Below are 121896 nucleotides of genomic sequence, written 5' to 3'. Positions count from 1 at the left end.
AGTTTACTCAGTTACTTCTTAGGGAAAGCTTCCTCTAGTGGGAGTTTGTAAGAAACTAGCTTATAATTTGGCTCATGATGATTAAATTAATAGAGAGAAGGCAGAGCTTTGATCTAATTTTTTGGTTCCTCCTGAGAGGAACATGCTTATTTGTCAAGAGAGGCCTTAAAATATTCTCATATCCTCAGCTCCCACTAGGCTGGTAAGTGAAACCTTCAGCTTTTCCACAGGCAAAGAGCATTTGGGCTGCGCAAAGTCTTCAGGATAATTCATGTAAGCACTTGAAGCAATTGAATCCTACGTAAAGTTTTTCTCCTGTCTGTGTATGAACGAGAGGTTTACTGTTAACATTTGTGATTCAGACTCCAACACTGACCGCTTTCTCTGTCAGCGACGGAACTGCTTCACCATATAAATATTTAATAGTAATGTTTAATATTTCCAGACACGAAGTACAATATACTGAAGTGACCTGCTTTTTTTTAATGTGTGTGGTGGTTGAGAGAGGAAATTCTCATGCTTGCTACTTGGAGAAGGGTAGAACAAACCGACAACAACTTGGGGGGCGGGGGGAAGAGTTGTCATAAAGTACCAGTAATGCCTGGAAAGCACTGCTGACAGTAGGATGTTCCTGTGAAGCCATTTGGTGCCAGCTCATTTGACTTTGGCAAGGGTATTTGGCATGAAATAGATTTGTATTTAGAATTGGGGACTCTGCTGTCTTGCTCTTGGCAGGGAATGAACTTACAAATGAAGCCGTCTTGTAATACCATGACATTACCTTGTATTATGAATCACTTTAGAATTAGAAACGTTGATCTGAATAAGAAACTAAGACTTGCATAGAAGTGGAGAAACATGTACAGCTGACGTTCAGGGCCTGTACACGTATGCATGTGAAGAATACGTTGCACGCCGTCCCAGCGCTGCAGCAGTGTTCAACACCTGGATCCTTGCTTGCTAAGCTCTTCCGTTACTCCAGCGGTTGCTTCAGTGGTTATCTTTTTCTCAGGTTCAATTTCTTTAAAAACTTTTCTTCTTCACTGGATGTCTCAGGTGGCTTAATATTAAAATTTTATACTTGCCAGGGGCTTACTTTTCAATTAGGACAAGTTTGAAAAGTCTAGGTTAGGTGGAAGAAAGTTTTAAATCCAGGGAGATGGTGGCTGGGCATGTGATGCCTCTCTAAATGTTTGATGAAGCACAGGGCTCTGTTCTGGCTGCCCATACTCTGCATGGGGCAAAAAACCCACGGGGATGCTTGTGCATTTTTGGAGCAGCAGTATAAGTTTGGCTTGTTTCCTAAAGTGAATTCAATACTTTAAAAACAAAACAAAAAAATAAAACGGGAAAAAAACCCCTAAAATAGTCTTCAGGGTTGGCGTCCTCCTTATAAGAAATGGATACATTCTCGGTATGATCAGCTCATTTCCCTCAATGTGCCTGAAACTAACAAAACTACAAGTGGAGAGAGCTTCTTTGGTATTTCCTTGCAAATATTTCTCTCTCAGATCAAAGGCACCATCCAATCCTCTGAAGAAAGCTAAGTTATGGAGCACTACAGCTATTTTCCTCTAGCCTGAGCATACAGGAATGCAATATGCTTTTCTGCATGTGTTGTGCTTTAGCATTCATGAGTATCCTTATGAAGGCAAGTTTTGCGTCGCATGCTGTGTCACGCTACAGGGAAGAAGAATATCAATTATATAGCATGCTTAATCATGAGAGGAAATGGATTTGACTAACTGAATATGCAAATGCCAATTCAAAATAAAATTATGAGGTCTTCCTGATGTGCAAAATGCCACTGCTGAAAAACTTTTTAATATGTTAGTGCTTGACTTAAGGAGAGTGTGGTTTATGAAGGGAAGAAAGAAAAAACATAAGTAATTTAATTTCTTCTTGCATTGTATTATTCTCGAAGCTGTTATTTTTCTAGCTTGGAAAAGCGTAGCTGACATGAAGCTTTTAAAGCATATTTTGACATTTAAAATGCAGCTTCCTGTGTTTGCATTCATGCATGGTTTCCTGAGACGAAGGGTGGTAAGTAAATACCCACCGCTGGCTTTCCTGCGAACACCACGAGGCTGTACAGGATGGGATTTGTTGTACACAAGGACAAGCTGCTCCTGGAACCTTACACCCCCTTGCCCTAATAAATCAACAGCTGTTTGGCAATGAGACAGGAATTTTCTTATTTACCCAAAACTTGGTATTTACAGCTATTCCCCCATGGCGTGGGTGGTCACAGTTCACTTCCCGTGGCTGCTTGGTGAGAACAGCACCTCCCACCCCGTGTTACCGTAGTCTCTGGTGGAGCATCTTTTCCAGTCCTCATCGCAGAAGTGTTTCACTTCACGTGGTGGGGAGGGCTGGCTCAGGGAAAGGTGATGCGCTGTACTCGAGAGTATCCCAGTCTCCTGAGTGGGGAAACCAAGTAGCTTTAAATACTGTTTAAAGTAGCTGGTGTGTTGGCAATCAAGGCCAGTTTCCAATGTCCTTAGTGAATACTGGAATCAGTCATCCAGTTAAATGGGAAAGTCTCTTTCCCCTCATACTAGCTCTTGTTTAGTGCACTTTTGTAGGTCTTGTCTAATTGTACGCACAAGGTCAAGATCTACAAGGAGATTGTGGTGAGTTGACCCTGGCTGGATGCCAGGTGCCCACCAAAGCCGCTTGATCACTCCCCTCCTCAGCTGGGCAGGGGAGAGAAAATATGACGACAGACTTGTGGGTTGAGATAAGGACAGGGAGAGATCACTCACCAATTACTGCTGTGGGCAAAACAGACTCGACTTGGGGAAAATTAATTTGATTTATTACCAATAATATCAGAGAAGGATAATGAGAAATAAAACCTGAATCTTAAAACACCTTTCCCCCACCCTCCATTCTTCCTGGGCTTAACTTTATCCCTGATTTTCTCTACCTCCTCCCCCTGCAGCGGCGCAGGGGGACGGGGAATGGGGGTTGGGGTCGGTTCCTCACACCTTGTCCCTGCCGCTCCTTCCTCCTCAGGGGCAGGACTCCTCACTCCTCCCCTGCTCCACCGTGGGGTCCCTCCCACAGGAGACAGTCCTCCATGAACTTCTCCAACGTGGGTCCTTCCCACAGGCTGCAGTTCTTCATGAACTGCTCCAGCGTGGGTCCCCCGTGGGGTCACAAGTCCTGCCAGAAAACCTGCTCCAGTGTGGGCTCTTCTCTCCACGGGTCCTGCCAGGAGCCTGCTCTGGCATGGGGTCCTCTCTCCCCGGGCTGCAGGTGGAGATCTGCTTCCCCGTGGACCTCCCTGGGCTGCAGGGGGACAGCCTGCCTCACCGTGGTCTTCCCCACGGGCTGCAGGGGAATCTCTGCTCCGGCGCCTGAAGCACCTCCTGCCCTCCTTCTGCACTGACCTGGGGGTCTGTGGGGCTGTTTCTCTTACATCTTCCCACTCCTCTCTCTGGCTGCAGTTTCTGTTTTGCAGCAAGTTTTTTCCCCTTCTTAAATACATTCTTCCAGCGGTGCTAGCACCGTCACTGATGGGCTTGGCCTTGGCCAGCAGAGTGTCCAACTTGGAGCCGGCTGGCATTGGCTCTGTCAGACATGGGGGAAGCTTCTAGCAGCTTCTCGCAGAAGCCACCCTTGTAGCCTCCTGGCTACCAAAACCTTGCCATGCAAGCCCAATACAGAGATGAACAGGGTAAAACTTCGAGGTGCTCATAACCCCAAGCTGGGTGGTTTGCTACACAGCCCCCTGAGGACTGCAGGTTTCCAGCCGGACACAGAAGCAGAACTGAGGGGACACCAGCATTTCATTGACAAATGCAGGCACTGGTGCAGAGTTTCGATGGGGCTCTGGGAAGATGAGGGATAGGCACTGAAATCACCTTGGTGATCTGAACCTTGCGTCGTTCACTGCAAACTGCTCTGACCGTGACTTTAGTGCCAACCAACAGCCTTACTGCCGGTAGTGCCAGCTGAGCTTCTTGCCTCCTTCTCCTTCCCTCAGTATGGTTTTGAAATAACATTTTAATGGTGAAACAAGACGCCAGAAATTAAGTTGAACGTTTAACTCCAGAACAGACTTCACAGTTCCCAGTCCCAAGCTATTTACCCATCCGCGGCTGGGCTTTCAGTTGTTGGTATTGACAGTTCATCAATCACATCTGCCTTGCTGGTGGCCTTGGAGGCCTGCTTGCACACTTTGGCTTCTAGATATGAAGGCTTCAAATCCTGGGTGTGGGGCAGCACCCCACCTTCACACCACGCACCGACAGTAGGTGGAGGGGCTGGGGCTGGCCCCCCTCTCTCCCGGAGGGCAGGGTTTCGCAGGAGGGTGGCTCTTCTCTAGTGCTGTGCACACCCAAATGCGTAGACTTGCTGTGCAATGCATGTGAGGCTGCAGACAGCTGAGGTGAGGGAAGGAGCCATTTCTGTATGCTGAGGAAACCCCACCAGAGGGCTAAAAGCTGGGCTGGATTTGCACAGGTGGCAGGATGATGTTGGGTGGAAAAGTGCCAGCTAGGTGCTACTTCGTATCCCGTAAATCAGGAATTCTTGGATTATGTTACGTCTTCCTTTGACTTTTCAGTAGATAAACCAATGTTTATTAGACTGTAGGATATATGGACTGGCAGAAACACTGACGTGGGTGTCCAGAGCTGTGCAGATACAGGATGCTCCCACGTGAGCGCTGGGGTGCTTTCACTCCGCTGCCTGTGAGCTCGGTGGTTATTCCCCAGCCTCCTGGTTGTACCGTTCTCGTCACGGCTTCATCCGAGTGGGGTTTGAGGTATGTCTCACGGCTTGAATGGGAGCGGTATGTGAGCTATGGCACTCAAACTGGGGATTTCTGCTGTGGGAAAGACAACCAAATAAATAAGAAGTGAAGGATGGATGAGCTGGAATGAGCTGTGAACTGACAGCTTTGTGACTGGTCTTGACTTATTTCCTTTTTGTGGTCTGAAGCCGAGTGCCTCATAAATTCTGAAGACATCAAAACTGTAACTAACATAACTGAAACCATCCTGGGATTGCTGGAAATATAAAGAGCACTGACTGTAACTAGAAGACAAAAGACAGCAAAAAGGGAATGAGTTCGCTCCTCAAAGTGCTATTTTTGGGTACTTCGGTTTTGACATTACAGGTCGAATCAGCATACTGACCCAGTTGTGGGCATTCGGGGTCGCACTGTGGCTGTCCTACAATCTAATATGGACCTAGAGATGAAAATATTTTCACAGTTTATGGTTCTGGCGTATTTTACTGACTGTAAAGATCCTGGAATTCTCAAATAGATACCTACTAACCCTCTCACACTCTGTCAGCCCTGAGGTGACACACAGTAGACGCCATTTGGCAGCCACTGAGCAGTGTGCTGGTCTTGGGGGTTGTCTTGTGCTTTGCTCGCTGGGTAGATGGGAGGGCTGTGGTCTTTTTGGGGGGAGGAGAACATAAAATGAGAGCAGCTGCATGGGGTCTGGTCAAAGCCCCATCCAGTCCGGGACCGTTTTTCTTAGGACTGGCCAAAAATGGGATGTGCCATGCGAATGTGTCAAATGGTTTGTAGCCGAGAGGAGTCCTGAGGGTTAATGAGAGGGTAGCTGAGAGGGTTACTAGCTTTGTGCTTCAGAGTCTGTGGTGCAGCTGTCTCCCATGAGTCTGTCCTAGATCTCTTTAATCCATATAAGCATCTGCAACACCCTCTGGCAGGACTCGCAGCTTAACTCTCTATTAAGGTTATTTAGTGAAGAGCTGGGGAATTAGAAAATGAACTACGGTAACAGTACTCCAGCTGCAACTTGATATCTAGCATCATGCAACGACCAACAAACCTTCTCCAGGGTACGTGCGAGCGAGAGCTGCTAACTTTCCAGCGGCAACAGTTCACTGTGCGATTGTGCGTAGCAATTTCCTGGCTGCCATCAATTCCTTTTGTTGTTTCCTCAGAAGAGCCACAGGGCAGCTGACACACAGCAATGAATTCCAGAAAAGCACTAGCTTTTCAGATGGCTGGGTTCTGGGTGTTTTCCCCCAGCTTCACAGAAGTTGTCTCTAAATAATACAGTTTTGTACTATGCATTAGAAGCTTTGGAGAAGATTCCCAGGAGACCCACACTTGCTAAGCTTAAGTCTGACATCCCCAGCAGGACAAATTGCTTACCCAGAACTGGAGATGCCTGAAGACTCTGTACATCTGTTACAAGTCTCCCACAGCTAATTCTGACCCGTATGTACATGTTTTTGTGCATCAAGACCAGGCTGGTCCAAAAGCTTACTTCCTCTTCTCTGTGGGTGGAACCAGTCTGTTGTGGCTTGTTCGGATAGGGGCAAACTCCCGGCTGCTGGCCTGTTACGCACTTTCTGTATTTGTAGATGAGGTAGGCTGTAGGTCAGTCCTCTGAATCCTTCCTGGTATTTATCTTAGTTTTACTATTTTTATACATCTATGCCAAACAAGCAGGAATTACAAAATATTTGACTTCCTGCCCCAAATCAAGCAGTCTGGTGGTACGTCTGGGTGCAAGACAAGCAGGATGTGGTTCCTTTACAGGGCTTCCTGCTCCCCTGCCAGCCTCGCTTTCTGTCCTTCTGGATGTAGCTCACGTACCTTGTCTGTGTATGCCCGCACTGTATTCTGTCTGCATTCATCAAATCTCTTATCAGAACGTGCTCGATCTTGAAACAATTTATTTCGCTGAGTAATTTTAGATATTAGAAACCTGCTTCAAATTCAGCCGGGAAGGTACCACGTCTCCTCACCCAGAGAAGCATCTAGAGACTCGCCTGAGAGTAAAACTGAAACAGAGTTGGAGACCTGGCTTAAGTGGTTTGAGCCATCTTCCTGGCCAGCGGTGGCCCAAGACAGGGAACCTTCTTCAGTGCTGCAGATCTTTCATACACAAACACCGCTGTGGGAACATGCCTGAGGGTATGTAACATCCACTATTGCCTTCGTACTATAAAAGCCCCCCCTACTCGGCCAGCTGTAGCTGTACAGCATTATCTGGTTTCAGGCACTGTATTAAAAATTCAATAATCATAATTTTTCAGGAGCCATCTTTATAACGGTAAATTAAATGGTGCCAGGACGTGAGCCCAGAATAGAAACTTGCCCGCCTATCCTGTTGGTTTGTTAGGACGGGCCACAGCATGGTTCTGGCCAGGCTGACAGCTTCCCCTGGCAGGGCTTGGGAGCTGGTGTGGGACATGTTCAGTAGCAGGTTTGGATGCTGCTGCCCTGGTTTGGAAGGTAAGGCAGCCTGACAGTACACCACAGGCCACATCTGGAAGAAACAAAACTTATCAGTTCTGAATCCTCTCCCTAGTTCTAGGTCTGTGAACCCCATTCTCATGACCTCGGCACTGAATCTGACCCATCTGATAGTATTAGTTTTCCTCTTGGCTTCTTTTTTTTTTCCTTCTTCCTTTTCTTCCTCTTCTTCTGTCCTTTCCTTCCTGGGAAAAGAACTAACCTTTCTCTAAGGATAAAAATCTTTATACTCTTCTGAAAGGCAGAAGAAATCTTTAGGGCTTTCAGCTATATAAACCTAATTTGTCAGTTTTTTCCCCCCTCCCCATCTCTCTTAATGGATCTCTTATGCATTTATAATGTACTCAGTACCGTGGTATCTAGGGACCTTATACACAATTTATAAAGCAAACATTTTTTTTGCAAAAAGTTTCTACTTCTCTTCTGGCTATTGCCAATCTCTGAATCAGGCTGTTCTCTTTGATTTGCAAAGGAAGCCAAGTCATCTGTTTTATACTCCCGACAGACCGTCTTGCAGTATCCTGGCTTTGCATTTGTGGGATGGCAAAGTCAGGTTCACGGTGATTTATTTTGCAGCTATTAACTATAGAACTGTCTGTAATCAACAAAGCTGGCTGCGTTTCTCCATCAGCTTCAGCACAGGCATGAGTCTGAACTGGCAGTTCCCTAGCTCCGTGCAGTTGTACCTGAGCCCAGAATGTTTCACTACACCTTGAAGTGGCTATATAGTTACTAAATAGAGAGAAAATAATTCAGTGCTGATGAGGAGGGAAATTTTAAATTTCTGGGTCACTAGTTGTAAGCAGCTGGATGCTGCAGGCACCTGTTGGGACTAGCTTCCTACTCGGTGTTCCGAAGAGTTGGACTGCTGCCTTGCAGGGTGACCAACCCTTCATAAGTGCCTGCAGTGTGTATCTGGTTGTGCGAGGAAGTTGTACTCGTTCTGGGCCTGAATCTCTGAAGGTGAGCTCTATGATACTGAGAGCCTTTATTGGATCCAGCTTTCCAGTCTCCAGTATGATACAGCAGCAATAGCATACATCTATTTTACTCCATAGTGGTAGGGGGCAATGTATTGAAGAGCTGATGGAGTCCAGCCGAGCGCAGTGCTGGCGCAGTAGGTAACACTGATCAAAGCCTTATGCGCTTCTTGCTCCAAATCAATGTGCTTGAATTTTTCTGCTGTGCTTGTTTTCCAACAATAATCTATGTAACAGCACCTAAGAAGAAACATTATTTGAACATTCATATGGCTATTTACACTGACTTTTATTTCCCAGGTCACCAAAAAAGTTGACCCAAAACCCCAGACCTAGTGCCATGGATGCAGACATACCTTGGGTTGCCTGAGTCCATTCAAAGAGACTCAGAATAGCTGCAGGGCAGCACTGAGGGTGAGCTGCATTGCTCTCTAGGGTTACCTCTGAATTTGAGACTGAACAGAAAGGATCTACAGAAATTTAATAAAAAAGGAACACTGATTAATATGTTGCAAAAGTAATGGATTCAACCATTAATTAGAAGGATGAGTCAAAATTAAATTCATTCTGTTTAAAAAAAAAAAGTGCCACTAAGTCTTCATTGTACTCAGCTAGTCAATGTGTTAAAAGCACTGCTAATGGTGCAGTGCCCTTCTCTGCAGCTCTGGCCCCTGGATTACCACTGACATGCCCGTCATCCCTCACCACGCTAAACGCTCTTTTTCCCCTCCATTTCCCACCTAAGTCTTTACTTAACAAGCCCTGGCTTGTTAAGAGTACTGCTGGGACTGTTTCATGGGGAGGGAGTGCAGGAACCTCCTCAGCAGTTTTTGAGAGAAGCAGATGTGCAGCTCTGTCCTCACCATCCTGCACTGTCATAGTTTCCTTCTGCTTCGTCTCCCAGGCTTGATCTCACTCAGACAGGAACCCTCCATTAACTTCATCTTATTGGAGATGACAAGTTTGACTAAATACAAATACTCATGTAAGTGAAGTCTTCAATTAAGTCTCTATAAAATAATGTTGCAAAATATAAACAATGTTTTTACTAGCTTGTTGACTGATAAAAAAATGACAAGGTGAAAGGTATTAATAATTCAAACTAATATTTCTCATTTCTATTCAATTGTTAAACTACAAATAATCCTTAGATTTTCAGTGAACGCTGTTGCAATTTCTAGCTAAAAAACCCAAACCCTCTGAAACAAACTGTACAGAAAAAAAACCCATGTAATTCAAGAGGGAGCATAGAAATTTGGGAAGTGATCAATGCATAAACAAAAACATGAACTGGAAATGAGCATCCAAAGCAGCAAAATATATTTAAGTATATATATCACAAATACACACACACAAAAAATCTATTTACAGATCTAAAATCAGTACATCCAGTAAAAATCCTCCCACAGAAAGGTATTTATAAACAAGAAAATTACCCCAGTTACATTGTCTACTGCTGGCAACAGAGATACTTTACAGCTAGCATAGCATTGATTATGCCTTTGTAAAATAAAGGGAAAACAATATAGGTGAAGAAATTATTTCTGGGAAAAACTTGAACTGAAGGCTGGACAACAGCAATAACAAGGCATACAAAGCATAAGGAACTGCAAATATGTAACTCTGGTAGTGCAAAAATGAAGAAGAATGGCTTTTTTCCCCAATACTTGTTCAGAGAAAAATACTATTGTGAATTTGCAATTCGAATTCCTTTTAAAGACTTAAATTTGTAGAATTTAGTGCATTTGCATGTTTCAGCAAGGCTGATGCTATACAGGAGGTAAATGAAACAAAGTCAACATAAAATTACTACTGTGATATAAATTTATAACAACCTTTATAACAAAATGTCTGAATATACAGTACAGAGACAAGCCTCTAAAAAAAAAAAGTTTAGATTTTCTCCATCCAGACAATTTGTAAGCATGTTCCTGTTAAAGAAAAACAACTTGTATGTAACTGATAGCATATGTAACATTCTTTGGAATTAGATTTAAATTTCTCTTTCAGGCGTTGCCCCAGTATTTCATACAGGGAACAGCAGAGGGGGAACTCCTCACTGGGATTAGGAGCTCCTAGTGCGTTGTCCCTCAGGTACGCACCCGGGGCTGGGCAGAGACTTGTGGAGGTTCATGAGCGCCAGGAGCTGGAGAAAAATTCCACCTGGGAATGTGGGTCACAGTAGGACCCCTTGATATGAGTCAGTGTAGAAGTGGAGAATTAATGCTGTTGAATTTCTGAGGCTCATCACCCCACAGCCCTGGTTTTCTTGTGTTTTGAAACACACAAGACAGTCTCTGTCCAAAAAGGCCTCATAGTTTGAATGGCTGTAAACATTCCTTTAGTTTAAATCAGATTTTCACCATACCTTTGCTGTTTAAAAAAAAACCCAACAAAATCAAAAGTAGGAATACCTTAGCTCATATTGAAACTATTTTAAATTCAGAAAACTAGAGTTCTTTGAGAAAACTGAAACAAAACTGAAACACATGATTAGTTTTGCAAATAATCTTTTTGCTGTATTTTTAGCTGACTCTATCTAACTTTCAGCAAACCGCTCATGATCACCCAGTCTATCCTAAAGAAAACCTAACAGTTGATAAGTAAGATGGAAACCATTTAAAAAACAGAGGCAAAAGATCAGCACCAACTGTTGAGTTTGTTCTGCCCAAAGCTAGGCCCATCACCGCACTGTAGAGCAGATACTGCTCACAGACCCAGGACAGGTCCGGAGTCCTACACTCTTCCTGTTCCCCTTGATGTACAAAAAGAAAGATAACAGATGATGTCTGTAAAAATGTTAACAGTAGCAGGTACAGAGTAAGATTTACCTATTGTAATTAGTGGGAAGTGTTATGGTTGATATTCAAAGTTTTTCCAAAACAGAAAGGACTAACTTTTTGACTTTCAAATGTTCCTAGGGTAGACTATCAGGTATTACAGTGTTGCCTTATGAGGACTTCTTTGTTAAAAATTTCTGGTGCTCAAGTTGGAACAGCTTATGGTGCAATCAGATGAACTTTTACTGAAATAGCAGTCAAAATAATGGTGATTTTACAAACCAAATGATTGCCTTTATGCAATCTTTTTCCTCTATACTCGAGGGTTGTTGACCAGAAATGGCTGAAAATGACTTCTGCAAAGGAGGCAGCGCTGCTTTTCTGCAACCTGACACATGCTCGTTTGGCCTAACTTCAAGTATCCAATTTATGTGCTTGAACGAGGAGCTTATGTACCCAGCCGAGGCTCCAGAGGATGACTTAGAACAGAAGACCTCTAAGGTCATTCAACAGACAGAAGGGATTTGTCTGCTTGACCTTTGGCTTATGAAAGCAAAACCTAAACAAATCTAATAGCCACAATCACAGGAAAACTCATCCTAAAATAGAGATCAAATTAGTATTGTTCTGGAAATACTTATTTCTCTTTGTTAATGAGCAGTGGAGTGCTTCAGGTCACTAGCACGGACTCAGATGTCTAGTTTTCAGATATCTGAATTGAAATGAGATGACTCCTACCTCAGGCTCCCACGTTAGGAACTTAAGTTGGATACCTGAAGTTAGATGGTGCGATTACCCTCTCTCCTTACTGAGAACAGCCACCTCTCGAACCTGTGACACAGCTGCAGTCACAGCATTTACTTAGAGAAGACCCACTGGAACTGAGTTTTGTTAGGATACCTCATCTCATCTCTCATTTCTTTATCCCCTCTTCACTTTATTGAAGGGGACAGAGAGAGGCAAAGTGGGGTGGGCGGTGATGTCTTGCTAAGCAAAGTTGTGTAATACACACTAATGAAGAAACTTAATGGCTGTCAGTTGTAAATCCTACAAAATCACCATTTTGAAGTTGGTGGGTGCAAATTACTGTGGCTATTGCAGATCTCATAATTTAATCACACATTTTATTTTCAGGAGTTAGCAGATTCTCTAACTTAGCTGGCTAAAAAGTTCAACTGGAATTAGAAAAAGCCTTAATGGCAAAGACTTAAAGAGCTCCTAAAGTATTTTCATGTCTTTAAATAATAAAAAAAAATAATAAGTTATATTTTAGACAAATATCAGCTAATGCCTAACATTTTTATTAAAATACTGATGGAAACATAAAAAAGTAAACCCTAGGACTACTGGATTGCACACATGCAAGAAACCTACCACAAACTGTACTGTCTTAGCCGCTTAGTTCTTTCACTCCTTATTTTCTGTACTTGAGAAAATGAGATCAGAAAGCTATGCAGCTTCTCTGATTGAAGAGGAAAGGCCACGACAGGATTTCTAGAGTCCCATCCAGCTCTGTAAGTGGAAGGATTAAGATGAGGACCTTGTGGCTGAGAGAACAGAGGTAAGGAATACTCAGGATTCACTTCTGTCCTACAGGAATAATCCATTCTTTCTGACAAACTTTGCTCGTGGTTTTAATAGATAATGAACTCATCGGTCCAATCCTGTACTCGGCATTTTACAGAATCAAGGTCTTTATGCACGGCAAAGACTTCAGATAAACGTGGAAGCAAGGCAACACTTGTACTTCCATTTTTTATCTATGGATTACTTTCTTTGTTGAATTCCTTGGGTGTTTTTTTTCCTTCAGGGTAGCTTTTCAAAATACAAACTTGTTACAGCCTGGAAAAGACAGAACTACCCTAACAGGTGAGGGAAAAACTGTCAGTGCACTTTTTATTCCGTATATGAATTAACTAATTAAAAAAAATCACTGGCAAGATACTGAATTTTGAAATTAACACTGAAAGTTTTCCAAACTGCACTTGAGAAAACATTGACTGAGCAGCATCAGAACATTAGAGGGTTGTCTGATTTCCTTGTTTTCTGTGGCTAGTTTCCACTGATGGCAGTAGAGAACTGAGGCAGGGGCTGAAGATGTAAAAGCAAATGAAACTAAAGATTCTCAGTAGCTACTTACCTAGAATGGCTATTCATTCTTCTATTTTTTTTGGCTCAGTGCTGTTTGTTTTATAATACCCTTGACCCCAGCATATAATTTCAAGGACATATAAGTTGATTTGAATATTAGCTTGGTTCCCTTCCTGTATTTGAACCTTACAGTGGATATAAATCACAAGCATGCTGTAACATTTGCAGGAGCTGTTGTCCATCAGGCTGGTGACTCTGAACAAAGGCTGCTTTACGTAACACGTATGAACATGCGAACTGTCTCCAAAATGCGTGGTCATATTAAATAAGTCGCTTACATATGTACATACAGAGCAGTAACAAAACTCAAGTATCATAGTCCTACCCTCTTCTGTTTAAGATTGCAGTTTCTAACTGTTGCATATACTGTAGCTGCTCAAAGAGCTGAATAAAGTGAGTGTAGCAGACTTTTTCAGAGAAAAATAGTCATATAAAAAGTTGTAAGTATGGTACAGTGAGAAAGTTCCCAGAGCTCTCACTTCATTTTCTCTTTGGTTGCTAATTAGGATTTCACGAGTTTGAAACCCTGTCCTGTGTCCAGCACTGTGGGAAGAAACCAACTCATTTTCAGTCTTTTCAAGCACCTAAAGCATGCTTTACAGACCCAGAACAGATTGAGACCACAAAACCAGTTTGCCAAATGTACTAATGGGTAGGTGATGCGTGGGAAGTATATCATCCAGTGTTTGGCAACGTCGCTTCCTGTTGGCAAATGCAAAGTGTAGTCGCTCCAGTGTTTTGACACACCATACACCGCTTTCACTGTACGTCCCTTTTCAGACCAGCTGATGTTGCTGTCAGGGTTACAGTTGTACTCAACCCATTGCCTGGTGAAGTCACCAAGCTGTGGAGGGTCTGCTTCCTCGATGTCTACAACTCTGGCCATTTCTGCTCCTTGCACGGCAACATACTGGTCATTTACTTTTCTTACTTCTTTAACCCAAGGCTGAGAGTTCTCACAGTCTAAAACGATGATGAGCCGAGAACAAAAAGTACCGTTCTTTTCTCTCCACCACTCCAACAGTGTGTCAAGTCGTAAAGCATCGCCCCCTGCCACAAGGAAAAAAAGATTTAATATTAGGATGAAGAAACAGAAACCTCTGTAGTATTTTGACTGCAGGTTCCAAGAATCCCTTATTTTAACAACCCGGGCAGATATAACAGAAGTTTTTCAACTGATCCTCCCTGTTTGTAGATGTTGCAGATCTCCAGAGAGGTATTAAATGATTCCACCTGACTTGCTGTGGCAGATGAGGCCATTAACTCACCCTTGATTTTAAAAAAAAAAATATAAAAATTCCCTCACAGTGAAAGAAATTACAGCCCATTGAAGAAATCTGGATATAGCAAAATAGGGAAAGAAAACCTGAAATAGAGTTTATTTTGTATTAAATCTTAGTAATTTTATGGGGGGAAAAAAGGACTCTTCTTAATAAGTTATTAATATCAAAAAGAACCCCTCTTTTAAGGAAAAGAGAGGACTTTTGAACACAACATGTACTAACAGTTTTGGAGCACAACAGGAAAGCCACCTACAGGCATAACCATCGCTTTGGCTTTAAAAATTCATGTGACCAGAAATGCCGAGATTCACTCTATAGACACAGTTGTCTTCAGAGCTTCAAGAAAATTAGTATGGATTTACAACTCAATGAAACAAAAATCTCATCATAATTCTTCCACAATACTTATTTCCTATCAGTTCAGAAAACACTTGCAGCTAGAGTGTCCAACTTCTCATGTTCCATCTCAGCTCTTGCTCCAACAGTGCTTTGCAAGAGCAGATTGTAATTAAACCAAGTTACCTATAGTGGGGAGTCCTTCTGCTTAAGTGTAATGGATACTGCAGGATCTACATAGCTTTGAAAAGCAGACTACTCACTCAAGTGCCTAAGGAAAACATCTTGCAAACAAGTGAATGAATCTCCATTGGCTCCATAATGACTACTAACATGAGGAACTAGTAAGTTTCGGTGTTGGCAGGCTGGAGCTATGATACAGACTTATAACACAACCACTGTAGTTTGAAAATGTCAACTTTTTTTTTTTAAAAAAAGAAGACTTTTAGAAGAAAGGTAGAAAAATGTGATTTAAAATAACTGCATTTTAATTCCATAGTGATCTTCATTGCGGAATATAAGTACATCTCGCAACGTTTAAACTCTTCTTAGTAAGAATTTAACTGCCCAGATGAATCTCAAACAGAATAGCTGCATATTTCGCACTTACATTTCTACCTCTAGCTCAGAGTTAAAGCTTTGAGTATGCTATTGCGGTTAAAGCACAATTAGAGGGCTACAACCTTCTCCAAAAAAATGCAAACCTGGAAAATTTAGTACCAAGAAAATCTTAATATACAAACTGACAGTAATGACTTGTCTTGGTACATGATCCCCAAATTGCTGTAGTTATTTGCAGCAGAGACTTATATAGAAGCAGTTTCCCTTCTCTAGGTAAGCCTTCTGTGTCAATTAGCAGTAAAAATTTCTTTATTTGTTCACAATTTAAAGGCTTATAAATAAACTTTATTTTAGTGTAGCTATGCAGGGGTGCAGGTGATTTCAAAACAGTACTGGATAGAACTGCCTAAAGAAAACCATCTCATCCTTCATACACACACACAAACACATGCTCAGCTTCTAACCCTACTGACCTCAGACACATGGACTTATCGGGCAGTGCAAGATTTAGGCACCAAGCTGTGTAAGAAATCCATGCGTCTGGCCACATCTTGTTCTCTGGCAGTTAAGGCGACAGTTTCAGCAACAAAGACAAAGCTTCATTAGCCCAGCTCTTGCCTTTGCCTTCACTCAGAGAACATGACCTCCCAGGTCGTTTCACTGCTCATACTTTATGCATGACTAGTTAACAGTTTCTTTTATACCACTGTGTTACATCTCGGCTTCCAACAACAGAGAAACATCATTAGTGAACTAATAAATCCAGTAAGCCTCCTTTAAAAGATGTCATTACAAAGCAAAGACTACACCACTACTGCTGTGCTGTATCACAGCACAAACCAGCAGTGAGATACTACTTTTTCTATTAGATCCGAATGTTGTATTTCATTGTTCCCATTTCTCTTCATCCTCTCCAGAGGTCAGAGGACAGTACGCATTACTGGAGCTGATGACCAAATGTTCCATCTGTCATGAAATGCCACTGTACAACACGTGCGGTACAATTACCCCGTCAAACAGCCTTCATCTTGTCAGTTTACACTTCAAGTTACATTCAGCAGTGCTATCTGGAAGGAGTATCAGGTTACACTCCCTGATTTATCTAAAATTAATCACAAAAAAGGATGCAAGGCATATGACAGCTGCCTGTTCCTCTCCTTTATGTGACTATACATACCTCCACGTAAAAGCTGAAGATGCACTTAGATAGAGAACTGAAAAGGAGCTTTGTGAGAAAGCTGAACACTGCATTTACACACTGTACCTTTTAGCACAGAAACTTTCTTTTTGTTTTAACAGTTACCTTGGCCTTTATCCTAAAAGTGAAAACAGAGTTTAATTTAGGCTACAGCTACCTGAACAGGTATACAGAGACCTGAGCTCTCCTGTCACACTCCAGGCTGGCCAGATTTAAGCCAGCACTGGGCTGGAAGCCTGTCCAACTTTTGCAGCAACATTTGGCTCTATATATGCTAGAAAGCCAACCACGTCTATGCTGCCGGCTGGAGCACAGGTGGGAGGCAGAGTTTCACTGCCAGCCTGCTCCACGCAGTGCGTGGACACACTCCGCAAATGCACCAGGCGGCAGCTGCTCTTATGGACAAGACCACCCTGTTCTCGGAGAAGTCATTCAGCCACCCTGGCGTACACTGCGTACGTCACTCACGCTGAGCTCAGGGCTGTAGCTTTTTTAACCCACTGCTACAGATGAAACTTTTCTGAGAAAAAACTATGCATTGCTCTTCAGCAGGTCTAACAGTTCAGGCATGGAGTTGCACCAAAACAGGTATACGGCCTCCAGATGAAAGCTGACCTGCACCTGAACACCTCAGCATGACCACACACAAAGCTAGTTATCTGTCTACACTGTTCAAGAGCACATGCCCCTGCAGAGAGACTGCTGACGAACAGCCAGGAGCTTGCAGGCAGAGTGCTATCCAAGAGAATTAATCCTATCCCAGGAAGAAAAACAGTTGCAAATTTTCAAGGTATTTACTACAAGATTCACCTTTTGCACACAGCAACCTCAGAAGCCCCATTCCATACAGCAGGAGAACAAGGCTAAACCTATCAATGATTTGAAAACTTCAGTAGGTTTATCAAAGAATACAGTTGTGATAGAACTGCCCATTATAAAGAGATCAAAAATGAGCCAGGAAAAGGGGAAATGGTGAAGTCTATGCCAAGCAGATGACAAGGCATTAAACCAGCCCTTTACATAGTCTTGAGGCTACACTGCGCCCACAATGACTCCCGAACTCTCAGATGTCAGTAAACCGTAGCTGTTTTCATGGCACAAGGTTTGCTGTATGTTTGAAGACCTGCTTTTCTAGTGTGGATTGTAGACCTGCCTCCTATTTATTTTATTAATTCTGTCTTTTACAAAAACCAGAGCACATATTAGGGACATGCATGCAGTCCTTCATGACAGCCTAGCTCACACAGTGACACAGAACGCGGTATAATTCACTCAGAGGTAGGTGTGTGGGCTCTTGCCATGTCCAGGGAATGAGAAGAGATTATGCTTGTTCATTACAGGGAACAAATATTCCTCAAAGTACAAGGGAAATCTGTCTTTAGAGCAGAAGGGGGTCATTTCCACTTTTCTGAGGAAAAAAAGTGATCTTTCAAGTTACCTTGTTGAATTGTAAGGGGAATAAGAAATCATGCTTAAAGTTCTAAGTGTACACTTGGGATGAACAATATTTAGATAATTTTGAGAACAACTAAAAGAATAGTTGATTTTTATCATAAGGGTTTTTATCAAAGTGACTAAATACTAAAGATGACACAGAAGTTCATACAGTAACATACCTGACTGTCATACAGAGCAAGGTAAGGAAAGAGCTGCTGCTTTAGATCAAGTCAACTACATACAAAAGGGGCTTCTGCATTTCTCCATTCTCTCCACTAGCAGAGGTAGTTGGCCTGCAACCTTGCCTGTTTTGACGATTCCTTGTAGCCTCTGAATCGCTTAACAGCCGTGCTCTGTACATTACCCTGTCCTTTCTTCCTTTTTTGCCAGCAGCTTGTATCAACCTGATCTCCAAACACTGGTGGCTCTTTGCCATTCTTGACTATCAGATAATAAATGTGACCAAAACTTCAAAGTTTTACAATAGAGTATTGATTTTTTTGAAGAAAGAATTAATTGATTTGGAAAGTTTATCAATACCAAAACTATTAATAAAAAAATCTCCAAACCAGTTACCTGCCAGTGCCCATTCGCCAGTGCCATGTGAGTGACCACTGTAATATAAAATGTAGGTATCATGTCTGGGTCCATCTGCTGTCCGAAGTTCAAGAAAAGACTTGATCTTGGAGTGAAGGGTATCAAAGGTCAGTCCACTTGTAGAGTAGTCACAACCATATGTCTCAATCATGTGATACGCAAAAAATCTTTGGATGGCATTAAGCATACCAGTAGACCTCAGATTTAACTCTTGCACGTGCTCAGGTGGAAGAAGAGTTGGTTGGCCATCAGGACTAAAGAGAAGAACAGCTATGATTATTATTTCGTGCTTAGTGGACTTCTAGCAACTAGTGATTTTTTTCCCCTGGGCATATTTTCTCTGCTATAAAGTAGCACTGTTCTAAATTCAAATTGACTTGAAACGTACAGTTTATAAACAATTCAAAATACTGTATTTGAGTGAGGGACCACTATTTCCCCCTCCCTTCTGCCACACTTCTTCACTTTTAGTCCTTACTCAACCCCATGCTACTCCTGCAGCTGAGAGACAGAGAGAGAGAGAGAGGAGCTGTAATGTGAACACGCTAGGTAGGCTTCAACAATTCCATTAAGTCCCACTGAGAGAGCACTGCCTTCAGACAGGCACTTTTTCACACACACAACTGGAAAGAAGTGCAGGGAGAATGAGTTCTAATCTGCACAAAACATCATGCAAACTAGTTTCCAATAATAGACTAAAGAGAAATCCAAGTACACATTTTGCTCAGATATTTTGAATTAATTTCTCTCTGTTCCAAACTAGCCTGTATTCAGTATGGTACTCACGCAAATACAGTAATTCTTACTTGTGTATGCTGTTCAGATGCTGATCTTTCAGCATAAGAAATGTGTTTCAGATAACAGTATTCACAGCTTAGAAAATTAAAGTTCTAAGAAAACTACAAACTAGACCTGGAACAAACCATGTATATATAGATATATGTGTGTGTGTATATATATATATATATATATGTATGAATATGCATATAACAATAGAGTCCCTGGGTTCCAAAATGCATTTTATTTGTGTTTTTATATATAGTCTATATAAAAATATGTATTAAAATACATATATATCTAAAAATACACACACACTTTTATTTTTAAGTCTACATAGCTATTCATTAATCACGACAATAAGACATTTGGTCTTGCAAGACACCCAGTTACGGGAGCACTCTTCAGGATGTATTTTCAGAAAAAGAAATGCATTCATCACTCTTCAGCCAATGTAATAATGGTAATGATAAGGAGTGTGACTGACAGCTGTACCAAACTGGCCTGATTTATGCTCAGTTACAGACATGGAGAGGTTTTGTGGGTAAAAATATGAAGATAGTCTTACTCTACTAATATAAAATATGACTTCTGTTTTTTTTTTATATATATATATATATATGTATGTATGTATACTTCATGTATTTTGTTTGCAAGTCAGTGTGTAAAGCTACCTGGTTTCTTTATCAGTCTAGCTGATTAAATTTTGCACCTCCTTATCTGTCTAGTGCCTTCACGAAGGCTAACGTTCCACTACTACAGTTATATTGAATACATCATCATTACTGTTTGTCTCAGCAAGCGAAGACTGAGCCCTTCACTGAAACAGTCAAGCTTTGTTAATAAGAAATTTTAGTTCTGTGAAGTCCTAAACAGTTGCTCAAGAGTACCTCATTCACTCAAAAATTAAGAGGGAACTGCCAGAGCCAGAATAATATAATACAATGAAAGAATTAAATTGTTGCCATGGAAACAAAAATAATTTATTTATATTGTAATGTAAATTTTGAAAATGTATTTTTTTAATCCCTAACAATAATTAACTACATGGATTTTTTTTGAGTGCACAGCTGAAGACTGTAGATCAGAAGCTCAGAAAATTTCTTTTTACAACATTTTACACTATTTAAGATACACTTATCTAAGATCAGCACGCTACGTTCTGTTTCTTTGCCCATTAATTTTTTTCCCTATCCACTGAATCCATTACACATACTCAAGCTGGGCAGTTTTCATAAACCATGCAGTTTTCTTTTTAAGCCTCTCACTTCAGCTTACTACTCTTGTTTCTCTTGTAACTCAAATAGATAACTTACATAGTTCTTGTTTATCATTTACAAAAAATGCATACACACAATTTTAATTATATGACTAAAGTATCGTTTGCAAGTTTAAAGCTTATGAGAAACACAAAAACAGGCAAATAATAATAGTACGATCTCTCCACTGCATTTCTCATATGGTAACATTTATATTAGAACAAAAAATCAGCTGTAAATTCACAATACCAATAACTGACATGTAGTGCATTCACAAATCTAATTTCAACGTCCTTTAAATGTAGACACCATCTCATTTAATAGAATTCAAAATTGTTTTGAACTGATCTGTTTGGTTTATCAAATTTCCTCATGTAAAATATCTGTCCTCAGTCAAATCCCCCAATCCTCCTTTGAGTGAGATATAGACTGTGGAATCTGCCTATGCGTAAAAGCATTCATTGGCTTTCCAAAAGCAAACTGAATACATATAAAAAGGTGGAGTTGGAGTTACTCATTCTTTTTGGAAGGTGAGGAAAAGGAAAAATAGAAAATCTGCCTATTATTTAAATTTGTATTTAATTATTGAAAAATACAAGCAACAGCACTGCATTGCCCCTAAGAGCTAACACTACACTTACACAACCGTGAAGTTGAAATACATGGTAACTATACCTGCAAAAATTGGTGGGAATCACAACAGCATACCCAACACACGTTCCTCCCAGGCAGTTTCCCAGCTCATGGAAAAGCCCATGAGCCATGGACTCCAGAGGTAAAACGATGAGAAATGCACTCATGAAGATCCCATTGGTTGGCTAAAAAGTAAATAGAGAGATTTAGGTATCGCATGAAAAATCCCTCTAGTCTGTTGGTTGGAGTTTTATGAATAATTCCCTGTGTTTGATCACACATAATTGGGTCCTGAAACATGCAAGTTATTCTACATAATATATACTTGTTTTTCCACGTATTACACAGTGAAGTACTCTCAAGACAAATGAAAGACTTGGGGAGAAAGCAGCTGGTAAGCAGGGATCACTCTTCTGAAAGGAATGCAACTGAAAATGCTTACAGCACAGGACTTGGGTTTAAAAGCCCTGATCAGAGCTTAGCTTTACACATTTAAGCAGGAAAATAAAATGCCAAAAAATTATTTATGTGCATAAAATAAGTACATCTGTAAATATCTGCAGGATCAGGCCTTAATCAGTAAAGTAGAACACATAATATTATTTACCTAGCATCAAATGATAGCATACTATATTGCATCACTAAAAATATAGATTTAACTATCCTTGCTTTTTAATGCAATATTTTTAAAATATTCTTTGTGAATACTATGTATCACACGAAAGATGACTTCTGAGAACATCTGTGAACATTACTGCAATTAAAAAGACAATTCTTTATCAGTTACATAAACATCAGATGAGAAGGGACATCCACTACAGGGACTTCGAAGCATTCACACAGCTAACATCCTACATTGAGCTTTCCCGTTTTGTAGGTGAAAAGCAGTTTTGGAAAAGATTACAGTCACTAATACATACATGATTTCTGTAAAAAAAAAAAAGGAGTTTCAAAAGTTAAGTCTCAACCACTAGTACCAGTAAAATAAAAATGGACTTCTGAAATGCCAGCTGTCAGTGAGAGGCAGAACAGATACAGATTAATTTTAATTATTTTAATATGATGTGAATGGGTTTAATGAGGCATTAAATGCTTTAGGAAAGGTAGAAACAGTATTATAACATATAATTAACCAAGACCTTTAATATCTATGGTGCAGCTATTAATGTTTGTTATGTAGCAAAGGAAATAAATTCAGATCTCTGTCTTGAGAAGAGTCCTGTGGCCTCTGACCACATCTATGTTTTATTCGCGCTCTTTGCATAGATCTACAATATTAATGTTTTTTAAAAACCTGGATATTGCCTTATTGTTTAAAACTCAGTGATTTGATGTGAACCGGTAGTTCAGCCTAACATATAGACAAAGCTATTAATAATTTGGAAAGTAAATCATACTGAAAAAAAGGACACCCAAACCAACTCAGTTCTTGTTAGCACAGGGCATCAACTCAACTATATTCAGTTTTGAACATAAATGTTACATGACTTAGTTTGAAAGAACAGCTTTACCCATCTAATGTGCTTCCTGACCTAAGGAAGAATACTGTTTGCTACCTGTCCCAGTTTTAAAAAGTGTCCCACTATACTTCTGATGGAAGGATCTCACCTATGTGTCCTTGAAATGGTGACAGCAATACTTCTAACCACAAACACCAGAATCTGATATTAACTGATAACTGATAGCAGTATATAACTGATAGCACTATTCTCAAATTAACTGGTGACTGTTAACTGATAGCATTATTCTCAAATTCCAACATCTGAAACCACTACAAAACTATATCCAGCTCCTACTAAGCTTTATGACAAATGAAAAGTTTATTTATTTAGCTTCTAGCTCTCAAGGACATGAGAACGTGACATTGAGCAGACATCAAATCATGTTACAGAACAACTATGGAGAGCTTCCCTTTACCCATAGCTCTGCACATCTTAGCACAGAAGTGCAATTAATATGCTTATTGACTTGCTAACACTGGAGCTACAAAACTGGTTTGGATATAACCAGTTCATCAACAGGTGATAATGCTAGTGTTAATACTGCAATCTGATTTCATGTGGTATAATGTAATTTGACGTTTTGGTGCCAATAATTTGAATCTACAAGGAGCAATGTGTGCCTATGAAGCACACACACATTATAGGAGATTCACAATCACTTTCATGTACATAATTTTCTTAGCCATCTCAGGAGATACCTTGCACACTTCCAGATCCAATCCTTTCCCCATCCCAGTCTTGCCTGTGCTCAGAGGGTCAGGATCAATGAGTGAGCAGATGGAATGCATTTAGGACAAGTGCAGAGAAGCATTCATATAGTGATTCTCGAGTTCTGTGTCAGCGAATAAGGATTTTCAGAATAATTTCCCCCAAATTACCTGAAATCACCAGAAGGCAGCAAAGCTTAAAACACCTTAACAATTATGGTGCAACCTCAACTTGTTTTGTTGTCAATAAGGAGGAAAAAAATCCTGTAACTAAGACAATATAATTTTTGTATCAAATACGTCAGCAGAAAGTGCTTATTTTTGTTGCTCGGTTTCCCAAATGCACTCTGAAAATGAAAAGGACTCAGAGCAGCAGCAATAAAAACTTACAAAGATTTAGTTAGTTTTTGTTCTACAGAAACCTTGTAAAATATAAGATTTTGTTGAAATAGTAGAGCTCTCCAGCTAAACTAGTTTCAAGATTTGGAGACTGACTTTTGCAATTATAGATACCAGAAGGATGTTTTAAGTTACAAAAAACAGGAATACTTAGATCCTGCAGAAATTGAACAGCTTGTCTGGAAAAGTTTCCTATTCATCATCAGTTAGTTAGAATATTTTCTAAACTTTGGGAAGATAATGCGTGGACCGGGAAGCATGCATTTTATGACAAGTTCAGCTTTTCCATCCTACATAAATACGGCATACATAAATACTACTTTTCCTGGATCTTGTTAGAGCAAACTGCTCTTACATTGCATTAGTGTTTTGATCACAGTGAACACATCATAAAATAAAAAACACATTTGCCCGTAAAAAACCAGCTACCATAATATCCTAAAGAATACTATTATATTATTACTTTATATGAATTTTATTGTAGAAGTTTCTTTACAACATGCCATGTTGTTCTAAACACTCCCTGCATTTCCCAAATCCCCTAAACCACATGAAAGTTATTAAGCCTACAGTGTTCTGCTGTAACACAACTTGAGATCATCACAAAGATTAATAGTTTTCACCAAACTTCTGATCAAGTCTGACTTCTAAAAAAAAAAAATAAAAAATATTTACATTTAATTGTTGAAAGTATTCCTACCAATATGAAGATACTGGCAAGAAAATTCACAAGTACTTGTGAGACAAGACTATATAGAAACTGTAAGGATCGTCTCAGTGATCCTTCTTGCTCTGTATCCTGCTTTCAATTTGTACCAAGTATTAATGAGGAATAGGAAATAAGCTCTATAATGTTATGAGTCAACTCAGCTTCATGTGAAGTTTAAATTTTGTCTTCATTTAGTGGCTATCTTATGCTATGGAGTAGGAAAGTACTGCTAGTATGGATATTTTACATGTACAGACATCTATATAATGTAAAGATGCTGGCACTTGCTGTCAGCACTTCTTCAACATTTTGATTTGGAAGAAATGTATCACTAAAACATAAGAATGATTAATGATGTTTAGAGCAGCTCTATAGTAAGACAATAGAATATTTTAATTCAGCACTGCAAAAAATGACTGGTGGCATTTTAAAATATCTGTAAGAACTTGAACTAGCAAAAAATAGTATCTAATTAAGTTGGTGATTACAGTAAATCTGAAGATAGGTCCCTCTTATAAGGTAACTGCTAAGATGCCAGGTGGAGACTGTCAGTGCTTTACTAAGTCCAAAAGATTTGATGACTGGTCCTTAATGGAGCAGATGGCCATGGATGCACAGGCAGAGCCAGAAAAGGATTTTGTTCTTTCACCTGTTCAACTCATTTTCATTCTGTTTTTGACTGCACTGGCAATCTCAGGCTGCAGTACATCCCTGTAGTTGAAGTGCCCATTGATTTCAGACAGACTGCACAAAAAGCAAACAGAAGACGGGGACCGTCTCGGCAATCCCACTGAACACATGAGAAGCCATCTTATCTCTTCATCTTGGGGGATTTTTGATTTGTCTGTCTTCTTCTAAATGAATATTTAGGAAACACATGGTGTGTTCTCATTTCAAATAATGTATAAAAGGTAAAAAAATGTAATTATTGCCTCTGATGACTGAAATGACAAACAATAAAAGATGGGTGAAATTCACTAGTAGTATTATCTTTCCACTTTCTTTAGCTTTCCAAGTAACGCTTATTGTTAAGTGCGACTGTTAAAACACCAGAAGAATTTAGAGGTATTTTACAGCCGAGATATATAATTTTATAGTGATGGATAGGACAACTCCAGTCCCAAGGAGTAAACCACTGTTGGAAGTGGAACAATTCTAGAACTGTATTTAACAATGGAGCATTACTGACATGTGACTGACAAAAATAATGAGGAAGGAAAAAACAAAAAAAGAAACATTAGTTTAAATTTGAACCCAGTTACAAAGACATACAGAAAAGCCCTTCTGATTAAAATAGAAATAAATTCCTAAACAGATGTCAGCTGAGATGATCACAGAATCACCGAATAGTTGAGGCTGGAAGGGGCGTCTGGAAACCATCTGGTCCAGCCCCACGTCAACCAGGGCAACCTACAGCAGGCTGCCCAGGATTGTATGTAACAGACCAACAACTAAGGAGGTTTACAAAGATGTCTTTGTGTATTTATAAGCAAAGATTCTGCCCTGCTTTCTATTATCCAAGCTGAATAATATTTACTATTTTTATATATCCATATACACACACACACACGTAAGTAAATACAAAATAAAAAGTTCTGCTTAGCTACTCTGCAGTGATTCTGCAAAAGCAAAGAAGTATACACTTCATGACGGAGAAGGCTCAGGAGAAAAAGGATAATGTGATAACTAATCTACAAATATTTGACAGATAGCTTATTCCAAATGAAAACAAGATATGTATATTACAGGTAAAAAGAAGCTTAAAGACAAAATTTGTAAAGTTACAGTGTTGATCAACTACCAGAGGAAACTTCCTCATAACAAATTATTGAATGAAATAATAGTCTCTAGAGAACAATAAATAATCCATTACTTCTGACTATTAAAAGAGCCCTGGGAAAACCTAAAAAACAGTTTGCAGAAAATACTTGTCACGTTCACTGGCAGATGTATTTAATGTGTATTTTTCCCATCCCTGACTTCTGTTCTAACCACGGGAAAGGCTGTTCTTTAATCACTGTGTATTTGTCCCAGCAAAACCAGAAGTGGTTGTCAATTTAAAAACATACTAAATGGATTTCTGATTTTTTTTTTTAATATAAAAATTTGAATTCTGAAATCAAGGAGATTTTGACAGCAAGACATAAATCAGATTCTTTGGACTAACAATGAACACTTTCTTTCTCTGGTCACCAGAGATCCCCTTCAAGACCTAAGGCCTCTGGAAGTGGTGGTGACAGCAGCAAGGTGTGCTGCCACCGTGGATGGGAGCAGGCAACCTGTTGTAGCCCTCAGGACAGGACTGGAGAGGTCCAGAGCCAAGGAGGGCTGAGCACCTACCGCAGAGAGGAAGACGGGCAGCAAAAATAAACAGGATAGCAGGTGAGTTCGAGAAGAAATGATGAGCAGTGAGCAAGGGGGGTTTAGCATCCAGCTTAAGAGATGACGAAACCGTATGGAAAGAGGGAAGAAAGGTATTACAAAAGAAACTGAACAGAGGAGTCTACAAAGAAATAGCGAGGCACAGATATGCAAGTCAAACTGGCAAGGAGGGGAAAAACTGTCAGTGAGGAAAAGAAAGGGGGGAACTAAAGATGAACAGACAGAGAGGAAAAAAAAAAGCAGGAGTGGCATGCCTATTTGAGAAACCATGGAGAGGCCAGAGGATGCAGCAGGGCCTCTGGGGGGAAAAAAGTAAAAAAATTAAACTGAACAAGCAAAGCCTGAGGAGGACTGGATTAAAAATAAAAGTCAGGAAGAAAAGCAGGGGAAAATGAAGGAGAAAGACTGGATATGATTTACATTCAAAAAAGTTACTTAATCTGTGATGTTAACAAAAGTATGTGCAAGTAAATATAATGTTACTTAGAAAACTTACTACTATTCAGGAAATAATCTTGGTTTTAGAGAAGTTAAAAGTCACCATCTTCAATTTTATTATGGCATTGTAGATTGAGCTGTCAAGAAACACAAGGCAATCACATCACAATAAAGAGTACAAAATCACTAACTCTCCTCAAAACAAGAAAATACTCATACATACAATAAACTAACTTTTCTTCCATGAATAATTCAATAGTACTGTCCATTTAAGTACACGTGCTCAAGCATATCATGAATACCATTATTTTACTAACCCATAAAATTCACTAAAACCAAGAATAATGTACTGAAAGTACTTCATTCCATTACTTTACCTGTCTCTGACACAGTTCATTTTTCTCTTGGTAATATTAAATACAGGTCTTCCAGGGATAATAATTCTGTTTGGCCAGTAATTCAGATAATCTGTAGTTACCTTGGCACAGAGCACTTCACAAATCTGATTTTAAGTTTCTGAGAAAGAGAGTACCCTAAACCTTTCCAAGATGATTGCTTGTGAATTCCAAGACCCTCATCTGCAATTTTTTCATCATTTCATCATTTTATTGGCTTCTGAAAGAAGTAATGCCTGAGTCATTTGCATGACTTCTGCTGGATCTTGTCCCATCCAAGGGCCGAATTACGGACAGACACGTGAGTAATTGCTGAAATGAGAAAGCTGGAGTTAAGGAGTCTATTGATCTGACTGAAATTACTCACACAAATATGAAGGCAGGTGCAGACCACTTCCTGCAGATTTTGCAAGGAAAGCACCCAAGTGTTTCTACTGACAAGGCAAGGTGTCTTTCCTCTCCAGCTAAAGCGGGGATTATTCTCAGAAGCAGACCATGTCCCAGCTGAAACATGTCCCACTGAAAAGCTGCTACTCCATTTTTGAATGCAACCAGCTTTAACAAATGACTTTTCTACTTGTAGTACTTCCTGAGCTTATCTTCCAACTTCAGACAGACCTGACAATTCTGCTCTTTACATTTAAAGCTTGATCTGTTGGAGAGGGATTCTGCTTTCAGCAGCCACAGTTCTTCCCAAGCACACTTCTTCCCTGGTGCACACACCGAAGCACCAGGAACAGAGACTTTCAACCCTTGGCTTTTTACAAGGGCTAAGCTCCCCTTAAAGAAAGGTCCTTGGCTAACAGGACTTCCAGCCTCAACAGTTCTACATGAGTCAGAAAACCGCTGTGTGTGCAACAGCGAGTTAACTGACCTCACTTTAAAAGCCTTTCCACAAAAGGAGATTTGATATTTTTCTGGCAATTTTAATCAAATAGGATACTTCTAGCCACCAATTAGCAGACAACTGTCTCTTTAGGTCTTGACCTTTCATACACTTGAGATTTATATGACGCACAGATACTACAGTTATTAAAAACGTTAAAAGGGCATATATACTGTGCCTGTAAGAAAGTTTTCTATGAAACAGAACCCCTCCCCTCCACCACCCCATTTCTGGCTGTAGCCTAACACACACAGCTGAGCTAGATTTTTTTTATATGCTATGGCTAATTATTTATAGCTGACTGTTAGGAAGTACCTTTCCAAGGCTCAGATTTTTAGCCAATTCTATTCATTATACAGGAGGTCAAATGGCAGACCACGAAGTGATTTCAAGCCACCTCTCTTATCAAATGCAGTATCATTAAACAAGCTTTCAGTACATCTTCAGAGGGAGGAAAGGTATAAATCAAAAATGCTTCAGCTTCCAGGTGACACTTAACAAATGTCAAATATAATTAGCACTTACTAAAACAACTACATAAATCCCAAACCAAAGTTGCAAAGACTGAAAACTGTTAATCTTGCACATCTAAAAAATATTTTAAACAATTTTAAAAAGAGCAAACACATTTTCAGGAACTGGCGACTAAGGAATACTTGGCGTTCCTAAGTAAAATATGTTGAAAATTTAAGTAAAAAAATTTCCATAGTATAAGAATGTAAGAGCAGCTGTATTAGGCTGCACCAAAGGTCCATCTAGAAGAATCTCTGGTCTCCAAAAAAGTCAAATAGATGCCTAGGAAAGACTGTAAGGACAGACCAAGCACATAAGTTTCCAGAGTGCTCCAACCACTGGCTCAAGGACTTCCTGAGCCAGATGTGGTTTCCATATACTACGTGAACCTCAGTGAGTTTGTTCCCATGAACTTGTCCAGCTTCCTCCTGAGCCTGTGTAACCGCTCGGCACACACCGCATGCCATAATACGCAGCCCCGGAGCTAACTCACGCTGTATGAGGAACTATTCCCACCTGTCTGGCTCCAACCTGCTTCTTCCCAACTTGATTCCCCTCGAGTTTTGCACTGAAACTGATCATTTATTGTCTCTGTTTACCTTCTCCCACATCACACATATTTTACATGTTCATCATATTCTCACTTAGTTTTCTCTTTTCCTGACTGAAACATCCTTGTTTATTCATTCCCTCCCTGTAAACTGTTTTATGTCTATAATGAATTTCATCACCCTTCTCTGAGCGCTCCCTCATTTTCTCATCTATAGGATGGCAAGTAAGCATTGCAGTGTTATTCAAATTATGGAAGCTACGGATTTATATAGTAGCATAATGATACTTCCAGTCCTTTCCTAGTAATTCCCAATATTTAATTTGGGTTTTTGAGCCTTAATAAACTTTAAGCTGATGTTTTCATGGAAAGGCATCTAACACAGCCCTAAGAATTCTTTCTACCACATACTGATGTCACTAGGTTTTTTCTGCAGCAGTTTTCCTAAAACCAAAACAAAACCAAACAAAACCCCGAAAACCCAACCCACGAGGTATTTAGCAAGAACTATTACTTTTTAAAGAGGAAAGGCAGAGAGGGATCTCTAACAGTCTGATTTGTCTATTTAACTGTTACAATACATACAAATCACCATGAGGAAAGTATATATTCAATGGAGAAGCTTGTTTGCTGCATTACTGTTGAGCTTGTTAGACCTCCTGAAACAGAAGACTCAAAAATCCAGCAAAGGATTCTAAAGGAGAGTCTTAAGGCCTTGAATTCCTCCTACAAAGAAGAAAAAACACTAGTTTCCTTAAACCTCTAGAAAAAAACAAATGCCCTGCAAGAGGGCATAAACATCACTGCTTGCTTTCTTCTAATTATTTTGAAACCTGACACTATCCAGAAAAATACAGAGAAGGCCGCAGGTTCCTGCAATCACTATAATAAATGATGCAATCATTTATTAAATTATGTTCTGGCCAGGTCTGATAAAGTATTTCATTTTCTGACAACAGATGAAATAGACACAGTGATCTGCAAGGCAAACATCATAACATCTTCTGAAGTAGAAATGCTTTTAGTTGGAGACAACTGTGTTCATAATCTTAAGCTAATTTGTTACTATAAATACATAAGGAAAGAAATATAATACTAAATACAAATTATTATAATAAAAAACTGGATGTCCTGACAAGTGAAAGTATTTGGTTTGATGCCTTTCATTTTTGCCACTACAATTACTCCTCTTCCCACTGAATAGGCAAATATACAACCTATCAGACAGAGGTGATAAGCAACAGCTTATCTTATTAACACACAGGATGCTAGAAACTGAAATTAGCCAATAACAAATACTAAGATTTTAGCCGCATTGCCGGTTTGCTTCTTGTGAATGGTCCCACACAAGTCATTCCACAGCACAACCGCACTTCTTCAGAATTAGAGAGGACTGAAAATGACCAGTAACACTTGCAGTTATTTTGGGGCAGAGGACAGAGACAGAAAAAAATCACTGTGAAATATCAATCAACGTGAAGAGAAAAAAGTAACAAGATGGGTATGAATCCAATCCTCCTCGCTTAGGCACACAGCCTGCAGTAATGAAGCAGTTCTAAAGGAAGCGCCTGTGTGCTTTAAAGAGATGGCAGAGGGAGAGGGAACCCTTCCCCTGAAAGGTACAGCAGCAGGTCCTGTCCAAGTCTGGTGGTTACCTCTCTGCAGACAGGCTCTGGGCACCACCAAAAGTAACTGCCTCTCTCCAGTGACTTATCTGGACAACTTAAACGCACTTGATTTGGTCCGACTGCTTTGTTTAGTATAACTTGGTGGAATGACTTCATCCAAGTAATTTTAAAACTATGGAATTATTAACTACTGTGTCTCAGGATGTTAAAGGAGGCGGGCAAGGACAGAGAAATTAATAAGACTATCTGATAGAGATGGTAAAAAATTGCTTTTACTGAAAAACAGTCATGTAGCATATAAAAATCAAAGACTAGCATTTTGATAAAAACACACAGTTCTCAGAAGAAAAAGCATGGGAGTTAGCAATATTAGCATGCTGATATTCCACCTTTATTGGTTCTGTCTCCCAGATAATTTTCCCATTTCTTTCGGTGCATTAGCACCTTCACTTTCTGTAAATACATTTTTGGGATTTTTCTTCTCTACTTCTTTTTGGTTCTATTTCTCCCTTTTGTCCTTTCTGCAAGCCCCCACACTACTGCTATGCACGCTGATACTTTTCCAAAGAAAGACCATAACCACCCAGCCTTCCTCTCAGGCTTGTCTGTTAACCTCTAATGCTCTTCATGCAAAAAAAACCCCAACAGCAAAACAAAAAAAACCCCACCCAAACCCCCCTGAAACCAAAAAACACCACAAACCCAAAACCAAACCAAACAAAAAAACCAATGCACAAAACCTTACAATATAACTATCAATTTCCTTTTCCACCAAGTTCTTTAACACCTTTCACCCACGAAGTTATATATCTAAGAAAATCTGCAGGAATGGGCAGCAAACTGTTTTGGAAACACTATAGAGACATTTCTGTATACTGGATCTGCCATAAATAATATGTAATTTTTATATATTATCATATATATATGTAATTCATTTAAGAGATGTATGGGTACAAAAATGATTGTTGTCTTGTTTTAGATCAACTTTAAAAAGAAAGTAGAGACCAAACACCCTGCTGCAACTGTGACAACGCACAACATACTTTAACTTGGGCACTGAACAAACATTTTGAGAGAAATGTACGTTTTCTGCTAAAGAAAAGATAACATCCTTAATTCAGAAATGGAAAGAAAAGTCAAAGATGCTGTGTGATTTTAAGAACTGGTCTTTCAGAGGACATATCCTGTGGCGCATAACCAGATTTGAAAATAAGACACAGAGCACATGCTACACCAATAATTTACCAGTTTATCAGCTGATCTCTAACTCCACATTAATGGTTAAACACAAAGCAAAATTATTGAAAAATACATTCTTAAAACATGAATTTGACTCGATTAAATTAAAATAGTCCACAAGAAAAGCCCTCAATATAGTGAGCATTACTAGGGTTCAACACCATGATTTACTTTGAAAACAAATTTTATGTTACAATGAATTCAAAAGCAAAACAATTTTGTAAGTAGGTAAATGTAAAATACTTTGCACACTTCTTTTGCCCTAGAAGCATTAACTCTTCCCATTCTGCCAACATAAGGAAGCTGGTAAGTTCCAGTTGCCTTAACAGGTCATAGTCAAGGCAGCACAAAGTATTAAATTCAAAGGGCGTGCTGGTGAAACCAAGGGTTCCAACTTTGAATTGCTGTGCCACAGCACACCATCAAATGTCACAGGAATTTTAAGGAGCTAACAATTCTCAGAAGCATTCTTAACAGGGAGATCAACATAAAGAGATTATTATTTACCTGCCAAGAAACAGCCCCCAAAACAGCAGTCGCGACAAGGCTGAAAAATACTAGCTGTTCTGAAATTAAACAGAAGTGACGCATTCCTTTAGATGCCATAACTCTGTCAAGGCTGTTGTTTTCTGCACGGTGGGTATAGTATACCTTGTGACAGTCATTTAGTTTTGTGTGAAATCCCCAAAGAGTTATAAAAAAAATCACGTGACAGATCATCCAGAAAATTCCAAAAATAGAAAAACCAGGTATCACAAAATACCAGAGATCCAAATCACGTAGTTTAAAGGCTGCAAGAATGAAAAAGATTAGTTCAATGACTCCAACTGAGATGACGGAAAGCCTTCTGCAAATTTTACCACGGTACAAGTAGGGCTTCCATCGTTCAGTAACTGAAAGTCCACTGAAGTAAACGTCGAGAAGGGGATCTGAAATCAGGCAGCTGAAGAAACATGCCAAGGCAAAAGGGTTTGTGGGGATTTGCAGTGACGGAAAAAAGAGTAAGGATGCAATGGCTCCAAAAATTGCCAAATTTGGAATTGCCAAAAAAGACTTCATACGTAAGTCAATAATCAACATGGCCAAAGCCATGACCAACAGAATAATACTCACAGATTTTTCTACCAGCATAGTTGTGCTGGCAATTGCAAATCCAACTAGCTCCAAAAATTCAACTGTTGTCAGCAGAGTTGGTCGATGATGGATACAACCGCAAATCCTCTCAACCAAAGCACATAATACCCTTAAAACAATGGCGGAAAGGAGCAAATATTTAGTAGCTTCTTCTTTGACATCCGTTTTGAAGGCAGAATTATTAAGAAAACAGAGAAGTCCAAGCAAAAAACCAAACCAAAGATTGGAGAGACTCAAACTTGCTGTTTCCATTGAAAAATAGTAGTACAGTATGCTGGCAATTCCAAGAACAAAGAGCCCAAGAATAAATATTACCAAAATCAGTGCATCTGCAGTTTTTTCCCATCTGACATAAAGGCCCATGCAAATAGCAACCAGTAGGTTGATTCTGGCAAGATAGCCAAGGTATCTGACTGATGAGTGCATGTTCACTTCTCTGTTTGCTTCTTCTAGCCTTGTCATTGCTGCATACAGACAATGACTAACACAGTAACGCAGTGACCTACACATGTAAACTGCAGTTAGGGGGTTTCGCCCACTTGACCGAAAGTTAATATTTGGGTTTCATCCAACAAAGACAATGCAATCGCTGCCTTCTGTAATATCATTTCAGTAACAGTGGTCCAGAATCACTGACGTCCTGGAAGAAGAATTAAAAAAGTTTTACTGGCAAATAATTCCTTGTAATCATATACAGCATAAACATGACACATCCTTTCTCACCAGGCAGTTTAACATCTAAATTAAAAAGCACATAATAAAGATGAAGTATGTATGTTGTTAAAGGTCATTCAAATTGGGGTCATTATTAAAACCAATATAAAGTGGGTTCTGCATACACCTTATTTCATAATTTGTACGAGTGGAAAAGGTAAACCAAACCTGGCCTGTGCAGTTTTTCCACAAAATCCATCCATTAGGTATCTATAGTAGGTATCTGTGGGTATCCAAAATATTGCTATGATATCCATTACCTTCTAAAATAGTTTAATATCCTTTTAAAACATTGTTTTACTTCACCATTACATTTGGCAAGTTCTCACTTTATACTAAACCTTTTCAGTATGCTTTGCAAGACTTCCTTTTAGTAATCAAATAGCTACAGGATTTACAAAAAGAACTTCATAATCCATTAACGAGCTTAACCCACAGTAGATAATGAAAAAGGATATTATCATTATCTCCATTTCACAGAAGGGGAGTGGACACACAGATGTATCAACTGATCTGGTAATATTTTCTGAGACTTTTCTTAATGCAAAATCAAAGCCTTCACTTTCACCCCTCCAAGCCACTTTTCTCCCCCACAAAAAAAAAAACAAATAAAATGATCGGGATAAATATTATATTTGGAACATAAGTGCCTCCTACTCAGATCCATTTAAGTGACATGCTTTTCTTTTAAATATAGTACAGGAACAGACAGTAGTATTTTTAGGGGAATTTCGTAAGAAAACATGGCTGGGCAGATTTCACTGAAGATCATTACTCTTTTATGGGATAAGCTTCTTCCTGGTCTGAACTCAGCCTTGAAACATGAGGACCACTGTAACCCTATTGGTGTTTAATCTTAGGGGGTTTACACATAAACAATGCTACTAATTGCTATAATTAGGGGAAAAAAGTTATTCAGTAAATTCTATTTCCATGAACATCTCCATTTCACTGTATTTATATACTTTTCTACTTAACACAAAGTTGTCAGAGGCATAGTTCAGAGCTCTTTAGTTAAGGGCAAAAAATGTACTTTGTACTTTGAAATCACAACCATACTCTGTATACAAAATGTGTTATAATGACAAATTGATAAGAATTACTCAGAGAACAATCTTTCTGTGAAACTACACTTAAAGAGAACTACATATACTTCCAATTTTGATCCTTTTGTGCCTAGAAACTCTAAACCAGGAGTCACTGAATGAATAAAACAGAGCCTATACCTCCAGATAAAATAAGGCAGAAACCAACAGGTGGATCAGAAGAAAGTACAGAAACAAGAAAATTAGCATCAGTATTTTTTCATCTCTAATTTTCTTGAGAAGTGTCACAAATTACAAAGAGCCCCAGAACAACCAGTCATCCAAATTCCCTTAGTTAAAACTTACTGAAATCCTGTGTAGTATTTATATTTATGTAAGCCTTTTGCTTTTGAAGTTATTAACAAAAATTTTTATCTAAGAGTATGATTATACAGGTTATGGGCAGAGTCCCCAACACAAGACTCATAAATAGCCTCTATAATTTTTTAAGTAATTATGTAATTGCCCATCTTACAGAGACTTCAGAGCAACTAGTGTGTCAAGAACACTCAGAGCTAGGTTATAGTTTACTGCTTGTATTTATAATGCTGGGGGAAGTATAACAGGACACCCTGACTGAAACTCAAAACTTAGACTTTATCCTCTCTTTGATTTTTAAATTCTCATTCTTAAACCAGTGAACAACAAAAGAAAAAGAGAATTGACTGATTTGTCCACAAGCTTTGGCTGATTTGAAGACTGACACCCAGTGTAAAACCAGCTTGAGTAATTAGTGTAGAGACAAACTAGGCCTAAGAAATCCTATTCTTTAAATTAATTAAGTTTGGTAACATGTATTTGCAAATTACATTAAACACCTAACAACACTGCAGATATTACTCGGAAGAACTCCGCATTAAAAATCTGTTTAACTGAAATAGAATTCATACCATATACTTAAAGCAAATGGCTATTACATGATGCTGTTGTAAGTTAAAGTTCTTTGGATTTCAATACTGCATTTTCATAGTACTCATTATTAATGTTTCACACATATAAACTTAATTCTGAGTTGCCTGATGCTTAAATCTCATAATATTTCTCCCCTTACTTGGCAATATGCTTACTGGTCCTCTCCACCTTTCGTTTGTTTCTACTTTTATGTAGATAGCACAGCCCAAAGTTAGCTATCATATTCCAGGTCACAATACATCAAGTATCATAGCTCTGTCTGCAGTCTCATTGTTTCTTGTACTGCCATCAACGTTTGCTTTATGGACACCTGGAGCCATTTATTTCAACTCCTACACTTGCCCTTCCGCTGCCCCCAGTTACGTCTTGTTCAAACCACAAATACAGAGGAACAATCTCCCATCTCCTTCCAACCCACAGCACTGACGCGTGATTACTGCTACGCTGCAGCACATCTGCCATGCCATCCTGTCATCTTGATTCCTGAACCTTTCTGGAACCCCTCCAAGTCAAGGGGCTAGCGCTATAAACATTAATTTGGACAACAGCCTCACGGAAGCCAGCAGGCTGGCTCATACGCGAAGGGCGGAAGCTCCCACCTACAGCCTGGCTTAAAATTTTGCTACGGTCGCTCAATTATTTTCTGGTGGGATTGTTACCCTGGCAAACTCCCTTGCAGGCAAGCAGCCACTCTGACAGAAAACTACTCTGACTGGTTCAGCTCGTGCCAAGTGGTGTTCTGCTGCTATCGCATCATGAGAAACAGAAAAGAGAAGCTCCTCTGCTGCTGCCCCACGTGCTGCACCAAGTACCAGGGCAGGGGAATATGCCTGTTCCTAGTGGAAAAACAGAAAGTCTGCTCGAGCACTAAGTATTTGCAAAACGACAGCTCTGACTGAGAATGCAACCTCCTTTTCCTGATCTTCTAGCCAATTAGCAGGCAGGTGTGCTACTAAGCCACGGTATTAGTCATTAGTCTTTTTCTAAGGAAAACACGTGGTCAACTTTTTGGTGAAAAGAGGAGAAGGCAGCATTTTCACGATTAATGCATCCCATCATGCAGAAATTGCCAAATAAATGTAAAAGCATAATTCAGACAATTTCAATGAACAATTTCAATGTCTGACTTATTCTTTAAAACATAGCCATTTGTTACTCATTTCTGCTAAGACTTCAACCGTTTAGACAAAGACTATTTAAAATCAGGGCGGCGGTGTGTTTGTCTTTTAAACTGATGGCCTTAAAGTTTCAGGTTGTACATATCTGAGCAAGTCACATTGAGATCCAAAACAGAATGCGTACACCCACTTTTAAATATTTGTCAACTTTTGCAAGCGCAATTTTAAGCAAAACCTGGCGTCTACGTAGAGATTTAGAGACCAAACTATCCGAGAGCCTTCCTATACGTAAAGGAGCTCCATTCCCAAAGTAGTTTCTACTCTAATTTCTCTAAGAAAGTAGAAAAAAAGCCGCAAAACCCAGCAATGGGTCAGTAGTTTAACCGCAGTTGATTTAAAGTCCAGGTGAGGCCTGTCTAAAATACTGGACCCACCTTCCTTCAGCTTTATTCTTCCCCCACCCCAAGCCACTCTGTGTGACTTCCTTTAAACAGAAAGTCGTACTTAATACAGTCGTCTTAAACCTCAGCAGAACGGCTCCGGCAGTGCCCCGGTGTTAGCACCCAGCCCTATTAGGGACCACCGCCGCCAGACACAGGCAGAGCGCCCGCCCGAACCACCAGCTCCTGCCCCGGCCCGGCCCGTTCCCCCGCGGCTGCCGCACGCCAGGCCGCCCGGCTCCCCTCGCCCCCGCCTCACCGCGGTGAGGGAGGCCCTGCTGCACGCCACGCAGCGCCGGGGCAAGGCCGGCCGAAGCCCCCCCCCCCCCCCCCCCCGTGCCCACCACCACCCCCCGCGGGAGGCGGCCCCGGTCCCGGCCCTCACTCACCTCAACAGGCGTCCCGGAAACTTCCCGCCCCCCGCGCAGCGCCGCCGCCATGTTGAGGCCGAGTGAGGCGTCCCGCCTACGGGCCGCGCCAAGGCTCAAACGCCGCCGCCGCCGCCGGAGTCCCGCTCGCCCAGGCCGGGCCCGGGCGAGGAGGCGGTGGGTGGAAGCGGGGCTGCGCCGACGGGGCACAGCGGGGTCCTCGCCGCGTTCCTGGCGGCAGCCTCCGGCCCCGCGGCTGCCTCCCTCTCAGGGGATGCGGTAGCACCCAGGGGATAGACAAGAGTGAAAGCGCGTTCTCCACAAAACCCGCGAGGTTAAGAGGCTGGAAGAAGGGGGGAAAAACCACCCAAACCTGTAAACACGGCCAGCTGGCGCCGCGTTCGGGTCGGGGCTGCGAGGCAGGCTGAACCCTGTCCACCCTCTCCCCTGCCTGGGCAGCAGGAGCCCTGTCCCGGACCGACCCCGGCTTCCCAAACAAAATCTTCCACCACCCTCACGTTGTACCGAGGACATGCTTCCTCCACCATCGGCGTTCGACAACGCTTCGCGTTGGAAACGCAGGTTTTGAATCGGGCCTCGCAGACAGGTGGGCGAGAGCGGGAAGGTTCTGGATCGTAAGAGCCGCATCACTTAGGCAAAAGGAGGGTAGCTCCAGTTTGAGTGAATTTCGGACAGCTGCTGCACAGGCGCTCCTCGGACTGCAAGAGGGCTGGCCTGCTGCGGAGTTATGTCCCTTGTTCCCGTAATCCCGTCACCACAACCAGCCCCTTCGTCGCCCCAGTCAACAAGCACTAGTGCTGACTGGTGGCAGCTGGGTACGCAAACGCCTAAACCTTGGCAGTCTCTCTTTCCTGCCTCAATTATTCAGACAACCGATTCACAAGAACCTCGGTCATCCCCACAATCCTTACCCCCTCTTCAAATTTTAAATAAAACCAGCCAACAGGCCTAAAAGTTACACGGGCTAAAACCAAACCAAACCCCGAAGAGGTTTTCCTTTAACAAGCAGAACAGAAAGCTCAGTTGCTTAGTAAATCTCACCTGCTTCAGATGCTTTCTTTACCAGCATAATGGACACTTAGTTAGTACTGTATCTGTCCAACTGTGATAGAGGAATACTCGTTAAGCAACTATTCACTGAACTTCTTGGAGTTTTACTTAAAAAGGTAAAAAACAACTAAGCTTCTGTGCACATCTGTGAAACGCAAGCCTTCTAAAAAAATCTTCCTGCTATTCTACAGGTACAAAACAATGAATTGAGGAAAATTGAGGAAACAAGGAAAAAGGAGCAGAAAACCTGAATATATCCCAACTGCAAGGAATCAAAGATATGCTGCTGACTGATGGAGATACAATTAAAAAAGACTTAGAATGATCACACTTTTAAAGCAAGTCAGCAAGTCTCCCTGAAGCAGGAAAGGACAGAGGGGTTCTGCGGGAAGCAATACTGAGAACAGCTGTGAAATCACATTTTCTGATCTTCACTGTCAGGTAAGAGACCAGAATATACCAGCTGGGCTCTGCAGTGCTAGGGACATACTTCAGTTCTGCTGAAATCTAATTTTCTTAGAACCTGGATCTGAGTAGGAGCCTTGCACTTTCAGTTCTTTGGGTTTCTTTTCCCACTGCCATCCTTTTCCCAACACCTCCAGTACTCAAAATCACCACGTAGAAAAACACAGCAATGACCTCAAAGGGCCAACGTACGATGGGTGCAGCAAAGATATTTCAGGGAGGTAGAGGAGAAATTAAGAACATCTAGAGAAAGAAGAGAGGAACTGGCTTAGTCATAAGTATATGCCATATTTGGTCACATCCTGAGCGGGCAGGCAAAGAAACATGATACAGGATCGACTGGAGGAACTCCAAAAACCCTTCCATAAAGCAAAGACCACAACAAGAGATGTAGAAGCTGAAACTGAAGTACCAAGTTTAACATCTTTACTATAATTCAGTTGTTTATAAAATAAACCAAACACAACTATCTTCTTGACAATAAAGAAAATAACTATGCATTGGTTTCACTGGATTTCAGCATAAACTGATTGTACAGGAAGAAAAAAGGACAACATCTCCACCCCAAAGAAACATTTTTTAAAAAGGTTTTCAAGTGTTGGTTTTTTTTTTTAATAAATGTGCTTTGTTCACAAAAAGTAGTGACATAAAGACAACAGAAACGTGAATACACATTTTCTTCCCTCTCCTCTCCAGCACCTTAAGAACGAGAGATCTCTTGCACAGTCATAATTTTCAAATATTTCATAACCTAGAAACGTTCTTCTTGCACCAAAGCCAAATATCCAACAACTCCTGGTATCACCACTTTATTGTTCAGGGAGGTATAAGTATTTATGTAAATCCCACTTTCCGCATCCACCACAATCTACTGCCCATTGTAAAAACAAAACAAAAAACAAAACCCCAAACAAACAAAAAACCAAAACCCAAGCTGTTATGAATATCAGGTCCCTAAACCACAAAAACAATGGTGTCACCAACCTGCCAAAAAGGCTTATATTTTAAATGTTAATATTTTAAACTATTTTTAGGGGATAAGTCTTGGTCTGAATTGCTTTTTTGTATGAATCACAAACCAATTTACATTACCCGATGCCAACATATATGTTAGCTGGTATGTAACTTTTTTTTTTTTTAAAAGGAGTATCAGTTAAAATGTTAGGTACACTTTGAAGTATGCACAGATTAAGTTTCCATAACAGCTGAATTTATAGCACCAATATTTTAGCTTTAACATGAGCACTGCTGGAGTCAGTGGTTAACTGGGAAGAAGAAAGGCTTTGAACGACAAACATTTTAGTGAAAGTGAAGGGGTAAAGCATTAGATGCAAATACTGACTTACAGCCAATTTTGAAGCCATTGTGTATTTCATTAGAGAAATATTCTCTGTAAAAAAAATTAAATAGTCGACCATGATACTTGTATGTCTAAACTTAATTATTTTTTTTCACATCAGAATGTAATTGTTTAGTTTGTATATAACTGTATCATTCAGATTGAATAACAAATTTGAATCAGGTATTAGGGGATGCCTTAAATTTAAGGAAAGAGACACAAAAAGCTTATGTTAAAGAATAAAGCATTGCAGTCCAGATCATGTTTGAGTGTAAGCTGGACCAATGTGGGATGGCTCTTTGTAGGAAACAGTATAAAAGAAAAACAGGTAGGTCAAACCGTGACACTTTCAGTGCAAAACTTCAATGGAAGGACTAAGTTTCATTTTTGTAGCAAGCACTGTAAAATCCACACTACCACTTCAGTTTATCTGCCAACTTCTGTATTATAAGATGGTAGCTTAATATGGTTTAAGGTGTATTTCACCACAACCACTATGCAACTATATATTAGTATTTTCTACCATTTTGCTGAAGTCAGTCTTAAAACCATGATGTGGCACCTAGTTCATTTATTATTAGGCACTTTCATACAGATTTAACAGCCTAACATTCAAATCTGAAAATCCTGGCCATTATTTTTAAACGGAGGGAAATCTAAGCTAAATACTGAATCTTCTATTTTTACCACTGAACAGAATTGTTTTTCCCTGCAAAACCTCACAAATTTATTACACAAATTAAAAAACTTAATAAATGTAAAACACTTCTGTTCCATCTCCTTACAGTGCAGACCAGTTTTCAGACAGCTATGGAGTTTTTATTTAACTAAACAGGAGGTTTTGGGGTCCAAATAAGCAAACAAAGAGTGTATGTTAATTTCATTTGTGTGGTCTGAATACACAGCTTTGTGCAAATATGTGTATCTTTGAAAAACTTCTGTAATTATGTTCCTTTTTACAAAATCAGTCTGTAGTTACCGTATAACCTGGGAGGTCTACAAATAAGAACAATTAAAGAAAAAGTTGTTAAAATGCATAAATAATTTACTTTAAAACATGACAAAACCCACCCTGTTCCCCAAAAACCACAGTTTGACGAGAATACAGAACACCATCACTGGGGAAATACTGATACACGTTAGTGCTTGTACACTCATAAAATTGCAAAACCATGTTCCAGCTTTGAACTGAAACATAATTGTCTAGACGTACCATAGTCCTCTGGGGGGAAATAACCTCTTCGGAAATCTCATGTCTAACTACTATATATGCAATGAAATTATACAGTATGTATAACTATGGATGAATGTATTCCAGTGTTTTGGTGTTATCTGATTTGGTGTTATTTCGAGAGGGCTGCAATAAACAAAATCAAATGTGCAAGCATTATAGTTTCTCCAGCCCAGGCTTAACCAGAGTGAAACAAATTTTGGGAAGAAAGTTTTGTTCCATAATTAAGAAGGGACATGTGTAACCAAGTGTCTTAAGCTATCTGCACATTTAATTAAAGTGCAAATTATTTCTTCCTACATATACTTCTCAGAAGCCCACCAACTCCAGTGCCTTAAGCTCAACCACATTGAGTTAAAATATTGAAACAACATTTAGCAAATTAAATAGAATTCACACTTCACAGCACTAAAGAAAAGAATGGTACCTTTCTGGAAAAAAAAATTAGTGATACAAATCTAAAGAAAGTAACAGCAATTTATGCTATGACATGAGTCATTTGCATAAAACTTGTATTTTTCACTTTCATACAAGAATAAATTTTAAAATTCAAAAGTAGAAAAAAATAGCAAACTCTGTAAACCTTTGCATTTTCTTTATGCAAACCATTTTTGTGTGTTGAGCCCATGTTAGTATAGCAAAATTAGTTAAGCAAGAGGTTTGACTGAAAGGGCATTTCAATGACTACATTAACTTAGAAGCAATATAGGATCTTCTAGCTCATAGAAAGGAATTGAACTAGACTGGCTTTCTCCAGAGTCTGAGTCGTAAGGAGCATCTGGTAGCTCCATAAAACCATAAGCTAGCTGTTCATCTTCTGTATCTGATCGAACATAGCAGGAAGTGTTGGAATACTCCTCATCCTCTATACTGTTGAAATCCTGTGGGATATACAACATTCCTGGGTAGTTCCTGCTAACCAAGTCACTTGTTGTTTGCAGGGAAGTTTTCCTAAATGCCATCAGGTGCATGTGAGAAAACTTGGAATACTTGAAGCGTTTAAAACCCAAGGACTCTATGGCAATTTTCCAGCTTTTCATCATCATAGCCCGGCGATTCTGATGAGATGAATCAGGAGTTATTACAAGCAATAAGCCATTTAATACGAGAAGTTCATGTGCCTTCTTGCAGCATATCCATCGTTGGTAGGGTGATGGAAAGTAAGAAAGGAGCAGCGAGAAAACAACAACATGAAACAGTTCTCCAGGTAGAGAATCAATGGGATTTTTCAGTTGCTTAAGAAAGGCATCTATAGCATCTTGTGCCAGTTGGAGAGGTTGCTGGATTTGAAGATTTAAGAAGTCACATTTGTACACGCTCTGGTAGAATAAGAAAAACAGAAAACCAAACAAACATCAAGGTTAGTTTAAAGAGCAAATACAATCTGAATCCACAGAAAAATCAATGACAACCTCTCCATTCCCTTGAGGAAGTGTCAAGCCTGCTGAACGTTCCTCTTGCTATTAAATCAAACAATCTAAAATAACAGAAACACATCTTGCTAGCTTTTACAGTTGCAAAGCAAAATTTTAGATGTGCAGTAGTTTTCTAGAAATTTGATAGCCGATTACTGTTAATTTAAACAAACAAACAAACCCTGACAAATTTAGCATAAATAGAACAAAGTATCAAATCAACTCTCTCACAAGTGATTTAAGAAGAACTCAGATAAACCTACATTGCTTTTGTTTCTCCAGATGCTGGAAGCCTTTCGTAGGTTTTTATAAACCTGAAATTAGTAATTAGAAACTAAATTTGATACCTCAGTATTTCTACTAGTTCTTCAAAAAGAATCCAAGAAACTTAGTACTTTGGTCACTTGAAAAAAAAAAAAGCGTCATTCTTTACTGGTACAGAACAAAGCAGCTACGGCAAGACAATATACATTAGAAAGCGACAGTACACTAACTCCTTTGCAGCAGCAATGCAGATCCATGTTTTTAACCTTGCTGTAAATGCAAAGTGTAGCAGTACACATTTGGACAATTATCAAAGTAAGGCAAGGGCTATAAATTCAGCTGCTGATCATTTGTGCGCTCAAGCTGTCAAAGACGGGCAATGGGACCACAAAGCAACATACAGAAGAACGAGTTCTTAACATCCTTAATCACAGAGCATTCAAAAAATAAGAATAATAGTATGCTATTCACTACATTTAAGTTTTGACACTTTACATTCATCAAAACCTGGGACTGACGACTTTCATAAAAAAAGGTACTAAGATTCAGGTTTTGACATAATAGCAACAAAAATTGCTATTAATGCGTAGAGAATGTGCAGTGAATGACACTCTAAACAGGTAACATGAAAGCAGACACAAAACATTGTGGAGCCCATCTGAAAGCTGGAGTTAGATCTGCTGCATTTTCATACCACAGCATGTTTTATGAAACAATACTCAAAAAAGATCACTAGAACACTATTGTAAAGGTATTCATAAAGCAACTGATACACAAAATTGTTTCTAAGTAGAAGAGAAGTTTATTTCTGTTTATATAAAATCACATTCTCTTCTGAGACTACGCAGTGAATTAGAAAAAGTTATCAACGTTAAAAAAAAATCTGTAATTTATTTTTCAGTCGCTTTAATCTTGGCCTCCAATATGCAAAAATCAAGAAAGAGACTTGCATTATGTGGCTATAATCAAGAAATTTTAATTGCAACCACTATACCTGCCGGGCTATATTCTGCTTCCTTGTAATACTTAGAACAGGAAATTAACAGTAGTAATTTCATGATATCATCTACTAAGTTTTAAAAGAAAGAAATGCTTTGAAGAATAACTGTTCAGAGTAACATGCTAATTTTACTTAGATGTAAAGCTTAAAAAGTTAGAGGTTATACATATACAGTTGAAAAAACAAATTAGACTGCAAGCCTTTCTAAACCATGGAAAAATACTCATAAAACAGTTATGTAGAAATAATGTTAAAGACAATTTCGGGACTAAACTATGTTTTGAGTAGAATCTGAACTCTGCAGGCAGTTTTAGGACAAAAATGCTGCTAAACTGGAAATCGCTACTAAACTTTAGATCTACAAGTCTTGAACTGATGTTAAACTCCTCCTAGACATTGAAAGAGCAGTCGTATTTCAGTGCATCCACTGACATTTAAGCATACAATCCTACTTGTATATTCTAATTTTTAATTCCAGTACCCTTCCTGCCTCTTTTGTCTCAGGTTATATTTACTCCAATACAACATCTGCTGCATATACAGCATGTTTTGCAGCAGTATGAAATTGTATTTGGATTTTCCCAAAGTGGAGATTCTCCCTGCATTACAGGTTTGCCATCTTTTTGTCTTTTTTTTTTTTAATGTAGACAAATTAAACTTCTCTATGAAAATAACCACTGCTAATTGTACTCTGGAATATCTGTGTTACAAGCAGAATGTCTGAAGGAATAGCCAGCAAAAAAACTGGGTCAAGAAGAAACCTGTTCTGTTTACCCCAGTCTCAGTTTCCCTCCTTGCTCATTTCTAATACTGCACATTTCCCTTAGTGTACCTTACACCAAAGACACTGAAAATGAGTGAATAATGCCTACAGGATACTAGTCTTTTCATGGTGCAGTTCCCCTACCCTTCAAAACACAAAACCTTTTAATGGAAATAAATTTCCATTTTCTTATCTCTACAGTTTACATTCTCTCTATATGAAACAGAGATTCTAAACATTTTGAAGACATTAATTATTTTATTATATAACTAGCATTTCAGTTCCTTTCCTAGTGTTTTCACAATTACATCCCTCTTATTCCTCAAATCAGCCAAAGTATTTTACTCAACTACTTAGCCTATATCCAAAGCATTTCCATATGCAGAAAGTGGATTAATCTATTTTTATTAAAGAAGGAATCATTTAACCCTCTATTCAACTTTATTCACGAAACTGACTTCCTAAGAAGCCGCTATGCTTCAATGTGTTTCAAAAAGCATTTTGGTATCTTACCTAAAAGATCTGCTAAACCAGAAGATTTTACCAGTTCTTCTATTTTCAGCTTCTACCACTGAGTTGTCAGATCAATTTTTCAGGTCAGAAGATGACATTAACTACCATAAGAACACTCTGGCTGTTATTCTGAAACCTTAAGTCAGCCCAGGCAACTGCTGGCCTAAAGATAAATTTATTCAGGAGGTTATGGTGCTGATGCAGCTCAAAGTAGAGTCAACTTGAATACATCGGGGCTTACTAATTCTGTTTTGGAGACAGGCCTAAGCTTATTCTAGCAGATGTGTTTGAGTGCACAAACTCTACTCCATGTCACTCCAATAATGCTTGCTAGCTAGGTTTCAAGGTGCCTTGAACGCATCGAAGTCTCCAAAAGAATGGAAGTAAGAGAAGCTGGTGAGCCTGAGACAGGCCTTACAGTAACTACGTTGGTCTGTACAGTAGCACTCCAGGGACTTCCCTATCATCAAGCTATGGTACTAACTATTGTCAGATGACAAGAAATCAATTATCTTATTGTTCCCCTGTACTGGGAGAGAGCCTGAAGAACTGGTTAGTACACAGAAATTGCAGCTACCTGACTACTCCCTCTCCTGGTGTCTGGCATGGATTACTCACATTCCTCCATTACATCCACAGAAGTAACCTTTCTGGGACTCATCCAGTAATGGTTTTGGTCACTGTACATTTAAATTGATTTTCATGAGAACAAAAGTAATTTTCTTATGAAAGCAGCATGATAGATTAGGTAGCAAAATATTAACTAGGCATACCCCAAAATTAATGGTTAGATTCAGCTCATATAACTTTAGGTGCCTAGGCTGCTATTATAGTCACTGGAGAGCGAGTCAATACAGCCCACGAGGTCAGAACACGGCTCACCTACTGTGAAGCAGCAGACGTTTAGGTTTCACTGGTTATTTTTAATAGATCTCCACTGACTGTAATTGGAACTTAGAACCCCAGATGTAGACACCCATGATCTACGTATCTTCACTGGAAATTTACTTGCCATGTATTACCATTTTAGATGCCACAGGCTGCCACTTCAGTGGCGTGTGTCTCCTTTACATCCTGTGTCATGCCCAAGAGCCCTATGCAGAAGTCCTACAGCCTCTTAAGTGGTAGAAGGCAATCACGATGCCTATTCTTCAAATTAGGCAAGGTGGAGTCCACTCAAAGTTTCTTTGTGTTTTAGATGACACTAAAAGGCAATTTATCAGACTCAGATTTTTTTCAAGAATATCTTTCATTATCTCTAAGCATATATGCAAAAATATAAATTAGGCATTAGTGGACTAAACCTGGTAACCACAACAAAATACCATGCATTTAGCATGTAAACCACACTGCAGCAAATAAGAGAACATTACTTTCAAGTTAAGTGTATTATTGTACTCATACACTTCTCACCTCTCCACTTCTAAAGAGAGTTACCTTAGGCCACTGATTTTAATAGAGCCTAATTTTAAACTGTAAGAGGTCAAGATGGGTATGGTCAAAGTTTTTTCTGTTTTCTGTCAGAAATGTATTCCTTTCTGTATCTTTTCATTTTCATTCCACTTTGTCATTTTGCTTGGTTGATAAATGCTATTAGGACTGACGAAAGAGCAAAAGACAGAAAGAACACGATTGCAGCAGAATTAATGCATCTGAAAACTTTATCACCTAGAGAAAATGAAGCAATATACCCCAAAACTGCTGATAAATTTGGCCTCACAATTGCGGAAGTTCAATAATATTTCTAGCAATAAACAGAAAAGCCCCCTTACAATGCACTTCTGGTTACTAAAACTCACCAGAAAAACTCACCAAGTACAGTCACTGATCATTTCCTTCTGTCAGCAAATGCAACTTCTGAGAAGTTTGTGCCTAAGCATAAGCCTACTTAATTTTTATTTATGCCTTCCAGGATGCAAGGACTCACCTGAAATGCCATTAAAGGTGGCTACTAAAATTTTCCAATGTTAAGATTCACAACTGCATTATAGAGGCATAATTCTCGAAATAAAATCAGATTTTTAAAACAAAACACAACTACAGCTTAGAGCCTGTTCATGGGAAAGGATGTAGTAGGAGGGCCACAGTTCCTATTAAAGTACAGATATTTAGGATGCATACTTAAGTATTAAACATATTTTTTTACAGTCATTTTGAAGCATTCTAAAATATCTGAGAATCAAATTTATATTAAATTTAGCAAACATTACATACCTCAACAGCTGGAACAATATCTATGCCAACCGTCAGAAATTCTTCAAACTTCAGAAATGGATTAAAGCAGCTACCAACATCAAGTAATCTGATCTTCCCCAAGGAGTGGAGCAATCTAAGAAGCAACAAGAATTCAGTTTTATCAAACATCATTTTTGAAGTTACATTCCGAGTAACAATTTCAGATAACTAACACAAAAAATTTCTCAAAAACCACCACAGTAGTGACTAATAGAAGTGAATGCCTTACTTGAATTGCTGAGATACCTAATGAACCAAGCTCCATCAGTAAAGCAGATGGTCCTCAAGCGGAAAAGTTATGTTCAGAGCAGCTGTAATACTATCAACTTGTGTACTTGTAAGAAACTATAATGGCAACTTGCGTGTCCACTAGACAGGCTTTCTCTATTACTTTGCGTTTCTCACTTATCTTTTTTCGTATTTATTGGTGTTGAAGTCACACAAGTCACCAGAGATAAAATTTCAGGAGTTTAAAAAGGGAAACTGGCAACACTCAATGACCTACCTACCTGTCAGTCCCAATTTAAAGAGCATCTGAAGTGCCATATTTGGTTTAATAAAGACAAGAGAACACATAATGATATTCCAAGGTGAGAAAAAAAAAATCTAAAAATGAAAGCATTTACTTTTTCCCTGCAAAAATTTTAAAACATTTTATTTTCTTTATGTCAGCGAATGTTTTTTTAAAATGGATGACTGCTGGAGATTCAATTCTGTTTTCAATGGATGCTGTGAAATAGTTTATCAGTCCATGCAGAGCCACAAACTTAAAAACTGGCTGCTCGAGTTGTAGGGAAGTTATTCTAAACATCTAAATGAAATGAAGTATTCCCTCAAAACTACTTGGGGGGGGAAAAAAAAGTCTATTTCATGCAAGGCAATCAGTTTTATTTTGGAATATCCAAAAGCTTCTTAATGATAAATAGTCAAAAATAGCCATCTGGTTTAAGAAAGAGAGTCCTAATCAGAGTACTTCTGAAGTACTAAAAAATGATGATTTATCCCATAGGAATTCTGGAGAACATTTTAGTAAGCCAAAAATCTATCTCCTTATCTGCCACTGCATGATGACCCTACTATTCAAGGTGAAATTATAGGTAGGAAGGCCAATGGCTGTAATGCTAAATACTTAACTATGCTACCAAACAACAAAAGGTGAATGATTAAAAAAAGGGGGGGGGGGGGGGGATTAACTTGAGAAATCATGACTTACTGCTTAGAGTGATAGTAAGAGTTTGACAGGCTGCTGAGGACACTTTAAAACTTCAGTTCCAGAATGCTGCAGAGATGCATATATACCCTCCCAAAACATCACAGAAAATGAAAAAAAAAACCAAACCCCACACTGAATAACTGGCCAATCATCTTCTCAAACAGATTCCAAAACTTCCTGGAGTAAAAAAACAAAACTAAATGGAGGAGTGGGAGATCAGAAAGAAGATAGGCCAAAGAAACGAAGACAGGACATTCTTTTACTGTCTGGTGGAAGGTCCCGTTACAGCACAGTAGAAGATATGCTAGAGGCTGGCAGATGAGATTTGTGTTTTCTTGGGAAGCTCTGACATCATCTGTGACACAACTACAAAACCAATCTGAAACGCCTTTATGAAGCTAAAGACATCATTGCTCTCTTCTTTAAGCTAAATATACAGTTTTAAAAAGAGATGCCTGGCAACTTTTGAGGATAGTGACTGCAGCCTTGCCTCTGAAAGCATCCTTACCTTCCAAAGGATAGTCTCCTAGACCAATGCCTAGAGGAACATTTGTGGTCTTCAAGTTTGCAACCATAAGCATTTTCTTCATGACTAAGCCAGTTACCAGTATATACAATGTAGTATCAGATAAGATCAATGCACCTGTACATAAGTACTGGCAGTCAGTTATCTTGTCCACATTTAAAGATTTTGTCTTGTCCTGGCACTTGTTTTGCCTAACCTGATAAGCTGTCCCTCTTAAATGAATTAGAATTTGAATGTTGCACTCAGTTATCACTAATATCAAGGACTCAGCTGTTGAATACATCCTACAATCAAAGACATTGTTCTTTAGTTTTTTATTTTCCTTGCATTCTGAATTTGGAGGCCCCTGCTGTTTATTCTTTCTTTGCAATTGCAACAAACCAGTAAATGCTGGAGTTAAACAATTCTGTTCAAGTCCACTAGTACAGACTTTACATCCACCTGTTCTTTAAACGTCAACTTGATGAGTGCATCCACATATCAAAAATATAAAAAAGATACACAGCGCCACTAGCACCCAACAGTTTGAGCTCGTTCTATTAGACCATTTATGGGGATGCATCTAAAAATTTCCATCATGACTTGTAAGATCTTAGAACACCCCAAATCCATTAATAGAGGCAAAAAAAATGTGAACTCATAGCTTTCACAGGGAATTCACAGGGAGGAGAATGATAAATTTCCAGCAAGCAAATGTTGCTTTTTGCTTCAAGTTTCTGTAGCCAATTCCAACTGGCATCTCCAAAATATCACTTGTCATCTTTCTGGGAAATATTCAGCCCTAGAGAGACAGATAACTGCAAAAACTTTCAGAAACAGATCTGCAGGGCCAATGGAGTCCAACAAAGCCATGGTTGTGCTTATAGCAACAACAAAGCAGTAAGAAATACTGCAGGAAAAAAATATCTTTAAGCAGCAATAGAGAGATCTGGGCTCTCTGTGCTCCTCCTAAACTCCCAGTGATCTACCATAGAGAGGATGCTGGAGAAGCAAGAGGAAATTTCTTGTTGCATTTGGCAGAATAATAAAGCCAAGTTTAAGGATTTTGCTTCTACATGGAATAGAAGATATCCAGGGGATACTTATGTCAAAATACCAGCATCACCAAGGCAAATAGTGCAACAATTATCTTTAAGTTAAAACCGCACACATTACCAGGCTGTCCTGTAAGTCAGTCAGTACTGACACTATTTCAGAGTGAAGATGATCACAACGTAATCTGTACAACAGGAATTTAAATACTGCAGAGTGACCATTCAGATCCTAGTGGCCATAAATCACAAACACAGGCTGAAGTCAAGTAGTGTCTTTTTCCATGCAAGGCTAGTATGAGGTTTCTCAGACCAGCACATCTGTTTTGTCTAGCAAATGGAGACACTAATGGCAGATTCTCTCTCATTCAAACAAAAAAACATGTGTCTGGTAACAGCAATAGAAGACAAGTGGGACCACAGGAAACACAAGAGGGAACGTGACTGTAGTGCAGAGAAAACTGCCTCTAGAGATCTTAACATTTTCCATTTAAAGTGTTGAGTGAAATACTTGTACAGATTAAAATTAAGCAGCACAACCCAGAACCCTCTAATCTCCAGGAGAGCCCATTTCACCTATGGTAGAGTGAAGAAAAAGAAAAAAAAAAAATTAAAAATCACTGTGATGCATTCTGTCTTCCTCTCTTACAAAGCCTGCATTCTTGGCTGCAGCGTTATTTTTGACTGGGTGAAGGGGCACACTTCTAGAAAGCTACAACTTTGGATTCCTAGCTGACCAGAAGCCAGAAACTCTCTTCTGCACTAATGGACAACAGATCTAAGGCATTTGATACAGGGCAAATTCACTCTGATAGGTGTGTCACATCCAAGGAACCTTGTAGTCTAAGTTCAATGCAAATGTACTTTGAAACCTTAAAAGTAGCAGAGATTCAGATGCTCACTTGTGTCTTGACTTCCTGTTGCTTGTCAGGTTTTGCTGCCTCTCAGAACACAGGTGCAATGAGTTGCTTAGTAGCAATTCTCCATCTCCCAGTTATCAGTTAGGTGCTTGAAATCATTTTGAAGGTCTTCAGAAGCACTTAGATTCGGTCACTGAACATATACAGAGAACACAGACCATCGATTCAAATGGTCTGAAGACCACTGGTTCAGATACCTACTTTTTCAGCACTGTAACTCTTAAATCAGATTCCTCATTAAAGGATATAACTTATCTAGGTGACAACCACTGATCCAGTGAGCCAATGACCTTGTTAGAAGCGTAGTCTTGCTGAATTAATTGATAATCACCCTTCAAACTCCTGTTTCCTAATGATTTTCAGTCAAGGCAACATTAAAAGCAAGGGAAGTACTTTGCTACTGTAGGTAATCTCCAAGTACATCTTGGATCCACAGTTCTCCAATGCATTAATGTACAGGTAGAAAAACAAAATGGGAATAGTTAAAGATCAGGAACTGGTAAAGAAGTATACATAGCCTGGGAAATGAGTGCATTTTAAATATATCCCACACTTGTTTATTTCAAGAACTTTATTAAATGGACTGCAGTTCTTGATTATTAGCCCCCTTAAAAATGCACCTATTATTCAACTATGTGCTGTACAAGTAAGTGACATTTTCTCTTGGAAGTAAATAGAAATAGAGCAGTTAAAGTGACTTTCCTTATGGTCATACAGTTCTGAAATTAATCACTTCAAGTGCTGATCTCCTAGTTTACAGTTTTAAATTATTATTTTTCAAGGATGGGAGGGAAAAAAATTCTGAAGCCTTATGCTGCTGTCAGAAGACCTATACATCTGGGTCTGAGTGGCAACACTGGTATGCCTCAAATCTTCCGTAACATCCATACATAAAGATATCCAATGGGAAGGTCTAGCTTGCTGAGATACATATGAAAGAAGGAATGATAGGTTGTACCATAAGAGACAGTCAAATGAGCACCTGAGAAGAAGCCATACCAAAAAAGCTGTGATTTTTATCATTAAGGATAAAAAGCAGAACTGCTTAATTTGATGGAAAAAGAAGAGAAACAATACTCAAAAAGAGAACAAAGAGGGGACTAATTTATTGAAGGGAGGAGCTGTTAAACAGTAGATAACAGACACTTTAATCTTGCAAGACTGAGCCACTTTGATGTCCAGCTTCACAACAGGGGCAGTTATAATTTTGGAGACATAAGAACACATTCTGGGATGGAAGGAAGTACTGTGGACAATACAACACTTTTCATATAGATCAAAGTAAAAAAGGACTGTTCACCTTAGTTATTTCTGTGAGACTCACCAATTTTAATCTGGCAGAGAGGTGGGCAACATGAGCAACTGGAAATGGGTTCATCAAAATAGCTGAGTGACTTTCTGAGTTGCACTAAACTTTGCACTTCTGGTTCCTATGATGTTTCCTACCATCACCTTTAAGAGCTGGCTGAGTGCTTCCTACTTCTCTCCACATCTCCCAGCATCTTTTTTACTACCAGTGGAACTTCTTATTCCTGAACTAGCTTTGCTCCTTACCAAGCAAAGTACAGTCTCTCTATGATGGCGTGCCAATAAAGGTAAGCTCAGAAAGAGCTCCTACGTAAGCAACCTGTTTTTAATACTACTTGAGAGAGAATTATATATGGGAGGAACAAAATTATTGTCTTTACACTTACTAGAGTAAAACAAAAAGTCATAGGCTTAGCCATACCTATAGACAACCCCACAACTCTTACTTGTAGCGTTACATGACCAGAATGGAGTGACAGTATTTGAACAAATATGTGCACATGCGTGTGTGTAGGGTTCCCCCACACCCCTTGTACCAAGATCTCACCAAGATTCAGACTTCACTAATTGATGAGTGTAGACACGGTAGAAAAGCATTTCAGGAGGAAAGTATGTTTTGCGTAATATGCAATCCATTTTCATTCTGATAAACTGTAATTTCTTTTATAATGCATAGAGGAAGAAACTGAATTTTGATTTCTCTGGGTAGTAACTTAGGACAGCGATGCCTTGTTGCTTTAAGGTCTGTGCAGCTACTAAAAAACTTACTATCATTTGTTGCTTACTCAGGTAAATATTACGAATCTTGCCTTTGCCTGGTATGCCTTTATGGATGTATGTATTTTTAAAGTTTTGAGAGTGAAGATAAAAAAAAAATCACCATCACTTACCATATTAACAAATACTTTTAAAATTATTTAATAAAAACTTCCCTATTAACTACTTTCTATACACACTAGTCAGAACAAAAGATAAGGCTACAGACTACTAGTAGCAAGAAGAAACTCCTGTGAAGTTAGCTCTGCAACAGCCACTATAAACAGTACGAAGTATGAAGACGGAGCACATGCAAAGAGAGAGCTAATGCTTTACCATGACAAGGCCTCCCACTGGAAGACAAATCAGTTTTAAGTAGTGTATGATCATCAAACCTATTGATTTAAATAAACAAATACCAACAAACTGCTATTTATAGTAATGCTAAAATTATGTGTTAGCAAATGCCAGCATTATTGAGATGTTATAAGGTATTAGTAACTCATCAGCCCCGTGTGCGAAAGTGCCTGGCAGTTATCATTAAGAACAGGTATTCATTTTGAGGCTGCCTTAGCAAAATGAGCACTAAAAAGAGGAGTCTGGGGGAAGTCAGCTTGTGAGAAGCCACTACTTTCATTTTGGAAGCATCTGTTTTGTCTTGTCATAATAGGACAACAACAGGGAAAATGTTTTTGGTTTCCACGTAACTATTCAACTACATAGGTATTTGGAATCTTTATGCCCTTTGCAAGTTACTTTACAAACAGGAGAAGCCACAAAAGACTCATCTGCTAATAGCATTAGTAACATGCTTGTTCCTTTCCTAACTAATACTGTATCTAATTTAAGTGCTGATCACACAAGACATGCTACAGTATTGAGAAAAATCTCTTCACAGAACAGAAAAAACACAATTGCAGACAGTTGTAAGAACTGGTCTATAAAGACTATGAAGCAAGTTGTAAGTGTAACATTTAACGATAATATGCTTATGCAGTCATTATTCCATTATACTTGCAAAATATTAAATTCTTTCCATCACACATGGAATAGCCACAAACATGACCCATGTTATTTAGGAAAAAAAGTAGGGTGGGACTGTAACTGAAATAATAAAGCTACTCCTGAATGCCAAAAATAACATTCTTACTCAAGTGAAGGTCAAAAACAAAATTAAAACTGTTGTTAGGAAAATACCTCAAGGATACTACAACTTCTGCAGAGCCAGTCATCAGAAAGCTAGCACATTTAAAATTAAGGGTTATAATTCAAAATTGCTTTTGGAGTGCATAATTGGAATCAAGAGTTTCTCTGCAATTATTTATGAAGAGAAAGTTTTAAGTACTCTGATATTTACATTTGGCACTTAGTACTTACATAAGCAATTGACTTTTCAACAGTGCTGAACAGCCATTAGACTCTAACTTAATTAACGTCTCCCTTATTTCACCTCAAGGTTTAATATAAATTACATTGTACACCAATGACATACAAAAGTGAAATTGCTCTAACACTTAAGTGCAGATGACCAAGTTGTCATTCTCAAGCAACTTTTTTATGGCATCCACCAAAATATACTACAACATAAATATTTCTTGAAGCATGTATATATTCACATGAAAATGGCCTTTCTTAACTATTAAAAATACATCAGACTGATCTAATAAATTATGGAGAAAAAACGTCCAGGTAAACCTTATCACACAAACAGGGGCAAAAAAAAAAAAAGTCTGGAAAACAAGTAAAACTTACTCTTCTGTTATAGCTTCATGATTTGTCAAGCCAAAGTTTGGCAAGGGATCTTCAATCTTGGGAGCCTGGGGAACATTTAAAGCTGGAGTGGTCTTAGAAGCAAGAAGTGCTCTTTTTTCATCTTTCTCAAGTGCTTTTCTTTTCCCACCATTCTGAAAATATTCTCGGCATACACTGAAAAGACAAAAAGAAAATATCCCCCAGAAAAACAGAATGCTATTTTTGGTCATTACTATGGATAAGACACAAGACAGAGGTTTAAAAGAGACAAGTACTGTCAGCTTTTAAACAAATCTGGGTTTTACTGCAACTTTGGTAAATCAGCTTTAGGAAAGATGCAATACACCCAAAGACATACTTGAGGTCAAGTGGTGTTTTATTTCAAAAAATTAGGCCATAAGTCACAGTTAAGTAAACAGATTCAAACTAGTTTTATCTGGATAGACTTTCAGAGCAAGACAGCAGAAGTCTTGTCAGAACATCACCAGAGCGTAAACTTCAGCTGTCACCTGAGCACCACAGTTCTCCACTAAGATGCAAAGTTACTAACTAGCTCCCCATAAATGCAGGGGCTTCTGAAACATCTGTGACTTGCAAGGCACGTAATGTGGGGGGAAAAGAAGCATAGTTGAGGCTTATGGGCTTACATACACCACGTTTTAATTTTAATTGAGTTTGCCTGGGGTGCTTTTTGGTTTTAAGTAACAGATATCTGCAGTAGCTCTACTATTGTGGAAGGCTTTTCCCCCCATACTTAATTATTTTGCTAATAGGAACCAGAACAAAATAATCTGGTCATACTTGAAGAGAAATGTTAAGCAGTTTAAAGGAATGAATATCATCAAAAAAGTTAAATTGCACCTGCATACTTCAACCAGTAGTCAGTATCAGTGTATGAGAAGCAAACATTATGATCAAGAATAACTGAATTTTGTCCACAAAATAGAACTAGAATTGGAAACAATTTTTGCTGTGAAATTAAAAAGCCTGACTCACCCTGCACAAAGCAGTATTTTTAATTAGATGTGCCAGCCAAGTATTTGCACGGAAAGTTTTACAGAAATAGTACTTGTTCGAATGATGTTTTCGTAACAACCCATTTTTATGATGCTTTCTTGAAATTCACTCAATTTTCCTCTAACAAAGCTGCAGACATTTGAAGGAAACATTCCAGAAAACATAAATTCAAGTGTAGTTTAATAACACCTTATCCAAAGCAGGACTAAGATAACATTGTATTTCACATCACAGATTCAGGAAAGGACATGTTGGTATAATGCTGCATTTAAATCACAAATAGAGACAAGGACTTGGAATACAAAGGCCTTATCTAAGTGTTGGTGATATTATAGGCACCAAATATATTCAGCCTCTCTACCATGTAAGATGTGAAGGGGAAAAAAAAGTTATTGGAGTTTCTTAAAGAGAAACATACACAATCAAACAGGTACAGATAAAAGTCACTTTACTCCAGGTGGTAGGAAATGACCACCTTGAGTCAGTAAATGTATAATTACAGTAGCACATTATGTCCAGGTTACTAATTCTTGCCGTAAGAGGGAAAAAATAAGTTATTTTGGACCCGCTTCTATGCCGACATGCTTATAGGACTCAAGATCAAAACTGACCTTGTTTAAAACTGAAAGCACAAGCAAGTTTTACTTGCTCAAGCAGGCCCTAGGCGTTCTTGCACTAAATATAAAAAGTCTAAAATGCAGACAGTACCCTTAGAGCAGAAAACCATTCCTCAGTAACCAAAGCTATTTTCAGACCAAAGAGAAGCTAGGTGGAATAAAGAAATAAAATCCACATCTTAACAGTATGGAGCAAGATCACATGCAGAAGCATGAATAGCAGTCCAGGCTGCAATACTGCCAGATATATAGACTGTGAAACCACACCAACTCCACCCATTAGAGACTGCATGTGCAGAAAGACAACAATTCTAAAATTACCAAAGTTAAAGGGAGCCAGTCATTTAACTTAGCAGGGAAAAGATTAAAAACATCAGTAAACAAAAGAGAACCCTAGAAAAACACTTGAATTATTGCTGGTATGCTAATAAAAGTGTATTTTACACTACATTGGATTATTTGTTTATAAGCATATGATCAATTTAGAATTATTTAGTTCTGTGTGTCATTTAGTCAAAGAAATGAAACTCAGAAAGAAATATCTTTTTCCTCACCATTTATCAGCTACCTTATTACTTTGTTAGCATCTTGTAGTCTCTTTATTTTTATTCTTTTTTCTCATTACATCTCTTACAACATCCAGAATCAATGGCAGTTTAAATAGTGTTGCACTGCCATTGACCCTGACATGTAAGTCAGAACACATCAAAAAGTTCACAACCTTGGGAGAATGTATTTTCCCTCAACTACTGATGTTATCAACCTTCTAACTCACTAGAAGCTGGTATGTTGTCCAGTTTAACACTTAATGAGCTGTTGCACAGAAGAACCAACTACTTGTAAAGTGTAGTCTAAGTTTCTCTTGTCACTGAGAAGCCATTTATTCCTCATTCTTTGTTCTGGTGCAAATCACTATTTTTTCCATACTTTTACCCCATCTATCATGTCAACTGAGTTCTCATAATTCTATATTCTTCTTAACTGACCTTCCTTGTCTGCACAGCAAGACAGTATCAAAGTCAACCATAAGGAGCATCATCTTCTATTCCTGGGGTTTCGCTGATGGACAGAGGGGCCAGAGCCACAGGAAGGCCCAAGACTGCATAAAATTCTTGACGTTCAGATCTCAGTCTGCATACCTGTACGGTACCACAAGGATGCAAAAAAACCCAACCAAAAACCAAAACCAAACCAAAAAATCCACCCATCCAAACAAAAAAACCCCAGGCAACACTGCACTTCATAACCACTGAGGGTTATCTCCATTTTACACCTTTCTGAAGTTACAATGATTCTGGCAGGATTACTACATGTTGCCCTTTTGGCTCCCAAGGCCTCAGGAGGAGCTGTCTATGTACTCCCCGCACGGAAGCAGACCTCACACTTACCGTGGGGTACCAGTAAGCACATGGGCAGTCACAGCACAGTACCTAACCAGAAGTAAGGCACTCTGTAGTTTATCCCATTGTAACTTGTTGATGTAGCACCACCATTAAAAGCCGTCATCGATCCCATTGTGGTTTTGAGTCTGCAGTTATAGAAGACTCTACATTTAACAACTGTCTCAAGTAATGAACAGAGCATCTCTTAATTATCTACAAGAAAAATAAAATTAAGGAATCTGTTTTATAATTCCGAGAACTGACATGGCTCCAGTTGTAACTGACATTTAAGCATTCAGTCTTTGATGATACAATATTAGCTCTACTATTAACATGTTTGTGAAGAATTGTGCAATGTAAATGCTACCTGAGCTAACACTTGCTACAGTTTACACAAACAGCAAAATAAACATTTCAGGTCTAAACTGTTTAAGTTTGCTGGCAGAGAGACAGGTGAAGTGTCCAGTTCATGTCTTTGCTTTACAAAAAAAAAAAAAAAATCATATTGGGTTTTGAGACATTTTCCTTTTGAGAAATGGAATTAGGTCTGTAATTAGATGTTTCCCTGGTGCTGTGTCCACCCCTCCACCCCAAGCCAGCTTCTGGAGTCAATATCCTTCATTACCAGAGGATCCAAGAACTTAAAAATAACCAGCAGTTATCATATGATCACTGCTCTAATTAGCTTTAGTGTTCAACAGATATGGTTTTGTCAGAACAAAGTAGTACTTAAGAGCAAAAACGAAGACTCATACAAACACAAACAATGAATATTAAGTCTTTTTTCTATTTTAAATTATTTCCCACCTCCTGTTTATGCCAATTCCCTCTTAATTCCATCGTCCTGAAAGTGAATCGCTCAACTAACTGCATTCATCAAAAAAGCTGCAAAACAGTGTTGAAGGGACTTCAAACATTCATTCAATCTTCCAAACCCAAACAGGATCAGCTTTCCAGTTCTAGCAGAGACCTGTTATTCTCAAAGATCCTGCAAGAGATTACTTAGCATTCTCTTCTTTTGACTACACAGCTCCAGTTTCTAGAAAAAAACCCAAGGCTTTTGTGGAAAAAATTAGAAGATTTTTGATCATTTATCTGTCTTTCTTGGAGTTGAGCTGTTTGTTATTTTTTAAATACAGTGGCCAAGGTGGTATTTTGGCTGAGAGCAATGCTACATAAAGTCAGAGGAGTACTTTACATATCTTGTGGACAATCTCATTAACACACTTCAGTATGATATTTGCCTTTATTGCAAAAGCATCCTATGACTGTTTCATATTCAGCTTGTGGCCTGCTACAGAATCCAAATGCTTTTCTAAAAGCCCGACACAACCAGTTATTCCCTGGCCTGTATTTGGACAGTCAATAATATTTAGTATAGTTCATAATATTTAGAATAGTTAACACCACTGTTAATTTTAATCCTGCTCTCAGAGTGACAATTCTTTTCTGTTTGGTCTCATTTGCAAATTTAAGAAACAGATTTTATTCTAACAGGTTACTAATGAAAATATCAGTTAGTAATGGATGCAGGGGCAGACACTGAGTCCTTGTCAGTAAATCACATTTTTAAGATAAGCTTCTAACTTCTATTCTTTGCAAGTTTTTCCAAACAGTTGTGCTCTCCCCTGACATTTAACTTCATCAAGACCATATTTCTTCAGTTCGGTCATGAAACAGTCAAAAGACTTCTTAAAAAAATGCAGGTCTAATTACTGTTTTGTCATGATAGAAGTGCAGATTTTCTGTTTTGTTATTTAAAAAAAATAGCCAAGTCAACACAAGTCTTAACACTGATGCAAAAGCAACAGAAAGAAGCAAACCTGCTGGTCTAGCTTATTTTGTTCTAACTAGAACCAGAACAGGCTGGCATTCATGGCCATACAAAGGTTCACCAGCCTACCTATGCCAGCAAAAATTGTCAGGACAATTATTCAGTGTAAACATCATCCTACCCTATTTTGGTTTAAGGTTTAAGTTTTATGTTGTAATATAAATGAAAGAGAAACAGAAGTGTTAATTTCTAAATACCATTTGCTACTCTGTACTCAGTTTTCTAAAGATGTAAAAAGAAAGGAAGGGAAGGACAGTTGAGTGTTGCCCAGGCTTTTTACAATACCACTCAGGATCATTAACCTGCACCTGGAAGGGGATAAAATTTTAATCCCTCTTCCCCGCCATCCCTCTCCCCAATTAGCAGTTGTATAATGTTTCCCTGAAACAATAAATAGAACTGGTCCTATACAATGCAGCATATGGTCATCAGCACAGTCTATCAGATACTGCTTTCCATCTTTTATAGTTTCTGAAGTGTGGATATGTGCTTGTTTAAATCGACAACTAATGAAGAAGTAAAATAATAAGTTTTATGCCATCTGGTTTAAGAATTAACATCAGAATAAGCATTTTTCCAGTGTCTTCAACTAAATAGCTAGAAAAGCTTTTGAAAGGAGAACGCTGCAAGAAAATTGTTATTCTTGATCCCAAGAAGTACACATGGCTTCTCTAGTGATTATTTTGCATTCTCTGATTTACTTTATCAGGTACTAGTTTCTAAGAGAATACAAGGAAAATGAAGGTAAGAAAAAAAGTGGTTGTTTGTTTGTTGTTTTTTTTAACTAGTGGAAAAAACCACTTCTCAGTTTCAGATCTTTGAAAAGATCTTCCTTCAAATTAAAACAAAAGAGCTCAGACTATCCTTTCTTCAGCAGGGATACACCAGTGGTTCCAAACTATTTTCAGCATTCCACTCCCAAATTAAACTTCATCTAATACATCAGCTACCTTCCTGCTGTCATGGTGACACAGTTAAAGCATTGAGCAAAAGCTTTCACTGAAGTCTCATGCAAGTCAAGTTCTCTTGCATGCAATTATGCACCAGACACAAGGAGGAGTAACAACAATGGGACCTGCCATCTGTCTGGCACACCTCTTGGCCCTTTCAGAACGAACAAAAAAACTGCACAACACAAAGTCTATCTGGTAGGTTCTGGTATCTAGCCATCCAGGCCTCAGTTCAATCCAAGACACAGAGAATTGAAAAGTACCCCTCTTTTTCTACTGATGTAAAACTCCCGACCCCTTGACTTTGCAAACTGAATAGGTATGTGCTTTAATTGAAGCTTTATACTGAGACAGAGCATTTTAGTGCCTCTTACCAGGTGGATTCTCTTCTTAATATGAGTTCATGCTGCAAGGCCCAAACTGGACACTTACTTAAATGTTTACTTTGTAAATCTTGTAGGAACTACAAACAGAAATCAAGTGAGACACAGAGCCAAAACCAAAAACCTTCAATACACAGGCCGTCAACTGTTCCTCCTCTGTCCACAAGGAACATTATCCTGTCCTACAGGGTAACAGACAAGCTTGCCAAAAGCTAAGGGAATACTGTTTAGCTGAAATTAAAGTAAGTGCACACAGCTCTGTTGAAAAAAGTTTTGCATATTAGTTGACAATCAAATTGTAAGAAAATATCAAGCAATGGTCCATGGGAATCTGCTCTGGGTCCAGTACAATTAGTTTTTTCACAGATAACCTGAACAGTGGAACAGTCAGTACTGCCCTTAACTGATCTGTGAACAACGCCAAGCTGTGGAAGGAGGGGAAGATGCTGCAAGAAATCACAGTATTAGCATTCAATATGATTCAAGAGAGTGTAATTTAGTAAAGAAAAACACAAATATCAGCACTTCCACAGAAGTAATGAATAACACAAATCCAAGAAAACAACTAGCAACTGAGGAAGCCCGTGAAAAAGCAGCAGGTAGTTGGGGATCACAAGTGAGCATAAATCAATGCCACACCAATTAAAAAAATACCAAACAAGAAAGCAAAGAAAACCCACCAAACAAGGTCAACAGCATAAACAGGGGTTTACTACAACCTCAATAATATTTCTTTAATTTATTTGTCCATGACAAGGCCATTGGAACACTGTGTCCATTTTTTGGCATAGTTCTTTACAACTGACTCACCTCTCTTGTAACTGGGATAAGGACACACAAAACATGTCCAGAAAAGGCTCCATAAATAAACACTTAACTATGTGTTTTGTGGGGTTTTTTTTAAGCTAAAGGACAAAAGACTGATATGTAAAGGAATGGTTTTCAAATATTTAAGAGTCTATGGTTGGGGAAAAAGGAAATCAGCTTGTTATTACTTGTTCCATTTCCAGAAGCCACAAAACAGCTCAAGTTGCCACCAAGATGTACTCTAGATCAACTGTTTCAGAGTCATTCCCTCCTCTGTTTGTTTTTTTTTGTTTTATGGGCTCAAAGGACCCATGTAATGAATTTAAATTTAACAATACCACATCTGCTGTTCTCTGCTGCCTTCTGCTCAGCACTTTGCAACACTCACCTGCAGGACCTACAAAGTGGCACACAAGATTACTGTTCACTTGTCTAAAATCATTCCCAAAGGCATGACCATTGATAAATTCTCTTCCCAGTTAGATTTCAACAATATTTTGTTTTATTCTGCTGCAAAGATTCTATGGTATGCCTTGGATACCAACTGTGTGCAGGAATCCCGAGTGACCAACATTTCTCCTCTTCTAGGATTTTATTTTCCTCAAGGATTGAAATAGTTCAGCTGAACTCACTTTCCAACTGGGACTTTCCAATTGGGATAACCCAACAAAAATTAGATGAAAATTCCTATGTTATAAACAAGTTTAAAATCTATTTAAAACAAGTTTCACAGAGGTTAAAGTCTGTTGCAGGAGGTTAAGATTTGACAATTAAGCACCAGAGATTTAAATTTAGAGATCAAACACTATTACAGACACAAATCAAACCGAAGCCCTGAAAATTAAACTTCAGCTATACTCACTGCATTTGCTAGTTCAGGTCCAAATGTATGGAAAATTACTTTATGGGTTTACTTGTAAACAGCTTCAGTATCTGAGGTGGGGGGGTAAGGTGTATGTTGAAGATATTTTAAAAAAGGGTCACCTCATAAGAAAACACTTAATAAGCCTTTTCCCTAGAAAGTTGGAACAGTAAGAAATTATTTGTTTTAGGAAGCAATAAATCATTAACATGTTATAGAACAAATCTTAAAAACTGGCAAAAAAAGGAAAAAAACACTTAAGGCTTGTATTATAAAATAATTACGAGTGGGCAATTGCATCTTTCAAATACATTAAGATTTACCTGCAACACCATTCAATTCGGCCTTCCCCTTCACAAGTTTTTGCCCAGTGATTATCTGCAAGGTTTTTCATTGCCACAGCATATTCACATAGAGTTTCCTCATCCTCACAGTGTTCACGCCAGATCTTATCAAAGTCTCCCACTAAACAAAACAACAAAAAATTGCACATTAGATACAAAGTGTCTCATTATCTCCATGGCAAAACCCCCATCTTCCAATTAAAAGTTGTTACATAATGCACCAAGAGATTACTTTACCTGCATGTAACAAAAACAAGGTCCCCTTTCTCTAGTCAAACACCAAATTCCAGGTTTTGGAGAAGGAAGGGGCTATCGTGTACTTGAGAAACTAGCAATATTCTCAATACACTGATTTTGTTCAGTTTGTTCTGTGAAATTCAAGCCCCTGGGAAGTTTCACTTTCAGGTTTCTGTGCATGAGTATTAACATGACAAACATTTTAGAAATTAAAGACTGAAAAGTTTCCTAGTAGCATTCATGTTCATGGCAAATACTGTGGATGATTTTATATGCAAAAATGCTGAAAAAGTTTAACCCAAAATATAGATTTCTTTGAATACTTTGGGAAAGAAATTCAAGCCTTCACTGATGTCTGTCTAATCTAGCCAGTCCCAATGAATTAGCTTCTAGGGGACAGTACTGAAGAATCAAACCAACTACGGTGAGGAAATCACAGATAAACTTATCTGCTGATCTCCAGGGACAGATTTATTTCCATGCTCCTCACCTTGCTGAAAAGAAGTCTTGCAGGTTAAGTTCTGGCACTTCAAAGTAATTAAGCATGATAATTTTCCCTCTTTTGCTGCTAAGTATCCACTTCTTCTAACTTGCTTTACATAATATACTGCTAAACAAAAACAAGATAAATGCTAGTGGCTAGCCACAATTCCTATCTATTGTGGTTTCTACAGCATGCAAACCCTTGGTATACCCTACTGAAAGGACGTTTCTGCCCTAAGATAAAGACATGCTCACCGGTATGATCTTCACTAATTCCTTTTGTGTTTCTTAATCACAAATGCATGCACATGTGTAGTATAAATATATATAAATCTGTAGAATAAAAACTATGTAATGATTTTGCACCTAGAAGCTGATACAGTTAAAAAAAGTTTTCAAGAGCAGATCTATACTTTAAGCTTTCACTCTGTCAACCATCACACTTTTTACAACATCATTCCAGAAACAGTTTTTGTAGCACCTATCACAAAGAAATATTTTAAAAGTGTATCAAGCATAAGCTAACTATTAATGTCTGCTAAGGCCTCAAAGTAGCTTACAATATGACCCTGTCCTCCTCATATCAGTAAGAGATTCCTGTTTCTAACGTACTTACAGCAATTTTTTTGATGTGCTTTGTTTTAATTAGCAGTAAGTAACAGATTTCTTCTAGTAGCAACCTTTTTATTTTTTCCCTCGTGTGCAAAGCAGTCACAATCCCTCACCTCACCTGTCCTCCACTTATAGCAAGACTGGGTATGATGGACAAGTATAGAAGATTTAAACTAACCATCCAGGTTACTCCCTATTTAAGTTTGGTTTAGGGATATCACAGCAATTTTCTCTTCAAAAATAATCATCTAGCACACTTGTACAATCATCAAAATGAGTCATGTTTAAAATTAGGTGTTTATACTCCCTTGTGTGAAATGGCAGTTGAGATGGAAGGGAGTGGCCATGATTTAGTTTTAACATAATAGGGAAGCTATGCAAAAAATCACATATTCTGCTTGCTATTCAACAAGCATACATTAGAAAGCAATTAGACTAGACAAAAAAAATGTAGTATTATATTTGAGTGGTATTCCTCATTATTTCCCAAATGATCCAAGTTCAGAGAGATATGCTTTATAAGAAAAGGCACTAGCGTGGTCACCAACTGACCACTAGAGCAGAGAAACACCCAAGTCACAAGCAAGCCCCTGCAAGTAACAGTATAGACAGTGGCCTACCAGCAAAGGGGGCAAAACAAGCACAACTCTTAGGAATCTTTATCTCTCATGTCAACAAAGTGCAGAACCTATACAGCACCAAGCCAGAAAGCACTAGCCAAGTTCAAAGAGTATTCTCAACAGCCAATTAATCCTGGTGCAATTTAGATAAAGTTTGCTAGTTTCTCTGCCACAATACTCTGAATCTTACTGCATGCTCCAGAAAACTGCGAAGTGCTCAAATGATATGCAGCTGCTAAAGTTTTGTTTGAAGAATACATGGCTAATTAGAAAGGAAAAAAGTAAATGAGTGAACACTTACTGAGGGAAAACATCACAAATACAAAATCCCAAGTTTAATACTGTTCTTCCTTTAGTCCATTACTTCATTTGGTCTGTTCTTAAGCAATTAGTCTATTTCCAAATACTACTTTTCCTTAAAACTTAAGACAGATGGGGAAGAAGAAATATGCAAAGACCAGATGTTCTTAACTAGCCAGCCCTTTCTTACAGCAAAGTAGTAAGGCTTCCTAACACTGAATCCTGCTCTCATAGCAGCTCTTATTTCCTGCTGAACAAGGCAGAGACTTTTACCTCTCTCTGAAAGTCAGATGAGGGTCAAAAGAGTCCACAGATAAGGGATCTTAAATTTAGATATATAGCAACAGACCTGGAGCTGACTACCAGCTCTCTGGGACGTGAACTTTGGGTTACAACAGAGCTGCTTATGACAGTAACAGCTTCTTGACACTGAGCTGACAAGAAAATAAACCTGAAAGATACAGACTATTAGGAGAAACATGCAGAACAAAAGTGAAAAATTCATCACAAAGTAATTTCGTCACACATCCTATATCAAGTCAATTCTGTGGGCGCTTGTGGTTTGTTTTTATCTACCAATACAGCAGCTCTAGAGATAGAGAAAATAGCCATGTGGGGCAAATACAGCACTGCTTCTGTATGAGGAGCATCTAAACAGAGGCAAGAAAAAGGCAGATGAAAGTAGCAGAGGACAGACCTCCACAAGATCACAAGTGACAGAGGAAAAGTAAATACGGAACAACTTCTGGTTGTTCCAAGAGTAGGAGACATTCAGGAAAAAGCATAAAAAGACAGCTTCAAAGCAAAAAAAACCAACCAAACAAAAACCCATTATATCTTCACAAAACATATAATTAAGCTTAAAAGTTCATGTAGCTGGACAAACTAAGGGAAGAAAATCCATGACAAACTCCATATTCAAAGATGCAATTTCTAACTCAGGAGCTCCTACACCATGAAATCGCTGAAAGACAGAATGCTAAGGAAGCATACAGTGATACTCCAGCAGCACTTCTCATATATATATTCTTGTCTAAGCATCTGCTGTTGACCCATTGTCAATACTGGCTTTGATATGATGCCCATTTTTCTGGCCTCCATTAGTGTAAGCTCCAAAACAACTGCAGATAAAAGCTTTTCTTAAGACACTGGCACCATTGTGCATGGACTTTCAAAGAAGGGTCTGAGATCCAGTTTCCTTTGAGCAAGTACCATGGCCTTAAGTTGTTTGGGGTTCCACCCCCCCCCCCTTCTTCTCCAGGGTGAGCTTTGAGAAGGCACAGACAGGCACATTAGATTTACAGGAACTTTAATTCCAGAATCATGCTCCAATACCGAGTTGATGTCGTGGTTTAATGCAAATAATGCTTCCTACCTGTTGAGATTTTGAGGTAGTGACTACAACAGGTCTTGCGGCATCCAATTTCAAACTGATACCCAGAACACAGTAGAGCTATGTATTAAATTTTTCAAACAATACATTATAATCCACTGTGTATTAATTTTTCAAACAACACATTATAATTCATGTGCAAATACTGCACTAACTCTAGTGGAGTTAAACATTTATTTATGAATCATTGCTTGTGTGACCAAAAAGGCAGTAAAATATGCAGGAAGGTTTCACCACAAAACTAATTGTTACTAAAGAAATAAGAGAAATAAAATCTTCTGTTAAGCAATCAATAATGCTGTAAATTAAACAGAAGTTTGTAGTAGGCTAGTCTAACGGAATAAACAAAAGCCTTGCATCTTTGATCACATCTTAAAAGTTAATATTTGTTTTTTGTGCTTTTCACCTCACATACTCATAACCATACCGTAACATAAAGTTTAGCACTACTCGACACTCTTACTATTCATTTGGACATCACCTTTTATGCGATTTAAAACCTAGTCTAAGCGCTGATTCTGCAGAGATCTTCATATACCTCAGATTCACAACAAAGAATCAGTTATGCAAACATCCGGCTGAAAAGTGTGATTGGGAAGACTGGTTCATAACAAGAGTTGTACACACCTCTCAAATCACTACAGTTACATTATTTTAAAAGTATTTAATGCTTGCTCTATTTAAAACTATTTAATGTCTACTCTCTTGTTTAAGGGCATGGACCTGTTGGAGCAAGTCCAGAGGAGCGCCATGAAGACAATCAGAGGGCTGGAGCACCTCTCCTATGAAGACAGGCTGAGAGTTGGGGTTGTTCAGCCTGGAGAAGGGAAGGCTCTGGGGAGACCTTACAGCAGCCTTCCAGTACCTAAAGGGGGCCTACAAGAAAGCTGGAGATGGACTTTTTACAAGGGCATGTAGTGATAGGACAAGGGGTAATGCAAAGAAGTTCTTCGCTATGAGGGTGGTGAGGCACTGGCACAGGTTGCCCAGAGAGGTTGTGGCTGCCCCATCCCTGGAAGTGTTCAAGGCCAGGTTGGATGGGGCTTTGAGCAACCTAGTCTAGTGGAAGGTGTCCCTGCCCATGACAGAGCGGTTGGAACTAGATCATCTTTAGGGTCCCTTCCAACCCAAACCATTCTATCATTCTACGAGTCTCTCTATCCAGAATTACCTAGAAAATAAGTTACCTACTCTTCACGTTGAAGATTAACTATTCCTTTAAAAAACAAAAAAGCCCAGAGCCCACCTCCTTCTAGCAAATCTGCCAGTGAACAAATGACTGACCAACATGTTGGGTTTTTGTAACACAGCCTTTTCTAATGCAATAACAAAAATCCAATACCATTTGCCTAGAACAGATGAAACCCTCTGAAGAGTTTCCACCCACATTAATACTGCCCACAGAATAGCCAAATCATACCCAAATGTAACCACAGAGTAATCAGCAGTTGCTGAATCCTGTCACAGAGAGAACAGGTCAGGCATGTAGAAGTTATTTTTAAATGATCCTAATTACAAGATAGTTTTAATTGTGGGTAACAGCAATAGAGACCTAACGTTACCTGTAAGTTTCAACAACTGAAAACATTTTTAATAAAGAGGAAAGAATCATACAAGCTCAGGAATAACTCCCCTCCTTCCACATTTATTTACAAGATCTCAAAGGTCCCTGGCACAGCTTGAGAAGACCAGGTTTGCCGTTCTTGGTGGGACAATTCCCCACCATAACTCTTCTCTCCAGGCAGTCATTTTTTAAGAACAAAAATCCAGCCTTCCTCCATCCTATTGTTCATCTTTTTTATTTTTAAAAGACATTTCTTTATAGAGTGTTAAATGGAACGGTCATTTAAGGTATGTTTATGAAATAAATAGAAAAATTAGTCAATTATTCTTCAACTTCTGATGGAACAAACCATATCAATTGGTATTTTAAACAAAACACAACTCTCTGTATGTAGAAGAAACAGAGTTCAGTTTTGCTAAAGGCAATATTTTTCATTTTGGAATGCAATAAAACCCCAAACAACTGATTCAAATCATTCTGTTTTATCAAGCAATAAAAGTTAAGTCATATAGAGTTAAAAGTACTATCTGCACCCACGAGAGAAGTTTTGTAATTACTGTTTTCCTTAATTCCATCAGTGCTCTTCAGAAAAACAGTGCAGTCATCTCTGACAATCTCAAAAACAAGTACAAAATACTTCATCCATCACTGAACAAGATCTTGCATCCCAAAACTTAACTGACACTGTGCATTTGAACTTCAGGTAGAAGCAATGTGGGTTTAGATCTTAATCAACAACTCGCCCCAAAAGCAACAGGTTTTTAACACTTCAGAAAAACTGGAGTTATAACAGCCATTATTTCCTTTTAGAAAACTACAATTTTCTGAAATCAAAGTAGCTGTAATTGAAAAAAGAAAAAAGACCAAACAACGGTTTAAGGGTTTAAAGTCTTCGTTACCTACATGCTGATATAAATTGGTAACAAAAAACCAGATTCAATCCACTCCCTTTTCAATACTTCTATTTAACAGCACATTGCCTTCTTATGTACACCTTTGATGGCTCTGGTAGAAGAAAAAATAAGCTCAATACATTGACTAACAATGAAAGACAGAAGCAGAAGTGACATGTTCATATTCGCACAATAGTTATTAATAAAGCTTTTTGAATTGCTCATTGTAAAAAGCAAACCTATCCCCACAATTAACAAGTGTCCATGACAATGCTGGATAACTTCAGATGACAGGCTGCTGGCCATAGCAATGCCTAGCAAGATCTTTGAGCTTTCTTTTTTGTTGTTGATGGCAATGCACTGCAAAATGAAAAAAAAACATCTCATTTTTAGCCTCTTAAGACTGCCTCTCACTTACTTGCTGGAAACAGTAAACTAGCTTCTACAACATTCTAAACAGTAAATGAGAAAAGCAACCCTGCACTGTCTACTAGGCTAAAGTTGAAATCAAATTCCTATGAATAGCTGACAAAATTTCTCCATTAACAGCTACTGGTCAAATGTCTGGATACTGTGGCAATGATTAATAAAATTAATTACATGAGGAATATCAGCTAATACTATCCTATTTACAACTTTCAGTGTATACAAGATAAACTAGAAACTTACTGAACATCTGTCTTACTAAAACAGCATATCCAGTGTTTTTTTGAAAGACAAAATTAGGTATTTTTGGCCCCACTGTTTTCCAATTTTACATGTCTAAATACTGACCATGAACTTCAACTTGGAAAAAGTTCAAGCAGTCAGAGCTCATGTTTTTCTTCTCTTGTCTGACTAGTGTTTGCTCTACAGTTCTTGGAATTTACCTGAAATATTTCACAATAAAATCTTAACAACAACAAAAAAGTGCAAGCATCTCATTTTCTCTATCTCAACATCAATGTTCCTCCATTTTACTCACATAGAAAGCATTCATTTGACCAAATGATTTTTACGTCTGATCTGTCAGGTAAACTTCATATCTATCTGTTTACACTAAACAGACTCCCAGGGTACAATTCATCTGCTATTTAAAGCATCTACTGGGGGCCAGCTTATATCACCCTGAAGAATGATCTATGTCTCCGATCTGCTATAAATCTCTGATGGCTGTCACACAAACAGTGGGGAGCCTATTTGTGGTGGTTTAAGCAATTACTGCCCCCAGGTGTTGGATCTACTCTATTGGAAACTGTCACCCCTCTCTCCTCTTCCCCAAACCCGACTTTCTGGGATGGACTGTGCTGCACCTTAATGACACCAATGCAGAGATGAACACATTAATAGAAACTACTGATTTTGGTAGATTTGTGCAAAAGCAGGAGCAAAAATCAGAAGCAGCTGAGGCACAGATACAGATTCATTACTCTGACCCTGCAATAGGAACACCAACTTCCCTGCCAAGGCAATAAAGGAGCAGGGAAGGAGGTTACATATAACTGTTTGTTCAGCAGATGCAAGTCTGTGCTGTAGCCAGCAGGTTTTCAAAATTTGTGGGCTAACTAAATGATACCAATGATTAAAACCCCCAAACTGTAAAATATTATGGGATTTCTAATGCAAGTTTCACTACTAAACTGTGCTATGTAAACTGTAAGGGCAATCGTATCTTAATGTTCATGTCATAAAACTGCATCAATTTTATTTTAATTTTAATGAAATGGAATTTAATTTCTGTTGCTTGAAAATGTAACAGTTAATACTGCAAAATGTCTCCCTCTTCCAAGAAATTCATGCATGTGGGGAAAGACAAATGGAGATCTTGAAAACTTAGGTTTACAGTAAACCACTTATATTTAACAAAAAGGAGTAACTGTTAACTTACCGTGTAGAGTTCGGTGACAAAGTTTTCCTGTCCTGTGAAAAATGCCACTATTTCAAAATGTTTCCTGTTTCACATCAGGAAGAACTTAAGCTCTCTCAAGGTTTTTCATGAAAAACATGAGAGAGGAAGAGACCATAAAGCAACTGACTTCAGAACGACACTTTTCTCACATGAACGTCTAAACCACTTACCTATTCAGGCTACTTACTATCGTCGGGCAGGGTCCTGTAAATTCTTCCTAACTTTCTGGATTTGAAAAACTTCTTAATAAAATTATTACCCTTTCTTTGAAGTTTCAACAAATCTTTCTTTTAAGGAATCAAACTGCCACCTAGAAATGCTTCTATCAGCTTCTGTGATACAGTGACTAGTATCAGGACAAATACCAGTCCTGTGTGATTCTAAGCCTGAACAGCCTTAATGGGTGTATGGAAGGAGAAATGAAATGGTTTAGCGAACACACAGCAAAATATTTCATAAAATACCTTTACAGATACCTCAGCAAATTTTTTCCACTTGTACTCAATAACGGATTTCCAGGGAGAAGTAGAGGGTCCAGACTACATACAAAACCATCTATAACTGAGGGTCATGCTGTGCAGAAAATGTTTACTTGATAAATACAGCTTTGCATGACTACAAAGGTAATCAACAACTCAGAGAAAAAAAGGCTGCCTCTGTATCAGCAGAAGGGGTTTTTATCACAGTAAAAATTAAATCTACTTGGCTGCTATAAGCAACGGGAAACAAACAAACTAATACCACATAGCAGATGTCCAATAGATCATGTTTAGTTCCCTATAAACCACTAAATCTGCTTTTACAAGCCTGTCTGTCAGGCTTGACAGACATCAGGATACATGCAATATACACAACATACATGCATATATGCAACTTGTACAACATGCTCCAGCCCATGGCTTCAGGTGCCTGAGATGCATAGAGGAAAATCCTGTAAAATGTGGGGTCACCTATGGTACCAGGCAACTGAACCAAAAGCAAGAGACTAAACCAAACATTGATTTTTTTTTTTCCCCATCCCCATGTTGTAGTAGGCTAGTAGGAAAAATTCAGGTTTCATGAAAAACGCTAATTTCCATACTTTCAAGTGCTTGTGTCAAGCATGCAGGACTCTGAAGTTTCTCGTAAGTGAATAATGGAGCACTTGAGAGCTCTTTCAGCTTTTGGAATTTACCCTGGTGTGTAAGGGAATTAAGATTAAACTAATCCATTTTGGACAGGAAGCAGGAATAAAACTTCAGAAAAACATGAGTCCTATGCTAATGACATACACTCCTAAGTGAACATGTTACACCTCACACCTCAGTATGTTTTGTTCTCACTTAAGAATGTTTTCTTCATGAAGACAAAGTTTATAGGCTAACATGAGGAATTTTTAGGAACCACTAGACTGGTTCACTGTTCACACTATCACTGCTTTAAAATAGTCTGAAATAACTTTGATTAGCTAATTTAGTTGACATTCACTCAGTGTGGGCAAGGACCAATCACCTTAATTAAAAAAATACACATTTTTTTCTTCACACTAAAAAATCCACACTCATTTGTTAAACTTCATTAAACCATTTTAAAATATATGACATACAATAATGCCTTAGCATCCACAGTGGAGAGAGGAGGAAAAAAAAAGAAGAAAAAAAGAATGTCCTATAATCACAAAATACCAAATCTGCCATAGCATTTATGATTACATGCTTCCCTTCCTTATTTCCTAATTAACAACAGGCAGGGTGTAAGGGGAAGGGAACTGAAAAGGACAAAAAGAAAAGGAGATGAAAAAGGGAGAAAATATAAATATTCCCACCAGAAGTCACACTAGATTAGCAATATCCCCAAAATAGGAAAAGGTTAGCAGTAGCTATACAGTTAAAATTGTTGAACAAAACAACAATAAAAAATGCACTTCAATGCAAACTTAAAGTTTAAGCTGAACCATTCTGAACGTGGCAAATGCTTGTCATAAATACACTGGCATGCTCTGGGACTATGATATGACATGAGCCACAGCACAGAAGCACATACAAAATCCATCCACCGTACTTACAATTAAAAGTGGTTCAACAAAAGCAGAAATTAAAAAAAGAAGCCAGGATTCAGCTTTGATGAATCTCCAGTTACAGTTTTTCACCAAGAAAAAAACATCAATCCTTTAGATGACATGATGCTGACTAAACTTTACTCTAGTAATTCCTTAGTAACTGCAAAAAAAATTGTTGATGCATCCCTAGTTAAGAAATACTGCTTTTGCACTTTGACAAGTATGCAACTTCTTCAGAAACATGTTAGCTTGCAGTTTTGAAGCTTATTGTCACTTTTCCACTGGCTCATCTTCAAAAAAGAGGGAAACCATTGTGGGAAATGAAACAAAATTATAACAATGGTGCCAGTTATAAGCAAGTCAGATAATACACTGGTTTGCCTTTTACAATTGCTCATTGAAACTCAAGGCTTGCTAACATCAGCAAGGCAAATGAATTCTCAAAGAAATCAGCTTATTGAAATCAAGCCTGTATAACTTCTATCAACAAACATCTCGGTGTCTCAAGGACATATCCACTTCCCTTCGACACTTCTAACAGAAGACAGTAACTTAAGATCATATTACAATACCAAGAGCTTTCTTAGACTTATCCATCCTGTGCAACATAATCATACAGCTTTCAGAAGGATACTCAACATGCTTTTTCCTCTACCAACAAATTTAATATGCAATTCTATTTTAGGATCGACAGACAAAGCACCAAAGTCCACGCAACAGCAATTCTAGTACTGTTTGCTTATTTAGACAAAATGGAAACTAGCTTCATAGAACTCTAGCAAACATGAGAAGAGGCAGAGTTAAAAAAGAAAAAAAAATTACAAAACAAAAAAAAGACAATACAAGATTCTGGAATAATACAGATAGCTCTGTTTCTGCTTCATATGGAGGTGGGTGCACTGCACTGTGGAGACAGAAAGGTTTCCCTGTGTAACAAGCTGTAAGCATATAAGAAAGGATGCATTTTTTTACCTTTGCTTTTTCATACCCAAGTTATAATTCAATTTGTACTGAGAAATTACAGATTATTTGTTGCTTTTTTACTTCTCTTTAGCAAACCATCAACTCTTGATTTTGTCAGGGTAACATACTTGCCAGTCAGTGTCTCTGAGTATTAGGAAACAAAACAAAACAAAACACCACCCAAGAAAAGATCCTTCAGCGGTCAAACACGTGCTAATATTACAATTTCAGAATGACCTTAAAGGCACTTAGGAAGGAGATTCTCAGGCCTGTTTTTAGAAGCATAGAGAAATACAGGGAGAAAAGACTCCACAAATAAAATTCTGAAGTTGAAACAACCTAACATGAAGTACTATGACTGCTAATCACAAGTAACTTGTAAAGACCACCTACTATTGGGTGAGTAGGTAATGAGTGGAGCTATCCTTGCTGCATAGAGGTGATGCCATGAACTGTTTGGGTTTTAACTCCCTCCATGAAAATACATACGTTGCTAATTTAGAGTGACTAGAAAAATCACTGTAAAGTTTTCACTAACACATGATTTACAGGATGTACGAAGTAAGTTAAGAGTACTATTTGTTCTTTCATTTAACCAGTTACACTGAACTAAAGATAAAACACAACTTAGCCTTGCATACTAACTTGCTCTTTGCTGAGAAGTAGGCTTACAGAGATTTCCATGTAATTTAGGCTCTCATCTAAAAAAAATTCAGTTGTTACAGATACTGCTCACATTTTTTTAAAGTTAACAGTGTCAATGTTTGTCCGTCTCAATCTACAGGCACTCTGAAATAACAGAGAAATATGAGCTGCTCAAAGCTGGGCTCTTTTGCCAAGATTTGACTGTTAAAACCTACTATGTTCCTTCACCTAAACGTCAGGAGAACAAGGGAGATCCTCCCTTCAGTTTTGCCTCACCAAGGCCAAAGTAAACAGTGAGTCTTGATCACCGTCTACTCAGGTAGGTATCTGTGCCCAAATCCCATGGGCAGGCTGCCGGGGAGACTTTTGAAGTCCAGAAAGCAGAACGACCTTGTTACTTTAACAGAAGTGTCATATGCAGACGCAGAGAAGAAGCAAGAACTAGTGCCTACAACAGGAAGAGTTCTCATTTTATAAGTGTCCTTCTTGAGGTATGCACCAGGTCCGCCAAAGAGCTGTGGTCTCACTGAAAGAATGAATGGATGAATTTTTTGTAACCTGTGTTATAAAGAAGATTGAACAGATCATTATAATCAATCTGAGGAGGCTACAAATGTCAGCAAACAAATCTCAACACTGACACTCATCTCAAAGCATTTCTGGGAGGTTTTAAGCATTCCAATACCACCCATAAGAACCTTGCATAAAGGGCGTTAATACTGATGACAAAGTAGATTTTTCAAGGACTCAGAGTAATTTATTTTATAACAGCTTTTCCCCTGCTCTTTTGCTTAGTGCTCCAGCCTGAACTATCCCTCCACGGCGGAAAGACCGGAGGCACAAAGAGTTCACAAAGACCCGTGCCCCTCCAGACCACCATTCCATCTCTTCTGGCATTCATGACCTACTGTCCTCCCCACTCCTGCAGGTCCACAGTTCGGAAAAACACCGCCGTACGGCTCGGAAGCTGCCTGTGGGGAAAGGCCTCGCTGTACCAACGAGCTACTAAACGTCAGACGGAACCGGTAACGTCGGTCCACACGGACCCCCGTCCGCACACGGGTGCAGCACACATTTTCACCTCGCAGCGTTCATTATCCGTCCACACCGATCCTCCTCTCCGACGCCCCACCGGAAAAGCTCCTAGAGATGTGCCCTGACCCCTCCCGAGCCAGGATGGGGTCTCCGCTGCCAAGAGCCCACGGAAACCGGCAAAACCTGGGCAGACCCGACCGGGGCTCCTCGGCGGGGCTGCGGCGGCCCCGGTCGCCCGGGCGGGAGCAGGAAGCGAGCCCGGAGCTGCTGCCGGAGCTGCTCCCAGCCACAACCCCCCCCCCTCCTCCCCGACACACCCCCTTCGGCAGCGGTCCGCGGTCCAGCCGGCCCCCGCCGCTCCCCCAGCGGCTGAGGGGGGACCCGACCGGCCCCCCCCCCCCGCCCGCGGGAGGACACCCCGATCCCCTCGGAGCTCCCCCCCACCGCCGGGGGGGCGGCTCCCCTCCTCCCGCCGCGGCACGGCGGCTCCCCGCCGGCCCCCCGTCCCGTCCCGTCCCTTGCCGGCTCCGGCGGTGAGGGGAGCTGGGCGGCGCGGAGGTGGCGGCGCCCCCCCCCCCCCTCCCCCGCGGTTACCTTCCCGGTACTTCTTGCGCAGCCGCCGGTGGACGCTCTTCACCACCCCCGACAGCTTCTCCTGCTCCAGCTTCCGCTCCTGCTCCGGTGGGGGCGGCGGCGGCGGCAGGGGGGAGGCAGCAGTAGCAGCAGCAGCGGCGGCCCCGCCGGGCCGGGGCCGGGACCGGGGCCGCGGCCGGTGCTGTGGAACGGCCTCCATGGTGTTGCCGCTGCTCGGCCGCGCGCAGCCCGGCTGAGGGGGAGGCGTGAGCGCCGGGCGCTGTGGCAGGGCGGGCATGCGCGCCCGACCGCCCACCCACCCCGCCCGCCCGCCCGCCTCCTCAGCCGCCGCGCCGCCCCGCGCGGCATGCCGGGAAATGGAGTCTTTCCTCAGCGGCCGCCGCCGCCGCCTCAGCGGGGCGGCCGGCGGCTCCTGGCCTCTTCTCGGCCTTGAGGGCACCCCGGAGGTGTGGGCTCGGTTCTTTGCAGCGGAACTTTCCACACCCCACAACTGGAGAGGGTCACCCTGCGGTGCTTGGTAAACTAGTGGGAGGAATCAGGTGAAAAGCAGGGTAAGGGTGCAGGGGCAGCGGGGACTACCCCGGTCTGATGTGGTACCCCAGAGACCCCCGTGAAAGATCGGGGGGTGAATCCCTCTGACGCGGGGTGGTAAAACCTGTTCCCCGCCTACAGAAGACCTTGGGGAAACAAACCGAATTCGAAATAAGGTAAAGCGAACCTCAGTAGGTTGGTGTCCGTGGTGTCGATGCGGGCATTTGAAGAGGACAGTTTTGTACAGGGTTTTTTCCGTCTTCATGGCGCCGCTGGGCCTGTTTCTCAACAGAGTACAGCTTCTGACATTATTTGGGTGGAAATACACCGCCAGAGTAGGAGCAACACCCGCAGCCTTACAAAACTGCCCCTTACGGGGGAAGGCCTTCGCCTGCAGCTCTCTCTGCCCAGCTTCAACCTTTCACCAAACCCAGAGTACTTCAGTTCTCTCTTTCAGTCGTGGCTGGAAACGGGATAGACAAAACCACTCCTCACGAGATCACAGCAGGGAAATCTGCCATGAAGTCCCTTGCTTGTTTGACTTGGCCAGAAGCAGCTAATTGTCTTCTCTGAAGGTGTTAAAAAACATTAAGGAGGTAATTGCGGCTACAATTGAATCGGTGACAAATCTGACTTGGGTAGGGTCAAGATTTCATCCTAATGAGAAGTCAGCGCTGTATGCAACTTTATGCAGTGGGGTGTATAACAGGTCCTTATCAGCACCCAGTCAGTCCTGCCAAAAAGATTTTACAGCTAATCACAGAGCAGGGTGTTGTTCTGCTTCTCTGACAAGCTTCTTTTTGAAGGTGCAATTATCAAGACAAAACAGCAATGTCCAAACAAAAGCTTTTCATCGTTATTGACTGCAAAGACACCCCTTTTTCACTTCAGTCTGAGCTATGCAGGAAAATACTGCATCGCACCCATCGCCCTTTAAGTGGGTTGCACATTACACCTAAAGGTCCAGCTTTTTCAGTACTGTTACTTTTCAGTAAGTGCTTAAAAAACTTCAGTGTGGTTTGGATCTTCCATCACTATATTTGCACACCATTATGTATTTTATTGTCAGAATATTTCAGTTTGGGTTTTTTTCTCCAAATACAGGAGAATGATGGAAGAAGAATTTAATTTTTTGCTACTGACATCAGCACTAAGAAAGTGTAGTGATTGAGTTATTCTTTTAGATACATTTTTCTTTTAATTTTGAAACTGAAAAAAAAATGATCATGCATTAATGAAAAAAATACCAGTATATATTACTTTGACTTGGAAAACATCTGAAAATGAGCTTCTCATATGGATTATTGTATTTCATATTCACCAAACTGATCCAGGAAGTTAAATCTGAATTAGAAAGAAGACTTGGTGGTGGGGTTAATGATAGCTTTCTGAAATATTTCTATTTCTAGTTTTATATGCAAGCCCACATAAGAAGAACTAAGACAGTGTAAAAAGAGATTACGCTGATAACTACTAGGAACCTTTTGATTAAGGGGGAGCCTACACGATGGTTAGTGTTCCTTCCACTTTCACATTGTGTAGGATTTGAGGAAGCACAGAATGAAAAGGAAAACTGTGAGTGGGTCTTTTTTATGCGGCATGTTACTAGGAGGGCACTGAGGGAGCCTTCTCAGAAGAGTAGGAGTACCAGAGTGACAGAAAAGAGATGGAGGCATTTGAAGGATGCCTAACAGATACTGCTGTGGCATCAACCTCCCCCCAGTCACGAGCCTCCAAGCTCAGAAGTGTAGGCTACACAGTCAAAATATGAGTGGATCTGTGGTTTGGAAAATTGAAAGTCTGATTGTGGAATTGGAAGATTGGGGGACGATTACACTTATGTGAAATATACTCTCTCAGAATAATAATAAAAATTTACTATTTGAATTATGTTATCACTGTTGTTTTTCAGTTCTTAGGAATTCTTTCTAAAACTAACTGGGTTTAAATACAAAGAGGTTTTAATTTATCGTAATTATTTCAAAACTTACAGTATCAATATTAGGCACGCTTTATTACTGTGACTTTACACTGTACAGTTTTTATGTGGCTCTCCTTTTTTTATAAAAGTTAATGATGCTGTTGCTTTATATTTTCAATATTTTAATTATTTTCTGGTGTTTTAGAAATATGTAAACAAGGGAAAAAAATCCAGCTCAGTACTTTAATGCACAGACTACTTTCCTACCTAGGTGTACAGGCTATTATTAAAAAAATAGGAAGTAGAGAAGTACCAAATTTTTAATGTAAGTGGTTCTATATGAAAATAGACCAAGGTATAAAACACATTCTTCCTTCTTAAAGAAGTAACTTAGAAACTTAGTTTCAGTAAGCAAGTAAACAGCATTTACCAGATGTCAAGTTTTTCCAGTAACAAAAGTGAAAGAATACTCGAGGAAGAGGCTTTATGCTTTCAGGATACACAGATACTTACCTCAGAATATGTGGTGAGAGTTGGCTCCCAGCGACGGACTCTGAATGCAAAGCGATCGAAGGGGGCGCTTCCCCAGAGTGCTGCATGGAGATACTGGGGTGTGATGGAGCGGGCAATGAAAGCAGGACCGGTTCTGGCAGGCCTGGAACAGATGACCCAGTCAAGGTGGAGAAAAAACATCTGTGCTCAATACATTTCTTGAACACGGTACAGGAAGAGTCAAGGAATAAGTGAACATGAACATAAATCTAGTGATTTTCCCTGAGGCACGAGAGCAGAAAGAGTGATAAGGATGCGTGTGCTTACTCCAAGGTGATAAGACGATAAACTACCTGTGTCCTGATGGGGACGATGGAGTTTGACCATCTTGGAAAAAATTGTTTTGAGCAGCTGGACTTACTATCTTGAACGTAGAAAATGGACAAGCAAGCAAGCCTCTGTGTATTAGTTACTTTCTTTTTTAAAAAAAAAAAAAAAAGCCAATTTAGGGCAGACTAGAACAGTTGCTTTTGACATTTCTGCAATATTTCTGTGCCCATCACTTTTCATGAATAGTTTTAGAAACAAAAGTCTCGATTCACAGGCTGGGAGGAGGAATAACCCCAGCCCTTTCCAGTACTTGGGTGGCTAGAACATTCACTGAGGATGTGGGAAAACCAGTTCACATCCCTGCTCTGCCCGAGGGGATCTGAACCCACATCTTCACTATGAGATTACACAGAGTGGAAGTGCTCTTCCTTCCTGAGGGAAGGATGACAGCAGCCTATATTTTCAGTCTTTCTCCCCAGGGAAACTCTGGGAAAAAAGTAACATAAAAACTTTCTGAACTGTACAAATCAGTGCTCTGCTTCCATCTCTATTTCAGTGGTACTTTTGACAATCAAGTCTTCTCAGCCTCTTCATCCCTTCTATCTTATAGATGGCGGTTGTTTGAAAAGGAACCAAAAAAATGACACAGCATCAAAGAGAAGAAACCTTTCTAGACAACACTCTCTCCGGTGTGATGACATGGTCATAAGAGTCTCTAATGCAATGTAATCTGCAAAAATATTACCAAAAGCAGGTAATGATTTTAATGGAATACTGAAACACTGTGATAACTTAAAAGGAATAAAAGGTTCTTTGTTAGATGTGGAACTGTTTTTGCTACGTGTATCCAAAGGGAAGACAAACAGGCAGCAATAGCATATTTGGTTTGAATTTATGATTTTTCTTTTTCATTAATTGTGGAATCCTATAAGCCACAAAAATAAGATAATTTGATTTAAAAAGTAGGAGTCACATCCCTGAATTTGCACTGGCACAATGATTAAGAGCTGGTCCATTATTACATTTCTCCAGACTACACACTTTAGTAATATAGTAATTAAAATTACATAGTAATTAAAACTGCTACCCCATAACAATAATTTTATAACTACAGATCCTGGATTCCATTCCTGGAGGTTGACACCTCTAAAAGTAAATTTACATCAGCAGTCCCCTTACTTAGTCCCTTGTGTATTTTAGTGGAAAAAGCAGGCTTGATAGTGACTTCAGTTTCCATAGCCCAATATTTACAGAAATAAGCATTTTGCTTCTCGAAAGCAGAGGATTCTTCTACTGAAGGACCAATTAAAGTTGCTCCTCAAGTAGGCAGCGACACCCAACTTGGAGAAGAAGGCTGAAAAATCATTCACACATGGGGGCTCACTGTGGAGTCTAATGGTGTATCCTCAAGACCACGAGAGCTAGATATTGGTAGGAGACTTTATTTATTGAAATTGTGTCTTTTGCTTGTTAGTTTGTGCTGCAGTAAGGCAGGAATAATTTTAAGAGTAGCCAGCATTTCTGATAAACAATACATTCGCTGCCTCCATTGTGGCCAGCAGATACCACCTGTGTCTGTCCATGGAAAGGAGCTGTTTCTTTTGACACAGGAAGGAAAAGTTAAGAATTTGTTAATCTGATCAGTCTGTCACTTGTGTAATACCAAAATGGGAATTAAATTCAGTGGAACTACTGAAATGTTTACTCTAAACCAGCAAAGTAGTTTATACCCGAGTTATTCTGAATGTTATGTGCATGTGTAGAAAGTAAAACGATCCTTTAATGCTGAGCACAGATAATGCATTTTTACAAATAAATGCTCTGCTTCATTGTACAACTTCTTTGCAACATGAGCATTGCAAATATAGTTAATACTCTATTAACAAAGATCATAAACATAACTTATTGAAAAGTAATCCTGAATTCCCTTAAAAATCTGTTTCTTCATTGATTTTAGTCTAAGCACATTCCCTTGTTATTTGGAATGTATGAATTATTTAATGAAGACAGTCAATATAATGATTGCTTTAGCAAAGACTACTAGCTACTCTTTCTAGATTGAGTTTCTTCTTAGCAGATTTCTTGCTGCCATAAAAGATTAACTCATAAAATCACTTTGATTTAGCAAGAGATGTCAAAACATCCAGCAGGTCTAACTGGTTTTCTTCCGATGTCAGTCAAAATAGTATGTGGTTTTAGCACTGATTCATGTTTCTGTCAGCTGCTATGCATAAACTTGCTGAGTAATCAATTCAGACACTAACTTTAAGAAAATTCGGTGCTAGTAGGAAAGCTTTTATGTTTGGTTATTTGTGCATCTGTGGAACCTTATAGCCTTAAAGATGTTCTCAATTCTTGGGATTCAAATTGCAGTCTTCTTGTATGGGTCAGGTATGTATAATTCCAGTTCAGCTCACTAGCAATGTAGCTGTACATTAGGTCATTTTCAACTTGGGAAATACTGCAATATCCTGTAATCTTGTATTGCAGGTATCATAGCCTGACTCATAAACTCAGATGACCTCATAGTCTGATTGGAGTTGTGGGTGCTAAAAAGCACCCAGAGAAAGACTAAGCTGCATGTGAAGTTTTGAGACAGAAAAAAAAAATCCATGGAGAAGCATCTGTTTCTGTGATGCCGTGGATAGATCAGGGTATACTGCATCATTTCACTTTTCTCTTTCTTTCCCCTCCTAAGTTCTGGGAGGGTGTGGGAGAAGATATTTTGGGTATCATTAGACACGACCTATAAAGGAAATACATCTGTAGTATGCATAAACTGTTCTTGTCTATTCCAAAGATTGCCCAACTCCTTTTAATCTCTCCTGCCTCTTGGATACTGTCATGTGGTTTATTTAGGACTCTACTGAAGTTCAAGTCAAGTTTTCAGTTAAGAAGATGAGAGAACAACAACAAAGTCTCTTCATATACAACATCAAACGGAGCTCTATCTTTGGGACAACATATTGCAGGCAGTGTAATATACTTCAGGAAGAGCAAGGAATGCCATAGCTCTTACTTACCCTGCACACACGGTACTCGGCTTGTGCACAGTTCATGTTTTAGGTTTGGGTAAATCTGGCCTCAGTGACGCTAATGCCTAAGATATTATCGATAAAATTAGAAGAGTTAGTACTCTCTTCATCAGTTTGAAGGATCAGGACTTGGGAGCGTAAAGACTGGTGGTAGCACAAATGAAACCACGAATATTAATGCTGTTTCAGAATTTCTGACAGTAAGTACACAAAGGCTCGCAATAGTTCTCCCATATGAGCACCACAGATAATCTACTGTTAGAAGAATGGTTTTTCTTTTCTTCTCCAGAGCACCTAATAAAACAACTGTGACACAAATAGCATGAAGTAAGCATTCTCCACAGTAGATTTTTTTTATCTCCTATTGCTATGGATTAAGAGTGATCCGATAGCAGCTGCCCTGAGGTATGAAGGGGACTACAGTCTGCAGAAGAAGAGAGAAGTTCTCAAATGCTTATTTAAAGATAGGTAGAGTTGTGATAAAATTAAATAAGCATTTCAATTTGTTGAGGATAAACTGATAAATTAGGAAATAGAAAGGTACTGCAGCTGTTAATGGAGACATACATTTCATATTGCTGTTCATATTTTAGTTAAGACTTGAAGTTTTTCAGATTTCTGGTTATTAAAAATGCCTATAACCTCTTTCTACATGTAAGAGTGTTCTTGGACATTAACCATCTTGTTAAGACCTAGAAAAACCTTAGACCAATAAGCTTCCATTATTGAGTGCTATAATTATGGATGGAATATTAAGTCTTGTTGAAATAATGAATTCTCACATGCTGAAAAAAATGTAATAATAGTTTAAAATATGTGTGTTTGAGCTACATATAACATAAATCATTACATTAAATGCAGGCTAAGAAAATAAAATTGTCAAACAGCAAATAAGTAAATGTCTATCTTCAAACACCCTTCTTCCAGCTCCCGTTGGATGTTTCATGCGCAGGGGACCACAGAAGCACCTCTGCCCCAGTCCTGCACGAGACCAGGGGCTGTCACGCAGAGTTAGTTGCTGTTGTGTCGTGCTTTCCCTCCCCCAGAAGGTCCTGCGTGGCTCCCGCCATCTCCTCCACCTGATCCCCTGCAACGGCAATGCTGCGCCAGGTCCCCGTCCTCCCCGTGCCTTGGCCCCCCCCAGATCCCGCCAAGCCCCCAGTCTGACTTCTGGTGCCAGCTCCTGCTTTCCTGTAGGATTTCCACAACTCCCGTCACTTCATCACTGGGCACAACTTCAGTCTCACTAAAAGCAGCGGAGGGCAGCGCCTGTGCTGAAGCCCGGCCTTGAAGCCACTCAGAGAAACACGGAGGTGAAATGGCTGCTGTAAACCCATTTGTCCAAAATGGAAGGTGGCAGCCATGTTGAGGAAGGAGGAAACACGTGAGGAAAAGCTGCCATCTGCCTCAGGGCAAGGTTCGAACTGCCGCCGTCAGGAGAGTTTGGCAGCGCTGAAAACAAGAACGCCTCATTTATCTGGGGAGGATGGGGTGATGTGGAAATGCAGGCTGAGAGACGCATCCAGCAAACCGTGGAGGAGACACGTGTGCAGACACACACAGAGCTAGGGTAGGCACCACAAAACATGAGATCCTCGTGGAGTTTGAGACCTACAACACTTCTGCGCTTCCTGCCCAGGCAGCTTCAAAATGTTTCAGAGCACGACCGTAATCTCACTGGCATCCTAACAGGAGGGGGAAGAAGCACCTCCAAGCCACACGGCAGGCTGCACCTTCATCTGGCTTTGGCTGAATCCCAGCTGTATGATCTGAACAGCTCCATAATTACAACCACAACATATTTTTCAGCCCCTACAGGTGCTGTGTCTTTTTCATTAATTAAAAAAAAGGGGGGAGGGGAAGAGCTAACTGCAAATACTTGATTTCTTCAGAGTTGTGGTTGTCAAGTGGAACCTATGTCTTTACAGAAGATGCAGTTCTGCTTTTCAAAAACAGCTAAATTTTGCTGGGGATCCAGTATTGGAGTGCTTGCATTTGCCATTTTGACTTGTTCCTTGAAACATATCGCATGTAGATACTCTTTGTCAGAAAAGTTTTCAAACCAGTGCAAACACTTCTTATAAATGTTGATGGCTTCATTACAGAGAAAAGGCATTAAGAACGCTTTATAATAAAAATGTCTATTTAGGCTTTTCTGCTCTGGAAAAGACATCATTTTGGAAGCCATAATAGCAATATACTACAAAGTGGGGAAAATTATAACATAGGAGGTAATGTAAGAAGGTTGTAAGAACCAGAGGCAGAGCTCCCGCTTGCTGGAACGTGAAAGGTGGATTTTTGCTGAATGACTCCTTTAAATCCATGTAAAATGGCTGTCAACTCCCAGGTCATATGCTCAGCAGGAGCATAATTCCATATTATAAAGTTCTAATATTTGCCTCTCTTGGAGCCTGACGTGATCAGCAAAATGCAGCATGAGGCTTATCACACAGCCTAACAGGTACCTGAAGCATTGCTGTCCTTGCCTTTTCAGAATCTAGAATGGTCTTCTGAAGGCTTTTCTACATAAATAGAAACAGCCTTTTCTTAGAAGACATAGAAATAATTTTGAAGCATCAAAAAAAGTAATTGTGGCCAATTTTCTTACATAACTCATGACCTTTCAAGCTGCATTTGTACTCGTAAAGGTGAATTTCGTCCATCATTACTTAAAGGTCTCTGAACTAGAACTAAAAGCATAACCAGAAATGTATTTTAAAAATAATTTTGAAGCCTGCCTTTTCATGAACTGTTTTGTTTTTTGGTGTTGTTTTTTTTTTTTTTTAATTCTGAACAATACTAAAACCTATGTGAAAAGGTGAGAATAAATTTTTGGTTTAAAAGTATTTCATGTTGTACTTTGGTAAAAGGCTACCTCCATTTTTTTAACATTCAGGCTGAAGTCTAAAGACCCATAGATACATAGAAAGATCTAGCTGGCCTTACAGTTGTTGAAGGGTTGCCCACATGTGTAGTTATTTTTACACAATTTGCTATTTCAAAAGAAGTTGCCTGTAAACCCGGTTGGGTGGCGCAAAAAGAATTCTGTTGGTCTGTGAACGCTCATGAGAGAAGCAGCTCAAATTAGACGGTGTGAAAGACATTGGTTTTGGTATGGACACTGATTATATTTAACTCATGTTTGGGAGGACTCCTGTGGGCACTTGGAATTTCACCCTGTTCCCAGATCCAACACGAGGCATCCTACGAATCCCTGTTGACAGATTTTTTTTAAGGCTACCTACAAATCTCATTTATTCTATGGCCTTGACTTTGCTTAGGATGCCTAGGATTAACTAGGATGAGGATGCATTCTTGGTCGTGTTTTATGCCTGATGGTTTTCCTTAATTTTAGTCTGTAATTTGTGGCAGCCCAGCAGCTGCTTCATGAACTAGCCTTATAATGGAGGCAGAAACCTCTGAACAAGGGGCATGCATCCAGCTGCAAACAGCAGCTTCTGTAGCCACCCCGCTCTAACCTGCTGGAGCCAGAGTGCTAAGAGAAACAAGACAAATGGCTATTGTACTTTAAAATCACACCTGTCTTGTTTGTTTTGCAATAGCTTCTTCGTATAGATGAACATGAATGGGACCCTGGCCAGTTTTCTTTTGCTGGAGGAACCTTTTGCTCCTGGGGATTGAATGGGTCTGCTTACATTAGTGGTTAAAAGCACTACATAAATGTTTCTATGATGTGAATCGCCCTTGCCTGTGAATCTCCTATGCTTGATGTTACATCACTTAAGGCCTTTGGAGGACAAGAACTAGATTTCTTCCTGAAGAAGCTTATCTGGAAATTGCACACTAGAGATTTTTCTAACACACTCCAAAGGTAATGGGAACATGTAATCTTTGGGCTGTTGAGAAAGAATACAGAGGTTCATCCTGTTATTTTGAATTGTACTCCAGCATAATTTCCTCTTCTACCCTGAATAAGAGAAATACCAACACATAGGTGAGCTTTTAAAGTTCTCCATTGGTGACACTTCTACAGAAGTGCTAAGGTTTCCTTTTTTGCAATCTGAGCAACTTGATGAGATTTTTGAAACGGTAAAGAGAGGGGCTTTCCAAAATGTCTGTGTTACTGATATGGTGTAAGAGACTTCCAAAAGAATTACCTAATCCTCAGTGAGTCATGTTTTAGTGGAATTTTATTTTAAATAAATTATCTTCTCATTCTCTCCACTTGAGTATATGCTCAGTGACTATAATACTTGCTGTTCTGATATTTCAAGTTACCAGGTCATCTGTGAACGTTTCTGAGACTCTCTTCCTATAGAACCTGGCACCTGAATGAAGGTGATAAGCAAATGGCTACAGTCTGAAGTCTCCTTTTGCTACTGGGGATTGCTGAATTCACATGTGCTTGCTCAGTCTCAGAGATGACTGACATAAGCAGCTACCACTTCTGACAGCCGTTGCTTATCAGGTCTAAATTTGAATCTCTTTAACTTAGTGGCAAGGCTTGGGTCAATATGCTTAGTAAGTGATTTGTGACTACTATTACTTCGCATATGCTGTTTTTACAATAGTTTTACAAACAGTTGGCTCCAGACTAACATAATCTGTCTTTAGTCTGACACAAAAACAATAATGGCCATTGGATCACATGTTGGCATCTGGTGTGTAAACTTGCAAATCTTGATTGATAAATGGGCAAAATAACTGCATAGTTTGGGAACAGGCTGTAATTCTGACTGCAGGAATAGAAGTCAGTATGCTCAGTGGAAGTGTTTTCTCACTTCAGTTCTTCAGTGTTTCTTGTGTGATTTTATAATTTCACATAAGTAGAAGTCTGATGTAAATTTCTTTCTAAACATACTTGTAGAGTTGAGTCCTTAAATAAGACCAGAAGAGATTGCAATCAGATGAGATTTGTAAACTGAATAAAGCCAAAAATAAAGAACCACTTTTTTGATCTTATGTATAAATTAATTGGCACATTACACTATTGTTTACTATTCATGTAATTGTGTTGAATGTGGTCCTGAGTGCCACAGGAGCAACTCACAAGCCTCAAAATGGGCATCTTGGCCAATGTGCAAGACCCCATATTCAGGATCATATGGTGGGGAGAATTCCTGATGCGTAGGAAGTATTCTCTGGTTTTGGCCTCACTGAAAGATGACCCACTGCCATCCTACTGTGGCTCCTCCTTGGCTCCACCACCTCTTATGGCCCAGCTCTGTCTAGCATGGTGGTTACCAGCATGGAACGGAAGCATTGTGCTGTAAATTAATGGAATTTGGACACCAAGGCAAGAAAGCATAACGCAAAAAGCTGTTAAGTGAAGGTCACACACAACCTAGAAAATCTGACTAGGACCGTGACTAAACTGAAGTTTACAGCTGGAGCAGGATTAGGGCAAACTGGGCTCTAGGTACACTACAGCCCTAGATCAAGTGCAGTTCCCCTCTTCAGTACTATCCTTTGAGATTATTTCCAGGCAAAAAATCAGATCATTAGTAGTGTCTCATTCAGACTTAGAAGATTGCTTAACAAAGAGCAAGACTGTATTTTAAATGACGTATTCTTGACAAAAATGAGATGTTGATGCAAATGCATCATCTCACAAGCCATAGGTAAATTGGCCTGTAGCATCTATGCCTCAAGCTAGTGCTGATCAGAATATCACTTTTAATGAAGGAGATTTCTTTAAGAGTAACCAGGGGGCAATTGAGTCCAGTTCCATCACCTTCTATAACTCAAGAGAATTGAGTCATCTCTTTCTTGTCAAGTCACACACTTTGTGTAGTCACTTGTGCACAGTTTGTGTGCTAAGAAAAAAAATGACCCTTTGCATTATGTAGGGTATTAGACCTACTATCTCAGAGGACCCTTTATTTAAGTCCTCAAGTTCCTCTTCCCATCTGGTTTCAATGTGGAGATGAAGCGAAGACTCTCATCTTTCAGCCTTTTTGGCACAGGGTAGCCTCTGCTAGAGTGCCACAGAGATCCTATAATTCCCAGGACACCATTCAAAATTAACAAAGGGTCCTAAACTGCACTGCAAGTTTGGAGCCATCCATCTCTGAATAGTTGAGAAAGAAGTTGCTGGTTGTCGATAGGCCCTTAAGGCAGAGCAAGGTAATGAAGAACAGGGCCATAAGTCAGTTTTTCTGGTCTTGATACTGTATGGTTTCTGGCTCCCAATTCGATATTTTAATCACAAAATAATACTTCATAATTGAAGAGTGCATACTTTGAAATGGTAACTTTAGCCAAGTATTGATTATTTTTTAAAAAATTTACAAGATTTGTTGTGCATGATGGGAGGTGACCTAATGAATTACAGAGAAAAGAAAAATTAAAACTTATGCTAAATATCTGTCTTTCTAGATTTCACCAGATTGATTTTCAGTCTGTAGGCTAAGTGCAGATAATAACTATGAGATTGCAGTTTCACAAAGATTGTTTGATTTGTACTAGTGAAGCTGAATTGTAGTACTTGCAGATTTCCTGTAAATAAAAAGTGTAGATTTCTTACAGGAAGCAATTACCAGTAAGTGGCAAGTGACCAAGTAAATACAGCACTTAGAGATAAAAAACATAACATAACAGAGGAATATAAAATTTTTCTAAAGCTCACAATGTGTTTAAAATAAAAAGAGATACTATAAGGGTGGCCTGCAATCAGAAAAAGAATTGTAAACTGATTTTTAATGTGCTCTAAAAATTTAAGAAGTAGAAACTAAGATGAGGAAACGGCACATACCAGGAACACATTTTAATCCAATCAGCCAGATAGGTGATCAATTAGACAACATAGCAAGAGCAAACAGATCAATGGTGCTATCTACAAACAAAACCAAATGTGTTTACTTACTAACATTTGCATCTTTAAGATAAGCATAACCTCCTTTCATGTCAGTTAAAATTCCAAGTCTTGTTGATGTTGTCTCTTTTTTCCCTAAATAGTTACCTCTGTGTTCACTGGTTTTGCCCTTACCTGCCCTTGAGCAGAGACTGGCTGTCAGAAAGGAGTCAACTGTTGACATCATGCAGCTTTCCTCAGAACAATCTACGGTAGGAGATTTCGTTCACAGAACTCATTCTCCTTCACCCTGAAGTCACAGATTCAGATCTCTCCTAATTGGAATTAAATATAATTAATTTCTCATGACTGCTTTTCAGTAGCTTCTTATCTGTCAGGGACAGTTCCTAATGGACAAGTGCCCGTGTGACAGGTAGATCACTAACAGCATCTGTGGGTTGTTTTAGGAGTGGTGGAAGGAGCTGCAACCTTCACTAGGAGTAATCCACCACAGCTACAGGAGATCCTGTGATATATGTGTACTTCACAAGCATCCACAAATCGTCCTACTTCACGTGCGAGTGTGAGTTTTGCTGCACTTAAAACTGAATTGAACTAGGCTTGAAGTAGAAGGTCAGAAAGCGTAAGGGAGGAAGAGACTTCTTAGGAGGGACTGTTTCAGCATGGAATAAAAATACCTCTTGCAGTATCAAAGGACTTTATTCTTTAAAATAAAGGAGGAACACCTCAGGAAAGAGGAAAGTGCACTGCCACTTCCTGAGCGATTTTGAGAACGCGGCCAAGAAGTATCCATTCCCAGGATATGAACCTGAAAGTTTCCACCAACCCTACATTTAATATGAACAGTCACTTTGGTCCTTGTGCTGGTGAATTCAACAGGAAAACTTCCAGTCATAAAGCCTGTGCAACGTGGAGATGGTTCTTTTTAGCCTCGAGCTGTGCGAAGCAGTCATAAGATGCTCTTGTTGTGCCTGGTGTACAAGTAAGCAGTAACACACTGTATACAGTAAAGACAAGAAAAACCATGTTTGTCATTCTCAAGCTTGAGAAATCTTGGGAATACGTCTTAAATCGTACTTCTTGTGAAACAACTTGTTTCAAAACCAATAACATATGATTGGTGATGATAATGATATTGTCTACAATAAATTACCCCCCCTCTCAGAATCTAAGTTTTGTGCTGTTCATTTACCCCAGGGAAGAAAACCAGCTGGAGCCACAGCTGCAATGGCAGCAGATGTCACAGCCATAATGCTCGTTTCCTTCAGGTGTAAGATATATGAAAAAACCTATTTACATGGAGAAGGAAGACACTAGTATAGTGCTGTCTGACCTATAGAGACTAAAAGCTAATATCTGTAGCTGAAGGTCAAATGAAATGCAATTCAACTTTCTGGTTCTAATAAATGTAATAGTAAATTTAGCTGATATACAAATCCATCGGTTCTGCAAAACACAAGTGAAAGTTTAAAAACAAATCTTCACTGCAAGACTTTGTCTTCCTATTACTTTGGAAGAGCATGAACAGCCTTCTCTAGGTATATAAGCATGTGAAAATGTACGGTACTCTAAGTGAAATACGCCATCAGTGCCTCGGTGTTTGCCTGCAATTCCAATATATAGTAACTGGGCAAAAGTAAGTTAATTGCAAATTACCTCAAATTCTGTTTCCTGCTCCCCTCGTGAAAAAGCTGCCTTTGTTTAATCTTCAGCTTTGGTTTGCAAGTTAGAAGTCACAAGGAAAACTACAATTTTTGATTGGGAACTTAACTGATAGAGAAGTACAAGAACACGCATCATAATTCTTCTGACTGGCAGTAAGTAGGTGTAAAGGTTAATGGGATCCAAAGGCACTCCGAGTTCTGGAAAGAAAAGCCTGGGGAGAGACTCAGCTTGCTGCAATTCAGAGCAGCTGTGGGATGTGAGAGTGCTGGGATTTTTCTCAACCTGCTTTCTTGTCACTTGGTTTTTAGCTGCTTTGCAAAGTCTAAGTTTCAGTGATTGCTGTGTTCAGCTGTCCTTGGCATTATGTCTTATTGACAAAACTGCCAGGAAGAAGCCAAGCTCCCTCTTTCTGTCCGCAGTCGCATGGCCCAGGTCAGGGCTTAGAAGGCGGATTCAGTCTGTACTGACAGGAGCGGTATGCAGGGAGTTCATTACTTGCTGTGAGTCACCCACCCAAGCTGCCAGAGAAAAAGATCTTTTGTATTTTCTGCCTGCTCCTGGCTCTTGTTGCTGTTGTGAGACAGCAAAAACAAGGCATCATTTGACTATGTTTTTATTTTTGGATGCATTTTTCTCCTCTTCCCTTACTCAATATTTGACATCTAAAAAGCACTGAGATACAACTGACTTTCCTGCTGCTTTCACAGACCAGATTCCCAGAAGTGTTTGGAAGGAACCTGTGGACGTCATCTGCCCCATCTCCTGCTTGAAGCAGAACTCGTCCTGGAACTAAATCAGATCAGCCATGGCTTTGTCTAGCCGAGTCTGGAAAACTTCCAGGGGTGAAGGTCCCTTAGGCTCTGTCAGTATGTGCAGTGTAACATGAGCAGAAACAGAAGCTGGCCATAGGCTTTCCTTTTCCACAAGTTTGCTGCATGGTAGGAATGCAATCAGCAGAGGAGAGACTGAGTAACCTGTCTTTCAAATCAGGAAGTTAATTTGCCGCAGTTAACCTTGTTGATACAAAGTAAATAATGCTGTAATGTGGTGTATGGTTTTTATTTTATTTTGGTGATTTTCATGAGGCATCAACTTTTAGAATCATATCAACTAAGAATATCATCTTACTCTGCTTTAGTGGAAGTTTCCAGCAGTATTGATTGCAGAAATACAGTGTAAAATGTAATTTCAGCATACTCCCAAATTAAACAGCTTAGAGCGCCTTTGCCGTGCAGAAGAAAATGCCCATTTGCCACCGAGCAGGTGTTTTCCAACTGTGTGGAGCTTTGAGGGAAACCAGAGGTGCTAGAGAAATGCTTCAGAGAGGTGTTGCTAATGAAAAGATGCTGGAGCAAAGGTGATTATAACGAAGCAGCAATTCTTGTTTCCACCCTCAGGTATAGAGAGTGGTAGGCTTGCACCAAGTGCTGGAAAGAACACTTACCTTTCCCTGATAGGACTGGAGCCTCTGGCACAGTTTTTTATTTTCTTCTCCATTTCCTCTCAACCCACAGCAAAGGTTTTCTGAGAAGTAATTATAATAGGATTAGTGTGTGGTGGGAGTAAATGTGCTTATTTACAGTGTGACTAGGGAAGATGGACTTAGGAAGGGAATATTCTGTTGGGTTGCCTGAATTCTCAAAATTCTGGGTAAGGGCTGATTGAGTTGGTTATTTTTACTTAAGGCCAGTTCCTTGATCATAAGTTTTAAAATGCAGTAATGCAGAGGAAGACCTGAGGGTGATGGAGAGCAAATGAGACAGGATTTCACAATGTGATGAAGTTGCAAAAAATGAGTACTGTACCAGATATATAAATAGGGTATGACTTTTAAGGACAGGAAAATAATTCTGCTTCATGCAGCTTTGCTTGCACTTGGGAATACTGTGTCCAGGTTTAAAAAGATTTTGAAAATTTGATAGAATCCTAGACAGCCAACAGTAATCCTAAGGTTTTGGGGAATCATTCCTATGGAAGTAACAAAGGAATTTAAGTCTAGAAAGAAAAAGCTGAGGCTACAATCTGTTCCTCAGCCTGGAATAACCTATGATATTTCAGTCATGCGAGACAATTGCTGATATAAAACAAAGGGAATGTCCTGAAATCAAAATCACTGTCCTGCTATTTAATTCTAAATGAGCTTTTTGTGATCTGCCCTGTTTCAGGGGTGGCCTTATGTACCAGTTTAGGCCAGTGAGGTATTTCCTGCATCACAGAAAATTGTCAGATGCACCAAAACCAGGATGATGGTAGGCACTAGACTCCCCCATATCAGCTTGTCTGCCAGCATGTCTTAAAAATACAAGTTATTCTTTTTGCAGAATTTTACAGTGTGTGAGTTACTACTTCTGAGCAAACATAAATGAAGAATACTTCTTTCCATGTATAGCCATGCACAGAGATATCAGTATATCAATCATGAAATGCCCTTTATATAAAAAAATGGGCCTAGAAATAAGTATTAGTAGATGGATAGGTTACTACAGACCAATATGTTTGCTAGCTCAAGGTGTCTGGCCATTTGCTTAGTATAGTAAGATGTGAACATACTGTCTTAAAAACAGACAAACAGCTGATGATGCAATTAGAGTTGCCAGAGTGGATGCACCTACTAACTCCAAACAGCTTCAAAGTTTTCACAGGCTGCTTGTTTATAGTGTTTTTAGTATGTACTGCATAAAAATGCTGGACAAACAAGTATTTATGAACATTATCAATTGTAAGCTTTCTTCTATGTTATCTGTAGAGAGAAGCAACATTAAGCTGGGTCGGATGTATTCAGGCACTACTGCCATCCTTTTGCCAACATTTCATCTATTACACACAAGCTACAAGAAAGCCAGGGATAATGTGGTGAAAGATCTGTTTCTAGTGATGTGAGTGAGAGCTTGCAGAAAGTAAAGTGTTGCTGCTCTTCAATGTTTTGTGCCCTTGAGGTGCCGTTCCATCCCTGTTGATGGCTGAATCCCAGACAGGAGGGCCTTTTATAAGGCAAATTGGGTTGTTCTCCTGACTTCTTCAATGCTGTCAGAAATATATCTCATCAAGTACAGAAATTTCCATGAGCACATGACCTGTCCTACCTTCACAGTCTTTACTTCTCTCTGCAAAATAAATACAGTATGCTCAAGATCACCTTCCTCTTCTATAAGGCCCTTAAAGACATTTTGTGGTATGCATCTGGGTTAAGACAGCAGCTGTCAGCTCAGGTACGAGGAATCTGACTATCACAACAGAAAAGTCAGGGGGTGAGGTAGCACTTTCCTGGAGACTGATTCAGGATCACTTCTGATCTCATTACTCTCTGTGCCAGGTAGAAGGGGAACTCGAGGCCTGCCTTCACGTATAAAAAGCTCATGGACTTGATGATGAATGAACGCATATGCAACTTTTACCAGGAAAAATAGGATGGGCTCTGTATATGACAGATGCTGTGGGGTTTTGTGGTTTGGTTTTTTTTGTTGTTGTTGTTGTTTGTTTTTTTTTAATTTTCTTGCTGTGTTATGATTTGAAAGCGTGGCATGAAAAATGGCACAGAAACCTGAATGGTGCTGCGTAGCCAGGGCTACTGTTAATCCAAATTGGCTTTTTCCAAAGGCCTGGTCCAAGACGGAAGTAAGGGTTTTATACATACTTATATATGTATGTAGATGTATCTTTCCCCTCTTCAGTGTTCGTTTTCATGAGGGCCTTGTGCCTTGCGAGGCCACTGTAGATGAGTACTGCAAGGTTCTGTTTCTTTGGTTTTGTGCCTTTTCATGCAGATTTTTTTCTGTGTGTATTATTTTCATTGGCCTCAGAGTAATTTCTTGTCCTTTGGCACAAATGGTTTGCCAATATTTGGAGGCTCTTCTGTCTTCTCTCTATCAATAGCAGAATTTGATTATCTTTGGTATTTATTTGTTGCAAATTTGTTTGCTTAATTGCCCTAACCCAGTATACAAATAGAATTCCACAACCGAGTTTTTAACTTATGGTAGCCAAGTCTGACTTTGCAACTAGTCCTGTACAAGACTAAGCTCTGCATTTGCTCCTGATGAATACAATTTGTGCTGTCTGCTGGGTTGCTTTTAGTGCTTTGGTTTCCCTCAGCCTCTAATAACCCAGAGCTAAAAAACATCTATGCCTCAACCCATTGCCTTGCAATCAACTGAGAAATCAGAGAATCCTATTGACTGAACTGGCTTAACTGCTTACCATACTGGCTTTAACCTTGGGCAGGAGTTTCTGTTTCAGGTGTCATCACACACAGGAATATTTAATTGCTCCTTCCTTTAGTCTGTATGAAAGGTACTTACCAGGCCTGTATGAGTAATGGATTTGTTGTGGGGCAAGCATAAAAACGAGATGTAAAATTGTTTGGATTTACTCCACGTTAAATGTATCATTCTGACTGGAAATGAAAATGTAATTTTGGAATGAAACTTGTTTTAATTAAAAAAGCATTAAAATTATTCACTTAATTCAACCCAGTTGTAATTCTTTCCAGATTTGCCTTTCCTCAGCATAATTTCTTATCCCTGAAAACGTCTTCTATCTTTAGTGTTCAGTATATCCATTTACTTTAACTGTGCTGGTAAATTAGTGGTGGCCTTTTTAATGAATACTAAAAATAGGCTTTTGGGGATCATAGCTTGAAAGTGTCTTTTTCCATTTGACGTTAATTTTCAAAACCAATTGGGGGGGGGGGGGCGGGGTATGTTCTGGTTCCTCCTTTCACTAATTGCTCTCCCCACATACTGAGCAGTGCAGAAAGCTGTCTAATGCTCTTTGCCCAGCACTTCATCTAAATGTGAAGGTCCTCAGGTTTTCCTTTACTTGCATTTATCTTACATTAGCGGCTCATCTTCTCTTACCACATGCTTAGACTTCCAGACTGTGTTCAATATTGTAGTAATTTTTGTAATCATTGCTAATTTCTGCCCCAATCCTAGACCTAGTACTTTTTCACATATGTACTTGGTAAAGCTCTTCATAATCCTCATACACATTTTCCCACCATTACTAACATGGATTCCTTTTTTTGATGTTCTTGCTCTTTCTGAAGTTCTTGAAATTCACTTCTTGGAATATAGCCGTTTATGTTCTGAAAAAGATGGTTTATGTTATGCCGAGAAAACTGTGATCACTGTGATTAGTTCTTCAGAAAGGTGGATTCTCCTGTGCTTGAAATCTTTAATTTCAGGATCATAAAATTGTAGCTTGTGTAATTTAGTCTCTCAAAGCTTTACGCTAGTTTTGACTTGTGACCAGAAATAACATACAGTTGGAGAACCCACATCTAATACTAACTTTCACAGGTTTCCAGGGAAGGATGTGATTTTTAGATGTTTCAATAGACTAAACTAGGTAGTGCTGAGTCATGCGCTTAAGGCCTATGATGATATGGTTTTGTTTACTGGTTTCTGTTGATGGTCTGTCAGTGGAGCCATGGAGCCTTTCTGATACACAGGTGAACTTGTATTTTGCTTTTTGAAGCTTCACATTGTTTCTCTTTTTGTAAATGGTACAGCTGTTTTCCCTGAAGATGCTATCTGGTACCTTTATTATGCGCTTAGGAGGACAGGCTTTGGGTCACTGTTTTTGCATGTTAAATTCTGTATAATCTTAATGTACTCTATAAACAACTCATAATCTAAAAACAATTGAGACATATAACGATGTATAATTCATGCGTTCATTTATAGAGGGTGCAATATGCACATGCTAGTAGTTTCCTCTGGGGCCTGCAAACTGCACTGGAAATTGTTTTGACTTATGTTCAGTGTAGTGTGTAGAATAGTAATTTTCCAAGATATATCTTAATTGTCAGAGGAAGTGGTGAATTACTATCCAAAGTAGAAAGTAGGACAAGAAAATCTATGTCATGTCACAGTCACTAGTCCAATCAGAATATGAACAAAGAGGAGGGACCATGGAATTGCTAACCTTGTCAATCATAAGGAAGAACAACCTCAAAATTGAAATGAATCTCGTAGCGATTATTTAAATCTTATGAATATCTTCTTTTATTGAGTGCTGTCAACTCTTAAGAGTGGTGTCTTACAAAATATATTAGGGATTCTAATGGATGATGGGTTGGGAATAAGAAGGAATAAAATCATTATGTACTGAAATCATATTCATTTAGTCTTCAAATCCATGGGGCTAACGGGAAAAGCAACCAGTCCTGTCCTAGACCTTATATGGTATTTTTCCCGGGCTTTTTAGCAAGGAAGATATCCATGTTGTACCCATATTTGATTAATCAGGTCTTGTGGTTTTAAAAATACATTAGGAATGCACATGAAGTGTTAACAGGAAGAATCAAGAGTAGTGTTGTAGGAAAGACCTCTTGTAAAAGTTCGGGGAGTTTTTTATTTCCTGGTTTTTTTTCCTTTTTTTTTTTTTTTTTTTTTTAAATTTATTTGAGTGTGTTGATTTTCCTCAACCTGTTGTTTGTTTTTTTTTTTAATTTGTAATTTCCCTTCTAAAAAGGCTTTCCTTTTCTTGGCTTTTTTTCCCTTTCTTAGTTAATTTTACATACTTTTTTTCTTGTCCCCTTCCTGTTTTTTTCTTTCCTTTCCACTGTAGCTACACGACCTTGAAAGGCCCTTGTCTCTGCAGCATCGCCTCTTTGAGGTCAGGCGTGACCTTTCTTTCCACTGCTCAGTATTTGTAACAAATTAGAAAAGCCAAACTAATTTCGACCGTGATTCACACCTTATCCATCAATGCTAAAGTCAATGGTTAGGGTATGACAGGGGTTTACACGGAGCTGTAAGTATCACATCAGCCCAATGCGGGCAGGTGTCTGTTTTGTAGCTGAGGACCCTGGGACAGGAATTTCATTCCTTCAGTCAGCGTCAGAATCCAGTCGGAGCTGGGCTTGGCATGCAGCTCTTCCTCGCTGAAGTATTAGTCTCTATTTCTTTAGACCAGGCAGAGTCTTACACTCTACTGGTCACGACAGAGGTCGTGTACCATCGCAAGTGGCTCCTGGCAGCTTCAGCAGGGAGCGTGTTGTGGCACTTACAGCCCTGGAAATTTCAGAATTGGTTTTACGCTGCCTCCAAGAAGCAGAGGAGTTGTAGCCATAAACTGCCCTTCTGGCCCTGCCTGGCTACGTGGAAGAAAACTAAAATGAATTTTCCGAAGACCTCTTTGTCTGTTAAGTTCAGAACGTTATGAGAAGGCCTGTGAACGTGCTGGGAGTGAATTTGGACGCTTCTAGCAATTCCAAAGCGGGAGAGCAACTGGGTCCCAGAGGCTGGCTCTGAAACGAGCAGTCTGGCTTGGGGAGGCTTTGGGACACCAACCTCCTCTTGCGTGTGCTCGGGTGAAGCGGCACTAATGCCACAGACATCAGGCGGGTTTCCTGCACTGCGACGGAGTGCAAAAAAATATATCTCGGTGCTTTGGAGATGTATCTCTGGGGAAGTTTTGTCCCAGTTTTGCTTCTGTTGTCATTATGGGGCATGTGAGTGCAACCACTACAATCAGCAAGGTGATGATGTTTAAGAAATAAGATCCCCTCTGTACACTTTTCTAAAGGGTTTCTTTTGACCACAGGCTTTCTTCCTCCTGCTCATGACAGCACTGGCAGCATGAGACTACTGGTATTACATAAATATGTTAGTATGGTGCATTAATTTTAATGAGAAGGTGAATTTAGGGCAGCATATGACTACCGTAATTTGGATGAATTCGGAGATCTGAACCTCTTTGTTGGAGCCCTGTCTGAGGCTGTCGCTGTGCCCGTGTTAGTCGAGTGCATCTAGACTAAAGCCAGAGCTGCGCTGGCTCACACCCAGCTATGTTGGATCTTCCAGCGCTATATCTAACGTGCTTCTGCCACTGGGGTGAGCATGAGGGGAGGGAATGCAGATCTCCCCGTGCCTGTCAAAGCAGGCACCGTCTAAGCGAGCTCTCTGTTGGACTAACTGTCCTTTTCAAACATACCTTGAGACTGGTCGACAAGCCCTGTTCTCTTCCGAAGGGGAGCATCTGAATACACTCCCTTTTGCATAAGGAAATGGTGGATGGTAAACCCCAGGTATTTCCTAGCCGTAGATCCCTTAAATCCGTATGATTCAAACAACACAAATTCAGCCCCTGTCCCATGAAGTAAACAGTTCCTGCGTAAGATGAGGCACAGCACAGAAATAAAATAAAAGGGAGCAGGGAGCACAAGCTGGCAATGAGAAAATAGTTAGCACGATGGACAATGATGTGGCTTGCCAGGCAAACCTGCTGCCTGTCCAGGTTCTGTGGGCATCACTGCGGAGGAGAAGTTTTAGGAGGTTTTAGAACACCTTGCAGACTTTTATACTGACATGCACTTCACTGAGGAGGAGAATTTTCAGAGGATTTTTGAAGACTTGTCAGACTTTTCTATTGAAATCCACTTGTACATGAAGAAGGCAGGGGAAAAAAAAAAAGCTACGCAAACCTGAGACAGAGCTGCACAAAAACTGCTTACAAAGTTAAGAAAGGGGGGGAAGTAAACCCCAGGGGCAGTGGTAGAGCAGAGGGGTTCAAGAATTTAGCATAAAAAGAATGTTTAAACGGGGGAAGACCTGGTATTAAATCATCACTTGTCATCTGCCTCTGTCACAAGGAGGGCAGCAGGATGCCAGCTCTCCCAGAGCTGTCCTGCAGGTATCCTGGGGACCGTTTTGTGCCCTACGGCATGGCGGCAGAGGAATGGGGAGGTGGTGGAGGGCTGCATTTCCTCCTCCTCCTCCTCTGTGCTCTCCACAGCAAGGGCGCAAACGCCTCCAGACTCTGCTCCCACCTTGACTTTGCTTTTTTCACCCTACAAAGCCAGTATGGTGGCCCCACCACCTGGGAAGGCTTTGCCAAGGTATTTTTCCACTTTTTGCAGCTCTGCCTCCAACAGCAGTTGTCAGACGCTCTCTCGCCCCTTTTGTGATCCCGCGTACATCCCTGCAGAGCGGTGTGAAATACTGTCAAGCAGAATAGCACTTTATACCCACTTTACCCAGATGTAGTGACTGTGCAGAAGTCACTAAAGTCCACAGAAGCAGAGAACAAGTACACAGTGTTCTGAAAAGTAATTAGTCACCGTATGCGAAATATCAGGGAAGCCTTTGAGGGAGAAATTGCTAAATGAATCAGTCTTGAAAAAGTACACCCATTTAATCAAGTGGATTTAAAAATCAATCTGGTTCATCTGGTGCAAATCTCTAATGTAGATTTCCGTTAATCCTTTTAACCCTTGTGTATATCAATTTTGCTTCTTAAGCAAAATCAGTAAGTTACTGATGGAGAGCAGGTATAATAAAGGGCTTAGCACTCATGAATTCAGTGCTCCAGTGCCCGAATTCTAAGTGCTTGGAGTAAAGTGCAATCATACAGTGAAGCACACAGGCTCCCTGTACGGACAACGGGAGGAATTAAGTGCCTGAGAGGGGGTTTGGATCAGCCCTTGTACAACGGGAATCTCCTCCGAGTTAGTGATGGGGGATGTTGAGCACAGGGGGGGGATATTTTTGGAGTTCTAACGCCTAGCCTGAAAAAAGGGGGTGTGAACCTGTGTCAAGAGCTCCAACTCATTTTTGGATGTCTGCAAACACACATAATTTTAGAAGCCTTGCCTTCCGTCTGGTTGCGCCTCCCACTTTCTGCATAACAGCCGAGCAGATGGAGCAGGTGCCCAGGGCAGGGGAGCAAGCCCAGGCCGTCAGCTTTCCTCAGCCTGGGAAAATGCCACTGGTAACTGCCTGTCTCACCAGGGGAGGCCCCTTCTGCAGATGTGGGGTACAAGGGAGCAGGAGCAAAGTCACCACATGTCTGTAGAGCAGATAGGTGGGAGTCTAGGGTGGTAGCTTAGGGGCGGAGTGTTTCCCCAGAGCAAGGAAATTGTCGTTCTGTAGCAAAGTCATGGGGTTTTAGCCAGCGAATATAAAACAACATGCAATGCATCGAGTTTTCAGGGAACAGGATGGCTCGGTGGTACTTTGGAGACACCTGCCTTTCCCCATGTACTGCACTGATGCCTCTGTGCCTTACCCTCGGCTCCCTTTAGAGGCAAGAGGCTAAGGATTCGTTTAAATATGGCCCCAAGTTCGATACCACTGCCTCATTCTTCAAGACCGGTAGATGATGCTCTTCCCTCCAGGTCGTATGAGCAGAGCCCCTCTGGATCACAGAGACAGACCTGCTCTATGTCAGACTGAGGTCTGAGGCCACGTCCGTGCAGATTTTTGGAGCTGCCCTTTCTTACACCTCCTCCATGTTTGTTGTGTTTTTAAATGTGAAGTCTGGGAAAAAAGCAGGACTGAAGGGAAACAAGAAAAGAACAAGGTCAACCTCATACTACACTGAGCAGATCAGCAGAATTTCTGGGTCAGAATAGATGAGGAGTCCAAGCACCGAACAGAGAGGTTTATAGCATAAGAAAACAAGACAGCATTTGTCCTTCAAGGAGAAAGCTTAACTCTTGATTACTGTAAGCATATGCTATCTGACCTCAGCAAAGCAATCCTAACGCTGTTTTCATCAAGCTCATGGAGAGTTTTGCTTAGAGACCTGCTTGGAGAGCGCTGGGTTAGGCTGGTGTCTAATTGAGTTACCTGAGTCTAATTCTGTTGTTGTAATTGCCTGGGGGAAGCAGAAAGGGCTGGTTACCAATTAAGATTTTAATGTTATTAATTTAGGAGAGTTTGAAGGGTATATGTAGTCTAAGGAATCTATCTAATTGATAGGAAAACAAGTTAAATATCCTCCTGCCTCAAATTCTAGCTGTGTTCTCTGTCCAGGGAATTCAGTTTTCTATTTTTACATTTGAAAGGTCAGGTCTTTGCAGCCTGCGGGAGCGCTGGCATAGCCATGTCATGAGAAGCTGAAATCCAAGCTTCAGCTCTGCGTCCCCACAATGAGGGGCTGAGTGATGAATGGGGAGACACCCTCTTCTGCAGAAGAACAGCTGTAACTCATGTTTCAGCCTGGTGTGACATCAGTGTTTAGGTCTTCCAAAATCTAACTGCTGTCTTCTAGCACAGAGAGCAACAGAAGAAGAAAACAACCTACCAGAAAGGAACAGTAAGGACTGAAAGCTTGCTTTTTTCCTGCATAGCTCTTTATTGAGCAGAGAGGAACCTTCCTTTAGCAACCATATGAGAAATGTTATACAAAATGCTTGCTACAAGACCCCGTCCAGTTCAGCTTGGTGAACCTCAGCTCACAACTGACCTGAAGTACAGAATACCGGATAGTTACAAGGAGTACTACTAAAATCTGGCAACCCTCCTTTGGCAGATGAAGGTTAAATCTTCAGGACTGAATTGTTGCTCTAGGTGTTTGTGATAATGCAAAAAAGTAATTAAATATTAAGAAAGCTCCTATTACTTCTTCTTTTTTTTTTTTTTTTTTTTTTTCCTCCTAAACTCTTTAAATAAGAGAGAGGAAACACTGTGTTTTGAATGACTGCTAGAGCATGTAAACTGTTATCTCTTAAGTTATACAAAGTGCAGCCAAAAATTAATCCTGCAGTATGTTTTGGGCTTGTGTCTGCCAGCCCTGTAAACAGCACCTGTATGGTCAGCATTCACTTAGCCTAGTATGTCTTTTGCTATCTATCTGAGGTGGCTTTTCGGCTGCTGAGGCTTGTGCCGGTAAGGTAGCAGTGATTTTCTAAGGAGCAAAATGGCAATTTATAATAGAAGCTGCAGAGTTCAGTTTCCCAGAGTTTGACATAGGGCAGGCCTGTCTCTGTGATCCAGAGGGACTCTGCCCGAAAGACCTGGAGGGCAGACCATCCTCTCCCTGTCTTCAAGAATGGGGCAATGGTATCAAAGCAGAGCTCTGTGTCCTTAACGGGGTCTTTGAAGCCGCAGTAGCAGAGAAGGTGAAGTACTGCAGCTCCCTCCCTCCTTCTGAAGAAAAGCCAGCACAGCATGGCTCTCTAGAAATTGCACGTATAAAGGTAGAGAAACTAAATATGATTTTATGGAATATGCTGCTCTTGGGAAGTTCCTGTTTCTGTTGAGTTACCTTATTTGTCACTGAAGCTTTAGTTGTAAAGCTGCAGTCTGCTTTTGATAACACTTCCCTGGTCTGCAAGTGGAGAAACCTTGTTCTGCCTTCTCTACCGCTGCAGTCCCTGTGTAGTAACTTGTACGAATGGAAAGTGATACCTCCATTGGTACCTTCATGATGTTTATGTAAATGAATACACAATGTGAAATAAAAAAAAAAGAGAAAGATTAATTTGATTCTACAGTGAATAAAGATTGGGTGAGGCTTTAGCTACCCCATTTGTTAAGAAGCTCATTTAGCCTGTTTTCATACTGCTTTGGTGGTCGCATTCTGCAAGTATAGCAAGTAAGTTAGCTAGCAGGAGTGATTGCCAAAATGGAGGTTGACTGAATATTGCAAAATATTGGTGAAGCATAGTACTGAGTTCTTGTCTTCACATGGGCAAATTTATTGTCTGATTTACATCAGTGCAATCAAGTTGAAAAAAAAAAAAAAAAGCCCAACAAAGCAACATGACTAATCAATTGAAACAGTTCATTTTTAACACTGACTACTGGCAGCAAACTACTTACTAATGAGGTTTAGGATGTGAATTATTGTTGAAATGAATCCTTGAATGGTTTTGTATAATGTGTTGAAGAAAATCACAATCTGTTTGCAACATATTTCAAAGCAGAAAGAGATTAAATTAATTTCACATGTTATATTCCTTATAAAAAAGCCCCTGGCCCTAATAAGCATTTCGTACTGCCCTTTTTTCGCCTGATAAGGACCTAAAATAGAAATGGAATAAGAAACTGCAGTGAATATTCTGTTAAGTACTGCAATAATAATATGGCATCTTTCCCTTGAGAAATAGGTACTAAAACATTAAGGACTTCTGCTCTTTGGTATAGGTCTGCTCTAATGTATACTCAAAGATAAATCAGCCACTGATAATCCTGTCACAAATCCTGTCTGTGTATTTTCAGTATCATCTTTACTCATTTATAGTCATTTATTACCTAGTAGTTAAATTGCTAGAACTTGTTTTCAGAACTGTGAAGGAAAAAAAGACTATTCAGTTTTCTCTCTGGTCACGTTTCAGCCTAGTACAACTTCCTGATTTAATACAAAAATACCTTGCAAGTTCAAAAGAACCCTTCGGGTTATATTTATGCCTGCAAACTTTATCCTGGATGAGATAACGTTTGCCTGTGCCATGGTGGTGCAAGTTATATAAAGGTCTGGAGAATAGCTCCAAGCTTGACTTGCAACCAGACTTGCGAAGTTATCCTTTCAATTAACAGCCGAGGCACCAAAGTGCCTTTGGGAATTCCAGTAGCTGCCCACTGGCATCACCGAGCACTCAAAGTTTACTTTGAATATTGTGAAATGTACATGCCAACAAAATATATAATATTACTCTGCTTTTTGTAGCTTTGTACAGGACAAGTCTGACGAACCAGGATACTGTATTTCAGGCTGGAGCTGCTAATATTGCTAGTGATGGAGCACATACATACATTAATGAAACACTTAAATACTCTGATGGTGAGAGCTGTGGCAGGTAGGTGCCTCGGAGTCAGTTGCTTTGTAGAAGTCACCTTCATTTAAGTGTCCACGTTTCTTGCGCATGGATAAGTTGCCTCGGAAAAGATACACAAGAGCCAGTGCACATGAGTGTGGACATGCCTAAATCTTCCAGTTAAAAATTTGCAATTTTTTGCTTTCATCTTTGGCTTGGGGGAATTTATATCAGTTATTTCTCTTATGGCAAGAGTTCCTGTATCTCCAAGCTACGTGGCAGGGAAAGAGAAGCTTTGGTCTGCTCGGGCAGCACGAGCCTGCCTCAGTCATGACTTTGGGTTATTCCTTGTCTTCATTCGTCATTGCTGAAGGACTAATGGCACAAAGCCTGTAAGATCTTTTGGCTGATGTGTCGTTTTGGGATCATTTCCTGCATTTTTGATTTGGCATTAGAAATCCGTAAGCCAGCTTGATCAGTGAACTGTAGCCTGACTTTGCCCACCTGTAGGGTGCCTGGGCACCAACTGCAGGGCCATTAACAGAGCAAGAAACCCAGCTCATGACCCAGCATCTAAAAAGAAGGTGCTATGTTGTCTGTCTTTCTGTGGATTCAGTACCCCAGAGCCCTTGCTTTCCTCTGTTTAACAAAACCCAGCTGGTTTTATGCAGAAACCTATTCAAATTGCTAATACATTTTCTGTCCTTCACCATTGAAGACTGAATGTGAAGTAACCACACTCTAATTATTTGGTAACGTTATGCTTTATTTTTTTCTTTCAGTATTTCTAATTGTGCACTGAAAACAAAACCTACTTGTAATTTTCTCTGGCTTTTGTAATTTGTTATTGGCTTTTATAGATTATTCAGTAAACTCAAATTGCTTTTTGTCTTAATTGGGTCTTGTCTGCGTTCTGCCCTGGCCAATTTTCAGCCTATCACCTTAATTGCTTTGTGCCCTAATAAGATTGACTAGTTGATACAAGGTAGTGTAACATTTATTTTACACCTCATTTTCCCCTCAGCTTGTGTAGAAAAATAATTTTAGAATTAACATATTTTGCAGCTGATTGTAGTGGCCTCCAGTTTTCCAGAATGTCACGCTAGCTAAAAATAACCGGGACAAGACTGCTCAGTCAGACTCTTCCTTCAAACATTTATTTTTTTAGCCGTTACCCATCTCATAATAAACTTTTCTGAAATCACTTTTTGGAATATTAATACTTTTCTCAGGCTTGAACTGAACTTGTCTTGTTTACAGACTGGGTGGGTTTTGTTGGCGTAGAAATCAGAGGTTGCTGGAGTTTAATGGTTCTGTTTACGCAGTTGTTAATAAACAAGTGTTCACACACACCTTCAGCTCAGGCCTCTCCCACTCCTGGATCTGTGTTGCAGTTAAGTAACCTCCTATATTTTGTTCAAATTAAATGTTATATCGTGGGTAAGAGGCACTTTGGAAGGTCCTTTTCAGTGATGATAAATCTGCTGATCCTTGTTCTAAAAAGGACGTAACCCCATTTCTAACTTCTCCCAGTTCATAAGACACAGTAATGTGAAACTTGAAAAGGATACATCAAAGTTTTTGTATGTGAATATTTCTGGTTCCATTTAACTTCCATAAAAATTATCCAGAGTTGACTTGCGTGTGAGACGCATAAGAGATAAGACATTAGAGTAGTAAAATTATTGTTTATTTGTTCTCAGCCATCTCAGAAATTTTGCGAAAGGTGGTTTTTTTGCAAATTAAGTAAAGTACAAGTTTGCCTCACAAATGAAAGTTTAAAATTACGTATTTATGAGAACAGAGGGAATGTGTGGTGGGTCACACGTTGGCTCTGGAGAGGTGGCTTAGCTCGTCTGCTTGCCTACCTCCAGCCCGGTTGGGTTATCTCCATAAGTGCAAGGGGTATAAGGAGCCAGTTGTAGGTAGGCAGAAGGTTTCAGGGCGCTCTGACACCAGCCAGCTGAAGTACAGAACAGATTAAGCCACGCTGGTACCTCCTTGATAAGGGGAAAAACCTGCTACCCAGACCCCCTCCTGTTCTCCTGTGCCTGAAGAGCCCCGTGCAGCAGCGTCTGTCTGTCCTCCGCATCCAGCTGTGCTGCACAAAATGGCAACTGGCTCTCCAGAGTCAGCGCGCTGCAGATGTGTAAGGCACACGGGAGTTTTGGGGACCATACTGAAATTTTCTGCTGTTTCCTGCTTAGAAGCAATTCTCCTCTAACGGGGAAGATAATCGATGTCGCATGTAGTTTCTACCTCCTGACAGATCCCATTAGCTGGGACTGAGCTGAGCCTTCGCTGGGTCTTTCAGTTCAATAGAAATCTGCATGTGAAATCTGTCTCTTTTTTTGCCAGCTGTGATTACATGGTAATGATCAGATATCTTTCCTTACATTACCTTCCCTTGCTTACTTGTAGGTGTCATGTTCTCCTTTCTCACTTTTGTTTCAGCTATTAAACTGTCAGAAAAACCTAGTGCTTTCTCACAGCGTTGAAGCTGCATTTGGGGATTTGTGTGAATGTGTTTTTGTGGTTTTGTTTTTTTGTTGTGGTTTTTTTTTAACTGTTAAAAATTGCAACATGTAGCTTTTGATTTCCATTGCAGTATCTTTTACTACAAAATAATAGGTGGCTGTGTGGTTGCATTCTTCCACTACCTTGTTAGGAAACATGAAAAAATGAAAATTTTACACTAATTTCTTGTTCATGAAAACTAAGCTCTAACAGAGGAGTAAGAAATATGTATATCATTTACTTAGATGTATTATCAGCACTGCATATTCATAACTAAGAATATATACATCTTTAAATTGGTGTGTACAATGTACTTAAGTACATTTTTTTCCTATTTATATATCCCTACAGTGACAAAATGAAAAGTGGAAAGTGTCATTATTAATGACCTGTAAGCAAGTATAAAGGTTATATTTGTATGGCCCAGAAATAGCATTAAAAAGGAGACCTAATTTTATAGTTCTGATACAGAACAAACTCATATTCATTTTTCTTTGGCAGCACACCGTCTCTGTGTAGATTCATTCTGAAGTTATTAAAGCAACAGTGTGTTATCAAACAACCTTAAAACTGAGAATATATCTAGGCTTTATTATCACTACCGGCTACTTTAATAGAATATAAATATCATATAGGATGTCATCACTGTATGCAATGCCAACCACCCTATAAACCAGTGTAACACACCAGGGTGTTACATCTGTATATTTTACAGGAATTTTCATATGCAATCTTAAATTAAAATAACTTGTCTTTCTATAATTAGTATGTCAAAATATGTGTGAAACTGAAGTGCAACTATAAGAGTAGAATTTCAAATACTATTTTAAATTTCTGTCACTGTTCTGAGAAAAGTTATTTCATGTAAATGTTCCTTTCCAGTTCCCTCCCCTGCCCATTTTCCATTTTTCATTCTATGCTTGGGAGGAACAACTATTTTTGAATTTATTTCTTGCATTATTGCGGGTTTTGTGCAAATATGGATTCTTCTTCCACACTATAGGAAATTCGCACTAGTGCAGTATGGAGAATTTTTCAGAGTATGTTTTCTCTGCTGGTGTCTATCTAACCATTTTATGCAAGTACTAGGCAAATGCGTTATAATTTTAATGCCCTGAACTGGCAGAAGCATTGACTAGATGATGAAGATCAATAGGCCATATTTGTCCTCCCAGTTCAACTAATTACAAATCTTCATGTTATAACGTTCTGAAAATGTGGTCCTCCCTTTGAGGGAGGAGAGATTAGATGCGGTGTTGAAGAGGTTGTTACGTGACCTCGACATTACAAGAAGCTTCAGGACCCATGGGGAAAAGGTGGCTTTACCCCAGTCTGCATTGGAGCCGTGGAGGGGACTTGTCCTATCCTGTACTTCTAAATTCCCTTTTCGGCTGGTTGTATTAAGGAGTTAAAGCTGGTGTCGTTATGCAGAACCTTCCTGTTGAGAATAAGGTATGTAATGGCAGCGCATCAGAAGATGAAACTATTTGAATAGCTTAGGTTTCAGCTATTTCTCACCATTCAGAGTTTGCAAAGAAGCCAGTTGCTTTGACCAGACCTGTATTTCTGCTCAGCGTGTTGGAAAGGTTCTCCTCGGACTGGGGCTTCTCCTGTTTCGACTTTCCGGCTTTAGCTCATGCAGTTATAACGCCTTGTTTCATAGCTCGGACATGAAAGAGGGCGGCATGTAACTATGTGGTATTTTAATCCCAATTTGGCTGCGCTGAGCTTAGAGGAGCTGTGACTGGCGGCGGGCGCGTAGCTCCTTCTGCCCCTGCCCTCTGGGCGCCGAGGCACCTGCCTGCCCAGCGTTTGGGTTTTGAGGGCTCCTGTTGATGTGCAGCTTCTGCGAGTGCGTGTGTCTCTTCTGTTGCTTTGCTTGTCCAGTTTCCCTCTGCTACCGTTGGCCCTGTGGTCTTTAAGGAAGACTGTTTCTAGGATAGTTACTTAATTGTTGATCATTAATGGTGAGATAATTCCCTTCTAACAGGGATATAAACTGATAAGTTTGTTTGACACCTCCTACTCAGTGCTCTCTACTTCTCAAGTGTGAAACTAGGTGTTTTGTGTATTGTTTTATTGACAAAATCAGCTTTTTTAAGAAAAAAAAGAAAGCAGAAATCATTAGTGTGAGTAAAGTAACAGCTCTTAGTGGTTTACTGTAGGATTTATCATTATAAGTTAAGTAGAACACTTACTCCCCTGCCCCCTTTTAGCAAATTTCAGCTCTGTCACCCATCTTTCTCGAGTGTATAATACAAAATCAGTGTAGCTTTACTACTGAAGCAATGAAAAAGATCTGCCCTATTTAATAGCTGTTCTGTGGATATTAATTTTTCTGTACACTGCATGAAGAGGTACTCCCTTGCTGCTTATTCACATAATTTCTTTATTTCTGATTGAATTGCTTCTGTCCACTGAGCCTCATAAAGGAGTGAACAAAATTTAAATATCAACTGCATCTAAAGTGTATATAAAGTATTTGAATAAAAGCAAAAAAAAAAAAAAAAAACCCAAACAAAAAAACCTGTAGAAATAAACACAAGATTTCTGGAAGGAATTTTTGTAAAGCATCTATTTTCCTATTGAAGATTACAGTACAGTTTTAGCTAATTACCCTCAGACATCTTCTTTATTATCTCCTCTGTTTAATGACAGCAAGTGCAGTTGTGTGCGATGGTGTTCATTCTCCCTTTATTCCTGCAGATCTCAAGCCTACAGACTTTCTTTGGCTTTCATCCATTTTTTGGTATTCTGGAACTTCTTCAGTGCAAGTTCTCAAATGAAAGGTTCTGCTTCAGCCCCTGAGGACTGCAACACAATATTGGACGTGGAGGCCTGACAGATCCTGTTCTTTGATCTGCTGGAACTTCTATTGACTTCTCATCCTTCCCCTGCCTGACAAACTACTGGGGGTAGAGAGGAACCACTGAAACAGAGGTATGAAAGCAGGGATTTATAGTGCTCTAAATTCAAATGTGCAGAAGTACAGGCATACACCCTTTATTAAAGGTAACGATTGTACTAAATAAAAAAAAAGAAGGGCTTTCAGCAAAATAAAAGGAAAGGCTAAATAATTGATCAAGGGGGGAACCTGTTAAACAGCTGGTGTGCTCAGCCTACCTTGCTGCCAACAGCAGAGGTCTTTGAAGGCAGCTACAGGACTGCTTGCTTGTCTTGCTTGAGGTCTCGTGCTCGTACATCTTGTAGCATATGAACTCCAATAAAATTGTTTTGTTCAATTGATTTGTTTTACACTGTTATGTCTCACTTTGCAAATAAATTAAACAGAAAATAGCTGGGATTTTAAGAAGTGCACGTCTCCCTACAAGCAACTAGAGCAGAAAATCTTTGTAGTAATTGACCTGCTGAGACTAATTCAAATATTCAGTGGCTCTAATGTCTTCTGCCTTACTTCACCAAAATCTGAATACAACAGTCTTCAAGAGTGGCTACAGGAACTCCTCGTTTTCCCAGGCCATTATTTTTGGGTAAGGTAGGGAGGCAGGGAGGAGCAAGGCAGGAAAGATGCCGTACTTGAGCAGAGTTCAGCCTGAGAACCATTTTCAAACTTGTTTACGTTACGAGGCTTTGGGGCAAATCTGTTTTTTTGTTTTAGAGCTGCTGTTACATTTGTTTCACCTTTGTAAGAGGAAAAACCATGCTGGAGCACTTTACCTGGGATGGCATGCTGCTGGAAGCTGCTGTACATCGCTTCTGTACCTGCTTTTATGACTTTTTGCAAACCCTGAATAGAACAATTTTTTAACCTGTTTCTTCAGGCCTAAACCCAGTTCTATTTTTCTCCGTGGCCAACTTTTTTCCTTCTAAGGAAATTACAATTGAAACACATTCATCGTCATCTCCACCGGCGCAGCCGACGGTTAAAATGTCCGCCGGGCGTTCATTTCCCAGAGCCTGTTTTTAGGAGGTTGCCACCTCGGTACGTCTCATAGGTGTGTGGCCCCGTAGCACTGGTGACCCAGGCCCCAGAACCGTCCCTGTTGCGGCCATGGTGTGCACGGGGCCTGGGGGGGGCGGTGCAGGCCCCCTCAGCCGGCGTGCAACCCCCGGCCCTGGCTCTGTGCCGCCTCTGCTCCCACCCGGCATGACTTCTGTGGGGTTTCTGCTCCTGCCTGAGCCCCTGCTTCCCTCCCGTCCTGTCAGCAGCCATCTCTGGCTTCGTTCCTCAGTCTACGACCCCCAAATCGTTCTCTCGTAGGCCTTCTCAGATGCTGGAAGCACAGGCTGCGGCTGGAAGTTTGACTCGGGCCTTCTTGACGCCGTGTCTACACCAGCACATCTTTCCGTGCCACCTCAAGACCCACGTCTGCAAGGTCCAGGCTCTGGGCGCTGGTTTGAAAGGGCCTGCAAGGCAGCACAGTTGCTGCTAGGGTTGCCAGATGTCAGAGAAAAAGTCAGATTTCTTCTACTATATGTTTGAATCCCATGCACTGCATGAAAAGCATATGGGACATGGCTTTCCCCATGCTTTTGCAGTTGCAAGGCATCTGGAAAAGGAGCTTTTGTACACCTGGGGCTGGGTGACCGTATACTGCCCATACAAATCAGTTTTGCGTGCCCATGGTTGACCTGCGTGCCAGCAGTAGTGGCTCTTCTGGCTTTTTGTGATAAATCACACACCTGACAGGGAATTTCCCAGACTGAATAATATTATCTGTGTCCCAAGATAGTGGCTCCCAATTTGCTATATATTCAATGCTCTGACAGATTGCAGACAGCCAACCTTTTGTTGCCCAACTTGAAGTCATTCACCACAAGCTCTATGTGTTTTTAAGAACCTCAAATTCTAATTTGTGCCCAGGGCAAATTTGGATGTTTGGAGACACCTGGTCCTGAAGATGGGATCCCAGATGGGATTTTCCAAATTATTCCTACTTGATATCAGACATGAGACAAAGTGAGTATTTTCATCAGGTGAAGGGAGTATGAGGTGAATGGAAGAAGGGATAAAGGTGATGGGGAAGGTACAGGAGATGTGGAAGAGCCCGCTGGTTTTGCACTGACTCAACTGTATTTGTAATCAATTTCTCTTTACTCTATGTAATTTTATTCTCTTTGTTTCTGTATTCTTATCCCACTTTCAGATGATGCTTGCTGTTTACCTTAGCTCCCCTTGACCAGCTTTAGATCTGTTGGACCAGCAATAGCCACACCGGGCAATGATATTTAAGGATGTTGAGTTCCTGCGAGCCAGCACAGAACACGTGCTGCTGACAAAGCCTTCTCCTCCCTGGGATGAGCAGAGCGGTTCTCCTTGGCTCACACGGGCATGTAGGCGCAGAAGGTCCTCGGTCTGTTGATACCCATTCCCACCTCCAGCCCCCTGCACCACATCAAAGCGCGGCAAGTGAGAGATTTAAGAAGTAACAGAATGAAGGTGAGGCTAACCCGATTCAGTTGTGAGAGACACACACATGCACAAAAAATCAAAGACAGCCATTCATTCTGCTGCTCATAAATGGGTTCTTTTCATTTTGCCTTATAAAAAAAAGTCACTTCATTTTTTATTGTCTTCCCCAGCTCCATGTGAAATCCACAGACACAGTAATTGTTCCTCGTTTCCTCCTGTCAAACAGAAGGTGACATAACGAACAATTAAGGTTTTTTGTTCATAGTAAGCTACAATGTCTGAAAGAAGAGAAAAAGACTTAATTTTAAAATAGTCTGGAGAGTGAGAGGATGGTCTGCTGCCTCATAGAAACCAGGTCTTAATTTGTAGTAAAGTAGAAGTCTTTTCTTCTCGAGGACTATGAAATAAATTTTAGCACTCACTGCTTTTGATTTTCAGCATTAACGCTTGCTGTGGGAGCTAATCTACTTTCTATTGTCTCAACCTGAGATGATTAGTGGTATATCACTAGCTAAGACATATTTTTGCTATTAGAAATCCTGTACTCAATGAATACAACGCTTTCTCAATGAAGCCAGTCTCAGTAGTGCCTTGGTTCAGACTGCCCGCACCGTGTGTCACTCCAAAACCAATTACAAAGCCGTCATCAGGAGACAGGCTGCGAAAAAACCCCACATGTGTACTGATAATTCTCTGTGCCTCAGTACTCTTCGGAGGGCTGGCTGCTTCAAAAACGCCCCACACATAACTTGAAAGGCCAGTTTTACTTATTGTTCACTTACTTGAAGTCTTAAACAGCTGAACACAGTGGTAACAGTTTAAATGAAGCTATAATGTATGATATATGGGAAATAATATTCCAGTGAACAGATTAGTCCAAAAAATCTGTTCTTCAACTCAGTTATGAACATTTGGAGACATGTCTTCCTCTCAATTTGAGCATGAAAATGGAAAAAAAAGTACTAAACTTGAAGTAACCTTGTATGAATGGCAGACAAGATGCAAGTGAAACACGTTGCAATAAATAAATATACAGTTTGGGTTCTATAATTTTCCATTGCATTAATTTGCCTGAATATATTTAGATCAGTAATTTAGAGGGGAAATTAAGGCTGTTTATGGCAACTGCTGTATATCGATGGAAATATCATTTGATGTGCTATATTTTAAAACCATGTCATTGACTTTTGAAAATGGCTTCAAAATTAAATGCACAAAATTACTTTAACAAAATGATGTTTTACCATACAATTAAAACATAGAAGATGAAAAGTTAAAAGTCTTGCATATTTTACGCATAAGATTTAATTTTTCTAAGAGCAATTTAACTGACCTGGAATTATTTTTATAGAAAGACACTGTCTGATGTAGTCAGAATATCTTAGCCAAATCTTGCTTTCTTACCATTCTGTCTTTAGTTTTTAACTGTGCATTTATTAATATGCACTAACTTAATGTTTGGCATTTTAATTTTTCAGAGCCCAGTTGAACCATCATATGGTTACAGAATAAAAGCAGAGCTCCCAGGAAACTCTGTGGGAGCTCTGAATTAATGTTCCTTTCCTAGGAGACCACACTGAAACTATTGATTTTTCTTTGCAGCACCCATGGACTGCTTCTGAGAGACCATCCTTTACCTGTGCACCCGCATCTGGGTGACTTTCCTTCTCCCAACTGGCTGCCCATTTCATCATGAGTGACCCCCAAACCTTCACAAAACCTTTACTTCTTGGAGGGGCCAGCGTTAGTTCCAGTTTTACCCACATGAAGGCTGGATAGCACCTGAGTCAAGCTTTGCCAGTGTCCAGGGCGTCCAGGGCAATCAATGGAAACAAATGACCACTTCCTACCAAGTTATCCTACCTCAAGGACTGTTGCTTCAGCTTCAAGAGAAGACAGACACGTTTTGCCTGCCCCTAGAGATGAGTGGTAGTGGGGAGGGAGGGAGGAGGCAGGTAGCAGGGATGCTCGCTTCTGCAGTTCTTGATGCTGGAAACCAGTAGGCTCCAAACATTGCCCGTGGTCGCAAAGGGGAGATTCTGGCAGGGAGGCTGGGATTGCCCTCAGAGGGAAGAGCAAGAGGGTGGGTATTTGAGGGTAGAGAAGGAAACCTAGCACAGGTAGTGGGGGAAGGAAACCAATAATAGGAATAATAAAATACTCGGAATGAAACTTCAATAGTTGCAAACTCGAATGCTGTTTTTAAAGTAACAGCTAACACTTTGGCACGCTTAAAAATTTCATTTCACTGGGACAGAAGAGTAGAATGGAGAAAGCAAATTTTCATTAAATACAAAGAGAGCTCTTATCCTGTATTTTCAATTGTTGACTCTGAAGGGTGCTCAGAAGAAAATGAAAACCTTAATAACTACGTGAATGATTCCTGAATCCACATCTCCTCTTTCTAATTGAAAATCATGCGTGGCAAAGCCCCTGGCTGACATGCAACACTTGGAGAAGTAGCCACTGATTCTGAGTGTCTCTGCTCTTGATTGCCTCTTCTGATATGCATTACGCTGTGCCTTAGAAATAAATACGTAAATAGGCAGGTCTGCTAACCGGTGTGTAGATCCACAAGCTGCAATTGCATGACCATTGCATTGTTTCTAAAGACACTGTTTGTAGTTGTTGTCTATTGTAGGGAGCGCTACAGTATTTGTGAAGAGGAAAATGCAGAGATCACTGTAGGCAATTAACAAATATGCCACTTTCAATATTTCCATCCAATTCGAGTTTAACAGAGACATTATTCCTCATCCTAAAGATTTGCCCTTTTTTTTTTTTACAGTGAGAAGTCATCTGTATATTTTTCCCCTCTTTTTACACATAAAGGCACTTAAAATGGCTTGAATCTGTTTAAAATGTGGTTTGATTATAATGATGACTTACAACGGTGCTTTGAAAATGCTTAGGAATGATACATCACTTTCTAACAGATTAAACTGTCAGATTCTGCCCCCTACACTTAAAAGCAGCCATATTATACAATTCCTTCCATAAACTGCATTTTAAAAGCATTTGGAGCTCCCTTAAGCCATGATATTCCTGTTGAAAGGTTGTTCCAGAAGTTCAGTTCTGTTTAGACCTTCCTTCTAATCCTTAGATCAGTGTTTAGATCTTCCTTCTAATTTCTAGGATGTGAGCAATTAATACTAACTTGTTTTTGTGTCAGTTTGTTTCATGACTTGGTAGTTCTTTTCCCTTCCTGTTGTTTATCGCTGAGTCACATCCTCTCTAAACCTTTGGTCTAATTATGAAACCAATTTTTTCTGGTATGATAACCTGGTATTCCCTAGTCATCCAAGCAGTTCCCTCTGCATCCACCTGGTTTAAAAGTGGTGGTGCTGAGGACCCAGTGCCCACACATTTAAGGAGTTTTCCATTTTGGACTTCATCTAGTCTGTTTCTGTGAGCTGAATGCCCATTAGCAGTTGGTGCACTTTAAATGTGCCTCTGGAGTCTGTCTTCCAGTTTAGTTTCTCCTGAATGAAGCTGGTGCATGTGCTCTATGACCACTCTGTGGTGCCAAGCAAGGAGTCATCAGCAGTGATTCACTTAAAAACCACCCTCCTGCTCCAGACCGGAATGCTGCTGTAGACAATCCCCGATAACACCACGGGACTTCCTGGAGGAACTGGGATTTATTCCAGTGCCCCTTTTCCCAAAACTCTTTCTTTTCATTACGTATCCTGAGGGTCACGCGTGATAATTGGTTGTCCACCTTCCACTGCTATCCATTATAATGAGCACTATGGGTTTTTATGGAGAGGAAAATGCAGAAATCACTGTAGGCAATTAACGAATATGCCACTTCTTACCACTCCAAATATCTTGATATTATTTTTTTCTCATAGGATAAGTCAATTAAAAGAAAATCCAATCCATTTTTAATAGGAAGTAATTTTAAAATGCAAGTGCTAAAAGGTGTGATCATTTATACACTTCAAATAAATGTGCTTCTCAGTTTTTATTTTAACAGTTTCTTTGTAATTTTTTGGCTATTCCAAAATGGCGTGATTTTACTAGGACCTAAATGTGTTGAAAGGCACATTAGCCAAGAGAGGGGAAAAAAAAAGGAGCTATATATAGTTTTACTGTCCCTTTAGGGAACCATTGCTTGAGCTTCATTAATATGCATTTTAGCACAATCTAATTTACTCATATGGCTGGCCCCAGGTGTTTGGAAAGGCAACCAGAGGAAAATCAGATCATACTAAAATTAGAGACAAGAAATATTGAATGCCTTCCCTTTTAGGTCCTTGACAGGCAGATATTAATTGTGACTGGATGAATTTATGAAAACTAATAATATGAACAGCTCCAATAGTAATTATTTTTGAAAAATGATCTCTGCCTATAAGTGTATTCTGATCAAAGTGCACAGAAAATGTTCTGTTAAAGAAAATATGTATATACTGCCCCCTCAAAACATTAATTTTTTAGCGCAGTGCCCCCGTGACACCCTTCTGATGTATATTTATTCACCGAAAACCATAATAGAAAGCCTCATTTCATGTGTGCTGTTTCTTGAACGGCTTCAAATGGGGCAGAGCATTAGATTTTGATGGATTTGCCTCGTCCTTCTAAGGAGAGTGCATCTCTGCTGGGTTACAAAAAGCTGAGGCCAGCTACACTGGGGAGGTAAAAGTGAGAAGGTGTGGGGAAAAAAAGGTTAAAAAACCGTCTCCGTATGGCCCGATGAAGTGCTCTGTGCTTTCACAAAGTCAATAGGAAGCTTTGGCAAGCGGGTGCTCACAGCTGGTCTCTGAACTGCTAACGGTATGTAGTGGTGCAATAAAGGGGCTTTATATATTAATTTCCTAAGTGTCGTCTTGATTTGCAGCAGGAAGCGCAAGCAAAACAATGTCAAACACATTAGCCCTGAAGGTGCCTTTGGAGCAGCGCTCGGCAGCCTGCCCTTGCCCGGGTGCTCTGAACTCTTCAACTGGGGAGGTGCTTGCCTGGGGAAGAGACTATTTCAGAGCAAGTCTTGAGGGCTGACGCAGCCCGAATTACCGTGGTAGCAGCCTACTGAGGGATGCATATGTTATGGAAACACTTAGTCATCTCTAGTGAGATTCTAATCTGAAATATCCGACCTTCCCATGATTCAAAAACAGGGAGACGCCAGCAGAGGATGGTAACCGCACGAGTAGTAGCACAGGGCCCCTACGACCTGCGGGTGGGGAAGCAGTGCCGACTAACACGCCGGCTCCGCCCGGCTCTTCCCACCCAGGAGATGGTCTACAAGGCTTTGGAGGAGCTCAGCTCTCTCCAGGCTTCATCTGTCTCCCCACAGGGTGCTCTGAAGAGTTTTAATCCCCTTGCTAGAAATTTGGTAAGAGACTCTGTTGTTTCAGCTTGGGGAAAAGTCCGCTTATTCGTAAGGAAGCAAAGTGAGTTCTGTCTCAGACAGGGTGTGATTTCAGGAGAAACCACGCTGAAGCGTACTCACATGCAAATCATCGGATGTTTGTCAGATATACTGTTCATTACACCTCAGTGAAGCGCTACGGACAAACATTACTTTGATGTGATAAGCAGGGTGACGTTAAAGGTGAATACTAGAGCGCGCTGTTAAGATGGAGTTTAGAATGTACTTACGGAAAGGAATAGAGTCTCCACAGAGGGTGCCATTTAAGAATAGTCCATCTAAAGAACATTCCCCTAAAGCAAAACATCAAAGAGAGGATAGGAAATATGTTTTAGGCTGCGATTCTGGAAAGAAATCAAAGACATATGAATTTCATTAAATCACCAAGGAGTTTAAGAAGAAGTAGATTCAAAATGTACATGAAAATATTGCAGTAAGTGAAAAGGGAAAACAAAATATCCAGTGACTGGAGAAAAATAGAGAAAAGAAGATGCAGAAAAAAGGATAATTCAGAAATTCCTTAGGGAAAGATGTTACTCTGGTAGATGGAAAGACATGTATGTGGGAAGCAGATTCTGCTCCTATCTGACCACAAAAACAAGCAAAGACTATTCCCAGAACCAACCTGTTCATAAATATGATCTTTCAACCTTGACAAACTACTTATGGGACATTTTATTAAAAAAAAAAAAAACAAAAAAATAATGGTTGAAGCCTTCTCCTCTGTGCACTCGTTGTTTGTCCTAGACTGAGCCAATAAGCAAGTTTACAGGAACGAAAACATTGCCTTCCATCGTTTAACTACCTGTTAGCAAAAGTACACGCTTTTGCAATACATCAATACATCACCCTCCTCTGAGTGTCTCAGTAACATTGCTACATTAGTAGGAATGACCACAGACCTTAACGAGAAGAAGTTTTGCCCTGCCCTGGCACTCCGGCAGCCGCCCGCGTACGGCTGCGACCCATGGCCGGGTGTGCAGCACGAGCCACGGCTCGTCGCGTTAAAAACTCAGCAGTGAAGAGGACCCGGGGAGGGAAGCCAGCGTCCTGGCGCCAGCCCGGGGACCAGGCCCTCGGCAAAAGGGACCGAGCAAAGGCAGACCCTCGGTAAGTACCCTCGTACCCGCTGCCTGCAAACCTACAGCCAGACCTTTCCCCTCGGCCGGTTGCCGTCGCGCCTCTGTGGCCGGGCTGCGGCTTGCGGCTGAGGGAGCAGCAAGGAAGGGGAAGAAGTGATGTGGGGGTGAGGAGGGACGGGCTCGGGGTTAGAAATGGTGGCTGGGGCATAATGTGACAGGGTTGGTGCTTTAGTCCCAGGGAGAAATAAGCATTTTTCAACATACAGGCTTCCAGCACACAGTAAGTAGAACAGCTGCAGTGTAAAACCGTCTCTGTTTTATTTCCTGCTCAGTTCATCCCTTTCTCATTTACATTACTTTCTTTACATCACAGGTTTGAAGGCATCTTTATCTTTTCTTGGAGCCAGTACTTTGTTTCACCTCGGTTGAAAGCAAGGAGTATTTTGTACTGCGAGTGCTCTAGCTAATGGTGCTGCAAGACTCCGCGGAGGTGGCGAGCGGGACCTCTCGCAGGGCAGGGAGAGGAGCTCGACTCTTCTTCTTCCCAGCTGCAGCGTTCGGCTGGACGCTGCAGGGCTTCTTTAGTGCCTCTGGGCAACACAGTCAGTTAAAATGCTGCGAATGCTGTAAGAAAATACATGAGCAATGTTAATTATATCAATGTTAACTATATCTATTCCACATGACTTCTTGATGAATAAAATCACTGAAGAACAAGGGTATCATCCAAAGTGTATTTTGCGTGTCTTCATCACAGTTAGCTATATGGTGCCTCTGATATATGTTTCTGTACAAAAAATTAGATCCACTGATAAGTACTTCTACCAGGACTGTGTCAACAGCTAATGGCTCAGGGAGTTGTGTACATAAAACCCCAGATGAATCGGACCGTGAATCTATGCTTACACTATCCTTTGATGACTGTTTAAGTGCACATGATCCTGGATGCTGCAGTTTTAGCTAAGGATCCACCATCAATGCATACTGTACTTAAAAATAGGCATATTTAAGGAGGTCATGATATGGACAGGAAACAATTACAGTTTCTGTTCATTCAGATGGTTGAACTCGGGGACAGTTTAAGAGAGGAAGTGCCTCTGAAACGCTCAGGTTAAATGCTGGACGGATTGCTAAAGAAGCAGAGCAGGAGGAAAAGATGCAACAGATAGGCTGTGGATGCTTGGTATAACTCAGGTATGGAAAAGAGTTTGTGCCTGAATTATACCATGTTTAATCCTGACTTGTACACATTTACTGCTTAGGTAAGACATTATCTGTCTAGACTTAGCTGTATATCTTGGTATACATAACTGCACAATTTTGTCGCAGACCTGGGAAAAGAAAAGTCGTTGGGTTGTTGACCTCACTGGCCCCGAGGAACCTTTGCAAATTTACATCCATAAATAAACTATGCAATTGTTATTATTAGCTAGTTGTGCTTCATTGAAGTCTAAAATTCCCTGCCTGTCACATGCCAATATGATGTGAACGGGTATTACTGTGCTCAGCTGCAAACTTTGTGTGCAATACATCTTTGCAGAGAGCATCCCTGCTCTTGCCTTATCCTGGAGATGTTTGCAAGGTCAGTCTGAAAGTTCTTCAGGCACCTAAATACAAGCAACTACTTCACTTGGGCATGTTTCTAGTTCCTGATGAACAACCTATTGCAATATAGAGTTTGG

At 40.0% G+C, this 121896-nt stretch overlaps 2 protein-coding genes and 1 long non-coding RNA gene across 5 annotated transcripts; 1 reads left to right on the top strand and 2 right to left on the bottom strand.

The window, feature by feature from the left end:
• Window positions 1–2996: 2996 nt before the first annotated feature.
• On the top strand, window positions 2997–32929 carry LOC126044495 (uncharacterized). 2 transcript variants are annotated; one of them, XR_007507683.1, is made up of 4 exons: window positions 2997–9220; window positions 26761–26946; window positions 27808–28080; window positions 32336–32929. It is a non-coding gene; the product is annotated as an uncharacterized LOC126044495 (long non-coding RNA). The 2 variants fall into 2 exon arrangements; XR_007507684.1 differs by lacking the exon at window positions 27808–28080.
• On the bottom strand, window positions 9533–38455 carry TMEM168 (transmembrane protein 168). 2 transcript variants are annotated; one of them, XM_049814222.1, is made up of 5 exons: window positions 38388–38455; window positions 33103–34369; window positions 21290–21432; window positions 18558–18832; window positions 9533–14216 (listed from the first exon to the last, which is right to left on the bottom strand). In XM_049814222.1, the coding sequence occupies exons 2-5, from the start codon at window positions 34237–34239 to the stop codon at window positions 13669–13671; spliced, it is 2103 nt and encodes a 700-aa protein (XP_049670179.1). In that variant the 5' UTR covers window positions 34240–34369; window positions 38388–38455; the 3' UTR covers window positions 9533–13668. The 2 variants fall into 2 exon arrangements, with proteins under 2 accessions (XP_049670179.1, XP_049670178.1); XM_049814221.1 differs by lacking the exon at window positions 38388–38455 and having other exon boundaries at window positions 33103–38302.
• Window positions 38456–40318: 1863 nt separating this feature from the next.
• Window positions 40319–77916, bottom strand: BMT2 (base methyltransferase of 25S rRNA 2 homolog). The gene is made up of 5 exons (XM_049814223.1): window positions 77630–77916; window positions 64344–64485; window positions 56169–56342; window positions 48642–48756; window positions 40319–43791 (listed from the first exon to the last, which is right to left on the bottom strand). The coding sequence occupies exons 1-5, from the start codon at window positions 77904–77906 to the stop codon at window positions 43162–43164; spliced, it is 1338 nt and encodes a 445-aa protein (XP_049670180.1). The 5' UTR covers window positions 77907–77916; the 3' UTR covers window positions 40319–43161.
• Between the last annotated feature and the right edge of the window lie 43980 nt (window positions 77917–121896).

This window comes from Accipiter gentilis, chromosome 11 (assembly GCF_929443795.1).
Source record: "Accipiter gentilis chromosome 11, bAccGen1.1, whole genome shotgun sequence".
NCBI classification, from domain to species: Eukaryota; Metazoa; Chordata; class Aves; order Accipitriformes; family Accipitridae; genus Astur; species Astur gentilis.
This window is presented reverse-complemented; position numbering and strand designations above follow the sequence as displayed.

What these genes read in the sequence shown, in the direction of transcription:
- BMT2 (XM_049814223.1), bottom strand. Translation starts at nt 77,906, where the DNA reads ATGCCCGCCCTGCCACAGCGCCCGGCGCTCACGCCTCCCCCTCAGCCG. An exon ending in CGAATTGAATGGTGTTGCAG is followed by an intron (nt 56,343 to 64,343) that starts GTAAATCTTAAT and finishes TTGTCTTTTCAG; the next exon opens with TGTATGCCGAGAATATTTTC. An exon ending in CATGAAGCTATAACAGAAGA is followed by an intron (nt 48,757 to 56,168) that starts GTAAGTTTTACT and finishes GTTGCTTCTTAG; the next exon opens with ATTGCTCCACTCCTTGGGGA.
- TMEM168 (XM_049814222.1), bottom strand. Translation starts at nt 34,239, where the DNA reads ATGTGTAGGTCACTGCGTTACTGTGTTAGTCATTGTCTGTATGCAGCA. An exon ending in TGGGGGCTGTTTCTTGGCAG is followed by an intron (nt 21,433 to 33,102) that starts GTAAATAATAAT and finishes TTTACTTTTTAG; the next exon opens with CCAACCAATGGGATCTTCAT. An exon ending in ATTCCCACCAATTTTTGCAG is followed by an intron (nt 18,833 to 21,289) that starts GTATAGTTACCA and finishes TCTTCTCTTTAG; the next exon opens with TCCTGATGGCCAACCAACTC.